The following is a 143,306-nucleotide window of genomic DNA, read 5'->3' as shown; positions in this document are numbered from 1 at the left end:
AACTTTGAGGCATCATCGAGCACTCAAGCCCATGATAAAAAGGTTTAAAGGAGCAAAAGATATGATGTTCATGGTTGTAACTTGTAAGATTTTACAAAAGGAATGAAATGAGTGAATGTACAAAAGAAGAAAACTTTGATCAGGTAATTGAATTTGTAAGCAAATTAGTTTACAATTTACATTCTTTAGATTAGCAATCGGTCCTGAACTTTTCATCATTTTATTTGCTGTTGTAGAGATTTTCTCTTTTTGAGTTTGTAGCTTAGGTAGAGTGGGAGTGCCACAAATTAAAGCGCCTAACATGAAGATTAACATTAACAAGATCAGCAGGCCGGCGCAGCAGCATCCCAAGTTGGAGGATTCCATAACTAGAGCAGGACTATGTTGCTCGTTAGCATTGCTGTCATCTTGGCCAAACGAAATGTTGGTGTAGATTAAGGAAAACTGTTTTATGTTTACAATCTGTCATATATGGATAGATGGACAACCAACTCATAAATATGCGCATGGATCAACAAGCAACTAAACTACTTCAAATGTTTTCTCTAGCCATATACATCCTTGTAGAGGGGCCTTTCAAGTCACATCTTAAGCTGTCCATTGCAAGTTAAAGCTGTTGAAATTAATTGTTGTTCACTCAAACTCTTGGGGTGTGTTTGGAAGTTTTCCTTTGGAATTGGAATTGAAAATATAATTCCAAAACTTACAATTTTAAGTAGTTAAAATTCCTGAATATATGGAAATCTCAAGTTTCTACCCCCTATAGAAACTTACAATTCTTTGATTTTGGGGATTTGAGGTTTCTATTCCAGTGCATAAAAAGTTGCCAAACAGGTGACTCTTAATTTTCGGAAATATATTATGAATTCCACCCTAAAATCCTGGTTGCCAAACACACCCTTGATGTAATCAAGGTTTTGGGCTTCAACAACTAATTACCTAGACTTGATTTCCTAATTTGATTCTGCCTGATTTAAAGAAATATTTCGTATTATTTCTGAAATATAAGGGTATAAAGTTTAGAAAAAGTAATAAGTATTTCACTAATATTGCAATGCAAATGCTAACTAGTAGGGGTGGGCAATGGGCCGGGTCGGGCTAGCCCAGCCCTAAACATTTAAAAGCCCTTTAGATATTAAGGCCGGGTCAGCCCGGCCCTAAAGTCAGCATAGGGTTGGGTCGGGCCGGGTCACAAGTCTAAATATCAAGTCCTGACCCTACCATAAGCCCTTTTTAAAGGCTTTAGGTTCGGGTTTTAGGGTCGAGCCTATATATTTTCTTCGTTTTACAAATGTCATTTTTCAGACAAAGGTTGTTTTTTTGGTTTCTATGTTACAAATGTCTGTTATGTATTTCGCTTTAATGGTGTGGACGGAAACCTTTAGTTCTAGACTTGACTTGGATGTGAGTAAAAATATAATTTATAAGAAATAAGTGGGAAAATAAATTGAGAATAATAAGTTCTAGACTTTGATTTGATGATCAAAGGAATAAAGTCTTATTTTTTTATTAGGTTAGTGCTCATTATTCTTCATGGCTACTAGATAGGTTGACAAATTTTTGTTATATAAAACAAGTTATTGGAAGTACCTTTGGGTGTAAGTGATAAATTACAAAGGACAATGTTATTTTAATTTAAAATATTTAACAAAGAATTTGGACAATTATGGTACTTGTATTTATAGTGAAAATATAAAACTATAACTAGGGCTTAGTTAGGGCTTAATTAGGGTCGGGCCTATGTTTCAGAACCTTAGCCCTAACCCTGCCCTAGAAGGCCTTAGGGTCGGGTCGGCCCTGCCCTGAACTCTGTGAGGGCTTTAGTTGTGAGGGCTTTATATGGCTTAGGGTCGGGTCGGTCAGGGCCGGGTTAGGGTCGTTAGGGCCAAATTTCCACCCCTACTAACTAGCTTAGTTTATAAAGTTGCCAAATCGGCTGTAGTTGTCGGCATGGACAGGCCAGAGTTCTAAAACTTGCCAACGCCCTTACCTACCCACTCATAATTTATAAGATGCAAAGAATATAAGAAAATAGCAATGACTTAAAACTTTACGGTAAATAAAAACTTCTCTAAACTCTGTCTCATTAAGAGCATTTCCAATGCAGTCGACTATTATTCACCTCCACGTAGACAATATTTCCTCTCTTTTCCACCGTTTTGGTGAAAAACAAGATGAGGCTGCCCAATGCAAAGGTGAATATTAATTTCGGACGGGATTCCGTCTGAACGTAAAAATTGAAAAAATGCTCGGGCGAGATGAAACATCACATGCGAAATTAAAAAAAAAAACGAAAAAAAGTTGAAAAATCATGCGAGACGGAATGAAACATTCCGTCCGGAAAAAAAACCCATTTTTTTTCTAAAAAAAAAAAAAACACCGCGAGGCGGAATCCAACATCCCGTCCGAAGTTCACAACTCAACCACTATCTCAATTGAAGGTTTCACCTTTGTTTTGACTTGGGAAAATAGTCACCACCATATTTACTTTTGCATTGGGCAAAGTGTCATGCGACCGATTTTTCTAAACAATTAAAAATAATGAATATTTGAAATATAAATATCTCAAACATCACTATGTTCAATTGTCTAAAACCAGGCTATGGCCGGGTGGATACAACACATGTCAAAACCTAAAACCCACATCACAACCGGATCAACTTAACAACAAAAAATCTCCAAATTCCTCAACTATCACTTTATTAAAAAACTTTTTTCCATCCCAATACAAACATAAACAAACTTTAAGAATAACAATTTCCAACATCGTATTCTCATGTCATATAAAAAAAATGTAACCTACGTTATTACATCATTCCAAAAGATCGGACCTAATAAACTAAACTCCTATCTTGCTCGGCGAGAATTCAAATCACGCCCCATGGTTCCATCGCCTTCCACTGGAACACACCCACGTTGCCAAAACAAAGCAAACATGGGTCAAGCAAAATTGAATTTGCTTGGTATGAGTAGACTAACCACATATAAACATTATCATACTTTAATTATTCAAACAATCACTTTATATTATCCCATAACTTAATCATTCACAGCTTGGAAGACAGGTAGTTCCGTCATTTTAACCGACATAATTTCTTCCCAAGCAAGACTTCCATTATATTAACTCATTCAAATAACTCGTTTTAATATCTAAATCATTTAATTAAAACTTACCAATATCCATTGCTATATAAGGGTAGGACAAGTCCACACAAAATGTTATTAAGTCCTACCCTCCTGCAAAAGAAAGTTAGAACTTCTATATAACCTTTGTAAATATTATATTAGGCATTCAAAAGAAAACCCAAACACTCACATAATCAAATTAATACTACTAACCCGCAAGGCGAATACCTTAGTTCCTCTCTAGGGCAAAACAAACAACGGTCATTCATGACACATTCAATGAATACCCGGGTCATTCATGGCACATTCAATGAATACCCATATATAACGCTAACGGGCCATTTATAACACATTCAATAAATGCCCACCTAACATATGACATCAACAGTCATAAAACTCGATTCCAAAACTTTAGGCGTGGAGAGTTCTAAAAGAGTGCGGTAAATTTATTTACGCATTATTGAACTTTATTTTATATATCATTTCAGAGAACGAATGAGTATCTTGATTCCTGTATTTTCGATTTACGCGTTATTAATTTCAGGGATGTCTTAGTGTCATAACGTTGCATATCATAAAATACTGCAAAATCACATAGTAGTTAATACACATACACACGTATATATAGAGGTCTTAGCCTAAAGTCAAGTATGCTAATAGCCCTAGACCTATCTTAATAACCCAAATCATAATCCGAGTTAAAAGGTCAAATTGGGTCAACTGGTCAAAGTCAACCACGGTCAATTCAAATCAACTCGGGTCAAAGTCAAAGTCAACCATCATGGTCAAAGTCAAACCGTCGTTTCCATGTTCAATGCCAGTTCGGGTCATAGCCATGGTTCATGGATAAGGTCAAAATGCATGGCTCGTGGGCTCATGACGAAGGTAATGGTGCGGACCCAACAGGCCAAGCCCAAACCTTAGAACCCGAAAGTCTAAAACCAACTTATTTATTCCACTTGACCCAATTGGATCTATATTAAGTCCTATGGACTGGCCCTAAGCAATATTAGAAACTGGCCCAAAACACAACTGAGTTCGGCCCGAAAATTTAACTGAAACCGGCCCAACAAAACAATCTAAGTTAAAGCCCCAAGACTTAAAAAAGAAAATGGACCAAACCAACTAAACAAGTTAGGCCCCAACCAAAACTAAAACATTTCGCCCAACTAACCAACCCAAAGCCCAACAATCTAAACCGCCCAAGCCCAAACCGACCACGTTCTTAACTCTCCACCATTCTCTTCCTCCAGCCACCCAAAACCGACCACCACACTCCTCCACCACGACCACCCCTTTCAAGCCCACGGTTTTGAACCCTTACAAACCCATACAACTTTAACAAAACCACAAATTCTAATATCGATAAATCAACCTCTTCCTCAAACTAGATCTACAATTTCGGACCGCCATTAATGGCTTTTCCAAGCTCTTACAGCCCCACCCAAGTCTAACATTTAATCGACATCACTACTACCCAACCTCAAACCAACAAAAAATCAAAACACAACTCATCTTTGCTCACCAATGGCGTTGGCGCCATTAACGCCTTCTCAAGCTCCAACAACACACTCCAAATTTCCATCTCGACGTCCCCAACATCAAACCCAATACAACAGTTTAACATCACAAGATAAAACCATAGTTTAAACAAATTAAAGGATTTCGTTCCCTTTTGTTTCTTTCTGGCGACGCCATTAAGCGCTGTTCAAAGCTTGAACAGAGCTTCGACTAAACAAACAGTTCAACAAAGAGTATTGACACCAATATCAATGTCGGCGATATATAGACACGCGATATCGATTCGGCGGTTTAACCAATTTTTTTAACAAAGTTTCGATAGTTCTATATCAAATCCGAGTTTCACTAGAGTTTTAACAACTCGACAACATGACGTCGAATAAAAACAATCTAATGAACAGTATACAAAACAGAAATATTAGATAGTATACACCGATATATGAAAACTATACATCCGGTGAAATAGCAAAATAGCTACTCACCTTTAGCGCGCTCCGACTATCAACCAGCTATCAGGAAAAACTTCCTTTCCTTCCTTCAGTAAAACTCCCATTTTTTTTCTAAAACCCTCGCTGTGTTTTTTTTTTCCCAAAACTCTACGTGAGAAAACTCCCCGAAAAACAAGGACAACCCTTATCTATTAGTTACGGGACTCTTATCCTTAACTGATAGTTATCATATATTATTTTATATATTATTCATTATTATTATTATTATGAAAATAAGAGAACTAAAACACGGGGTGTTATACAAAGGTTTTGAACAAAAAAGAGGTGAATAAAGTCACAAACCCACCATATCCACCTGCATTAGGAATGCTCTAATTGGTGAAGTCCTTTGTATAGAAAAAGACGTTTTTTTCATTTTGGTGTGAAGGGCGCGACTCGTGCTCATGCCTTTGGCGATCACCAGGTCCTTAAGCGCGACCCGTGCTCCACTTTGCCTGGTCGAGGGCGCGACCCGGGATCCACCGTTTTTCAGCACGAATTTTGACTTTTTCGGAAGTTTTATGAAATAGTATAAATATAGGTTTTTTCTGTATAAACCTAATTTAACCAAAAGATAGAAAGAGAGAGATTGTAAGAGAGAAATTCTTAGTGAGCTGAGTGTTCATTCTTTGTGAGTGAATTGAGAGCTCTTGTAATATGTTACTTCGGACATCTAGTAAAGCTTGGATCTCGCCAGTGTGGACGTAAGCAAATTGCCGAACCACGATATATCCTTGTCTTGTGGTTGGTTCTTCTTTAGCATTAATTGTTTTACTTTATATGCTTGTTTGTTTGACATTAAGAAGTGTTGAGAATACTTTGGAGGGTGTTGAAGTCTTGTCTAGTGTGTAGGATCGATCCTTGTGTAGGATTGATCTATTTGTTAATGGGTAACGTTGTTTCCGTATTGTTTTATTCTCAACAATTAGTATCGAGGCGAGGTATACTACCTAGGATTTTGAGTTTTGGTAAAGAACCATAGTGCTTAAAATTTGTGTAAACAAGGTGTTCGATAAAATTTCTAAGTGAGATATTTTTTTGGGTTATTGTGTGTGACTTGAAAAAGGGCTCCCAAGATGTCAAATGCTAGACTTAAAGTAGAGAAGCTTGATAAAGAAGCAAAATAAAAGATGCCAGGGATGATGTCGAATGAGATGACTTCCACAAGCAAGTGGAAGGGTAGTTCGAAGAAGCCTTTAAAACATGTACGGTGCTACATGACTTCCACAAGCTACAATTGCAAAGAAAAGGGGCATTATCTATATGATTGCCCTAGCCCAAAAAAAAATAACAAAATGAGTGGTAAGTTTGAGAATGAGGATGTTAGTGAAGCAAGTTTTGCTTCCGGCTTCGATGGGGATGATGTAAGTCTTTCGGTGTCTACACAAGACGACCACATGACCGATAAGTGGATTTTTTATTCCGGGTGTTCCTACCACATGTGTCCAAATAGGAAGTGGTTTGCTACCTATGAGAACTTGAGTGGAGGTTCCATTTTGATGGGTAATGATGTTGCTTGTAAGATGGTAGAAATTGGAACTATACGGGTCAAGATGCATGATGGTGTAGTGAGGACTTTAACCAATGTGAGGCATGTTCCTGAGTTAAAGAAGAACTTTATTTCTCTTGGTACCTTGGATTCCAAATGCCACAATTTTGTGGGAAATGGTGGAGTTCTAAAGATCCTTAGTGGCTCTTTAGTCATTATGAAGGGTCAAAGACTTGAAAACTTGTATACTTTGTTGGGTAATATAGTGATAGGCGATGTAGCAGTGGATACATGTGGTGATGATTCTGAGTGCACAAAATTGTGGCATATGCGCCTTGGGCATATGAGCCAAAAGGGATTGTCTGAGTTGTGCAAGCGAGGGCTACTGAAAGACTTGGAGAAACCAAGTATGGAATTCTGCGAGCATTGTGTTTATGGCAAGCAGTGCAGAGTCAAGTTTGGTACACGCAAGCACAAGACGATAGGTATCTTGGATTATGTGCATACAGATGTTTGGGGACCTTCTAAAGTGGCTTCTAAGGGAGGTAACTGGTATTATGTCTTCTTCATTGATGATTATACACGCTATGTGTGGGTATATATTGTTTCGACCAAATATGATCAAAACACTAAGTGATGACGAAAGAGGTGAATAACATAAAAGAGTAGTGAGGAAAGTGATGGTGATTGAGAGAATGATGAGACGGTACCTTTCGGTTGCCTACATACCCAAATTATCGATGGGATCAAGTCTCAAGAACGTAGTTCTGAATGAAAAATAGTTTGGTATTTATATAGGTAGAGTAGAGAGTCCTTGTAGCTCAAGTAATCTTGTAGCTTGAGTAATTGTGATATACTATAACTTTCAACTGATAATTATCTCTTTGATAAGAAACGAATCTGGACATAAATCAACGTACATTAGTGGCAAGTCATGTGGCTAAGGTTCAGCCTTAGCCACATGAGTTAATGGGCATGTACATTGATCCATGATATTGCGAATTGGGCTTTAGCCCTGTCGATTAAACGAATAAAGTGGAGACTCCAACCAATGAACGTTTGCCACGTAGGTGGGAGTCGAAACATATATCTTGAAGTCCAAGGATGAAGTTTTCGAGACTTTTAAAAAGTGGAAGGCAAGGGTTGAGAATCGCACAGATAAGAAGGTAAAGACACTACGGTCTGACAATGGTACTAAGTATACATATGGGCCTTTCAAAGAGTTTTGTGGCGCAAAGAAATTGCCGAACCTAATGGGCCGATGAGAACGCGCCACAAACGAGAATGGGTTAGCGAAAAAGAATGAATCGCGACGTTGCTTGAGAAAGCTAGGTGTTTGCTTTCCAATGCCAATCTTGGCAAAGAGTTAAGGCGGAATCACGGTGGCCATGGCGTGTTACTTGTATAATAGATCACCGATTCGGCGATAGATACGCAAAACACCTTATGAGGTATGAGGCGGGAAACCCGGCTTATTATGGTACTTTTCGGGTGTTTGGATCTAATGCTTACTACCACATGAAGGATAGTAAGCTTGATTCTAAAACTAAGAAAGTAATATTCTTGGGCTATGCATAGGGAGGAAAGGGATCACGGATTGTGGTGTCTAGAGAACCACAAGTTCTGGTCGTGATGAGGTTACCTTTGATGAGACTTGGTCTTACATCTTAGCAGCCTGGAGAAGGCTGGAAATAGTGGTGATTATAGAATCTCAAGTGATTGAGATAGAAGCGTCTGAGGATGTTAAAGAGAGTTAGGTTCTTAGTGAAAGAACTATTCAACAAGAAGTAAAGTTACAACAACCTAAGCGACAAGCTTTGGCTAGATCAAAGCCAAAGAGAAGTGTGAAACAAGTTATGAAGTATGGGCATGATAAGCCCGATTGAAGCATTATGGTCAATCGAACTTCGGTTGCCCTCGACCGAATATTGAAGATGATGAGCGGATAGCTTCAAGGAAGCCGTTAGAGATGCTCATTCTGAGGAGATTGGTCGGTGGATATATAGAAAATGGTGGAGGCTCGTGACAAGTTTTGTACTTGGGAATTTGTTTCATTGCCTACGGGCAAAAGGGCTTTGGGTTGTAGAAAGTTCTCTATGGAGTTGAGTTCCAACATTGGTTGGAGGTACTCCACAAATGGTGGAGGCTCATGCATTGTTGATTGATGCCTTTCGTAGGCATGGCCCTTTGTGGGCGTGATTGCTCTTTGTGAGCATGACTCTCTGTGATGACACTCTTTGTGGGTGGCTCTTTGTGAGCTAGAAACTCTTTGTGTGTGGCTCTTCGTGAGCATGATACTCTTTGTTGGCATGGCCCTTCGGGGCAGATGACTGCGAGTTTTCGGATAGATGTGTTCTTGTTGGATATGTTTGGCTTGGTTTTATGTGTTAAAACCTCACTGAGGTGGAGAATTGTAGAGAAAAAGACGTTTTTTTCATTTTGGTGTGAAGAAGCCAACCAGCCCCTTTATGCCTAGACAAAGTGCGGCCAGCTCATGCCTTTAAGCGATCACCATGTCCTTAAACGACCCACGCTCCACTTTGCCTGGTCGAGGGCGCGACCCGTGCTCCACCGTTTTTCAGCACGAATTTTGACTTTTTCGGAAGTTTTCTGAAATAGTATAAATATAGGTTTTTTCTGTAGAAACCTAATTTAACCAAAAGATAGAAAGAAAGAGATTGTAAGAGAGAAATTATTAGTAAGTTGAGTGTTCATTCTTTGTGAGTGAATTGAGAGCTCTTGTAATCTGTTACTCCGGACATCTAGTAAAGTTTGGATCTCGCTAGTATGGACGTAAGCAAATTGTCGAACCACGATATATCCTTGTCTTGTGGTTGGTTCTTCTTTAGCATTAATTGTTTTACTTTATATGCTTGTTTGTTTGACATTGAGAAGTGTTAGGATTACTTTGGAGGGTGTTGAAGTCTTGTCTAGTGTGTAGGATCGATTCTTGTGTAGGATTGATATATTTGTTGTAGGTAACGTTGTTTCCGCATTGTCCTATTCTCAACATTCTTGTTTTCTCAAGCTAGTAGAACCGTGGAAGTAGAACTGTAGAAGTCCCCATTCTCTATCCCTGGGAGTTGTTATTGTTGAAGTTTTCAGTGGGAAGGTGAATAATTCCTTTCATAGTACATTAAAGTGGAGCAACAATGTCAGGCTCAAAGTGATAAAAGTTTAGGCTCAATAATACGGAAATATTACTTGATTGCAAACTAGTAATAAGGCCCTAGTAAGTTCACTTTGCGAAAGATTCATGAACATAAGCCAATGGTAAGTTTATAGCATTTCCAATGCAGGTGACTTTGAGGGAAAATAGCAACTTGTCACCCTTAAATCTCAAAAACAATGGTCCAATCAAGGGTGACTATCAAGGTGACTATCAAGACAGCCTCTTCACTAGGTAACAATCTGGGTAACACTTGCTACTTTGATAGTTCCTGAGTTGTGAACGGCGTTTTTTAAGTCTTGGGATGTTTCATTTAGATCATCATTGTGTGTGTGTTTTTTACGGGGGCGAGATGTTTCATTTCATCTGGTGTGTTTTTTTCGATATTTTTTTGTTTTTTACATTCAAACGGAATAAAACATTATGTCCGAATTTTAAAATTGCATTTGCATTGGGCATCCCCTAATAGCTTCTCACCAAGAAAGTAACTACGAGAGAAAATAGTCCTATATGAAAATAACAAGTTGTTGCCTGCATTGCATTGGGAACGCTCTTATGGGATGATATGATGTAATACCACCACCAAATATGTGCCCTCATTTGAGGAAAAAGATTCATAATGAAAGAGTTTTCCTAAAAGAGGACTAGTGTGGAGTGTGGGAGATGAGCATAATATCTCAATAGCGAAAGGCCTTCATGTGGTCATTACAATTATCCCAAGCTAGTGATGACCTTACTTGACTGCTGGTAAGATAAGACGACTTATTCGTATCTTATGGGCTATGGGCAAAGATCTCATTTGATTTTACAATTGGCTGGTGATTTTGGACTTCCCACTCATTTTTGTTTTCTCAAATTTTTAAGTCTAAAAGATCTCTCATACCGATAGTTCTCCTTCTAGACACTTTGTCTCCCTTGTCTTTGGCAAAAGATACTGTTTTGCTTACAAGATATTTTAATATGCTTGAATATATAGTAGATAGAGTTCCGGTTATAACTTAGAGTGCCTCTTTAGTAAAATTAATCTGCAAGTGCAATGTGTCTTTAGGGGGTAAGGGTGGAATTTGAAACTAGCGGCTCGGGCTCGGCTCGTTTAGTTTGTCTCAAACTCTTCATTTAAGAACAAGTCTAATAAGGGGCTATATGAGCTGACAAAGGCAAATATAGCACCCCAACCACAAAAATGTCATTCTAATAAGACTGTTAAAAGGGTCTTAAATTTGGAAGGAGTAAAAAACCCAGCCAAAATTAAAACATTTGCTAGCAGCTGCTATAATAAACTCGGGAGACGGACGACATAATTTATGCAGTCCGTGTGTTAAATTTCGGACGGGCGTAAACCGTTGTTGTCCATCCAAAAAAAATTCAACTTAAGTTACAAAATAATAGACGGACGGCAGAAACTATGTCGTCCGTATCATTTAGCACTTCAAAACAGAAAATGCAATTGGATTAGTTTTTTTATTTTGGGGTGCCAAATTTGGCTGGGCAAGCTAAAAGGCTTATATGACACCTTTTAGCAGCCCAATTTAACAACTCTCCATTGGACTTGCTCTAATAAATGAGCCAAATTTGAGCCTATATTATAGCTCGTGTAACAAACGAGCTTGATGAAGCTCGGCTCGATAAACAAAATACTCAAGTTTAGCTCGGCTTGGGCTCATTCATTTATTATATGAGCCAAGCTTGAGCTTTTTTCAAAGCTCGCTTAATAAACGAGCCAAGCTTAAGAATAGTGAAGCTCGGCTTGATTAGAGCCCCCAAATATATCTGAGACAACATACATTTTATTTTCCACACACATGCATGATCTAAACAATACTCTAGGGATTTAGAAGTTTTCCTTTGGAATTGAAAATATAATTCTAAGATTTACAATTTCAAATAGTTAAAATTCCTCAAAATATGGAAATCTCAAGTTTCTACCCCCAATCGAAACTTACGATTCCTTAATTTTGGGGTATTGGAATTTCTATTATAGCGCTCAAAAGGCTACCAAATGGGGTGACTCTTAATTCTCATAAATCTGGTATTCCAAGCAAGAGATCAATAATAAAATAAGAGTGCGTCCTATTATTGACCCAACAACCCCAAAGTTGGGGAGACCTCGGCCCAACTCGGAGGCTGTAGTTATGTTGGGCACAACACACTAAAGCATACACCCCCACCACAAAAACCTGACCTTCACAAAAAATCGAGAAATTGGAAAACCCAAGTTACCATCCTTTGTCGATCTCCATCTCCTTCTACTCCACCAAAAACCCTTAATAATAACGGCTAGCCATTTTGCCTATTAGCAATAATGAACAAGGCCCATCCATGCCTTTTGTGATAGATTCATAAGGCTTTAATTCGGCTACTAGCTTAAAAACATATGACACTAATTTATCGAACAAAAACATTTGGCTTCTAAATTAAAAGGCCTGTGTGTGCCTTGTAGGGTGGGTTCATAAGGCCCAAGTTGGCTTTGTGCGTCGGTTTGATAAAGTCAAGTTATGCCAAATAAACTTGTTTGTTAAGGCCCAGTTTGGTCGTTTAAAGAATTATATATATATATATCTATTATAATAAAACACAATGGCAGGACAAAGAGAGGCCGGGATCGTCTTGGGATCTGAGTTAGGTGTGCGTTGGGATCTGAAGAGAGACACGTGTATGACTTAGAACGTTTTGAAACCATTTCTAATTCTCAAAGGCATTTAAAAAGATTTATTTAATGAATTAAATGTTGTAAAATCAATGCATGCATGCATTATCAAAATTTTCAATTACTAAAACAAAAAATTATTGCTCTTCTTTTCCATTTGGCTATTTCCTATTTATTGCATTTAAAACAAAGTTAACAACTAATTTATTAGTTTTATTTCTCAAATAGATACATTCTAAATTAAATATATACATTTCTCAAATATAAGTATGGGCTTGGGCTTCAACCACACTACACTCTAGCACCAGAGATTAAATTGAGAGCGTGAACGATCCATCTTCATCTTCAGTAATAGCATAGTCGAGCGCTCCCACCTTTCGAGCTCTCAAAGAAACAAAGAAACGGCAGGAGTAAATTTCACAACGACTCATTTCTCTCAGCCAATACTGATTGCTATTAAAACAGCCATGATTTTTCCCTTAAGTTGCTCCTCTACTATGAGTATAAAACCTGGCTCGCTCGCTCTCTCACAATTCGCTCAACTCTCGCTCCAGATTCCCCATTGTTCAAAGAGGTGCTTTTCTATTACTAATAGATGTCTATTTCTTTACATGATTTTCTAATTGTTCATTTAACAATTCATGTTCTCTGTTTGTTTCTCGCTCAAGATTTGCGGCCTCGCTTTACCGAACTCTTACTGCCAGGATTCCAGCAGGTTCTTTACTTGATTCAATTTGCTTTCCCTTCAATTAGTTTTCGATTTCAGGTTACATGATTCAATTTGCTTTCCCTTAAATTAGTTTTCCATTTCAAAACCTTACGTAATTTACTATTGCGTGCTATCTTTTTTTACTGAAATTGGCCTACGTTACTGTAGCGACAGTAATATGATGCATGTGCCATTTACGGCATTTTATGTTGATTGCCCATATGTTCTGAAATCCAATTGACGTAACTAAAAATGTTGGAAAACATTTTGACAGTTTAGTCGTTTATGCGTGGCTTAGTTTGGGTTAAGGTGTTTGTGAGATATGTTAAGCGTTCCTGGTAACTGCTAACAAACAATCTTAGCGTCACATCTATTTATATATTTCCCAATCTTGGGTATTTGGGACTCGAGATTGGACACAATATTATACGGTACACATCAGACCCGAATGTTGCTAATCGCACCTTAAATTTGCTTTGAGCAGGCGAAGTAACTCTAACTACAATCCCTGCCTCAGCTTGCTCCTCAAGGATTGTGTTTAACTGCAATCCCACTAACTGAGGTCCCAATAGGTAGAGGTCTGACGGTGACAGTTCCATTAAGCGCATCTTCAAGCACATTAGCAGAAATTGTTGTCTTTATTGGAACACCAAGCTTGCTAAAAATAATATGTTGGATATGTATATAAGGGCTTCGGAAAAGCTATATAAAAGATAATAAAAAAAAAACTTGGAAAGCGCAGTATGAACTAATTTATCACCTGAATAGTGCAGCAAACATCGTATTTACAGTTCCAAGGTTGGATAAGTCAATCTCCATATCCAAGTTGTTTTCAAGCGCCTGATTTTTTATAAAACAATTAGAAGAGTGTTTAAACAGTTTTCTGGAACCAGAGAAACAGGATATGTATCAAGAGGGTGTTTAATACAAATCATTCTTACCAGATCATCTTCTTCGTGCAAAACACTAGAATAGGCAGAGATATGAGATAAGAACAAATCATCACAATATAACAGTTCAAGTTCAATATGATAAGTTCAAAACGGCAGTACTTGATGTTCAACAAAACTTCTTCTCAGGATACAAAGCCAAGATGGGAGGAGTGGAGGACCAAGTAACAAAAGTTAAAATTGAAAGTGTGTGAAGCGCTATAAGAGGAATTGTAGGGGCGTCCCATGGGTACTGTTGAGATTTTTAGTGCAGTTTCATGCAGGACACACTAGGCCTTGCAATGTAGTATATAAGCTCTTGGGACTGCTCCACTCATTGCCAATTGGCTTTGAATTGGATGCTCCAAAATTTTAGACGGTATTAGGACAGCTATTTTTAGTATTTAGCCTTAAGGGCCCGTTTACTCCAAGCCACCTTTATGTGAGGAAGCCCTCGTTGAAATGTTAGTATAGTCTCCCATGGGTACTGTTGAGATTTTTAGTGCAGTTTCATGCAGGACACACTAGGTTTTGCAATGTAGTATATAAGCTCTTGGGACTGCTCCACTCATTGCCAATTGGCTTGGTGTTGGATGCTCCAAAATTTTAGACGGTATTAGCACAGCTATTTTAGTATTTAGCCTTAAGGGCCCGTTTACTCCAAGCCACGCCAGATGTGAGGAAGCCTGTTGAAATGTTAGTATAGTCTCCCATGGGTACTGTTGAGATTTTTAGTGCAGTTTCATGCAGGACACACTAGGCCTTGCAATGTAGTATATAAGCTCTTGGGACTGCTCCACTCATTGCCAATTGGCTTTGAATTGGATGCTCCAAAATTTTAGACGGTATTAGAACAGCTATTTTAGTATTTAGCCTTAAGGGCCCGTTTACTCCAAGCCACGCCAGATGTGAGGAATCCTGTTGAAATGTTAGTATAGTCTCACATGGGACATTTAAGGCCTTGCATAGTAGTAAACAAGTTCTTGGCCTGCTCCACTCATTGCCAATTTGTTTTGATCTTATGTTGAAGAGGTAAATCATCATCTTCAACTTTGATCATGTCCTTTCTCAGCGACCTAAACACCTCTGAACCTCCCACCCTTACAACGTCAGGTTGCCAGACTTCAAGCCATATTTTGACGCTGTACACCTCCTTACCTTCTTTCACTCTGTTATCTTTGAAATTATATTTTGGACTCTCTGATTCTAAAAACACTCTGACTGTTTTCAAGCTTTCAAGCAGCAATAGCTTGATCGAATTCACGAGTCACTCCACAGTAGCTAGAAATCTTTGTAAGTATTTCGACACTCCATAGACAATAGGCTAATCCAAATACAACATTGTTGAGATCAAATCATTATGCTGGCAGAATGTTTGCTGTTGGTGTGCAAGGACTACTTCTCATTCTCATGACCTCGTACTGTAAATTTTTCGGTTCCTCCTTTATCTCTGTACATTGCAGCGACTAGAAGCACTTTGACAAGAATTACCAGATCATTCAAGAAAGGAATAAAAAAAAGGAAAGGAAACAAATAAATAACAATTCAGTTCCTTAAAGTACTCATATCAAAATAGTTGGTCTTCTTTTAAGTTCTTTCTTAGTTCTGTCGGCCGCTTTTAACGTTATTGAGAATGACAGCAAGCAACTACCCGACTTAGTCTGAGAAAGTGTAGTGTAATTAATCTAGGCGGTCGTATTAATCAAAGTGTATGTGTACCGTATAAAATCTTGACCAGTTTTATGTCGTATGTATTTCCTAGATGCACTCCCATGCCACAAAAAAGTTTCTTACCATGCTGTCCAATTTATCACAAACTACTCATAAAGCAGATGATGTAAGTTAGAATAGCCTGTGCAGCCGTTTTTATCAATACTGTTCTGTCTGCCTATGAAAGCCCCATCCATCAACCTTGTATTTTATTGGTCATTGTTTATAATCACCATCATAATAAAATTATTGTTTTCTCATGTATATTCAATGTTTATAATCACCATCATAATAAAATTATTGTTTTCTCATGTATAGTGTCATTTGTCAGTACTCAATGTAACCACAAGCAAACAGTGATGGGATATATATAATCTATCGATTATCTATTTTTTCTGGTCTCATTAATTTGATACTCCAAATTAGACTGAAGTGCGGATAAAATTGATTCCAATAGTGGAAGTGGTAGGCTAAACACAAAGGGCTTCTCCTAAAATTGATTCCGATCTTAAACCGAGCTGGGTCTTTTTTCCAATTGCTTTTGAGTCATTTTGTCGTGTTTACCATTTTCCTGGTTTAACATATTTAATTTTCCACATGATAGCTTTTGGCGAGAATGTCGAATCAGCAATTCACCGATCTCGACAAACTTCACACTCGAACGGACCGATGGAAGATTAGGGTTCGAGTCACCCGGATGTGGAAACCCATTAATTCGAAGAAGAATTGCGCTATTAGCATTGAATTTGTCATGCTCGATTCTAAGGTACATTGATTATACGTTGGATTTGGGTTGGAAAAAAAAAAGATTGTCAACCTACACGAGTCATTGTACAAAACGTTTGATCAAATAAGATATCTGTATGGTTTTGTCACATAGACTAAGTGGGATAGCGTCAGATATGATGTAATATTCAAAAAACCACTATATCATATCCTCCCAAATTTTCTCGGAAATGTTAAATGGTATGTCCTTTAATAAGTATTTTGTATATATATTTTCCTAAGTTTGCTTTTTTTATTTCTTCTCATTATAACTATTTTAAAGTTGCTTATTATTTCAAGTGATTGACCTTATTATGTAACGGCCTTTGGTGTTTATTTTTCCATATCAATCCTACCCCGTTAGATCGCTATGCTTTTTTATATTTTATCCCTGTCCATTGGAATCATTCGTTCCATTTATTTTTGGCCTATTTTTTTTTTTTACTTTATCTGATTCCTTTCTATGCCATCATTGATTGCACTAATTAACATGGGAGGCTGTAGCCCATTCATTAAGGCGTGCTTGACACATATATGATTTGTGCGGGATATGGGTTGTTGCCGAATAGAGTATTCAATGTGTTGTATGGTTTGCCGCACGGGAGATTTCACCTTGCTTAATTTTCATCTTGCGCTCAGGGTTATCAAATCCATGCTGTTTTGTTCGAAAAGGATTTCCAATATTTCGATAGCGTTGTCAAGGAAGACTTTGTCCAGGAGGGCAACATCTACACCTTGGAGAAGTTTGACGTTGCGTTTGCGAAGGACTACCGCCCCGTCGACAATGCTTACAAGATCCATTTCAAAGAGGGGACATTGGTCAAGATCATGAATCAAGAAGCCAACGACATCTCAAAGCACATGTTCAAGTTTGTCGAATTTGACAATATGCCCACTAAAGCAAGCCGACTAACTTTTCTCATAGGCGTGATTGGTGTATTGACAAAGGTTGGCAAAGCTAGAATAGCCACTGGGGAAACTTTTAAAAGAAGTCGTTATCATGAATAAAAGGTAGTGATCCCATTATTTTTTTCCCCGCTCTGTTTGTTCACTCTCCTATATCATGTTAGCCTCACGGGATGATTTTTATGTTTTTCATTAAGTACCGGAGCTGCCAATTACTTTGTGGGAAGGTATGACATCAATCATTCCTGAAGACACGATGAAACAACCCAACGTAGTGATCATTGCGACGTCCCTAAAGGCAGGCTACTACCGAGGTGATTTTCCTTATTTATTTCGTTTTGTTTTGTCTGCCTACCTTTGTTGCTATTTAAAATGACTGTCTGAATTTGAATTTAATTATTTTGTGTTGTAGGCAAGCTTGGGCTGTCAACCCTTAGTGGCACCAAGATTTATATAAACATGGATATCCAGGATGTGAAGGACTTTAAACAGAGGTAAATAAATTGCGTATCTCATCCATGTAATGTTACGTTCCTTTTGTTTGTACATAGCATTTACCTTAGCCAAGTGATATAGATAAGTAAAGAAAGGGACCAGTAAATTAGAAACTGAACAGAAATACATGTACAACTATATACCCCCCCGCCAAACGTTAGTTACCACAAAACCGTTGGCTCTTCCCCTAAAGCTTTGGATCAGACCAACTTCCCCTATCTCTTGCATTGTGTGAGTCACTACCATCTCAGCCACATCCAGACCAAACGCCTCAGCTTTAAATACCCCCCTTAAAAGTTCAATCGATATCTTCTCTGGATAGCCTCCTTCCTTTTCTTTAATAGCTGCTTAAACCTTGAACTTCTCTGGAAAGCCCCCCGAGTTTTAATGCTCACAGCAAGTATAGATGCCTCCTACGACATCAATTTCTCAGATCGTTGTTCATTCCTCCCATTTTCTCTACAACTGAATATACTTGTGGTCTATGAAAAATCAAGTTTATCTCCCTGCACATTACAGCTTAGATTCAAATGGACGCTGTCTACACCCCTTCTCTTTGTATAAAAGATGGAGTAGGCGGTGTTAAAACGCTGTTGTTACCTCTCACATAAGACTCTTCCATCACTATGGGTAATTGCCTGTCAGGACAGTCATAGCCTTTTGAAAACCAGCTAACCCTGGGAGCGTTTACCATGCCTAGCCTCGATGGGCTAGCACCTGGGCAAGCGCACACCAACAACAGAAAAGCCGCTGTGCACAATCAGTCACGGCCGGGCTACCACAGTAACAGTTATTCGGAGGTAAATTGTACCTCTTTCTCACCTGGATCCTCCAGACGCCCCCATATATTAAACCAAAGACGCGTAGCACTACTCCTGTCACTCCCAGATCATCCCTGAAAACCTCAAAGTCGATATTGACAGCAGCCAAGTTGAAGATCCAGAAAGGAGCCAAACAAAACATCAGAAAAGTCCCAATGTGAACCTACATATTCCCAAAGCCAAGTCTTTCCATATTCCCACCGACGACACAGAAACTACAGAAAAGGGAGAGATAGGCTAGACAAATATCATCCCATATATCAAACAACCCCCCTTCCATCTGGTTCTCTCCTCAATGGCTTTTTCATTAATTCGTAACGAAAACGAGAATCTCTTCTCTAGGGACATCAGCTCCCTCTCTCAGCCATGTTTGTGTGATAGTGAAACCATTATTGTTTGTTTGCGTTTCTTTTTCCTTGCCATTTAATAGATTCCTAGGGAATACTTTTTTTTTTTTTTTTCCTTTTTGTCCTGCTGATTGCGTCGCATCCTTAACGATGGACCACTCCTTAATGCAGTCCACTGCTCATTACAAGAAGTTTAAAGCATGGTTTACTTATCAGTTGCTTTTGGCCTATGATTTTTTCGTAATAGCTGATGAGTTACATTTGTTTCTCAGTTTCGATACAAAGAAAATAGTTGTTGAATTGGAAGACTCTGGTCAATATGGCGGAATTTCTGAGCAAGACCTTCTCATTGATAGGAGGGTTGACATTGGTAAATTGAAGGAAATGGGTAGGGATCACTCATGCAAGGTATGTGCTCTCCCCAACCCCCACACACACGCGACGCATTAACGCACTTCATTATTTATTTGCTAGCTAATTAAAATGTGTGGCCCCGTTATTGATTGTTATGTTCATTTGAACAACCACCATCCTTATTTTATTAGCGTTTGTTTAGGGGAGAATGTACACTTGCAAGGCCACCATAAGCTACGCCCCGATAGCAAGTGGTTCTACACTTCGTATGTTAGTTGTAAGAAAACCACCACGAACAAGATGCACAAATTGTAGTGTTGGGTGGTCGATAGGTGTGCAAAAAAACTCTTTTTTTCCTTCAGAAAGTCATTTTCCTATTCCCATCGTGCTGTCCACACTCTCATCCATGATCTATTCCTTTTGTCCCGTAAAAAAAAATGATGATGCAGGTATATGCTACGAATGACAGTTAATGATTCATCGGGGGACACCACATTTGTTGCTTTTGATAAAAACGCTGAACACTTGATTCAAAAGCCAGTTAAAGAATTGGTCCATATTTCAAAGGCATGCTACTACCAGATTGTGCATCATTTTTTTTTTTATCTAATCAAATTTTTGTTGTCTTATACCTTGTGTATTTCGCCGTATAGGAAAATGGCCCGCTACAGCTTAGGAAAGAACTGCAGCGCCTTGAAGCACGGGCGTATGTTTTCCAAGTTAGAGTCACTGACTATAGTGACAAGGACAAGTATGAATCATTCACCATCGAAAAGATTTTCCCAGAAGACATTGATAAAACAATAGGCAAAGAAGTATTAAATAAGGTACTAAATTTCCTGACTAATTTTGCCGATTAAAGGATTACATCTCTACAGCCTTGCCAAACTAATTTTGCCCCAATGCAGTGTGACCAGGGTTCAGTATTGGGAGTTCCAGCTGAAGCCACCTGTAAAGAAGCCTCTCCCCAAGAAAACAGCCGTGAGGACCCACCAGCAAAAAAACCCTGCAGGAGAATTGATTGATGTACATAATGGAAAGTCATGGCCAAAACTGCGATATTTGGTGGTCAAGGGCAAATCTGCTGGAAAGTCTTGCGCGAGCGTAAGGGAATACCACTACAGCGTGGCCTCCACCAACCACAAGGGCTACTCCATTGCAAGATGCACGGCCAGGCAACTACAAAAGTCATTCAAATTGATTACCTTACAAGAATGTTCTTAGCTTTAATAGTCAGTCTATCTTCTTTGCCGTTTGCTTTTTTTTTTTTGTTCTTCCATGGTTATGATATTTCCCTTGATTCAATCAAAAGAATTTGGTGTCGTGAGCAAGTGTGTTTTATTGCAATTATTCACAGCAGACACACAATGACTTCTCCTATCTATATTTGTGTTGACAAAGATGGCTTGAACAGACTGTCATAGCCTTTTATAACCAGCTAGGCCTGGGAGAGTTCATTTCCTGACATGAACAATTATCAACTATATAAGGCTCCCACTCCTTGATGCCACACTTCTCCAGTGTAGAAATCAACTTCTCTTTCTCTATATCTTCTGGGTACTCTCCATTTGGACGAACAAGTACAGCCCCAGTATTCAAATTTTGCAACATAGGAACAGGCCTTATGTAGAAATGTTTCACTTACTACAAGGTGATGCCATAAACATTAACAACCTACGTAAATGCAATCAAGGTGTAAAGGCTTACAGAGTTTGCAATCCAGATACGAAGGGACAATTTATAATGAGTTCCAGACGTAATGGGAAATGATATACTAGGCCAAAGGTCTGCTAGAGCAAGCTTTTATGGAATTCACATTTAAAGTAATTACTACCTACTTGGATTGGGATGGCAGAAAGAAGAATCTCTTGATCATTTGTTCTGAGAATGTGACACTACAAAGGAACATGGGCATGGATTTCTAAAAAGTTTAAGGTCAACTCCGTCTTCCACAATTTAAAAGACACTATAAATATTTGAAATCGAACAATTGCATCAATTAAACAGTTAACCAGAGATTACCTTAAAAGGTATGGGCCTCACAGAGAAGAAGTTATAGTAGTATATAACTTATTTAAACACCTATGGAACACTCAATGGTGTCTGGAATCGTAACTATATGAAAGAACACAAAGTGTTGCAAAAAGACGATAGTAATAACTTGGAAAACTACAAGAGGGAAGTGATCAGGCAAATTCAGCACACTGGCTCTCTGAAAGCAGCTATGTACACCACAACCACTGAAGTGGAAATAATGTAGTGGAGACCATCATCCCATCAAATAGGCTCAGAAGGTCACCAATAGAGAATGACTGCAAATGGGACTTGCCCGATCAAGATACCATTAAAATCAATGTTTAGCCAGCTTAACTTAGTAGTCTTGGAGCTTCACTTGGACTCCAAGTCATATGAATATCATCAAGCTGGGAACTCATTTTAATTGTATTAATGCACAGCATAAGCTAAGCCGTGACATATTACCTTTCCATTATTATCTCTAACTTATAATTCACACAAGGCGTGACATCATGCTGTAACGGACATTATTATTATTACAATAAAGTGTTCTCTTGAAACTGAACTTCTTTGCGATTCGCCCATGCTTTCACCAGGTACGACCCCTTCAACTACTTAATCACTTTTTTGTTTTCCAATTTACCTCCATTTCAAAATCTAACTTGAACCCTTCCTTTCATTGCATCAGGTGTTGGATGCTTATCATTACCTCCTTCTCTATTACGTTCCTGCGGAATCAAACCTTAATGCAAACTCAATGAAATCAAGGTTAGTAATCCAAATCTGGTTCCAATTAATATTGTACTTTAAACTGTTAGTTTGAGATGTTGTCTCATAATTTAGCTTTTCCTGAAGCTTATCATCACATTGTATCTGCGCCCCCATTAAAATTTCTTTAAAAAAAAGGGGAGTAAGGCAGTAGAATAGATGCTGCGATTGACGCTTTCGAGTTCTGGGAGGAACTCACAATGATACCCCATATCACAGTTACACCATATCACAGTGTAGGAGCTAATTGAATATTATATCGCATATCGACATCAAAAAGATTAAGGAAATCAAAGGGGTATCTATGGATAAATAATTAACTAGACTTATATGTATATGTCATTTATGGACTCCGTTAAAGAAACTCATAGGGATGAGGTAGGTCATAGGAACTCCAAAGAACTCCAAATCATAGGAATATCATCACACTGGGAACTGATTTTAATGATAACATATTTTGTCTTTCATTACATCAGGTGTTGGCTGCTAATTATTACGTCCTTCTCTATTACGTTCCAGCGGAATCATACCTTAATCCAAGCTGAGTAAAATCAAGGTTAGTTCATTGCTATCGTCATAATGGATTATAGTCTTTTAAAGCATTCGGTAATCCAATGCTGGTTCCCATTATTACTATACTTTAAACTTTTAGTTTACGATGTTGTCTCATAATTTTGCTTTCGGTGGAGCTTATCATCAAATTGAATATACGCCAGATTATTATTCTTACGGTCCTTATTTACCTAATACCCCAATCTTATCAAACTGTTTATAGAAACCATGGACACCCAAGCATCATCATACATACATAATGAAACTGTACAAGAGTACATTAAGAACCAACGAGCAGCCCAACTTGAGGTTAGATCTCCTTTAAAACCAATTTTTCATGTACTGGCTTTCCTACTTATTCCCACGTTATTGGTTTTCTAATCTATACTCAAACTTTAAACTTGAATGAATATGTCTAAGGCCCTACGGATACCTTTTTCTGGCCCTGTTCCAGTACACCAACAGCGTGCACTATCCCACACAATGGAATCCGATGTAACTATGGGAGACTCATCAACACAACACCGGTTATCTCATGAGGCTACAGTCCGCAGTGAATCAAATAGCCAGTCAACTATCAGTCTAGCAGCTCCCTCTATGTCCACACGGAACATGCATTCACTCCTTCAGTTAGGACCCTCTCGGCGTTCAATAGCTCAACGTGCACGTCGTCAACGGGAGGAAGCACTAAGAGTTTCAGCCACCCAAAGGGATCGCATATATCCTCCTTCCCTAACTCACGGCCTCACAGTCGAAACAGCAATACATTTTATCGATGCAACAAATTTCACTAAAACCACCGAGCGAGCAGATAAAGGAAAGCATATTGTAATTGCTGAGACTCTTTCACCCCAGCCGTACATCAACTCAGACGCTGCTGGACCGTCATATGGTGGATGTTCTTCTGGCGCAACTCAGCATGAGCACTTCCCTCTATCAACACGTAACTTCACCCCCGGTTTTCATCTTGGGTCATTTTCCTTAACGAGCAACATGTAAGTAGCATGTCCCTACTTAAATATTTCCGTTATGAACAATTATAATTTACTATACTAATTGTTTTTTCCCTACCGAAATTAGCTCCACAAACAATTTGCCTCCAAACAGTACTGAGCCGGATGTTCCCACTCAGGGCGCTATTAGGCCCGAGGAAAATTCTAAAGAAGCATCCGAATATTCTGACGAAGAATACTATGACATTGACGAACTTGAAAATCCAGCCGAAACAATGCCTTCTATCCCGGTCGATCGTCATTACCTTGGGGAACTAGATGTTCAATGTCAGTCCTTGCTTCGCTTTACATTGAGCCGCCAGAGCAACTCTCCGCCAACTAAAAAAACTTTATTCGGATCATGCCGCCTCCAAGGAAAAATAAAACTGCCCTCACTTGATCCATCGCCCCTTCCGCTTTGAATCACTCTTCAAGGTAACGATTGCCTTGCACGTGATTTTCGGAAGAACATTCGGGATATAATGCTTGCAATGCATTCACCAGCCTTTGGTGTTAAAGCAAATGACCGAATCTTGAAAGGACGGGACCAAAGTCGCTCACTATACATGGAGAGCTCGCCATAAGATTGATCACTTTTACCCGATGAACATGTCGGGCCAAAATACACCCGCTTATACATTTATGATGTCGGGCGCCGCTTTGGATTATCGACAACAACGCAATAAGCATTTACTCAAGGAGGTGCTAAGTATTGTACAAGGTGTTTTGGTACAGGGCAAATCGTGGTCAAAGTTTTTCAAAATGCACATGAGGTCTTAAGTTCAAGTGCATCGGGCGGACAACAATATACCAGCCTTCATACAATACACTCCAGAACGGATCGCCCGATATAATCTCCCGCAACTTCAAATCGCTGTGGTATTACCCGTGATGAGACAAAGTATGATATGTTACGAGACATCGTTATTCACTACAAAGAAGGTGGACTAGAGAGGATAAGTGAATGTCATCCCCGCTTATACACCTCTTCATTACGTACTTCTTTTCCCTAGAGGAGACCTTGGTTGGGCACCGGATTTGGCGCACAATGGGATGTCAAGAACAATTGCCCAAGTGATGCCGGACTAACGCAAGTACGATTATTCATACCGCTTATTTGACCGGTCCAACCTAATACTCTTCCATACTCGGGGAGGCTCCCTCTACCAACAATGGATAGTTGATGCTTGGGCTGCAATCGTAACAGAATCGCCTCGCTTATATTCGCCACTAATCAAGACAACATTCGCGCGTAAGTGTACAACGGTTTGACGGACATTGCAGCAGACGGCCTCCCCTCTTGATCAAGTTGGCCAGGCCAAGCATTCTCCCATCATCTCACACGGGTAGCCCAAGACATATGTATGAGATCTACCAAGACTCAATGGCCATTACGATACAACAAACACCCGATGTATTCCTAACAAAGAATAAAGAAATCCAAATTGGCCGAAATCATACAAGCTCTCAAACCACACCAAACCGCGTCGACAGGACTGAGGTGGTTGCCCGTATTCGAAATGAAAAGGAAAGCAATAATGGAAGAGATAAAAATAACGGGCGTGTTTGGCTAACAAGTTGCATCCGTCTACACTATCGAAGTTCCAAAACGAGGATCGCCACACATGCACGCACTCATCTTCCTCAAGCAACCCGATAAGATCCGTAATGCCAATCAAGTCAATAAGATTGTTTCGCGGAGTTCCCAAACCCTATCTTGAACCTAATCTTTTTGAGACAGTGAAGAGGTGTATGGTACACGGCCCATGTGGACCTAAAATCCAAAGGCCCCCGCATGGAGAATGGTCGTTGTACAAAACATTACCCCCGCCTTTTTTACGGATGAAACTACAATGGATCAAGTTGATATCCAGTTCAGGGCGACCTTAATACCGAACGAATATGAGGTGCTGACCGCAAAGTTGATAACCGAGATGTCGCCCCTACAACCCCCACTTATCGAGTGCTTCAATTGCCATATAAATGTTGAAGTTTGTGCATCGGTTCGTGCGCTTAAATACATTCACAAATACATTTACAAAGGGCATGATAGGGCTACTATGGTTATTGTTGGTACCGATGATGAGATCAAACAAGTACATTGATGCATCGCTATGTTGGGCCACCCGAAGCCGCATGGCGTCTTCTCGAAGTTCCCTCGCACAAAGAGTTACCACACGCTGAAAGGTCAGGTTCATTTGGAAGGGATGCATCGAAGTTGTTTACAATGCAAAGGAGTCAAGGGCTACAGTTCTCGCAAGAGCTATAAATCAGAGATCAACTCTAACGGCTTTCTTCATATGTTGTGCCGAAAATCCCGATGCCCGTAGATATACTTACCAGGAGTTCCCACAGTATTATGTCTGGAAAAGAGATAAAAAGATTTGGAAACTAAGGGACCACGGTTATGCTATTGGGAGAATGTACTTTACAAATCCAAATGCCGGAGAACGCTTCTACCTTCGCTTGCTACTAACTGCTGTTAGAGGACCAACATCATTTGAAGATCTTCGTACAGTTGACGGCTTTGAGCATGACACGTTCAAAGCAGCATGCGTTGCACGTGGACTTCTCGAATCCGACGACGAGTGGAGAGAATGTCTACAAGAGGCGTCGGTGATGAAGACCGGATACCAACTCCGCAGATTATTCAACAGAATCCTTTTGGAATGTTCCCCAACCAAATTCCGCAACACTATGGGATGAATTTTCTACGATATTTGTGACGATTTGGCTCACATGATACGCTCCAAGTTTAACAACCATAGTCCAACTACAGAGGAAATAGCCGATTATGGTTTGTTCCTAATTAACAAGTTGCTTTTCGGGCGTAAGACTTTATCTAATTTCCCGGACATGCCACAACCAAAAAAGATTGGGACCAAATTCGGTGGGAATGCAATTTATTTGGGAGCAGAGGGAATTGCAAGACGGGCGGTCTTGAACAAGAGGCAAATGCAAATTTGGAACGCTGAATCTTTGAACAACTTCATGCCCACACCGAGATAACAGATTCAAGTGCAAAACAATATGGGAAAGACTTTCTTCCTAAATGGTGCAAAGAGGGGCAGGAAAACGCTCGCCTACAACACAATTGCTGCTACTTGCCGCAGATCAAGGCCATATTGTCATCAATGTTGCATCGTCGGGGATAGCATCGCTCTTCTTTGTCAGGTGGCGGGACCGCCACTCTACTTTTTGCCTCCCATCGATATTATGGACAACACCTTCTCGCGGGTTTTCCAAAAACTCCATACATCTTTGAACTGTTCAAGGAAGTTAGCTTAATTATTTGGGATGAAGTCCCCATGCAAAGACAACTTAATCGAAGCCGTTGAAAAGAACACCGAGGGATATCCGAGAAAATTCAAAGCCTTTGGAGGAATTACTATGGTTCTAGGCGGAGATTTCAGTAAAACGCTGCCTATTGTACCAAAAGGCAGCAGAGAGCAATTCGGGGAGCATCGCTGAGAAGATCCCAAATTATGGACACACGCAAGTCTTGCACTTGGTACATAACATGAGATTGAGATGTCGAGCCTAATAATGCCAAAACAGCAGATTACTTGATCAAGGTACTTTACAAATCAAAAACATCATAAAAATTAAAGATTAAAAAGGCATGTTAATCGACTCAAACTTCTCTTAATTTTTTTAGATTGGCACAAATCCATTAGATATTGTTGAGTTGCCAATAGGGATAATGAAACTGCGGTCGACATATTGGGGATCTTATTTCGGCCGGTTTATCCCGATTTGAATGTGATTGGGACGGCAACACCAATTTACTTGACTGAAAGAACCATCCTAGTCGCTTTCGAAATGACGATGTCGGGCCGTTTAACCGAAATGCCCCTGAATTTGTTCCCCGGGCAAGAGATTTCTTACTTAGCGGCAGATAAAGTTGTCGATGATATTACAAGCCCTCAAAACAACGGATCCACATACCCAAGCGAGTTTTTAAATTCCCTAGATCCCTCAAGCTTGCCACCGTTTAATCTCCAACTGAAAATAGGCTGCCCTATAATGTTGCTTAGGAATATTGCCCCAAGAGATGGGCTTTGCAATGGAACCCGTCTGATTGTATTACGCTGCGAAAGTAGAGTACTGGAAGCAATGATCATAACTGGAGCCAAGGCTGGAAATAGTGTTTTTATTCCAAGGATATCCCTAACGCCATCAACAACTGAAATGCCATTTCAAATGTCGAGACGGCAATTTCCCGTTAGACTGGCCTTTGCAATGACAATCAACAAGTCTCAAGGACAATCAGTCAAGTATGTCGGCATCAACTTAGAGACCCCAGCATTCAGTCATGGCCAGCTCTATGTCGCGACTCTCTAGGTGCACGCCTTCAAAAAAAGAATTATCGGTCCTACTACCAACCGATTCATCCAATTGCACCACCAACATTGTATACCCTGAAGTGCTTCTATAGCATCGTTAAAGGTAAGCCGGCTTATGTCTATGCATTTCTTACATTGCCTCTTATTAGGTATACATAACAAATCCCTCCTCTTGATTGTACTGTAAATCTTCGATATTTAGTCGTGGGTTTATAAGAGCACTTAGCCATTATCAGCACCTTAATAATGGCACTACTACTTTATTAAAACAAATGTCTATAATCGATGACTGTATTGTGGCACATGCATCACTCATGGGCAAGTGCGTTAGATCAACTTTTAAACATGATCTTAGTATTATGGGTATTAAGCTGCATGCATTTATTTGCCGTCCTTCTGTTTTTCGTCTTATTCACTAAGCACTACTCTTTGAATATGGACTGTAACTTACTATGAACCCCCACTGAAAATTTTCTTATTGATTCTACAGGTTCCAAATCACTCAAATGTCCAATTTCAGCAGCAACATTTTACCTATTGAAAAGCTGCAGTATGGTACCTGCAGATCTCAGGTGAGATAACAATACAGTATTTATCTGAACCATATATAGTAAAAGTAATAGTTTGACATGATATATTAGGAATAGCTTATACTTACATGATTTTCACACATTACATGCATTGAGTTACCCATCCTCTGTACTATGCTTTGCCAGTGTATGCTTGATGCTGGATGCTTTGCAACAATGCTCAGATGCAAATTTTTAGTCGACCCTCTTATGGATCTCACCCTTGCAGATCTTGGGGCCTGTTACTAGAGTTTGTAGATTGGTCAAATGCTAAATGTTATCTCTAAATTGTTAGGTCATGCTGAGGCAAAGTACTACCTGTATGCAAAGGTTCAAGAATGATCTGATCTCTTTATTCAAACTGTCACGTATCATTCCATATATTTTCCCTACATATGCAGTTAGGTGTTGCTTGAACAATAGGGCTGGGTATTTTGCTTCAATTCTCGATTTATCGGATTTCCCTACCATGTAACTATAGCCACTTGGCTTACTTTTCCGACCTTGCTTCTTTCACACCCACTTAAGTTTCAATGAGAGGATAGATCTTTATCACTAATTTCAAACTATAACAAAGTCTATATTGAAAGTACACTGTGAATGTTAGAATGTTTATGCATATTTGAAGAGACATTAGTCTTAGAGTAGTGCCTATATGTAGATATGTGGATTGCAAATTTTACTTAGTTCGTTGTTTTGATTATATAGTTGCAGCAGGAGTTAAATAATTATCGGGATTTTTTATTGAACATTTATTGAAAATAGAATCCTAAACCACACCAAATATCATGCATTAATATTCTACCTACACGTTTACTTACTATGGGGAACTTTATTTCTTCCATGATCTCTTGCATGTTATGTTCATTTGCATTTTACTTTCCTATATTTCTTTCTTCATTTTCTCACAATAAATCACCACTGACTGTGAAAATCATTTGAATGCTATTTGATAAATGGTGTCACAGTTCTTTTGGTGTTTCTATACTATCAAAATCGAACTTTGCTTTTTTCTTCTAGGTAAAATAAGCTTACTTTCTGGCGATGTTAGTTCATGATTTCTAAAAATCTAAAAGCATTGTTTTACTCCCTCATGTTGAATGATTTCTTTAACCCCTTTTTTCATTTATAGCTTTCTTTTTTCCATTTCTTTGTAACCAGGATCCTAATTCTCAAGTGGTGCAGGCCAGTTTCGGTTGGCTCAATATAGGTAGCAGCTGAAGCAACCAATTCTACTCATATGCTACCATACAATTTCAACCTCAGATTTGCTAATTACAACGTGCACGACCAGCAGCAAAACATGACATTCTATTTGCTTGCATCCTATTAATGTGATTTACTTTGAAAGGAAGTCTATGCAGTTCATTGTTTTGCTGCTTCTATGCTATGCGCCTGATGCGTGGTTTAAACAATACTATTTCAAATCAGAATTTTTTACCCCTTTCAAGATGTTATCTGATTTGACCATCCTGGTCATATAATAAAAAATTAGGTAACAAAATCCAAATAGCATGTCTTCATTTCGTCATATAATTAAAAGTAAGGTAACAGGATCCACTAACAAATATATTAGGATCTGCTTCGTGTACAAGTAGTCCATTCAATATTTGAGCATAATAACTTACTATATACATTTTATTACTTTTCCCATGGATTGTAGAATTACAATCGACAAATATGGACATACAAAATTCACTCCCTTAAAGAAAGAATCTAAAGAAAAAATATTGACCCAACAAATACTTCAAATCTTGGTAACTTACTATATACTATACTTTTCTTTACATTGACAAACTTGGTACTTGATACAATTGGGGACAGCAAATAATTTCATTATTAATATATAGAAACTATACATATACGTAGGCTTGGTATTTATAGCATTAAACAATCACATTACCAAGCACCTCCTTTATAAAGACTTAGTGATTAGTCTGTAAAATGTTATTCACAATCAACTCCTTCCACTCAAAGGTTTGTTATTTATTTACAACGAATATACTTAATACTTAGTTATATTATGCATTCTTACCTCTAATTGACATATAATGCTGTGTTTTTAGCATGGATAATCTTTGCAAAGTACCCGGTGAATCCAGCGAAAAAATTCTTGCTACACGCTGTTAACACCTCCCAAGGGCCCTCAAGCGTGGCCATGCAGCCATAACAATGTACGACTACAATAACAAAGCACATCTAAAGCTCACTGTCAAGATTAGAAATAACGATGAAACTAGAGTCTCGACAGAACCAGCATGTTTGTGTGGTTTTCCTAACAGCTCACAATGCATGGAGAGTATTGATTAACAAACCTTTGAAATTTAACAGCTTACAAATAGCTTAATAAAGGATTAAACGAATTCTTATTATTCACCGTTAGATGGGTTAATGTATGTTGATTGCCATTTTTATGTATTGACCATTATCCAATCAAACAAAAAAACAAAAAAAAATTAAATTAAAAAAAATAAACAAATGCCTAATGGGCTTCGATGTGGGCTTAACGCATTGCCCTTTTTCCTCTCCTTAAACACCATTTCCGACCCGTTACTTAATAAAAATCTAAATCAAAATAATAGATCGCTAAATTAACTCCATTTTCCATGCCTGCCTCTTCGTCCAAATTTTCTGCCCAATAAATTCATTAAGATAAAAGTAGTCGGTTAAGAAGTGATGGATCAAGTAACGTTCCCGCTTTGTTCTCTCACCTATACCAGTATAAAACCCGCGAGTCTGCAAGCTTTCTCCTCAACACTTTGAACAAAGCTACTTGGTGTAGACATCCTCCAGATAACTGACTGTTTGGCACCATTTTTGTTACAACCTCCTAAATTTCAAGACGACCTCAAGTTTTTTTAAGAGGTGAGCCATGGTTATTTCACTATTCTCTCCCTTTACTAAACTTTTAGACTTTTTCCTTTATTTCCCTTCCCTTATTATTGTTCTTATGCTTGTGTAATAGAAAAACTTAATTGGTTTATTATATAAATTATGGAAATTCATGTACTGGTTTCCAATTTAAAGAAATAAAAAACAACCTAACAACCGGACCTTTTTGGCTACAGTCGTGTGTTTTCAAATTATTACTCTCTCCCTCTCTCTCAGTGCTGTGTTTTTAGATTGTATTAAACACTAAAAAAGAGATTCACAAAGCAGTCACCACGAATCCACAAGCTTTAAATTATGCTAACATTTCTATACTAAATTATTGTCTTCATTTCTATGCTAAAAATCCTTCCACATCCATTCTGATTATTTATTTGGTCCTATTCAATTATCCTGCTATTTAGTTTCTAAATCCCACAAAGGTTTAAACCAAATCTTTGATTTGGTACATCCCTATCATCTGCATACTGCTTCAGTGTCATTGACAAGAAATTGATTAGGATTGCGTTACTTGACCCTATCTATGCGCCGGCAACTGTCTTTCTGCGTACTGTTTTTTGTTTTGCTATGTTCTTTCTTTTTTTTTAGTTCTTTTTTCTTTCTTTTCTCTTTTTTTTACATCATACTATCTTCAATGCATTTAAGTTAATCACCCAGGCATCATTTTATCATCCCACACATCGGTTTATGCTTTCAACTTATAATGGTACTGCAATATAAAATTCATATTAGAACCCTACAATAGCCAAGCTGCACTACACGCTTGCTGCAATTGTATTGGGTTGTCTATGCGCAAAATTGGTACAAAACAGTTTCAACCTTAACCTTTTTCTATGTCTTCTTCAATTATACAATAACAACTTTAATTCATTCTCCTAATGGTTATGAACATGCATATTGTTTATCTTGCTTGGTTGCCCATTGGTAGTATTTTTCAATTCCATAGCACAACTAACAATTTTGCCTAATATGTAGGTCATGGAATCGGGTATGTCAATTTACACCATTTCTTTCAAAACCTTACTCCACCACATGCTCAAGCATTTCAACATGCGCAAAAGTTCCTACGGATGCACCCTACACGAAAATTTATATGAGGCATGGGTAGAAGTTGAGATCTCCAGAATAAAAAAGCAGAAGATATTCTTAGGAATACGTTCACATGACAAAAACACTTCGGAACAGGATGCTGCAAAGAAAGCAATTGCTTTTTTACAAGAAGCCCACAGCTGCGAAATAGAAGACTTCAACTATAAGGACAAAAAAAAATACTCTGTGCGCTACCGACGAATAGAATTCGCTTTTGACAAACTACTTGAAGAACATCAAGCTATGCAGGCAAGTTATCGTTGATTGAAGAAAATATAGTTAAAAAGAGCGCCTCATAATGGAGAAGAATGAGCCTCAAAAAGTGAAGAGGAATATGATAGTCAATATGACCCTTCTGAAGATGAGGATGTCAACCACAGTTCTTGACATTTTCTAACCCCTCTTCAGAACAAATGGTTCAATTTATCCATTTGTTATGCTTTCAATTACAACTTTTTAATAAATATGAAGACAATCATCAAGATACCGAAGAAAGCTAAGGTAACGTATTATGAATTACGATTTACTCCAGCATTATATAATTGTTTGGGTTCAGGATTTTTAGCTTGCTTAGTAGAGGGCAGTTCAAACATTATCATAACTCCTGTGCCCACTATTTGATCATCTATTTTAAGTGATTTTTTATTACTCTGTTTATGTAATACACCTAAAAAAAAAAGATAAAACTCTAGGCTTACATAACAGCCGCCTTGATTGTTTACTATTCTTCTTTTTTGTCCTTTTTCAGTTCAGATAGATTTTTTTGTCTTTCTTTTGTACCACCTCAATGTGTGTGTATGTTTTTGTTACCAACTTTGGATGAAGAAATCATATTTTATGCTTTCAATTACAACTTTTTAATAAATATGAAGACAATCATCAAGATACCGAAGAAAGCTAAGGTAACGTATTATGAATTACGATTTACTCCAGCATTATATAATTGTTTGGGTTTAGGATTTTTAGCTTGCTTAGTAGAGGGCAGTTCAAACATTATCATAACTCCTGTGCCCACTACTTGATCATCTATTTTAAGTGATTTTTTATTACTCTGTTTATGTAATACACCTAAAAAAAAAGATAAAACTCTAGGCTTACATAACAGCCGCCTTGATTGTTTACTATTCTTCTTTTTTGTCCTTTTTCAGTTCAAATAGATTTTTTTGTCTTTCTTTTGTACCACCTCAATGTGTGTGTGTGTTTTTGTTACCAACTTTGGATGAAGAAATCATATTTTTTGCTTCCAGTTGAACTATCCGAAATACATTACACTGTTAAAAAAAAAATGAAAAATTTCGTGATATAATCCCTTTTTGTGTTTGTAAATCGTAAGTGACCTAAACTTGCGAGAATGTACCGCGATGCAAAAAAGATAATTGGACTCAAGGTTAATACAATGGACCTACTTTGTGGACTCTATAAATTTCAAAAAGTGCTTACACCTCCACTATATCAACAAGCTCAATACCAGTCTTTTCCAATGCTTAACATATAATGACCTCTTCATTCATATAAAGTTTGGTCAACTAGGTGCAATGAACTAATATTTGATGTGTTTTTTACAGGCCAATTTCGGATGGTTGTCATTAGGAAAGTGACAAAACTTCACGACTGGATGCACTTTGTTTATCAATACATCTTGCCTCAGATTATGTGGACATCGAGCTCATGGTATCTATCTGTTTAATTGCCACTAAAAACACATATTGTCAATGGAGTTGATTTCGATGGTCTTTGCAAATTATAGTGCTTCTACAAGCTATTTAAATCATACAAAGTAGCATATACGATTATATTGCTGCTTCCTTCTCTCTTTTTCTTTTTGTGAGTGACCTTTATTTCCCTGAATTAGCTGCACCCTAAGTCCCTTTTAAAGTATTTTGTTTAGTACAACTCAGTAACATTGTTTATTGCTTTACGAATTGTCTTTGTTTAGTACAACTCAGTACCACAATTTATTCGTCTAACATCGTTAATATATTAATTTGGTTTTGGCTACCTCCACCAATCCCACTCACGGCCAAATTAGGGTGTGTTCGGCTGTTATTTTGTAGACAGATTAAGCCTTGGCTCAAATCTCAGTTTTAAAGCTCAAAAAATGGGGAAGAAATAAAGCTGGAGAAAGGTTTACTGTCCATGTTGTGGTACCAATGTGGCCAGAACGGATACCAGAGAGTGGATATGTTAGTGCAATCTTAGACTCGCAACAAAAGACCAATGGAGATGATGTACAACAACACTGTTCAGTCTATTTAGCCAAGGGAATACAACCAAACCCAAAGGAATAATCATAGTCATTATCTCCGTTTTCGTCTCCTCAAATTTGGGCTAAGCAACACGTATCACAAAACTGTTGGAGCAATTGTAAAAGCAAGGTACTTTTATGGTTTCTCTTGGTTATTATTATTACTTTGATTAATTTTTGGCAAAATCATGTCCTTGATGCTTCTTTTTTTCAAATGAATACTCATTGTCGATTATTTTAGTTGGAGTTGGGGATGGACCTTGGGATATGATAAAGGCATTTAACGACAATATTCCTCCTCGAGCTTTTAATAATTTAAAGGTAATTGATAGCGGGCGATAATCACACCCCTTACTCTGTTTGATTGTACTCCACGTCACATAGTTTATGATCACAACCTTATATTTATCTCTTTCAGTTATGACCTACAGTTATGCCAAATATCGTGTTGAAAATTAGTCCCAAATCTTTATTAAAATATTAACAGGATCTATATATCTGCCAATTACTGACTTTAAGCCTTGATGATCTATATCTGCCAATTTCTGACTTTCAGCCTTGATGATCTCAATGCTCTCAGCAACTATTTGGGACTCAGCCCACTCCTTCAATGTCAATTTTCCCCAACTTATGCATTGTCGGCTTCATTCTGGAGCATCGAAACGTATATCATTGATGCGAGTGTTCCTCTGGTAAATTCAACTCTTCTTCATATAGTTGCTTTTATTCATTCTTTTAAGTTTTGCGTACATAATTATGTCTCTTCTAGAAGCTTGATCAAGGTCCAATAACATTCTTAAAGAACGAGGCACAATGTAGCAGTACAGATATGTTTATCTATTATTTTCGCATGAATGCTATTACTGGTACTGTTTCCTCGCTCCTAAACATTCCCAACACAGTTGTTCATTCGCCAGTAATGCTCAGACAAAGAATTCCAGTGGGAGAACTCCATCTTCTCCCTGGTATGTATTCTTCAACGACTGCTTTTGGATTTCAATTAGGGTACTAAGAATATACCATAAGTTGCTAATCACTCAAATTTACTCATTTTACTTCCTCCAACATATTGCTCACGTGTCTAGCCCTACAATGTTTTGTTTCCTTCTTATACATATTTACTTTTATTTTCACACTGTTGACTTCGATATGAAATAAAACAATAATCATTATTATCCACTTGGTGTCAATAATTCTTTCTTTTCCCCTTAAATTGTGGTACATGGTGAGTATAATTGCGCACTTCCATGTTCTTATTTAAAATTAGTTATTAGGGTGTAATAGTGTATCAACAGTTCAAGGAAAGTTAAAAGAAAGAGGGCTTTGGGCGTAGATGGCTTGCGGTTTATAATCTAATTTATTCCTGATATAGTCATATACGTTTCCTAAGAACTTTTAAAGTGGGAGTCTGGGGTTTCAGTTTTACAATGAAGAAAATTAAGTATGGTAATTAAGGAGTTTCCAAAAGAAAGCCTAACGAGATGGGCTTCACCTATGGTCATTACTAAATAGTCGAAAAACTGTTTCGGATTTTCAAGAGTATGCATAGTTCCCTTTCTGCTTTGATTTCTTTATCTGTCTCTCAGTTCTTCCTATATGTTTTTTTTCCTCCTAAATTTTAATCATCTCACTTTTTTCCGAAGTTCAGTTGTGACCCATTTCTCCCCAGGCATTTGGTTGTATCTTTATAGACCAAAATTCAGTGTTTAGAAATTTGATTACTAATCTTGGTTGAAATGTGGACATAGATTTCAAGGAAGCTACATACTATCAATGAATACATTGCACTCAGGTACTATCTCTCTCTCTCTCTATTTCACTGTACTTTTTGGTTTTTCATATGATATCTTTAGTGTGACTTTGTTCTTCTGCTATCTTATTTTCTCTATTTTTAGTAACACTCAATTTCTATATTGATAGAGATTAGGTCTTGGTTTTTGTCAAGTTAGCATTGATTTTTCAGAGATTGTCTTTTTCTACCATGTAATTTGTTTGAATTGGAGGCTTTCAACATTATTCTCGCGGCTTCAATTAATCTCAAAAACTATTCTTCCTACGTCTAAGAATTAAGGTGACCAATTATCACTCCAACCTTCTTAGATGTGTGTCCTCTTTTTTCCTTTCCTTTCGATATACCCTGACTATATCATTTTGAATACCAAAAATGGATTAATGTGTCACACATATATACTCTTCAATCTTGACTACCCGTTTTTGGTTACTTTGTGATAGAAATATTAGAAGGAGAGTAAACGACTCAAATCCGTTAATGGAGTCATTTCAGTTTTTGCCTTTTTATTCTTTGTTTTTTGTGAAAACATATGGTACTTAACTTAGGTGTTAGACTGCTACTATATATATTTTCCTTTGCTATAGAATTTGTATGCGGCCAACCTGCAAATTGTATGTACTGTGTAGATTGAACAGTTGGGAATTGGAACTTTCTTGCCGACAATTTTTATTAATCTTTGTATTGCATCCATTGGGTGGTTGGCAATCATGGACCTCATACAGCTTGCTAAAAATGCTAGAAACTGTTCGCCTTCCTTAGGTTCTGATCTGATTTTTCAAAATTTGGCTCCATAGAAAATGGTTAACGTGAACAATTTTAAATTTGCTGAATCGAGGGTTCAGTGCAAATGTAATTTTGTCGATTAGGTATGTCTCATTGAAATCCGTAAATGACTAAATTTATTAGCCAAACAACTCCATCTAAGCTATTTCATTATCTTTCTTTATTTTCCAATCTTTGAAGTGTGCAGGCTGTTGCCGCATACATACATAGTTTCGAAATTAGAAATTAGAAGTCGGAACAGTTTGATGCCCCCGAATGCATAGGGATTCCCTCCACTGTTTCATCTATGTTGTAATATTGTACCAAACGCGATGATCCTATCAATGGTTGCAAAACATGATCACTTACGATCACTATCCCTGATCTTCCCTATCGCTTTCGTTTGAGATGAGCTTCTGGCTTTGAGAGAAAGACCTCCTTGCTTTCTGAATTCCAATATGAGGGGATTTTACTGGAACTGGTATGAACTCTATTATATATAATTTTCTGTTCAACTCGATTCCTTAACTTAAAATTAGAGTTCCCTGTATAACCTATTAACCTCCATAACTGAGACAGACGGGTAGCTGGTGCACTGGGCTCCCTAATTTACTTTTTTTTTCCCAATTCGTTTGTATACTTCCTCCCATATTTTCATTCTATTTTAGTTTTTCTGATTCAATCTATTTCAATTCCTATTACTCCTTTAATATTATCATCGAATGTGTTCACACAAACAAAAAACCAACTGTTAAGGTATCCTTTTGTCAAATTTTAAGGTTGCTTTGGCCCACGGTACAACAACTCAATAAGGATCGGAATCGAGTGACACAGACATGCACAAACACTTTGTGTTGCGATTCCAATTGGTATGTTATCTGATTTTGGTTGACTTTGTTGTTGATGTTTGTTCCTCTGCAATATCTGACATGGTTTAATTTTTTACCCAGGTAAGTTTTGGAACAACAAGTCCTCCATTTGGCAAAGTGCGTCATTAGCTTTCAATGGATAATGGCGGATGGTTCTCATATAGACCTTTGGAGGGATTATAGGGGAGTTCCAGTCTCTTCACAAAAGGATGCAAGCAAATCAAAATCAAAATTTAGTTAGATTTTATTTAGTTTAGAATGGAGCCTTCCAGTAGAAATATTTCACTTACTACAAGGTGATGCCATGAACATTAACAACCTACGTAAATGCAATCAAGGTGTAAAGGATTACAGAGTTTGCACTCCAGATACGAAGGGACAATTTATAATGAGTTCCAGACGTAATGGGAAATGATATACTAGGCCAAAGGTCTGCTAGAGCAACCTTTTATGGAAATCACATTTAAAGTAATTACTACCTACTTGGATTGGGATGGCAGAAAGAAGAATCTCTTTATCATTTGTTCTGAGAATGTGACACTACAAAGGAACATGGGAATGGATTTCTAAAAAGTTTAAGGTCAACTCCGTCTTTCACAATTTAAAAGACACTATAAATATTTGAAATCGAACAATTGCATCGATTAAACACCTATGGAACACTCAATGGTGTCTGGAGTCGTAATTATATGAAAGAACACAAAGTGTTGCAAAAAGACTATAGTAATAACTTGGAAAACTACAAGAGGGAAGTGATCAGGCAAATTCAGCACACTGGCTCTCTGAAAGCACCTATGCACACCACAACCACTGAAGTGGAAATAATGTAGTGGAGACCATCATCCCATCAAATAGGCTCAGAAGGTCACCAATAGAGAATGACTACAAATGGGACTAGCCCGATCAAGATACCATTAAAATCAATGTTTAGCGAGCTTCACTTAGTAGTCTTGGAGCTTCACTTAGTAGCTTCACTAATGTAAAATCACTTAAAATCAAACCGTGCGTGCACGGCACGGTTATACTAATATATATATATATATATATATATATATATATATATATATATATATATATATATATATATATATATATATATATGGCCTATGATAGCCTATTGGATTAACATCAGGTGGCACGCTATCACCGAACAACATGTTGCTCCAAAAGGCTGGTCAGTGCCTTCTCTTATGGTTTCATAAGGCCCAACCGAGCCGTTTGATTTTTTTTTTCTTAACCAAACACACATACATCCAAACCAAGCAAGCATACATCAAAATCCACCAAAAACATACATCAAATTCAAGAAAATTGTATCGAGAACCAAATTACAATTCTAACTATACGAACATTAATTAAATCGTATTTTGAACTTAGTCACTAACATTATGTATTATTGGTATTCCTGACCTATCATTAGTGTGCTCGTCTTCTAATACTAGATCGGGAATGTTCAATACCATAAATTGTGTTTGCCTTGCTTGTAATATATATAATACAACATCCCAACTATCTGTAATTAAGTGTCGAGCTCTATGCCATCTGTGCATTAGTTTTGGAATCGGACAATCATCATCAAGTTTAACATGAACAAAATGACATCCATGTACGAAAGCGGTACCTAACACTTTCTTCACTCTCTTTAGATGTCATTCGTGTTTCTCAATGGCATGATACCATTCGAGTTTCCAGGGTTCTCGGAACCCAGTAAAAGATCTTACATGAAGAATAATTGTTTAATGACGTATTATACTCCAAAGTATCCCAATTGTTTAGTAATGGGATGTCTTAGTTGTCGATGCTTTCTTGGAACCTCCATTATCCTTTCGCATTATCTACTTATTCACTTTCTACATTTCATTTTATTTGGTAATCTTCCATTCCTCTCTCCTCTTCATTATCTCTCATTTTCTCCTCTCTCAATTCTCTAATTTGTTGTTGCACATCTTCTCTAATTTGTTGTTATACCCCATGTATTTGTTCCTAAAGTGGTTCATTTTCGTGTTCTAAAAAGTTTGGGTATTATATTTTAGTGTTTTGATTAAGTTTGATTGAGAAGGGCTAAAAGAGGTTGTAACAATTAGGGGGTGTAAGTGGATATCCAAATATTTGAATTCGTATTTGAAAAATCGAATATATATTATCTGAAAATTTTGGATATCGGATAATTTTTTTTATGTCCGAACTGGTTTCGGATACTACCATATCCGCATCTGATAATATGGCAATCCAATTTAAAAAACAAATAGTTATTATATATAATTTATTTATTTATTATTTATTGTATAAAATACTATATAAACCCATAAACTAATAATATAAAACTATAATAACAAAATAATAATAATAAATGATATATATATATATATATATATATATATATATATATATATATATATATATATATATATATATCTGATAATTTTTAAAAAGTAGCTACTTAATAAATAAATAAATTATATATAATTTATTTTTGTGGTATAGATAATAAGTACGTACGTAAAACTTCACCTACAAAATGAATTCAAACCTAATTTTTTTGTGGTTATGAAGCACTCACCATAATTATTATTTTCCCAAAATTTCAGCTCATTGAAAATTTCTAACATAGATAAAAATTGTTATCATCTTTAAAAAGAAATATCTTCTCAAAATTTCAGCTCATTTGGAAATTTCAGAAATATTAAATTTTTGTATTTGTTTTTTTGCCAATGTTAGAGGTTTCCAAATGAGCTGAAATTTTGTAGAGATGATCTTAATATTGAGTATATCATATCCAAAAAAAAAAATAGGTTTAAATTCATTTTGTAGGTGAAGTTTTACTTACGTACTTATTTTAAAATTAATTTAAGTAGCTACTTTTAAGAGAATGACTATATATATATATATAGTTTTTATAATAGTAAAATGAATTATTCAAAAATAAAACAAAATTTTAATTAATATTAATTTTCAGATCAGATATATATTTGAAATCGGATTCGGATAGAAATTTTAATGTTCGTCGAATTCAGATATCAGTATAAATTTTCGGATTCGCACCCTTAACAACAAATTAACTTGATGTAATTAGGAGTGCCCAACACAAAACATGTTTTTTTAGGTAAATGACAAATTTCTAATTTTATTTATTTTTGGGTCTGCCCCCACCACAAAAGCACAAAAGGAAGGTGTCTGTAGCGGGTACCTAAAATAAATAACGTACCGTTACAAATGTACAATCTAAAATATGACTGATTCAAAGCGTCAAAAGCTGCCATGATTGTAGATTCGGCCACTCCCATCTTGCATATGAGCAATCCTCGTCCTCTCTAGAATGACTAGAATGAGAGTCTCAGAACCGAATGTTTCCAATGTACATTCGACCTCACTGTCAATATTACCCATAAATCATCAATCATATATACCTTTCTTTTTTTTCCCCGAGAATAATCAATCATACATATGTACCAATTATATGCTAACATGAAGACAGTAAAAATGACAAAATACAATTTAATTAAAATAGAGATTTTGTTGAGATATTGAATCATGATTGACACAAAAAATTTATTTATTTTGCTCGAGTCATCCTCATCAAAGTTTGATTCTTAAATCTTGAAAGTTCTCAATGCTAATCCATCTGGGATGTCATTATCAAAAAAAAAAAAAAAAAAAATCCATCTGGGCTGAGCATTGGGTAGGCTTAATCTAATAGAATCTTAAACTCAGAGCACGAATATGGGCTCTAAGCCACTGAATCAGGTTTTCCTATTTGAGCCTTTTCAATGATACTAAAGTGGAGTGAATTGAATGTCCAAAAAATGAAATTAAACAATCGACAATGAAAACGAAAATGGCCAGACGAACTGAATTGTTATGAACTTTTAGTGCATTTCATATTGCTCTGGAATGGATGTTTCCATCATAACTTCAACAAAAAGAGAAATAGAATCATCATACTCAAATCGGCCAGTGATATATTTACCACCTTTCTTTTCGGGGGAGTTAAGTCTATATAACAATACAGTATTTTTTTCAGAGACTATATGATAATTATTAATACCATATTATATTTCTTGATTACTTTTCAGGTTTTCTATGTAAGGGAATAATATTCTCATTAAAGAATATTAAGCATGTGTTAAGTATAAGCAGAGATCGTAACGAACTCATGTCATCGACCTCCAAAATCGAGTTGTGAACAGCTCGCTTCATGTAGGTGGGACACTTCAGCTCGCTCAAGAATACATTAAGACAAACGAGTGACCTAAGGCAGAACGCCTAGGGCAGAACGCTTCGAATAAAGACATCATTCCTAATCCAAATGTAATCATCACCAGAGCCTTACATGTACTTCCAATCACTGTGAAATATGAACTACTGCACCCACTCCCAATGATCACAGAATTCCTACCAAAACCAACCTAACACTCATTCTCAATCTCCACCCTACATATGTACATGTCAGTACACGTGTCTAATGGATCAACACCCTTCCCACCTATAAATACCACCTACATGAACTACGTGAGACCTGATTCTTCTCTCCCCCTAGAATCAAGAGAAGATAATCGTAAAACGACTTGCTCATCATCGAACTCGGTCTTTCCCAAATCCAATTCTATCCTCCTATCTCCCTTGTATGTAAAGGAAAATCAAAACGCTCCTTTACAGTTTGTGTTAGTGTTATATGAGAATCACGATTACAAACGTAATTAGTAGTTAAGCGGATTTGAATTGCTTACGTTGTTCCATGCCATGCCACCAAGTCACTTAGTCCCTATGTGGGTATTATTTTGGCCTTGGAGCTTGAACTTTGAATTAGTTATCCCCCCACTCTTCTTTCACCTATAGCTTTGAACAAAACCACGACACATCCTTGTTAGGGTCCCTCACCATACGATGGAACGACCTCATGAGATCAGGTGGAAGGAGCATGATCAGTCTGATGGCATCGGTTGAATATTCGACTCTGGAATTCGAGGGGTTCAAACGATCTGCTCACATCTGTTGAATTTTTCCTCTTGGAATTTCAACCTTCGAACGATGTAGCCGCATAAAATGGCAAGGTATTAACCCGATGCCACCGCGTAGTTTGGGAGCTGATATCTTGATGTCACCGCATAGTTTGGAACCGAAATTTCAGACAACTATAAACTTAAGTTAGGTTTTTGTGTTAATTAAGTCTAAAAGAGAAACCCAATTTTGAGAGCAACCAAAATTGGAGAAAAAATCTTGCAAAGAGATAAATAAGCTTGTAAGGAGAGAGATCAGTGAAGAGTGATCTAGTAAGTTTGGAGAGACTTGAGATAAGTGATTGTAATCTTTTTTCCCATACTTATAAAATAATTTGCTCTTGTGGAAGTAGACATTATTGGTCGAACCACGGTATATCTTTGTGTTATTGTATGTTTTACTTTCTCTAATATTTCTATTGCTTGTTTGTGATAGTTATATCCATAGTTTAGGATTGTGGTTGTTGGTTGTAGTGAAATATTAGATTTTTTATTTGAGTAGTAAATTGTCCAAGTGCAAGCTATCTTAGTGGGGATCAATCGGTATTATTTTCCCCAACAAGTGGTATCAGAGCCAGCTTAGATTAAGCTTAACAAGGTTGTTATCCAAATCTTACCCAGAAGGTGTTTGATAAAATTCCTGAGAGGAGGTTTGAGTTGAAAATAGCTTGTTGAGATGGACCATTCTACAAACACTCGCATGACTAGTCTGAATAGAGCTAACTACACTATTTGGAAAGTCAAGATGGAATATTTGCTTTATTGCAAGGATTTGGCACAACCCATTGAGAATGGAGGAGTAAAACCATACGCAATAACGACGGCTGAGTAGAGCAAGTTTGACAGAAAATCAATTGGGTGCATTCGACAATGGATTGACGACATTGTTTTCCACCATGTATCCCAAGAGACTACCGCTTTTGGCTTGTGGAAGAAACTCGAAGACCTCTATAAGAGGAAGTCGGCCGGAAACAAGGTATTACTTATTAAGAAGTTTGCTAACACGAGATACAAAGAAGGTTCGTCGATGTCTGAGCATCTTAATGAAGTACATAATACCATCAATCAATTGCATTTGATGAAGATTGATATGAGTGATGAAGTTGAGGCATTGTTCCTATTAAACTCTCTACCCGGCCCGACAATTGGGAGACATTAATAGTTTCTCTTAACGGAGCTGCTAAGGATAGAATCATTTCCATAGAGATGGCTACCAGGGTATTGTTGAATGAGGAGACAAGAAAGGGTTCACGAAACAACTCCTCTCACTCAGATATCCTTATCACAGAGAAGCGGGAGAGAGGTAAGAGTAGAAAACCATCTCATTCTAGAGGTGATGACATAAGCAAATCTAGGGGTGAAACTAGAACTCCTAAGGCAGATAGACAATATTACTATTGTGCCACCAAGGGTCACTTCAGGTATGAGTGTAGAACAACAAGAGGATCGATGAGAAGAATAACTGTGTACATAGACATAGTAAAGAGGAACGGAATCACAGGCAGAGATACTACCGCGCTAGTCGACGATGATTTAGTGGAAATTGTGTCAGATTGTGGTGAGTGTTGTGTTAGTACCTCATGCCAGGATACATAGTGGGTGATAGATACAGGAGCATCCTATCACGTCACACCGCATAGGGAATTCTTCACTATCTACAGCTGTGATGAATTTGGTGAGGTAAAGATAGGTAACAGTGGCGTCTCGAAGATTATAGGCATTGGGGATGTTCATGTAGAAACCAATGTCGGCTACACCTTGACACTCAAGGATGTAAAACATGTTCTTGACATTCAGATAAGCCTAATTTATGCTGGGAAGTTAGATGATAATGACTTTCTAAACTCGTTTGGTAAGGGGGTATGGAAACTGAGCAGATATTCCATTGTAGTAGCCAGAAAAAGGATAACTTGCTCGCTTTACAAGACACAGGCTAGTTTGTATAAAGCAAAGTTGAATGTGGCACAAGAAGAAGCTTCATCCGAACTATGGCATAAGAGACTGTGTCATATGGGAGAAAAAGTCATGAAAGTTCTTGCTAAGCAAAAGGCCTTGCCAAACATAAAAGGTACACTTTTAAATAGATGTACTCATTGCTTGGTTAGAAAGCAACACATGTTATATTTCCAAAAATTCCCCTCTCACATAAAGGACAGTGTCTTTAAGCTAGTACACACAGACTTATGTGGTCCTATGAAAGTAAAGTCCCACATGGGAGCTTTGTACTTCTTGACTTTCATTGATGATGCGTCAAGAAATATATGGGCATATAGTCTGAAGACCAAAGATGAAGTTCTTAGTGTGTTCAAGACTTTCCATAGCATGATGGAAAGAAAGACGTGGAAGCCTTTGAAGTGTATTCACTCAGATAATGGGGGTGAGTATATTGGGACATTTGAAGAGTATTGCAAGAGTCATGGGATTCATCATGAATAGACCATTCATAAGATTCCGCCACACAATGGTATTGCCGAGAGGATGAATCGTACCATTGTAGAGAGGATGAGATGCATGTTGTCTCACTTTAAGTTACCTAAAAGTTACTGGGTAGAAGACATGCGCACAGCCGTACATATTATCAGCCTTTCACTTTCGAAGCCTCTGAATAGTGATTATCTAGAGAGAGTATGGTCAGGCAGAGATGTTGATTATAGATACTTAAGGGTATTTGGGTGTAGAGCACTTGTTCATATTCCCAAAGATGATAGATCCAAGCTTGATGACAAAGCCAAGCAGTGCATTTTTCTAAGTTATGGGGATGAAAAGTTTGGCTACAAACTTTATGATCCGATCAACAAAAAGGTAATCCAAAGTCGAGATGTTGTGTTATTGGAAGACCAAACCATAACAGACTTTGAGAATGGTGAGAAACTAGAAGCTTTCATTGATGATCTTGTTGACTAGAACTAGAAGTTCCTACTGTGGAACGTGCAGAAAGCATTGAGAATGTAGAGAATCATGGGTTTAAAGCTCATGATGATGATCCTATAGCTCATGATGGGATATAACATTTTGATATAGAAGATGCAGATAAAGTGCATTAACTACCACTTAAGCAAGATGAAGTGCATCCTCCTGAGCCACAAGAAGATGGGGTAAGGAGGTTCAACAGAGAGAGACAAACTTCAACCAGGCTTCCACCACATACGTATGTTTTACTATCTGATGGTGGAGAACCTATGTACTATCAAAAGGCTCTTGAAGGTACATACAAGGAGAAGTGGTTGAAAGCCATGCATGATGAGATGGATTTTTTGCATAAAAATTACATTGATGACTTAGTTGAGAAACCGAAAGGAATAAAAGTTCTTAAGAATAAGTGGATCTTCAAAAGTCAAGCATGGGAGAATAATCCGGCCACATCCAAGGCACAAAACTCGCCTTGTTGTGAAGGGATTCGGTCAAAGGAAATGTATTGATTTTGATAAAATTTTCTCTTCTGTAGTTAAGATGACTTCTATCAGGGTGGTATTAGGTCTAACCGCAAGTATGAACCTAGAGGTTGAGCAACAAGATGTCAAGACAATTTTTCTTCATATAGATCTTGAAGAAGATGTCTATATAGACCAGCCAGAGGGGTTTGAGGTCAAAGGCAAGGAGCACCTAGTATGCAAGCTGAAAAAGAGTTTGTATGAGTTGAAATAGACACCAAGACAGTGGTACATGAAGTTTGAGTCATTTATGGTGAAGCATGGATACAAGAAGTCTACTTTTGATCATTGTGTGTTTGTTTAGAAATTTCCAGATGAGGATTTCATAGTGCTCTTGTTGTATGTAGATGATATGTTGATAGTTGGCCAGAACATCAACAAGATATCCAAGCTGAAGAAAGACTTGAGTAAGTCCTTTGAGATGAAGGATTTTGGTCAAACAAAGTAGATACTTGGTATGCGGATCACTCATGACAGAAAGAGTGGAAAATTATGGCTTTTCCAAGAAAGCTACATTGAGAAGGTGTTGAAGATATTCAACATGGATCAAACGAAGCCAGTCAATTGTCCGCTTGGTGGCTAGTTCCGCATGACAAAAATATGTGTCCAAAGGGTGAGCATGAGCTGAGTCAAATAGAAAAGATTCATTATGCATCCGCAGTGGGCAGTTTAATGTATGCAATGGTGTGTACAAGATCGGATATTACTTTCGTCATTGGTGTTATAAGCCGATTTCTATCAAATTTGGGTAAAGAGTATTGGGAAGGTGTTAAGTGGATATTGAGATATCTCAAGGGCACTTCCAAGGCGTGTTTGTGTTATAGTGGGAGAAAGACCTTACTTGAAGGCTACACAGATGCAGACATGGCAGGTGATGTAGACTCTATGAAGTCTACTTATGGTTATCTGTTTACTTTTGCAGGGGGAGCAGTTTCTTGGCAATCCAACTTACAAAAATGTATTGCCCTCTCCACTATAAAAGCCTATTATATTGCAGTCATTGAGTGTTGCAAATAGATACTATGGATAAAGAGGTTATTCAATGAACTTGGGCTAAAGCAGAACCAGTTTATAGTTTTGTGTGACAATCAGAGCGCCATCCATTTGAGCAAGAATTCGAGTTTTCATTCTAGATCCAAGCACATACATGTGTGTTATCATTGGATTAGAGTAGTTTTCGAAGAGAAGTAATCATGCATTGAGAAGATCTATACCGACAAGAACGGGTCGGATATGATGACCAAAGTTTTGCCGAAAGACAAGTTTGTTGTTTGTTGTGCTACCGCCAGAAAGGTAGCACACTCCTCATGTTGATTTGGGAATGCATGGAGGTATCCCCCTTCATGGTTTTGGGAAGGGGAGATTGTTGGGGTCCCTCACCATGTGATGGAATGACCTCATGAGATCGGGTGGAAGGAGCATGACCGGTCTGATGGCATCAGTTGAATATTCTACTCTGGAATTCGAGGGTTCAAACGATCTGCTCACATTAGTTGAATTTTTCCTCATGGAATTTTAGCCTTTGAACGATGTGGCCGCATAGAATGGCAAGGTATATATTAGCCCGATGCCACCGTGTAGTTTGGAACCGAAATTTCACATACGTGCCGAAATTTAAGAACACTATAAAACCAAGTTAGGTTTTTGTGTTAATTAAGTCCAAGAGAGAAACCCAATTTTGAGAGCAACCAAAATTGGAGAGAAAACTCTTGCAAAGAGATAAAAATAAGCTTGTAAGGAGAGAGATTAGTGAATAGTGATATAGTAAGTTTAGAGAGACTTGAGAGGAGTGATTGTAATCTTCTTTCCCATATTTATAAAAGAATTTGCTCTTGTGGAAGTAGGCATCATTGGCCGAACCACGGTATATCTTTGTGTTGTGGTATATTTTACTTTCTATAATATTTCTATTGCTTGTTTGTGATAGTTATATTCATAGTTTAGGATTGTGGTTGTTGGTTGTAGTGAAAGATTATATTTTTTATTGGAGTAGTAAATTGTCCAAGTACAAGCTATCTTAATGGGGATCGATTGTTATCGTTTTCCCCAACAATCCTAATAAACTGGGTTTGACCATGATATTTTTGGTCAAAACAAATGAAAATAAAAAGACTCTAATGTCTTTTTCTAGGTATAATTACATAAATAGTTTTCTAATTTTATCCCCCAGAACTTAGGCCAATTAGCTTTATTTCCCTCCCCCCTCCTTCCCAAGACTACGACACATCCTAGTCAACTGAGTTTGACCATGATGTTTTTTGTCAAGACAAATGAAAAAACTATAATGTTCTTTTCTATATATAATTACAGAAATATCCCGTGACTTTGGCAAATACAAAATTGGAATCCAAACCATATAGGACACGTGTCATGATATTGTGAATTCTATTCGACGGCTACCACCAATCCTTATCAAATGACATCTACACTCTTAATATTATGAAATTACATAATTATTCTCATTGTAGCATCATTTTCTCCAAGCCATACACCACTACCATCACCACCACCACCACCAACTTAAAAGACACAAAAACACATAGCAAACTCCAATTAAGCCTCAGTTTAGTTAAATTCTAATTTTTTTAACCTCATTTTAGTTTAAACACCAACCAAGGGGTATTCTCCTTTACCAAATTCGTCATTTGGAAGCCAAATTGGAAGGTGGAAATGTTTGAAATTTGTCCAATACAACATGTGAAAAGGTAATGGTTTTGTCGTACCTTGTACAAATCGATAAGTTGTAGTTTAATATTTGAGGGGTTAAGTCTAATTATACTAAATACAGTTTGGGGGTTGGGGGGAGGGGGTCAGTCTAATTAAAAACTTATATTTGATCTTTTATACCTAGAAAAAGGCATTCGAGTTTTTTCATTTGTTTTAACTAAAAACATCACGGTCAAATTTAGTTAACTAGAATGTCTCTAGTGTCGTGGTCTTGGTGGGGTAAAACTATATATGAAAAAAGTAAGAGGGTAAAACTAATTGGCCTAAGTTGTGAGGGGTAAAACTAGAAAACTAAACTTTGGAAGATCATTTCGACACCAGATTGATTTTGAACCCCATCTAAATTTCCTGGACAAGTAATTCAGATGACTTGATGTAGCGTGTAACAATAGTCGCATAGACAAGAATTTTTCTGAAAAAAGTGCTAGAAGAATTTCGTCCATCCTGAAACTCGTCACATGTATATATAGATGAACACAATAAAATAGATGAGGACAGAATTAAGGTTGAGTACTCAGTTAAGTCAATCAATTATCAATGATAACCAAATGAGCATAGTCATTAGTCACAAATAAAACAAAAACTTTCAAATTTATTCCTGACTATTCCTACCAATTACAGTTCATTATAATTGACTCTAATATGAAAATGTTTGGTGGTCTGGATAATCATGAAACCGTACCAGAAGTGGCTAAACAAGAACCTTCTCAAAATTCATTAAAAAATATAAAAACATTATTTCCTTCTTTTTTTTCAGATATATTCATATATATATCACTAAACATGATGACTCATGTCTAAACTGTTGGATCTGTGATGACTTCAGACAATATAATTTTTAACCACGCAAATCATTTTGGACCGTTCATTATTAATTTAATTTAATTGAATATTAAATATATATTTTTTTTTAAAAAGAAAAAAAAAAGTCTTCCTTCCTTCTCTGTTTCCAAAAGCTTTTTATTTCCACTTGCCAAAAAACTGAAAATCTAGACACCCCCTGCTTCTTCTTCTTCTTCTTCTTCTTATCTTCTCTAAAATCTTCTCTAAATTGATTCAATGATTTGATTCAGAGAAAGTATGGAATCTGATGTCATCATTTGAACATCGAAATTGACTCTCTATTTTATCTGTTTTTTAAATTTAAACTAAAATCAGGCCTGAATTTTTCTGTTTGTAGTGTTTGGGATTTGATTTTGGAGATGGGTATTGAAGTTTCGATGAAAAGAAGAAGATTTGGAGATGGGGTTGTTTTCATTTTGTGTATTTTTGTTTCTTTGTTGTTTTCAAGTGTTGAATCAAATGTGGTTTTGATTGGGAGGAATGTTACTTTGTCTCTTGAATCAATGGAAGCTAACTTTGGTAAGTTTTTATGTTAATTTGTTTCATTTTTAATGTTGTTTTGTTGTAAAGTATGAATTTTTATGCGTAATTTTGTTGGGAAATGTTCAGCTGTACAAGTAAAAAACTCGGGTGAATGTGGAGTTTTATATATTGCGGAACCAATTGATGCGTGTTCACCATTAACGAATAAGATTGTTCCGGTTGAAGGGGCGGCGAGGTTGCCTTATGTGTTGATTGTTAGAGGAGGATGTACTTTTGAGGATAAAGTTAGAAGAGCACAAAATGCTGGGTTTGAAGCAGCTATTGTTTATGATAATGAACATGATGACAGAATGATTGCAAGTAAGTTTTACCTTTGAATAGTTCATTTGTAGTTTTTCAGATTGAGGTCTTGTTGGTATTGTTTGAAGGATTCCATTTATACCTAGGTTTTGCCATGGATGGATAAAAGTAAGCTAGGTTAGTGTAATCTTGACTAATAAGAGTACAGAACAGATATGTCAACGTTTTGATATTTGTTTGATAGTAAAGTAATCATGATTATTGTTGATAGTGGAACCTGTACTAAGTATGAGATGGCCTATCTATACATTAGCCTTGAAGATGATCGTCTCTGACCCTGCTAAAACTTAAGCAATGTAATCCTTATAATGCCTTAGAAAGTACTTGTCTCAAACTTAATTGCCAATTCTAATACATTGCAAAGCCAATGATGGTCCACAACATTTTCTTTGTTACGAACTAAGCAACATGTCATTCTTTGTTTAAAAGCTTCACCATCTAATTGTATTATTCTATGAAAATTTACAGTGGCAGGAAATTCTGCTGGCATCAAAATACATGCTGTGTTTATTTCCAGAGCCTCGGGTGAAATACTTAAAAAGTTTGCTGGCTATTTCAACCTGGAGATTTGGCTTGTCCCTACTTTTGAAAACTCAGCATGGTCAATAATGGCCATTTCTTTTATATCCCTGCTTGCAATGTCTGCTGTTCTTGCTACTTGTTTCTTCGTTCGCAGACATCGCATAAGGCGAGATAGGCCTCGAGCTCCTCGTGTTCGGGAATTCCATGGGATGAGCAGCCGGTTAGTGAGAGCCATGCCTAGCCTGATATTCACAGCGGTTTTAGAAGATAATTCTACTTCAAGAACTTGTTCCATATGCCTAGAAGACTACATCGTTGGAGAGAGGATCAGAATACTACCTTGTCGTCACAGTATGTTGTTTTCTGACCTTAAACACCATGTTACTTGATACTCCACTATATTCTAGGCCTTTAGACATAAAAGAGATTGTGCATTGTCATCAGACACTGATATATGAGTTTCATTTAGTCTACTAAATGGCGAACACGAATGCACATAAATATAAGGGCACTTTACGTTATATTTTGGTAGCTATGTTCTGCAAACCATTCATATGAAAGGACATAACAATTCTGTTACTAGAGAAGCTGGTATTCGGTAAAATCTTGAGCATATATCCATAAAGGATATTTAGCAACTAATATTTTGTCAAATACGTAGGCCTGACATGACTCATGAGGCGTTTGAGTAGATCAAAACTCAAGGCATGAAAGGTTCTCCCTGTCTCGCTCCTCATTAAAAATGGTTTTTTACATCAATAGTAATTGTTTCGGTAGATGGCACTTGATGAGTGAGCTAAGGAGTGCCTACCTAGCTGAGATATTGCAGAGACCTACCTACTCTTTCTAGCTTGCTCGCATTTAAAAGACTAAGTGTATGTAATATATGTTTTATCTGAGTGTCTACGTAGTATATAAATAGTGTTTAATCAGTAATTGCATAACAATCTGAATACCAGTTTATTGGTGCTTCCTTGACAGAGTTCCATGCTACCTGTGTGGATGCTTGGCTCACTTCATGGAGGACTTTTTGTCCTGTTTGCAAGCGTGATGCAAGGACAGGCACTAGTGATCCTCCAGCATCAGAGTCAACTCCACTACTTTCGTCTACTCCAGCTTCACTGTCTTCTGCTGCCAGTTTGTCATCTGTTCCATCTTCATTAGCAACATCATCTGCCATACATATAGGCCAGGCATCATCACAGTCCCATTCTCTGTATTTATCTCATGATTACTCGCTTTCCAGTACTCCTTATCTATCACAGTCTCGTAGGTCCTACAGTAACTCACCCGCTTTGAGTCAAAGCAGAAGCTCTGTAGACCTGAGAAATGCATCTTCTCAAAGATCTTATGCTTCTCAATTAGTTGCATCCCAGTCCTTGGGATACCCTTCTTTATCACCTCTTAATTCAAGATACATATCCCCGTATCTTCCCAGTTCAAGCAATGCCTCCCCAAGTTATGTTGGTTCTTCGAGTCGGCAGCCATACTTGCTTCACTGCAGTGAATCTGCAACAAGCTTCTCCCCTTTTGCATCTGCGCAATCCCTTCCCGGTGTTGACCCAGTGTGATGCTTAATTGGGCACGGGAAGTGGTGATTCGATTTTGCGAACATTGTCCGGTTCATATTGGAAACAATGGTGGAAGACGTGAGAATATTTCGGATTGTGGGTTGCTGGTGGCTATCTGATGCAGAGATGGTGGAAGGTGTGTAACATGTAATTGCCTCATTTATCACAGGTAGATTGCATCTTGTAACTGGTGGTTGCATACTTCAACATAATACTGGTCTTCGGTTGCTTTTTGTTTGCAAGATTGAGTTGTTTATGACCATTGAAGTTTATAAGAGTTGTGCTTTCTGATTCAAGTTACTCACTGGATCTTCACTTAGTTTATGTACAGTTTCTCTGTAACCGTATGGTTTCTTATGAAGAGTTTTGGTGATGATTTGATTTATGTACAGTTTTTCACGAGAGATGTTTCTATTTTATCTGTGCTCAAGAAACAGGGTCATGTTATTCAGGAGTCAGGACAATCATCACGACGTCTCGTGCAATGTTTGTGTGGTTATTTTGTCTCAAGTTGCAAGTTAGAACAGGGTTCTAGCATCTGGGAAGCATGATATAGGCTGTGTGAATGCACAAAGTTGTTCGCTAATGGGAAATGCAAAATGTATAGAGAAAAGTTTTGTTGACGGTATAGGATTGGGACTAATATAAGGGCGTTGAAAAGAAGTTAATCGCTTAGACTACACAGCCATAATCTTCTCCATTTTCTTTTTAAAAATAAAATAAAATGGAGTAACTGAATAAGTGTGTAGGACTGGTACTAATTTAGAACTGAATGGAACATTGCATTAGCAACAGATAATCACCAGTAAACCGAGTGAGCGGCGATTGATATGCAAACTAGTTTTGACTCTTTTCCAAACCACAGAAAATTGAGTAAGACTTTAGAAATAAATCCAATAGTGTATTTTACATATTTTTAGGTATTTTCGATCAGTAGTTTGCCCAAGTACTTCATTGTAGATAAGTTTACAAGCATCCTAGTACTAAATCGTAGCAAAAAGTTCCTATCATTTTGTTTACAATCAATCTGCTAATCTTCTCTCGCTATAAGAAATTCTTGATCATGCTCTATTTGGTTCAGTGCACTGAGTTGCAAATGACAAATGGCTGCAAATTACATGTGATTGTATTGCATTTGATTGCATTGCTTCTAATTTACTTGTACTTGGTAAACCCAAGGCAAAAGAATGTAAAGTTGGTTACATTATCATCCCACTTCTTTTTTCACATCTTATATAAGAGAAACCACCTCTCTTGTATTTGCATCTATTTACACAATTTTTTTGGCTACAAGTGGATGTCATGGAAACTACTTACATAGTACACATAATTGCAACTTGTTGTAGCAACTGCCTATTTGCATTTTGCTACCATTGCTACCAAACACTGTTTTGTGGGTAGTTACATGGAACTAGGTGCAATTGCATGTAAATACATCGAACCAAACAAAACAGAGCCCATTATATACAGAAAACGAGCCCGTATGGCAATTGTGTTTTAATTTCGTTTCTAGTTTGGTTCCGCAGATAATTAAGGATCCAGGACAAACCGGTTGCAAATACGGTATTACCATTTATTGCTTTTGAACCCAACTCTTTTCAACGGTATTGCCTTTCTTTTTTGAACCCCTTCTGTTTTAAACCCAACTCTTAATTTTGAACCAGTTGCAAACTCTTTTGTTTCTTCTTCAGCGAATGAAAGCTCAAAAGCCACTATTGTTAGTTTTGTAGATTCTTATTACAACCTCATCTCACCATCCACCTTTGTTAATTTAAGAAATTTGAAAACCCTAATTTCTAACAATTTGATAATGAAAAGTTCGGATTAACATAATGATGAAGATTTGGGAAGGAATAAAAATTTATACAATGAAAATATGAATTACCATTAAAGGTAAAACTCTAGCTTTTGTGATTTATCTTATTTACATTTTTATTGTATGTAAATATATATGTATATAATTGGCATGTTGTTATTCAATTTTTATTTTTATTTACAACTAATTTGAGCAATGAATTTACATTCATAAAGTTGTTTGCATGTTCTAACACACATGTATAAATTTATTTGCATGTGTGTTGTATTTGCATGAAATTAGCGAATGAAGTATCATGAATTTTTTAGGGTTATTACATTAAAAAAGTTGATTAATTTTCGAAAAATTTTCAATCATTTGTATTGTATTATTGTTTGTTGGTGTAAACGTATCGTCAGAGGAAGTTGAAATCCAAAGTTTCTAGAGAACAAAATGAAGAAGACATAGATCCGAGCCTATGATGTTGCTATAGTAGTGGAGAAACAACTCACTGTATAAAGTTGAAGTGTACTCCAAATGATGATTATTGTCATGCACATAGTGTTTTGAATAATTATGACACGTCAAGAGAAGTCATGAATTATGAAACTAATGATGAGCATGATGAAGAAGAAGACGATAATAGTGAATAAAGTTATGACAATCAACAACAAAATGGCGGCTATAATGTTTGAGCATCAGAACTAATATATTTGTTGGACACATGCAGGGCCGGCTCAAGCCAAAATGTGGCCTTAGGCAAGGCCTTTATTTGCGAGGCCTTTATTTCCTAGGCCATCTATAATCACCAAAAAAATTCACTATATATTTACAATTTTATTATAAATTAAGAGCGAAAATCTAGTATCATGACTCAAATCGAACGAAAAAACAACAATAACGTAACCAAATAAACATCAAAACTATAAATAAAAAAAATAATAGATTCATATTGAAATAAAGAAAAAAAAATCAAATTTCACAAAAATTGTGAGTATTAGATGATGAATTGATGATTAGCAGTTTAGAACTCAAAAGTGAAATTGACAAATGGTTAAACTTAAAATTGGTGAAATATAACAAGTGAGAGAGAAAGATTTAATGAGAGAAGTGTAATGACAATTTCTTTAATTAAGAGAGTTTAATTAAGAGAGAGAATAAGAAAATGACATAGAATGTGGAGATTCTTTCACTAAACGTGGGATTTCCCATTTGTTTTTATTCTTCTAATGAAACAATTTGATTAAATGAGCACACTCCTATAAAAACTGAAATGAAATTACTATGCATTTGTAGCCATTGGATTCATATTAATACATCGAGATGTCAGTTGTGTGGTGGACTATTGGATTGTATACACTCCACATTAATTCACTCCGAAATTTAGTTCGTGGATAGAAAACCCAATTGTAAACAAATTGACTATCATATCCTTTTTAGTGTTTTTTTATTTATAAAATTAGGTAATAATAAACAAATATGTTGATAAATTAGGAAATATGACGCCTTCCAAATTTGAGGCCTTAGGCGGCCGCCTAACTCGCTTAAGGGTTGAGCCAGCACTGGACACATGCAGTGCATATCATACATGCATAGTGGTGTTTGCATATTTGTTGGACACATGCATAATGGTATATTCATGTGTAGTTGTAGTGTTTGCATGTTTGTTACACACATGCATAATAATGTGTGCATGTGTGGTATACACATGCATAGTAGTGTTTCCATGTATGTTATGCACATATATACACATGCATAATGATGTTTGCACATGTATTATACACATACATAATGGTGTGTATATATTGATATTTACATGCAGTACATATCATACATACATAGTAGTGTTTGCATGTATATCAAAGAACGTCATAATTGGTATTAATAAAAAATAACTTGCTGATGTCAGCCCGAAAATGTCATTATAGCGAAATTATTAATGACATATTCTGATGTCAACCCGTTTTTGTCCTAAAACCATAATTATTGGTCAACCCTGCCTAAAACTTAAAGGGTGGTAATATTCTCACCCCTTATTAAAATAATAGCATTCCTGTTCTTGCCAAAAATAAGGTTCTGTGTACTTTCATATATGATAGGGTTATATACTAAAAGCATTACTTTTGTATTAACTCTAATTCTTTATATTTTGAATGAGAATCATATGGGCAAATGTTATGCATATTATACATGTTATTAGTTATATGCATGTGTCTAATACTTTATGTTGTAGATGATATGGTGTGGACACACAGAAGATCATATCATCTGTACCTTATAAAGTATAAGTAATCGTTCATAACCTAGATGGATTTGGACAAACCATTGGTACGGTTGTAGTATAATCTGGTATTAGTCTATCTTGACTATATGATTACACTAGTACACTTTGTGTGTATTGAACAGGACCAAGTGAGGTTGTTTCTCCTTATACTGACTATATAAGAGAACAAACGCCTATGTTATTATGGATACTTGTCCTCCTAATCCGGATATAATAACGGGCACTTACGTGCATTGTACATTACTTTAAATCATCAATGAGTGAGATTCATTGGTGAATCAACAAACTCGATGGATTGGGTAATGACATTGTATGTAAGGTGTCTTTGCCGATTATAGAAGGAATCGTCCCCATAAGTCGGGTTGATGATGTCCCCTTGAGGAGCTCAAAAAGATTGTCATGTAAACCCTGCAGGTAGATTTATTCCGACATGACAATGAGGTTGAGTGGTACTACTTAATGACATAAGAAGTTGATTAATGTAGTTGTCAATAACTTGACTTAATCAACGGACATTCGATATCTTAAACATGGGGAGATCAACGAGCATATAATATGGAGCCCATAAACGCTGACACGTAATTTGGGATTAGGGCGGTAGTGCAACAATGACTTTTAGTGGAATAAGTCATTTGTTGACGGACTTGGGCCGTGTGTTCGGGGAGAACATGGGAAGCCCAAGCCCGTCAGGAGGCCCAACCCTAATTTCTCCTCATGGTCTTTGTTGTAGCCTATAAATAGAATACTCTTTCTCTCTGACTGAAATTCACTATTCACTGGTTCTGAAAAAGAGGCAAGAAAAGTAGATCTGAATTCGTTTATGATCTTGAGAGAAAGAAGGGGATTGGTAGATCGTTGTCCACACAACGTCCAATCTATTCTAAATGAATACAACAGAAGATCAAGGGGTTGATTGTTGATTTTGGATTTGATAAAGCTTGGATTCTCAGAGTTATCTAAACCGGATCTAAAAGGTATGTTCTCTATCCAAATCGTGAGAATCCATTGATTCCGCTGCGCGTGGTTCCCCGCGGTTTGTAGAAATATTCGTTCTGAAATAACGGTTCCTACAATATATACTCACCCCGGTCTTCTCTTTCTGTTTTCCCACTTTTTTTTTTTTTTTCGTTTTCCCACTATTTCTAAAAACTGTATTTTTTCCTCTCACTATCTCCACCAAAACCCTAACTAAACAATTGAAAAGTTTTGTTTGGATTTATAATGGAAGACAATACCGAAGAAACTATGAAAGATAGTGTAGAGATGATGCAACATTTTCCACGTACTGTTAGTAGTCAAATAATTAATGAAGTCTCGACTGTAAATGTCGAACCAATATCATTTAGCATGGAAGAAGTTTTACAGGTAAATTTGAGTATTGCTTTTTTGTTAAACCTAACTCGTTATCCATTTTTGTCTAATGCAACTATATTTTAATTATAATGTTTGTTATAGGATGTACCAAACGAAAGTTTACAGCATAATGAACCAATATATGTTGATCTGACAATGAAATTTTCTACTAATATGGTACATTTTGTTGCTATTTCATTATGAAATAAATATATGTTGTTTGATGTATATACGATAACTAATGTATATTCTCGTTTTTAGGTTTTCGAGAGTCGCAACGATCTTATTACGTGGGCTAGAAACACTGGTAAAGAATTTGGTTATATTATTGTTATAAAGAGATCTTATTATGCTCATCCGGGAAGAACTCCTATATTATTGCTTGCTTGTGAGAGGTATGGGAAGTTCCAACTAACCACAAAAGAAACCGAACCAAACTGAAGAGGAAGCTAACAAATCTAGTGAAGTTCAAGGAGATAATAATAAAAAGCGAAAGAGGAAGTCTGGAACAAAAAGGTATGATTGTCCTTTCTTGCTTCGAGGGATTCACTTGTCAGGCCCTGATGACAAATGGAAAGTGAGTGTTGATTGTGGTCATCACAACCATCACTTGGCGACCCACTTGGAGGGTCATTCTTATGTAGGTAGACTAACATCCGACGAAGCACAACTTACTTTTGAAATGACTAGGAATGGTGTTAGGCCGAGTCAGATACTTAATGTCATCAAAGAGCGGGATAAAAACAACAAAAGTACAAAGCAACACATTTACAACCATCGTGCCAAGTTGAGATGAAATGAAAGAGGCGGAAGATCACATATGCAATATCTAATGACTACCTTGGATGAGAACGGATATTATGAGTGGAATCGATGGGAGAAAGATACTAATGTTGTGACAAACTTGTTTTGGGCTCATCCTAAGTCTATAGAACTAGTTAAGTGCTTCCCTCTAGTATTGGTTATGGATTCTACATACAAGACCAATAGGTATCGGTGGCCATTGTTTGAGGTAGTTGGGGTGACTTTGACTATGAAGACATTTTCAGTTTGTTTTGCAATGTTTGAGAAAGAGAAGGAAGATAACTACCATTGGGCATTAGGTCGATTGCACTCTTTACTCGATATTGAGATACTTCTGTCAGTGATAGTAACACATGGGGAATTGGCATTAGTGAATGGCATAGAAAAGATTTTCCCAAGTGCGAGTCGTATGTTGTGTCGGTGGCACATTGAGACAAATATATTGGGTAAGGATAAGAAACTTCTCCATGATGATGAGATATGGAAATCTTTCAATGAAGACTGGAAAAAGGTAATGACGTCTGGCACCGTCGATGAATACAATTTACACTTGGAAGCTTTGGACAGAGACTACCAAGAATTTCCACAGCTCCTTGATTACATAAAAAAGACTTGGGTGCCACACAAAAAGGAATTTGTTTCGGCTTGGATTGATAACTGCTTGCACTTGGGTTGCACTACTACTAATCGAGTGGAGAGTGCACATGCCAAATTGAAAAGGTACATGGGCCATATGTCAACGTCAGACTTCGTTGGTCAGTCAATGCACTTAATGGTAACCGAGCAACTAATAGAGATTTATGCATCATTTGAGCGAAGTTTGAACAATGTCAGACATGATTTTAGGCTTTTAACTATGGCTGAATTGAGGGGTTTTGTTTCTAAAGATGCAATAGAGATGATTTTGAAGAGAGAAAGCGTGGTAGGTCAATGGGTATGGATCCTAAAGACTGCGGATGTGTATTGCGATGCACTCATGGCTTACCTTGTGCTTGTGAAATTATTGGTTATGATCAACTCCAAAAACCAATCCCATTGGATAAGGTGCATTATTTTTGGAAAAGGTTATCAGGAGTTCCCACACCTAGAGTCTAAGGGGATCTTGACTTGCACCCTGCAATTGTAAGCATTGTCAAACGCTTTGAAAATGGTGACGATAGTTACAAGGAATACCTATTGAAGAAACTTAAAGAAATTACGCATCCATAAGCTTCTTGGTTGGTTGAGCCTAAAGAAAAGATAAAAACAAGAGGTCGACCGAAAGGTAGCACGCAAAAGAAGGTATCACAGGCCGAGTCTTCAACAAAACGATATCCTTCATATTTTGAACATGTACTCGGAACACCCGAGGTTGCGTCCACTAGTTCAATGCTTGTTCCATCGCCAAGTGCACCTAACAAGCCAAAATTGAAAGAGTATTGTAACGCCCGTATTTAAATTAATTTATTTATTTATTTAAAATTTATTGAATTGGATTTGGGATACGTGGGCCTAATTTTTGGGCCCGAGCCAAACCAACATTTGTCCTGTATATGGTTTGAAACTGCTATACTGTTGTTGTGTGGGTTGATTTTATTTTGATTTGGTTGATGTCGGGGGACGTCGGGATGGAAATTAGGGTGTGTTGTTGGAGCTTGAGAGGGCGTTAATGGCCTCGCAAGAAATCGTCCGGATTATTGTTTTGTTGTGGTATGGTTGGTTGTAGCGAGGGATTGAGTGCTGGAAAGTGGGGAGGTGCTGTTGAAGCTCGAAGGTCCATTAATGGCGTCAAAACGCAGATTTTGGAAGGGTACTGGAATTTCAATCGGGTGGTATCGGCAAGTTGGATTTTTCGGGAGGAGTCCAACCGCTGGGATGAGGGGGTGGTACAGAGGAGAATACGGTGGTGGCTGGTGGTGGAAGAGGCTGCTGGCGCTGGAGCTGGTGAGGTGAGGGAGTCGACTGTTTGGTTCATGGGCCTTGGGCCGAAATCTATTTGGTTTGGGCCGGTTTCAGTTTTTGGGTTTAGATTTTCGTCTTGGGCCGGACTAAGTTAGTTAGTGGTTTGGGCCATTTTCAATTAGCTTTCTTTGGGCCGAATCACTTAATTGTTTGGGGCTAGTTTCTAATATTGTTTGGGGCAGTCCATAAGACTTAAAATAGATCCAATGGGGTCTTTAAATATTTGGACTTTTGGGTGGTTTTGGGCTTTGAGCGTGGACTTTTTACTGTTTAATTGTGCTACGTTTTATGTTGTAAATTATATGGACAAGTCCAATGATAGAATATTGCGAAAGTCTGTATAAATTGGTTTGTCATTATCTAATTAAGATTTGACGTGAGTAGTATGTAAAACATATAATATATTGACACGTAACAAGATGGGAATTCTTATATACGTTTTTATGATAATTAAATTATATACGGACTTAGATTTATGGACTTTAGTATTGGGCTTTGATGATGAATTGAGTTAACATAAATATATTGAATGAATACATTACATGATTGATTACTATTATAAGTTGCTACTTAAATGAATTGTAGTATTTACGAAGGCTAGAGATATTCCATATGGGGTAGTGCAATATATGATTGGTACGGGAAATAAAAATATATTTGAGTTTTGATATAGAGATGCTTGGATATCGTGCAATGAATAGTATTGGCACGTGATAATGTGGATTTTATTATAACAAGAAACGTTGAGTTTCAGTACAATTAAGTATACTGACATGAGATAGAATAAGAATTATTATGAGACATGAATGTATGATACCTGAATAAATTACGTAACGAAAATCCTAGAACCTAACTACCACAACTCATGTGATTTGGCCCTTGTGATGGGCGTATGTGATATGATTGGCCCTTCTGATGTTTCAGTGAATCTGAATGGCCCTTCTGGCGTAGTCGAATAGTGGCTTGATCATTCCGTTCTCAAAATTAGAATAAGACGCGCGATATTTTTATGCCGAATAGTGGCAGTACTCACATAATGGCTTTCGTGTGAGGGTTACCTGGTATGCGATATCCCGCTTAGGGTAGCTACGCACGGAGTGGTTCATTATGTGAGGGGAGACATGTGGATGTACATGTTCGGCGTTGGGTAGCGATTATAGTAGTCAGAGAAACTAGGTAAGACATAGATACGACGTGATTTTAGGGACACTCAAAGAAAGCCTTAAATAATATAATTATGGTAATATATTGGTAAATGATATATCTTTAAATATATGATTGTATGTGGTTTTGCAAAAGGGTGGGTCAAACTAATTACTTGTGCAGAGACGACCCACTTTGTAATTGAGCATGAAATGCGGTAAGTATAGAATATACTTGGCTGGTTATTGGTTTAGTTAGAACCTAAGGCGCCTCAATGGAGGAACTACTGGCCTTATTCATTATGAGTATGGTTTGTTGTGTGGTTAGTGAGAAGTTAAGGCGCCTCAGTGGAGGAACTACCTGCCTAAATTATTGTACTTAAGGATGTTGTATTATTCGTTGGAGGTTAAGGCGTCTCGGTGGAGGAACTAACTGTCTTATTTATTGTGTAAATATATGTATAAGTATATGTTGTATTTTAGGGCTACTCACACCAGCATTGTTTATAATGCTGACCCGATTTGCATGTTTGCTTATCGGGTGTGTTCATTAAATAAACATAATTGATAAGTCTTTGCATGATTAATGTTGAAGAAGGTTGGTTGCTACTTGTGATTTGCGTTAGCGTTGCATTCATAATATGCTTTGTTTTCCCTTAAGGTGTAATAGATTTTAGTGAAGACAATGTTGTTTTATATTTCCAGTTGTAATTATAACTAAAGAGGGTTGAAAGGAGATTTGTAACTTAATCAGATTTGTGAATTTCGGTAATGAAGATGACTTTTGTTTATCTTAAAATTTTATTGGTTTTTAATTATCCGCATATTTAAACTGATTATGGATTTTTGGGAGTTGAGAGTGCATCACACCTCGAAAATCGAAGAGTCGGGAACAAATATTGTTTTTCCTGAATTCTGTCGAAATTCGGGGTGTGACATGACTTGTGCTAAAATTGGCCCTTCAATGCAATCTACTTCTGCCATGAACTTCATTTCATCATTTCAAGATGAAATCAAAGCCTTGATTGCAGATGTTCTAGACGTTAGCCCGGATGGTAATTGTGGTTATAGAGCTGTGGACGCTAGGACTTGGGTTGGGACATGGGAATTGGAAACAAGTATGTGATGATTTGCGTCTCGAATTGGTAGCCAACAAACAATTTTATACAATTATTTTTGAGAATGAAAAAGAGTACAAAAGAGCTTATGATATGATAGACTGTGATAAGAGTCCATATGACTTTGAGAACTGGATGAATATGGCCTATGCTGGTCCTCTGGTTGCTTCTTGTTATAATGCCGCGAATTGTTCTCCTCTCTCAAGATGGTTGGTATACTTGTCTCCCGTTGAAATCTCCACCGCCCCCAAAAACTGCACCTACTGTCATTGTCGTTGCTTACGTTAACAAGTGCCATTTTATGCATGCTCTTTTGAAGCCAAATTGTCCACTTCCTCCAATCTTTGCTACTTGGAAGAACTATGCGCAAGATTGTGCAATAGCATGGAGGACACGTTTCAAAGCTCGGTTTGCGGCATTTGACGGAATCATGCCAATAACCAAAAAACATATAGTATTAGACAAGTGATGATCACTTTCACTAGTTTCTTTTTTGCACTTTTTAGATGTTTCAATCAATGTTTAGTAACAATGTTGTCACTGAAATAAAGTTAGCAATTTTTATTTTGTTGTCATTGTTATTGATCGACTTGGGAGAGAGGAGGGAGAGAGAGAAATTTGTTTTGATGATGAATCCAGACCAACTCCGTGCATGGGAAGTGGGTATTTGGTGTTGTTTACCTTGTATGTGAAGAATAATGTGAAGTGAACATTTGAAGTTTGTCCTGTCTCTGCCCCTTTCTGAAGTTTGGGTACTCAGTATAGTTTGGATCTAGTGCAGGTTGGTAAGTGGTGGTTTGAAGCATAGCTAGTAATTCGCTGAATTATTCAAGAATTATAAGGTTTGGCGAATAAAACGAATAATTCGGCGAATTTTTGAATGATACGGTTTAATTCGCGAAATTGGTTGGGTCGGGCTTATAATTGCCGAATTATTCGTGAATTATTCACGAATTATAAGGTTTGGCGAATAAAATGACATTTGTATTATTTTTTCATGAATAAAATTGTAAAAATAAAAATAAAAACGTTATATACTTATATATCAAAATTTTAAATGTAAAATATATAGCAATTTTAAAGAAATATATTCAGATTATACCCGCTTTAAAACACGATATCATATTTTTACCGTTAGCGTTTTATTGGACCGAATATTTAAAAGTATTATTGTTGAAAATTTTAAATCTTAGGCGAATAATTAACGTACCGAACTTTTGCCGTCCACGAATTTACTAGCTATGGTTTGAAGTACTAACCAGGTGAAGTACATTGGCCTACTTACATATGGCAACCATTACGAAATAGTCAACTGAAATGTTCGACTACACAACACTTCATAAAGTTGGTGAAAAAAGAACTATGTTCTTAGCACTTTTGAATTTAGAAATTGTAAAAAAAAAATTGTAATGCACCGAGTGGAAGAAGAGTTATGAACCTATAAAATCGAGTTTATAATATTCATCACTGAGAAGAAAAACTAATGAGAGCAAAAATGAATCATGTAAACGAAGTGTGAGGCAATTAGCCTTACCGTTGCAATTTGCAAACTTGTAATGGAGATGTTTCTCTTTTGTTTTTTTGCAAGGTAAGTTGTACCCAATGAATTCAATGAAGACTGGAAAAATGCCAACATAGTATCAAATGCACTCTACAAGTGAGAGAGAGGCCGGGGAGAGAGTGAGCACAGGAGTTTTTATGATTTTTCTTCTACTATTTTGGCGTGGGAGAGAAGAAAAATGGTTTGTTTGTTTTATTCAGTTCACCAGTTTGTGATGGGCGGTGAACATATCACTTGTGGTGAACTTAATAGTTGGGCTCAATCCTATAATGGGCCCAAAAGTAGAGTCCACCCAAATCTTGACGAAGAAGAAAAAAAAGACTCTTTTATAAACAAACTCCTTCCCTTTACTCTCTGTCGATACCTTCTTCTTCTACACAAGTTTTCGCGATTGAATCAAATTTCTTAAAAAAAAAAAAAACAATAAGTTTGCAAATTTAAGCTGTGTACTAGAAGCTGCTGGTGTTTTTACAGTCGTCTCCTTTTAATAATCAGATGGCGATAGATCCAAGTAATGAAGAGAAGAGAGATGTTTCTTCTGTTAAAGCACCAGCTAAAGACCCCAAGAAGAAAGATGACAAGAATAATAATAAAGATGACGACTTGGTAAAACCTTCAACTATTTTTTTTTTTTTTTTTTTTTTTTTTTTACTGCCTTTAATATATATATTTTGTTTGAATATGTAGTCTGATGAGGATTTGGCATTGAAGCAAAAATTGGAACTTTATGTTGAGAGAGTTCAGGATTCTAATCCTGGTATCCAGAAAATTGCTCTTGAAAGCATGAGGTAGTTACCCAGAAATTTGTTTTTGTTAGTTTGAAAATTTTACAAGTTATGTTTACTGGGTGTGAAAGTTAAGTTACTACATTTATAAGATCTTGCTCAGCTGTGGTAGTAGGGTGACTGTGTGTTCCGGTTGGGTTCAGAGTGTAGTAGTCATAATATGCAAATTATGCAGCATTTTATATTGTAAAGTCCGGAATCTCATTTTGAAAATATGTTCTCTATAGGGATGAGATTCGGACATCAACAAGCTCCATGACATCTGTTCCCAAACCGCTTAAGTTTCTACGTCCACATTATGGTATCTTGAAATCGTTTTACGAGACAATGGGAGATTCAGAGGAGAAGGTAACAAGTCAGATGAGTTTCTTATTTTCTTACTTGTTGGAAAGTGTTTTAGCTTATTATTATCTGATTTAATTTGTTCTCTTATTGTAGAAATATCTCGGAGACATACTCTCGGTTTTGGCCTTGACCATGTCTGCAGAAGGAGAAAGGGTACATTTTCTTCTTCTCGGTTTAAAGTCTTTTAAGTTTCTTGTTTAACGCTTAACGAATGTAACATGGCAGTCGTACTAGATCATTAATCATTATCAGCTTACCATCATTGCGTTTAGCTCTCTCTTATATATATATATAGTATAATTTTCTTGCGTATAAGTAAGTCCTTTTTTAAGTTTAGTGGTTTGGGTCACTTCATGTTGTATTATTATATGATGTGTATCCCTGAGTAAGTATGGAATCTATTTCCCTGTTCATTTCACGGTCTTCTTATAGCGAATGTTGAGCTCTTTAGTTTTGTTGACTTTTGCAGGAGAGCCTCAAGTACAGGCTGTTGGGTTCAGAAGGGGATATCGGTTCATGGGGTCATGAGTACGTCAGGTAATTATCTTTCAACTGGAAGGTTTTAATCTTTGTGTAATCCATTTCTATTAATGATAAACTTCTACTCTTATAACCGTTTTTCAGTGCTAAAGAATGTTTCAGTTCTATTTTACTCACTTTCTCCTAATTTCTCTTAAATGATAATCAGGAATCTTGCAGGGGAAATCTCACAGGAATATGCTAAGAGACAGGTTAGTTGTCAGTTTATGAAGAATGATTCTTTTGTTAATGTCGAATTAGGAAGAAATTTGTTAGGATGTAGAGGACATAATATATTTGTTACTCACGCTCTATGTGATGTAATGATTTCATCTATTTGAAGCCTATTAGTTGGGTCATTCTATTTTTTTTAAATGGTTTCCATGGAATTTACACCCATCTTACACATGAATAGATATATAATTATGTACGGATTCTCTTCATTTCCAATGGAAAAGTTCATGTTACTAACTCTTTCCTTCTACTCATCTTTCTTTCTAGCAGCAGAATGGAGAGGCAGAAATAGAGGACCTGATGGGACTTGTGAAACAAATCATATCTTTTCATATGAAGGTGTGGCTCCTAATTCATATATAGGCTTTCAAGGTTTTTGAATGTCTAACACAGTTTCCTTGATTTATTATATGTTGATGTAATCATGCGTTCTTTGGCCCATCAACATAGAAGCTTAGTTATTATAATTCCATACTTATATTTTGTTTATAATGCTGCAGCACAATGCAGAGCCTGAGGCTGTTGATCTTCTTATGGAGGTCTGCTCCACATCCTTCCTAACCCATTATTATTGTTTTTGCGGTTGTTGTGAGAGGAACTCATTTATCTTAAACTGGTCCTAGGTTGAAGATCTTGATTTGTTAGCTAAGCATGTTGATAGAACCAATTACAAGCGGACATGCTTGTACCTTACTAGTTCTGCGAGGTTAGCTTTCTTCATAATTTTTTTGATTTGTCTGAAACTTTTTGGCACTTGAAGCTCTCTATGTTTATGCACATTAGCCGTACCGGAACGTGCGTATGATACCTTTATGAGGCTTTGGTGAAAGATGTAACAGCCTTTTGCATCTGAATCTGATACAAGAGTACTGAGAAGTGACAAATATAAAACATTCGTCATGATGTGAATTCCATGAAACCACCCATTATTTTTATTTATTATTATTATTTATTTATTCTGATTGATCGATAAAAATGCAACTTCATTACCATTGAAAGTATTACAAGTATTATGGTTTCTTCATTCCAAAATAACCCACATAATGGCTTTGGGAAGATGGTTTCCTAATTGATACTTATAGATGTAAATCTTCTCCTCGTCGCGATGGCATGCTATTTTGGAGCTAAAACCTAGTGATTTAGCTGTAAACCATGACCACAAGGATTGTACTGCTTGATGTCAGTTTTGGGTGTAAACCACGAGCACATGGACTGTACTGCATGATTTCACTTTCCTTGTCTCGCTATCTATTACCTGCGTAGTTTTTAATTCCAATTTATATAATATTGCAGCTACCTTCCTGGTCCAGATGACATGTTAGTCCTGGACATAGCACATACAATTTATCTCAGGTTCAAAGAGTATCCAAGTGCGCTCAGGATTGCTCTCTTCCTAGATAATCTACAGGTGCATGGTTTGCCATTTGGGTAAATTATCGTCTGATGTCTTTTTGCAGTCATTTATGGTACTTACATTTCTATGTTTCTTTTTGACAGTATGTGAAGGATTTGTTTACCTTAACTGATGATTTGCTACAGAAGAAGCAGTTTTGCTATATTCTTGCTCGACATGTAAGTTTTAACTCTGTTGTTGACTTATTGCTAATACTTCACAGTTAAGACTGCATTTGAAATACTATATTTCTGCTAGGTGCTGGCCTCAATATGCTGAAATACTAATAAATATCATTCTGAAGAAATGGTATGACAAAATGTTCAACTAACAAATATTATTCCAAAAGGTGGACTAAGCTTCTGCTGTTTATAAACATTGCTAGAAAATTTATTGATCATGTCTTGTAGGTTTACACATGTTTATAGTCCAGGACCTCTGATATTCCTTCTAGCTGGTTAATTTTGTAGAGACATACATTTTAATGACATCAGCGGACACTTATTAGTAGTTTGTATTTTATAGGATGTTTTCGGTTGTGTATTGGCTTACACTTGTTTGTGGTCCAGGGTGTTGATTTTGTGCTTGATGAAGCTATGGTTGCGGATTATGATGAGAGGGAGGTAATGCAAGAAATTATTAACAATGCTAAATTGAGTGAAGGCTATCTTAACCTTGCTCGCGATATTGAAGTCATGGAACCTAAATCCCCTGAAGATATTTATAAGGTATTGGTTTCTAAAGAATGGAACTATTAATCCTTTTCAGATCTATTAGAAAAAATCATTTTGCAGTTGGTTTTACATTCTCATCTTTCTCTTCCAAACTAATTACCAAATCTCTTAGAAGAAGAGTTCTAAGTTAAACCGTAATCTAAATTCATGTCGTTTGTCAGAGATTTATTGTTTTTTGTTGGTGGTCTTGTTTGTTAGGTGCACTTGATTGATGGAAGGGCAAGTGCTGGTGCTAGTGTTGATTCAGCCAGACAAAACTTGGCAGCAACTTTTGTTAATGCATTTGTGAATGCAGGTTTTGGTCAGGTAAGATATGACCTCAGTAGAATGGCAATATAATGTTACCTAGACATTTTACTGACTCTTTTCCTTGCAGGATAAGTTGATGACGGTGCCTTCCGATTCTTCAAGTGGTGGCTCTGCAGGAAGCTGGCTTTTCAAGAACAAGGAACATGGGAAAGCTAGTGCTGCAGCAAGTCTTGTATGTTGCTTCATCACCAATTAGTTCGCCTATCATTGTGTTTTTAATCGAAAAAAATTAATAAATGTTTATACTTGTGATTGTAGGGTATGATTTTGTTATGGGATGTTGACTCTGGTCTTGCACAAATTGACAAGTACTTCCACAGCAATGACAACCACATTATTGCGGGTGCATTACTAGGAGTTGGCATCGTCAACTGCAGTGTCAACAATGATTGTGATCCTGTTAGTACTTCACTGCTGCTTATATTCATTAAAATATTTTGTGACACCTTTTTTTCTTATTCTTATGTAGTTGTTTTGACCTTTGAATCTCATCTTTTAGGCATTGGCACTTCTTGCTGAGTATATAGATAGAGACGATTCAACCGTCCGTATTGGAGCCATTATGGGACTGGGTCTTGCATACGCTGGGTCCCAGAATGAGCAGGTAAGCTACTATGAGGAAATTTCACAATTTGGGATGTGCCATTTAATTAGATGAGCATGGTAGATCTACTTGGAAGAGCAATTATCATAACTTCTAATGTGTAATTCTTGCCCTTCCTTGTGATAAATATCATGTGCTTAACTCTTTCCTGTTATACTGACTACAAATGTATTTACAGATACGCGAGAAGTTGTCACCCATTCTTAACGACCCCAAAGCACCACTAGACGTAATTGCATTTACTGCAATCTCATTGGGCTTGGTATATGTGGGCTCCTGCAACGAAGAGGTTGCACAGTCGATTATTTTCTCGTTAATGGACCGGAGTGAGGCTGAATTGGTTGAGCCGCTCATTAGGTTTTTACCTCTGGGCCTGGGCCTTCTTTACCTTGGGAAGCAGGTAACTAATTAAATTTTTTTCGCTTCAATAGTTCTATCGTAAGTCTCTCTGCCTCAGTTTGTCCTTCATGTTTTTTCGTGCAAAATGTACTCAAGATATAACATAAATATTAGGAACTGCGAGGTGTTTTTACGAGCACTTACACCGTAACTTTTGTTGCTGTCAGGAAAGGGTGGAAGCCACTGCTGAAGTTTCGAAGACATTTAATGAGAAGATTAGGAAATATTGTGATATGACTCTTTTGTCTTGTGCATATGCTGGAACTGGCAATGTTTTAAAGGTATACCTTCTTGTTTAACCAAGTATTTATTAAAGATTACCATTAGTCTTGTTAACAAGATACATTTCTTTATCCAAACAGGTGCAGAATCTTCTTGGACACTGTGCACAACATCTGGAGAAGGATAAGGGTGAGACCCATCAGGGGCCTGCTGTGCTTGGGATTGCTATGGTTGCTATGGCTGAGGAACTGGGTCTTGAGATGGCGATACGTTCACTGGAGCATCTGTTGCAGTATGGAGAGCATAATATTCGTCGAGCTGTTCCTTTGGCTCTTGGACTACTTTGCATATCCAACCCAAAGGTGGTTTTAATGATTTTGCTTCGACTAACATTTAAGGCTGTTTTTCAGATTTTTTGTTTTGTTTCTTTTTTATTTAGTTTTATTATTATGACATTCCATCGATAACTTGATAACGGAAATTACATGACAACCAATGAGACTGGGTATAGGCATTCCCTCTCTTGCACACCCTTGCGAGGCCTGGGGTGAGCTATAAAAACAGGACTACATTGCTTGAGTTGAGAAATTGATCAAGGTTGTTACTACTATGTTATTTGAAAATTTCAACTTGGTGTTCAATATTCGAAGCACTTCTTACATTTAAAAAAAAAAATTAACTCGGACAAACTTCTAGTTATAGTAGAGAAACATGTGGTTTTTTACTCCTTTGTGTTCTCTTTTTATGTTTTCTGGTTTGCTAACATGTTAAATGGGTGCTGGATCAGGTCAATGTCATGGACACCCTCAGCAGACTCAGCCATGACTCAGATTCAGATGTAGCCATGGTTTGTTCTATTGTAGCATAAAACGCCATCCATGTTGTGACCTTATAATGATTTAATATTGACTATAGAGTTGATTTTGCAGGCGGCAATCATCTCACTGGGTTTAATTGGCGCTGGTACCAACAATGCTCGAATTGCTGGCATGCTTCGCAACCTCTCTAGTTATTACTACAAAGAAGCTAGTCTCCTCTTTTGTGTATGATGCTAGTTTAAACTCTATTAGTTTGTTCATTTATTTTACTTTTTGGCTGTTTTAATTATTTGACTGCTTCTTGTTATCTTGTATGTATAGGTACGGATTGCTCAAGGTCTTGTACATCTAGGGAAGGGCTTACTAACTCTGGCTCCGTACCATTCTGAGCGATTCTTGTTGTCTCCGTAAGTATTCATATCTTGCATGGAAAACCATCTGTTGCAATCCATTTCCATACTTGTGTGTCCTACTTCCACAGTTTCACCTTAGTTAACTTCATCTGGAAATATAATGAGCAGTTGTAGTGTACTTTAGGATGTTAAAGTGCTAAACTTACATACAGCTAAATCAACACTTGCAAAAGTGCCTGACCTCTTTTTGGTTTCATCCCCTTCCAAAGGACGGCACTTGCTGGAATCATCACTTTGCTGCATGCCTGTCTGGACATGAAAAACATAATCCTCGGGAAATACCATTACGTTCTCTATTTCGTTGTTTTGGCAATGCAGGTCCTGTCTCAACTTGATCTTGTTTTCTTTTATGATTTTATTGTCATCTTGTTGTGTGCTCTGTCATTTTCTCTGAAGTTTGTATCTTGTCTTTTGATATATTGCAGCCTAGGATGTTGATGACCGTAGATGAGGATCTTAAACCTTTATCAGTGCCTGTTAGAGTGGGCCAAGCTGTTGATGTTGTTGGCCAAGCTGGTAGGCCAAAGAGCATCACTGGATTTCAAACACACTCCACGCCAGTTCTCTTGGCAGCTGGTGAAAGAGCAGAATTAACTACCGAAAAGTAAATCTTATTTAGTCCTCTTGTTCCTTTCAATATGTTGATGTTGGTGATTTCTGCAGCATAACTGTACATCTTTTTTGTGCAGATACATTCCTCTTACACCAATTCTTGAAGGCTTTGTCATTTTGAAAAAGAATCCAGATTACAAGGATGATGAATAGCTTAGTTTGTTGTGCACAGAGGTGATGATGACACAATCCCCGCTCTTTGGGACAGGAAATGACTTTTTGCTTTATAGCACACGCATCTCTCAGTTTTCCCGTCGGAGTCAAAGTAGCTAATGGAAGAAATTTTTTGTTGGGCGGGGTTGGAATTTGTAAACTATGATATTATAATTTTATTGCAGTAGTTACATCCTTTATCTGTGAAATCTTGTGAATGATGTTATGATGTGTCACCGACTAAAGTAATGTAACTGAACCAGTAGTAATCATTTTTTGCTTTTTCTTCGTTCGGCCAGTATCATTCTTTATGCAGTGCTTTCGTTAATTCTAAACCGTGCGCCATATAAACAATTACTACCTAGTAATAATTTTGTGCAAGATGTTTGAGTTTATAAAACGTTTGTGAACGCTTCATCATCTTTTGCCTTAAATATTTCTTCTCGCTGTAAACCAAAAATCAGGTGTGGTATTGAGTATTATAGGTGAATATTGGCATGAAACAAATATCAGACTATAAGAGAAGTCATAGGCTCCTAGGCGCCTCCAACTGTTAGGCATTTGCTAGTACCTACCTTTTGCCGTGCCCATGACTCAGAAGTCAGAAGGGGAATGACGAATGGAAGGACGTTATATGCTATTCAATTTGAGTGTGTAGAAAACACTGACACCATATGCAGCTAACTGCCCAACTAACTACATATATCCCCCAGCCGCCGAGCACTCCAGGCTCCAGCAGTACCAAGTAGTCTGTAGCTCTATATTACCATTCAATGCAAATCAGTCAAGATCCAAGTGCACGTCAAACAGTCAGACTTTGAGGACTTCAGAACTACACGTTTGTTGGGTGTCCACCACTTTGGCCATTTCTCAATAATGAGGAAACATTTGCTTCATATATGATATATCATGTTTTTCTGTCTCAATAGAATTTATGCATGCTCATCCACCCATCCTTAGACAGTCCGAAAAAAAAAACGAGGAAAATTTAAAATTAATTAACGAGTGATGACATTCTGATAACAGCGTTTGAGAAAATCTTGTCCGTTTTTCTTTTCCTTTCGATCTTAGAGTCACCTGAACAGCTAGTCATTTAGACAGCTATTCTTATGCAAGTACACCAAGGGGTGGGGTTGCAAAAATTGGACATACATAACATCTTAACTCTAAAGAGACTAGGTAAATTTCAGAATTTAGAACCAGTATTACCTTTTCTTTTGCCCTCTTTTTAGTTGATAAGAGAAGATGTATCATAGATTTTTGTACATAGATAATAGGAGAGCCGGAGTTTAGATTTGTTAGCAACATTATTGTACTGAAAAACGTTTTTCTAGTAGTAGGGAAAACAATTCGATATATTCTAAAGCTTGAAGTTGAAAAGTGGCTCCTCAGGTATGGACTGCAAATAAATTGTTTTCCCCATTTCCTCCAGTTGCTCTCAGCACCCATTTCTCGTTTTACCTTATCTTCATAATGGTCTAATGGATGTCTTGGCACACTTCCCAACTCTACCTATAAACAGCTAAACGTATGTGTCCATATCCATATCCCTTTCAGCACAGATAGTTTGATTGACAAGTTATTCTCTATATAAATGTCACCTTCTGTGTTTGGACTGAAGTCCGTAGTCTAAAGAGTACAAACATGCCAAAGAAACTGGAAACTGAGTTCAGAAGGAAAAAAGCTCCAAAAGGTCATTTTGTTGTGTATGTAGGAAGTGATATGAGGAGGTATGTAGTTCCCATGTTTTATCTAAAAAACTCTCTCTTTCAACAATTGCTAGATAAAGCAGCTGAAGAATATGGATTCGATAGTCAGAGTAGCATTGTTCTACCTTGTGATGAGTCCAACTTTGAGAGGCTTATGGCATTCTTGGCAAAGTCCTTGGACTAATTTACAAGGTATTTGACTATTCTAAGAGCAGAGACAGAGAAAGAGAGACAAATGGTGCATTTCAACAGTTCAACACTATGTCGTCTTTTTCGCATGATGCAACATAAAGTGAGCACCAACATATACTGTCCAAGTTTTGCTTAATGTGTGTATAAGCATCTTATGAAACAATACGAGTCTTGGTGACAAATGGCGAGTAACTTAATATTCGAAGAGTTCTTTCAACCTGAAAGCTAAAAGAAACGAACTTACAGAAAAGTAGTGAAACTACGTACTGTAAAGAATACATATAATCGTGTGTACACTAATTGCTACTTTAGACTTTGGTATCCTTGCATGGATTTCACTAGTTCAATACGAGCACCGGTATTGCTTATCAGTAGGAATAGTCTGTAGGTTGTATTGCTAACTAAAATCATCAAATGTGTTTCGTAAGATAAACACGTATCAACAAGATTAATGTTCACCTGATCTTGGTTTACACCCTGCATAGTAAGAAGAAACCAGCAGATTCAATCTTGTAATTTGTCTATATTTTCATTGCCAAATGAATATCTTAGAAACATAATCTTTCCGAGCTCGTTATATGAACTCCAAATAAACTCAGCCCAAACGGAAATGTTTAACCTTGTAAAAAGTTGTTTTGAAATTTGAAAAATCTAGAACGTTGGATAATTTTATAACATTGCAAGCAAATTTTGATATGTTTAGACATCTTCAAATGTGCTGATTTTTTCTAAGGATGATTTATATTGTGGGACTAACGTCTCCACAAAAAATCAGCTTCTAATTCATTATTTTTCATGGTAGAGTTTATTTAGAGTTCGTATAACAGCAGGTAATCTTTAAATCAAAATTCTTTGTTTTGATTGATGCTATGACTTAATATTTACTAAAGAGTACATGCATATATTTCAGATGGATATAGAGAACTTCATCTTTAAATCATGTCATCATTTAACGTTGCAGAAATTTTAGATTTCTTAGACGTACGGCTACAAATGAAGGCCTCCACCCTGTATATCGATACTCTAACCCAAGCACCAAAAAAAAAACCAAAAACCAAAAACAAAAACAAAAAACAAAAAACAAAAAGGACTTGTGACCACAGTTTACACGCTTGTCCTAATTATTTATAAAACTTGTTATTATTATCAATAAAATTTCTACTTAAAAAAAAAAAACAAAACAAAACAAGGTAATTTTTTACTTTCAATGTTAATTTTTTATAGTTTTCTCCACATTATAGTAGAGTTATATGACTTATAACATTATAGTAAGTTAACAATTTGTTGAATTGTTGTAGACTTTTGGACTAGATTAGGTAGATATAGACATAGTAATATCAATTAATATATTAAGTGTTTAAATAGTTAACTTAATCAGTCCATATTAAATTTTTAGTAGTCAATGCACTCTAGTTTTGTAAATTGAAATAAATATATAATTTTGTTTATCTTTATTGTTTATACCTTTTTCACAAAAATAAAAAAAATAAAAAATTGTATATATTTTTTTTGGTGGTGTAGGGATGTACACATAATCCTAGCTCCGTCCCTAAATATACTTTATTTTGTTAATGTAGGCAGCACTACTATGCCACTATACCATCTTTTACTAATATGGAGTTTTGCACTTAAAAACCATTAACTGAACTTAATTACTTTAATCCACATCAAGAAAATCAACATAAATTCACACATGGACTATCTCAACCACCAACTAAGATACATGAGAAACTATACCAGATAAGTGATCTTCAAGATTAACACGGGTGCGCTCCGTTACATGTACTCAAGGGCCGCAATGGTAGACTTGAACAATTTCATTATCATCAACCAACTATACATCTCATCTTCAATCATTTCTAAATTTAATTTTGCTAGACTCTTCTTCGTCCATCTATCATCATAATCTGGTCTACATCTTTTTAAATTATTCAACACTCCTTCAACCGTATTTGACTTATTCAACTCCTTTCTATACAACTCTATATCTTCTTTGACTCTTTTGAGAGTAATAGGGAGATAATATCGTTTTTTTTTAATCCCACCACCACACAATAAAGTATTTAATATTTTCTTGCAGAATCTGACTCTCTTACTACCCCTCAAAGACAGAATGATTTCAGCTTCTTCGAAAACCAAAATTTTATGCTCCTCACAACTCTCCTCATCTGAATCTTGGGTATCTTGAGACATTCATGAAATTGGGCCGATTTGATGCTGAAACTAACATCAATTCCATCAACAATTCTTTAATTGGTTCGCAAATCGATGATAAAGTGTTACCCGTTCAAAATGAAAATGAAAATGAAAAAGAAAAAGAAAAAATACCAATGAAAGTTTTTGACACAGGTGGATCAAGATACCATAATTGAAATGGAGAAATATCTTTCCAATTCTGGTATCTTGATCCAACATCAAATCGACCCAATTTCATGAATGTCTCAAGATGCCTAAATTTCTTCACCATTTACAGTTTTAGCTTGGGGGTTCTTTTCTAAGAATTTGAGAGAGTTATTTAAAAATGAGGATCAAGTGAATACTCAAGCCTTTGTGAATCGAATTTTTGAAGGGCAAAACGTATAATATTTCTGAATGTTTGAAAGATTCGCAATAATTTGCGAATTTTCGCCTTAAAACGAATAATACGGATTTTGCTTTGAATTTTTCAAAAATTCTTTTTCAAAAATTTGGCTAAAAAAAAAATTAATGAAAATTCGGTTGCGTTTTTGTTATTTTTTATGTACTTTATGTCTTCACTCTTACTTTAAGTCCCTCACTCTTACATTTTTAGTGATAAATTAATCCAAAATTTTGTTTTATACTTTTTGGGCAATATTTAAATTGTCATGTCATGGTGTGTGTGTATTTTGAAATTTGAACGGTAATTTCAATCCAAGAACAAATAAATAAAAGTACCTATGTGGACCATTCAATTAGTTTCAATATTTTTGTAGCTAAATTGTTTAGATATGTTTGTTATGTTGTAAAGAATGACAATTATTATTAAATATTTACTAACATAATATCACGAATTTTTTACTTCCGAATTTTTGCAACTAAACGTTTAAATCGCGTATTAATTAAACACCGCATAATTGCCGTATTGCAAATTTTTGACCGAATATTTGACCATATATACTGTTTTTTTAAACAAGAAATAAGCCAAAAGGCCCTAATTCCAGTTTTTATCACTGATAAAACCAGCCGGATTTACAAATCATTGGTTAGGACAAGTTAGACGTCATAATCACTAATAAAACTGGTTTTGGTTTTTAATCATTCAAAAGGACAAGTCCATGTTGAAAATATCAATTATACCATTATAAGTCATTCATTTGAACTAAAAACAAAAAATTGGAAAAACCAAAAGCAAAAGGAAACGTCAATTTTTCATTAATAAAACTAGGATTTTTCATTTGTTTTTGAATTTGTTCAAATTCAAATCGAAATTGATTCAAGTCCATGTTTGTTTGATTCATTTTTTGTTTGTTGAATTATTTTTTTTGTTTGTTTTTGTTAACTTTTTATTAATATATGTTTATTTTGATTTGATTCGAATTCATTATGGATCTAACTTTTTGATTCATTTGAACTAAAACATTTTTTAATTGGGTTGAAAATTTTACCATGTCAAGAGGGGTAAATTTTGAAAATATTAAACCACAATCGCTTGCACCGGGAAAAAGAATCTACCAAAAAGAATGAGGGGTTGGAATATATTTTGCAATTATTTTTTTTTTTTCAATGTCGATAATTATTTTTTGTATGTGAAATATCGTAAATTGATTTTGGTTCACTAACAGTTTTTGCCTTTTGGTGGTGGTAGTTCATCAACAAAACTAATTGTCATTCATACATACACACAACCATCTTTTTTTACTTTCCTGAACATGGTTTTTTTTTTTGTTTGTTTTGTACAAAACCACAACATGTTTGGTTAATGCATTTTAATTTGTTTTAAAAAATTGAATTATGAAGGAAGTTTTGTTTTTTTTGTTAACTATTTTATTAATATATGTTTAACCAAAAACTAACAAATATACCACATTCAAGAGGGGTCCTGGTAACATTCATTAAAAAAGTAATCCTTGTCTTCAACTTAAATTCATTATCCAACAAAAACATACAAAGAATGGGGGTTGGAATGAGGGGAAAGGAGCAACTAACAATTTCATCCATTTGACCATTACATTCAAGTAAAATACAAATTCTCTATTGGATGTTTGGTATCCATTTAAAAAGTTTATTTTAGTTTGTTGGTTCCATATTTGACCATATATATACCCTGTTTTTAAATCACCCAATAATTCTACCGATACATCGATCTCATTTTCTTCTTGATTCCCATTCACCCAGGTACACGAATTTTGGCAAAACCACATCCCGAATTGCTAACACAAGTGTAAAAACAAAGAGTCAAAAGTCTTAAATACGTCTAACCCAAATCACCCAATAATTCTCGAATTATTCTATTCCTGTACCGAAATATCCTAAATGCAAAGAGCAAATCTTAACCGTCTAACCCACGAGCTTGCAAATATCCTAAATGCCTTCGAAATATCGTGCTATGCCAGTCGAAACTCAAAACTTAAGGACTCCGTGTCTCCGTGTGTTTATACTGCAAAACGGTTGGCGTCGAATTGTCAATGGGCCCATGAAAATAAAATAAAATAAATCAACTGTTCACTATAGCCGCTTTGCTTCACAAGCATAGGGCATGAGCGAAGTTGAGGGTCAAGTAAGTGATAGGAGTTCATATTTGAACTGTTTTAATAATATTATTCTTCATTCATCCAAATTCTTAAGTCTAAGATATGAAGAAAAAATAACACAAGTATCACCAAAAAAATATATATGAAAATAACCCATTTGATACTTGGTTACTGATATTATAATAATTCAGTTTTGTGATAATCGTTAGAGCATTTCCAATTCAAATTACTATAAAGGGAAATTGAGAGTTTTCACATTTGAATACCAAAAAATTCTTGCCTAATGCAAAGGTGACAAAGTCAGTGACTTGTAAGAGCATTCCCAATACAAACAACTTTTTTTCACCTCCATGTAGGACTATTTCCTCTCTTTGTTATCTTTTTGGTGAAAAACAAGAAAATGTTGTCCAATGCAGATATGATTTTAAACCTCGGACGAAATGTTTGATTCCGTCTGAATGCAAAAGTAACAAAGTCGGTAATTTGTAATTAAGTCACAACGAGGGTAGCACTTGCTATTGAGATTTTCATTGAGTTGTGAGCTTCGGACGGAATGTTTTATTCCATCTCGTGTTTTTTTTATATTTTTTTCAGTTTTTTTTTCAGACGAATGTTTCATTTTTTCGTTTTTTTTTTTTTTTTTTTTTTTTTTTCCAAACGATATGTTTCATTCCGTTCGGCTGTTTTTTCTATTTTTACATTCAGATGGAATTAAACATTCCGTCCAAAATTTAAAGTCACCTTTGTATTGGGCAACATTTTCTTGTTTTTTACCAGAAAAATAATAAAGAGGGAAAATAATCGTGCATAGAGGTGAAAAAAAAATTGTTTGTATTGGAATGCTCTTATAAAACCGGTGTCCGTACTGTTTAAAATATGATATAACCCGTGTCACCAAAACATAAGAGTTGGAGATCCAAGTATGCCTCTGACATTCATTATCTCGACACTTGTTACTCAGAATAATAGCAGCAGTAAATTTATATTCCAACATTCTATAGCAACCGAATCTTTTGAACCGAATTTGTGAACACACTGACGTGGCACTCATCAGGCAGGGGGTGTGTGTGTATTGGTCAAAGAAGTACTGAAAATCAAAGTCTCTCTGCTTGCCACGTCAGTGTGTTCACAAATTCGGTTCAAAAGTGTGAGTTGCTGTAGAAACACTCATTTATATTTTATATCTGCATCACGCAAGCACAGTTCTCCATTTCCTGGCTGTGCTGGTAGATATATGTGGCATTAAAATTAGCTATGCATTTGGAATAGGAGAGGGATGTTTCTTCAAAATTATATCTTCAACTCGTAGAGATCCTGCAAGGAGAAGTACGCATCAACTCTACTCTATTCATATAGACTGAACATTCAAACACAACTGGTGATGATTACTCTCATAGACGACAGAAAATAACTTCGTTTCCAAAGAGCCCTACATATATGTTTTTGAGAAGCTCAAACAAATTGGTAGTTGCTTGTTGCAATGTCCTTGGAATTATTATAGACACTCGCGCTGCGGATGGCTATCATTGCAACACAGGCTGTACAACAGGCATTGAAAGTGGTTCTTGTACAAGGTTTGAAGGAAACCTATCTCGTGGATGTCAAGGTGAGTTCAGACCTCATGAAGATATTCTCCTGTTACTTCTTATAAAATATGATAGGCTGATTAAAGAGTTCAGAAGTTACAAGGTAAAGTCTTAATCATTTCTACTATAATATTACCGGCCAGAATATTAAACACAAAAAGTGCAAAACGTTAAAGGAAACAATTTGCTGAACTTACATGGAATGCCAATTGCCAATTATTGCCAAAGCAGTAGGACTATATATGTAACATAATGTTCTTCCTATATGCCGCCACATAATCATAATGTGCCTCCGTAAACCTTATGTGTGTCTGCACCTTCGCATGAACTTGAGACATAAACATCAATAACTAACCAAACATATATCAATGATCTCCGGCTCCCCTCCCCCCTACGTATCTTCTCTTACATGGTGCCTTGGAAGTTGGAAGCCCAAGAGCATAACCTATGTATTTTCGAAATCTGATTCTCCCGATATTTCCATTTTCAGCAGGATAATCATAATTCCGAAAATATCAAATCATTTAGAAGTCCAAGTTCAAATTAGAATCCCTTTCCCAAAATTTCTATATAATGTGATGTGAATATGTGATTATGAATGAAAGAATATTTAAAAACAGAATATCGGCGTCTATATATAGAATTGTTTACTTCTTTACAGAACCATCCTTTATTACTCATGTGTTAAATAACTTCTAATTTTAAATTGAGTTTGGGTTTCTATATAAATTAAAAGCTCTCTAAATTCAAAGTAGAAACGCATTTCAAGTTAAGTGTTCATATTTTGATTCAGAGGACAAATTTTAACTTTTATTTGTTTCCACTTTGATAGGATAAACATAATTACTATGAAAATATAACATGACGCAAGTGGTGTAACTATAACAACCAGCAGAGTTCAATTTTGTTTTTATTGCTTCGATCTTGTTTTGTAGATTGAGGTGGAGGATTTGGTATATAGCTTGCCTGGTTGTGTGAGTTGGTGAGTATAAAAATCACAAATGGTGAACCCTGTTCAATCTCCTTATCCTTTTGCCACCTCTTACAAGAAAGAGTGGAATGAAGCAACTTCACTTACGGTGTATCAAAGAAGAAGAAAGCAGACGCCTGGATGGCACAGGCGTGTAAAACGAAAAGGAGAGGACGATAGTGATGGTGTTCGTGATTGGAGTACACTTCCACTGGCACTGCTTGAAGAGATTTTAGAACGTGTGCCAGTGCTTGACCAGCTTTGCTTTGGTTGGGTTTGTAAGTGGTGGAGACACTGTTTCGTACACAGCAGGCAACTCGACAACAAGTATGGAGTTCCATGGCTTATGTTTTGTGCCAATTCTGATACCAATACAAGAGGCTGTTTCAGTGTTCTAGAGAACAGAGTATGGGAGCTAGATATGCCTGAGGTTAGAGGATATTACTTGTGGGGCTCTCTACACGATTGGTTGATTACTGCCCAAACAAGATCTGATTATCTCTGGATATATTTGTTTAATCCTTTTACAAGAGTTGGAATTAATCTTCCTCCGGTGGATATTATTTACTACAAGGCAGTCCTCTCGTCGTCTCCTACGGACGAGGACTGTGTTGTTATGCTTCTTCCGATTAGAGGGTTGTGCCTTTCATTTTGGATCATGGGAAGTCAAGAGTGGATCTTACTTAAACTTGATTATGCTATCTTTAATCTCCTTGATGGTGTTTTCTGCAATGGTTATTTCTACATTCTGACCTCGGGTTGCAACATTGTTGCCATCAAAGCTTCTAGTGTCGTATCAAATGATAAAAAATCGACTTTTGAACTCAAGCCTCATTTTCACAAGGTCGGGATCCCTCCTAAAAAGAAGCGTCTGGGTACTGCTACCCTGTATTATTTGGTGGAGTCTCGTGGAGAGGTTTTACTTGTTTCTCGTGTATATAAGTCCGAAAGAGGTCTTCATACTCTTGCGTTTGAGGTTTTTAAGCTGGATGTCTGCAAAATGGCATGGTTAAAACTAGAGAGTTTGGGCGATCGTGTTTTATTTATGAACCGTTTTGGATCGAGATGTTTTACACCTAAAGAGCTGGGTGTAAATGTGCGTAATTGCATATGTTTTACCAATGATCAACGGTTTAATAATTCTACTCATTGGATAGTTCCTCGCGAACGGGAGTTCGACTTTGGAGCTTGGGGTCTCTACAGCTTAACATATGAATGTTTTGGGAATTCATTTAGAGGGAAGCCTCTTTGTTGGAATTGTGTTTGGATTACAGCACCACTTTGGTGGTATCATCATAAAAACAAAATCTCCTACGCAAGGCCTAATCAAGTATTGGGGGATGGTGGCGCACTGGGGGGCACTAATCTTATTGAGTATGTCTAGCTACCAATTGGTGTGATCGTGAAGTCATACAGTTTTATCATACGTTTGTACCTTTACCAAGTTAATCTTGATTTTTAACTTATTGTTGTCACTTTTATGTAAAGATGTTGTTTGGAATTAAGTTAAATCAGTAATGTTTTTGTAGATAACATTAGTGGATAACTGGATATACAGAACCAGTTGATGTGCTCGTGAAAGCACACTTTTCAATCCTGCCTCTGAGCCTTGGGCATCCAAATTCCAAAGTGCAGAAATATCATACTGACTGATAACTACTACATGAATTTTCTGTCTCCATTCATTCCATGTACTTGCCAACTTATTTTTCTTTGTTTTTTTTATTCATGTTCATTGACTTCCTTCTCTTCTCAAAATGATTTCATCAAACTTCTGACACATTATATCTCCACACATGATGTCAGTTGGATTCAGTATCACGACTAATATAATTCAGGTAAGCTTAGTGGCAAAACAGAATTAGATAGGATACAGTAATACTATATGCTTGTTAAGAAAGATGATCATTCATTCTATCTTATTCTGTAATTCCGATTGCCTCATTGTAAGAACGATTGAAATATAATTAAAGATGAAAAAGATCAAATCTCTCATAATTTACATGCCACAAGGTTTCTGGATTGCTAAGCTGTCACTCCTAAAAATAAATGAAGCATTGAAGGCTTGAAGCTTTAGCCTGAACTGGCCCAAAATTTCACAAACCTCTGTAATCATTAGGAGAAAAGCTTACACTTCTCGTCAACTAACCCACGTTTCACCGTGTTAGTGAAAATCCTTAAAATGTTTTTCCAGTACTCTTACCTCCCTGTATGGAAAATCAATCCTGGAGCCTGGTTAAGCCTTGCCTACTATCCTCAGTCTTCCTTGTCCTCAGGTCGATAAGTCCCACTTTCATTCTCTGGAACAAGCTCACTTGCATCATCGTGTTTCGTTTGAGGAACATTATAGTCATCGGACTTGTTGATTTTCTGAATAAGCAAGAGGGCCGCAACCACAAACACAATGATGTAAATAGTTCTGACACCGATTAGTGAGTTTATGAAGCCCAGTAGGGAGGGACCGCTTATTCGTTTTTTTTCAGTTCTTCCACTTCTATATCCTTCAAGAAATCGTGTTATTTGTGACCCTTGGTCCTCTTCCTCAAGACTTTCAGAGTCTATAACCTATCACACAGAATCCAGATACGTTCAGTAATTGCCTTTCTCATTCAAATGAATAAGGTAATCCAATAAGAAGAGCACATAAGACCATCAATAAAATTGGTCAGCCATTACAATGCACATAACCTATACACTGAAGTGGCAAACCCTCCAGAAAATGATTTCGCAATAAAAAGAGTAAGTAAAATTAAGATGCTGTCTAGGTATATCCAAGAAGGGCTACTATGAAAATATACAGCAGATACATGTAAAATTGCAACCAAAATTAACTGCACTCACCTATGTAAATTTTAATCGGTAACTATCGTTTTATAACATTCTTCAGGACATTGAACAAGTAATTGGGCCTAGAGAAATCAATGTACTGAAGGACCATCGTAAGTGAACTGTTGCTTGGCGGGGAAGGTATCCCAGGCATCATTATTACTATTTCTAATTCTCAGCGCAAGTACACAACAACAAAAGCACATGTGCACAACATTACTTGCATTCGTGTTCAGCAGTTCTATCAGTCATGGTGTTACGTGTTTATTTTAAATACTCTTCAGCCTTTGCCAAAGCACAGAACAACTGAAAAAAATACGGAAAGAAAAAAAGAAGTAAAGCCAACTGTAAAGTAAGGCAGACCCAAAGGCATCATCACAAATTCACAACATAGTGAGAAAGTACGAAAAATAAGATATTACTGTTTTCAAAAAAACAAGAAACAATAACTACAATAATAACAAAAATACATAAACAAACATATCGTTCTCAATTTGCTCATGATTAAGTGTGAAATAGAGATATCAATATATTTCAGAAGCCTAATTCAAATATAACAGACAAGGAGAAAGGAAAGAAGGATGAAGATTATGCAGTGAAGCTCGTAAGTATATAGAAATAGAAAAGTCGACCTAATTCTGACAAAAAGATCAACTTACTGTTAAGTATTCCTCATTTCTATTCCACACGACCATTTTTGGCAGTTTTGTTTTCTTATTGACCTCAAATGTTTCAGTGAAGTCCTCCCACTGCTTGAACCCAATAAATCCAAATATTAGGTCACGATTTGCAGATGCAGCTGCCCTCAATAACTTAAACAATGCTAGCGACTTATCGTCTGACTCATCATCAACAATTGTCAGAACCATTTCTCTATCATCATCGTTCAACAACTTGAGAGTGTCATAATTTATGGGTAAAACCAGGGGTAACAAATTTTGTTTGATATAATCCCGCAGAAAATTGTCTGCCAAAGAGAAAAAAAATAATATCATCATGTTGTAGTCATTCAGTTTGACCTTTATGTTTTACTTGGACTAAAAATGGTGATTATGTAAAACAAAACAAATACTTGGCATTATACATATTTCTGATTCATTGATAAGAGGAGAAGAAGATAAAGTAAACCCACCTTCAAAAGGTCCATAAAAAACATTTTGCTCATTATAACTTGGATGAAAAGCGACCAATGCGGGAACTTTGTAGACATTATATGCTAACATTGTTTCCTCTGAGAAATCCTTGGCAACTGAAAACCAAGCTTTTTTCTTATACTCAACGGCAAGTTCAGATATCACGGATTCACTCAAACCAAAGCCGATGTAGATAGGAAAATAAGTGCCAGCCATTTTCACAAAATTACTAATAGCTTCATCTGACTCAAGAAGAGATACATCTGGAGCAACAAACTTCTTCAGAAATCGCACAAGTAAATCCGCTTTTCTTGGACCATAATAATCTACAGGGACACCATGCATAAAGATCTTCAGGGTCGGAAAGCCACTGTGCCACAGTAGATCACTAATCAGTGTCTATATTGAAATCCAAAAAATGTATAAGAATAGCTGTCACTACAAAGATACAATCTACAAATCTTAAGACCAAAGAAATATTATTCTGTAGGAATCAGAAACAAAACAAAGAAAAAAGAAAAAAAATATGTTAATCGAAAAACTTATAGTTAGTCCAGGTGAACAGAAAGACAGAGTTCTTACAAAGGGTCAGCCGACATCCTGAAATATTTGAAACATAAGTTCTGCAGACTCAAAAAAATAATGAGAACACAACAAGTAACATACTCGATTTCATATTTTGACCCTAGTCGTCTGAACTTGTCAGCATTCACTTTTGCAATCACAATGGGCTTGTCCAAGCTGGCAAGCATAGGAGCAGCGGTATCTAACTGCAATCATAATAAATAAAAGGAGGACATAATGAGTTGCAAAAGGAACAGGGTCTGAAACAATATCAAAAAAATAAGAGAGAGGTTTTTCTGTATCAGCAAATGGGTCAGATACTTTTTAGCACAGCAATTTCATAATGAAGGTCTTTATGGTAACTATCTTGCTAAAGCATCCATCTTCAACTACAAGTACCGAGGAATGTGACAGGCTTAAGATCTTTATTGAACGGACATAGAGGCGAAATGTCCATATTTATTAGTAATTAAAATCACTATAGAGTTGATCCATACAGTCAATAAAAATACACCTTTTGGGAGTTTTGTTTTTCAATTAATTTCTGATTTAGTATAGTTATTCACTCATTCATGATCTATTTAGTATCAGGATCCATCCTGAGGTTCAGTCGCAAGAGGGACCTCAGTGAATAGGAGATTGAGATAGCTTAAACTTTTTAAAAAAGATTGCCTATTTCCTACACAATAGAAATTGACATAATGCAATATGATGCTTTGCTTCGTAGCTTACGTTAATATGGCCATCCTAGATAGCCTTCAAACTTCTGTTTTCTGCTAATTGCTGAATACTCAGATAAGTTGTCTCCATAGTCTATATCAAGAAAAAGAAATAGCACTACAGATCATATAAAATGTCTCTTCAAAACTTCAATACTTCGAAACTAGTTGAAGCTTAAAATCTCATTGTACCATATTCCCCCAGACGAATGCTAGCAGGCAATTCATTTTTCATAAAAAACACACATCTCTTGCATTAGGATTCTTATAATCAAGTACATTCTACAATCTGAGATCTACATGTCTACATTCTGTTTTCAAAGATATATTACACACTTCACACGAATCGACAAAGAACCAATACCTCATGCCCCGACACCCCACTCGCGCAAATCCAATAAAAAACCATCATTCCCCTTAGTACCTCATAGCTAGTTTCAAATAACATAAACTTCTATCTTCAATAAACTAATGCATAGTTCAAATACCCAGCATCCAAAATTGTGTAAAGATCATCTTTTGACTATACTTTCCTATAAAAACAAAGGAAATATATTGAAAAAACATAATTGAATCAAACCAACTTAGATCTAACTTAAAATTTCAACTTGGGCATTTAAGAAAATCAATAAAGAATCGAAATTTATTAATATTACCTCAGGAGAGAGTTTTTGACAGTGACCACACCAAGGAGCATAAAATCAACGAATATGAAATCAAAAGTTGAGATTGCTGTGTCAAAGTTTGACTCGTCTAGTTCCAGAACTTTTCCATTTGCTGTTAATGGATTTGAGGGTGAACAAATAGTTGGGATTGTTTGTAGAGATAATGAACAGAGGAATATGGAGAGAAGAGGTAGAAATTTGAGCTGCATCTTCAAATTTTTGCTTTTTCAGGAAAGAGAGAGAAAGAGTTTGTTATAATAACTAACTAACTTACAACAGTATACCGATATTTCATTATAATTTCAAAGTATACGATACTGTTTTTGATATTTCATAGATTTGATATATCGAACGAGATGGCTGTTTGGACTTTGGGCCATGATGAGAGAACGTTGGATCGATAAAAATCTCATGGTTCCATTTTCATGCTAGCCCACGCTGAATTCAAAGGTTGTTCTCAAGGACTAATTTTATACCATCTTCAGATAAACAGAGTTGAGAGCCTTTGAATGTGGGTCCAATGATTTATGTTGTGTATTCAAATGAGTTCGTCTAGTCTGAGGATATCCTCATAGAGACGAGATCCAAGACCGTTAGATGTGCTGGTTCGAAAAAAAAAAAACAAACTCATATTCTCTTTTCCCTTCTGTTTTTTATTTTCGGACCGTTGGATGGATGGATGGTCTCGGAACCCTCATTACTAGAAGATATTCTCGTGGTACCCCAGCCTATTTAAATGTGGTTAGACCTGGGAGTCTGAGACTGACTACATTGGTCCAAGGTTGGGGTTGCATGCATTGACCTAAAACCTTGGACTGTACAACTTGCAGCCATGAATAATTACACACTCCAACCAAGAATCTGCTCTAATACGCACAAACCACGCAACATGATTAACTGCTCACACCTGAGAACTTCTAAGTTCTAACAGACTGGAAGGGGTGGGTGCTCAAAATAAACTTGGCTCCTAATTCCAATTGAGTAACAGCTTGGGTAAATTTGGAAAAAAATCACTACTCATTTGGTCAGATATCAAAAAAAAAATCCTCCTTGATCTGGCCCATTTGATAAAAGAACTAGTGTCCATACGCTAGCAGTGTGCCGCTACTATATATGTCAAGACACTGAAGACAGAGTGTAGTACAAGGCTAACGCAATGCAGCCCTTAGACGGCCGCAATGGGAAAGAAGCATGGCCTAAATTATTAGTGACAACTGACAACAAATGAATTGGCTATATAGCGCTTAAAACCAATTCACTAAGTACAAAAATAAAGTCTATATTTCCTCTTTGATCCACCATGAAGAGATTACAAACTTCTCACAAACAATGTGTTTCAACATAGGCAGAAAACCTACTAAGGAGGAGCTAAAGAAAAAGGATAAAAGGAAGAAAGAACAAGAAGAAAAGAGAAAGAAGGAAGAAAAGGAGAAGGAGAGAAATAAATTAGAGCTAGAGGAGAGGAAAAAGAAAGAAGAGAAAGAGAAGAAGAAACGCGAAAAATTGAAAAAGAGAGAAAAGGAGAAAAAAGAGAAAGAAAAGCACAAGATTAAGAAGAAGAAGTGAGCTGTAGTTTAATTTGTATGAGTGTGAGTTTATTAAGTCCATTTATTTTGTAATGGTGGTATTGCGAATTTGCAACGTCCACATTATCCGTTTGTTATTCCAAAATGTATGAACATATCAATAGCAAAAATTTGATTTGATTGTTAATTTGAAAATTTCTATGCAAATATTTCACCAATAAAAATAGATGTATCAAACATTTAAGGTTGTATTTGCTTGTTCTTAATTCATATTCTTCTAATAGTCCTAATCTAATACATTAATCACATTTTGATATATTAAGTCACTTTTTAAGCCTACAAGCTAGCAGGATTGAATAACAAACATGACGATGCTTCAATGAATGAGTAATTACGATTTGTTTTTAACTACATAACTGGTTTCTACATCAAAAACACTTCCAGTGAACGTACGGATTGTATGCCTCAGAGAAAAAACATGAGAAAAATGTGATAGTTAAATTGATGTTGTGCTTCAACATACTTGGATTCTCTGGGATATCAGGGCTGGCCCTGTGTTTCAAAGGGCTCAATGCAAAGTCTGAAAAATTAAGTTTTGTCTGCGTTTATTCTAACACTATAGTGGGCTTTTAAGAGTTTTACAGGGTTTTTTTTTTTTTTGTTTATATTGGGGGCTCTATGCAAAGCCTTAGGGAGCATAGAACTAGGGCCGACCCTGTGGGATATCAACTTTGATATGTGCTAAGTACTATGACAAGGAAAAATATGTAAGATAGATGAACATTAGGGTGAATTTCTCCTTTAGCATAGAATCAATAAAGTTAAAACATAAAATCTGGTTCAGATACTGTAGTGAACAAATTATGAGCTCAAGTGATTTTTTGCTCCCAGTTGGTTTTTCCAAGGGAATCACCAGCCGTACACATTACTCTTTCCACAAAAAAACAGGTCAATAAAAAAGGCAATTAACTAATTAACTGCTTCCAATCTAGCACAAGATTCTCAAAAAGTTTAATTTTACTTGTTTGTCTTTATTCTCAAAAGCTTAATTTATTGGAATTTCATGATATTGAGTCTGAGGCTCTGGGCACAAGTTTACACCTTAGAATCCAAAGATGGCATACGGGCAACACTCATGTCTTGAGGCTAACAACGAATACATTCATATTGTGGATTGATTTTGTGTAATGTCATCTACTCTAAATCAGGACAGTATATATGTTTAATTGTCACTTAGAGCATTTTATTGGAATGTCACTAATCAAATGAAATGATATTTACTATCGTACAAGAATCAAATGGAGAAAGCAACTGGTTTTTGTCAGGAAGAAGATGAGGAGAGAAGGAATACACGTTCTTTAATTTACTTGGCTTTTTTTTTCCTTCATTTTATATTTTTATCTTTTTTCTTTTTTGGTGACAAGGGACAAATAAGTAAAATAAAAAAAATTGTCGATCTTATGCTATCTGTAACTTACCATATTTTGTGGAATAAAATAATAAATGATATGTGTAAGGCTGATAATATCCTTGGAGCGCTTGGAGGAGCTAACGCTGGGAGCAAAAAATCACTCCAAATTATATATCTCTACCACCAGAGTGCCTAGTGATATTTTGGAATCATAAATGACTATAATTTAGCGGTTAAAAGTCACAATCGTATCAAAATATCAAATGCATGCTAGATTGTTGATCATTCGGGATGGGTAAGCTGGATCAAACCTAACTTGCATAACCAGGTGATCATTGTTGATAATCTGAGGGCTTGCACAATGATAAATAAGAACACAAGAGAATGGGAGTATCGATTTAATGACTTCAAGGCGCAGAGAATCGGCTATTTATCTTTTGAGCAAAATTTATTTCAATGACTTCAAAAGGCGTGGAGAATCGGCTATCTTTTAAGCAAAATTTATTCCCTCGGTACAAACTGCAAACACAATGGGGTGTATAACAAATATGTTCTCAGGATATAATGAAGCCCCAATTGATAGTTCGTTGAGTGTCAGATTGTGTATAATCCAACTCGACCGAAAAACATTCTTTGGAAAAAACTGACGATGCCTATACGCTAACAAAGTAGTTGTTTAATTTCTCTGTATTGAAGTATATTTCTATAATGTGGCGTAGTTGTCAATATATACAATATGACCGACCCCTTCCAAAAGGTACAATGTCGTTCCAAAGATACACAATAACTATTTGTGATGTGTCTGTTCAAACACACTTCACACCGAATCAGAAATTAAGTGCATGTTCAAAACATACTCGAACCAACGCCTATATTTGCACTGTTTCGCTATGTTTAGAAACAATAACACATTGCACAAGTCCACAATAATCAGTGAGTACACTATCTGTATGTACATTGAATTGGCCCATGTGTCTTTCCATTTGATAACTACCCCATGGACTCATAGAGTCTTCCCTTTCATACTTACATGGTCATACCCCATGGACTCATAGAGTCTTCCCTTTCATACTTACATGGTCATTTCACAATTTGGACTGTTGTCCCATTTATCCAAACCAAATGGGACTTTCATATATATACAAGAACAAAGACATTTCATATTTTGGAAATTTCCAACATTCCCCTGTCATTCTCTATTGAACTTGTCCTCATAGAGATCAATGTATAAAGATCTATCCAACTGTATTTTTGAGTTATAATTATATATAACTTAAACTTTTTGCAAAGTACTTCATGGAATTTTAGCTGTAATTGTTCACCTTAGCTTGTTTTTGACTTTTAGCAATTTCCCTTGTTTAGGCTGGGTGCAATGGTTTCGCATTCCCTCAAAATCGGTGGGAGTTATGGTGGGTTTCTCTCCCTATCCACATTTAACTCTCTATAAATAGAGAGTATTATCAATTAATAGAGAGTGCATTCTACGCGAGTTGAAATGACGTGGTTTGTAAAAACCCAAATAGTAGCACTTGAAGTGGCGTGGAATATAAAAACAATTTCATACGTCGCCATTTGAAGTGGAGTGGTTTGCGAAGTGTCCCCACTAAACCGATTTTGAAATACAATTTTAAACCGCGCCAATTCAGTTCAAGTAGTGTTGAAAAACACATGGGTTTCAAACCGCGCCAGTTCAAATAGCATAAGATTGTTCAAACCATTGATTCAGCTAAACCTTTTTCTATCCATATAATACTGTTTTTTGGAGAGATAGAGGTGCAGAGCCTCACTATTGCTAGTCAGTACTTACTCTATATATATGGTGGTAGGGACTAAGGAGTTCAGGACTTGGACTTTGACTTGTGTTCATGATTTAATAATTAGTTCATGATTTTAGAAGTACATGTAAAGTTTATGATTATAGAAAGTTACTGTTATATGATACCTTGGTTGTTCTTGATCTTACCTTTAAATAGAATTAGACCTGGCTTATAGTCTTATATTAGTTATATACTGATCAACCTTACAACAACACTTCTGATACAGGTTCCTTTAATTTGTTTATTGGTTGATACCGCTTAGACTTTTCATTGCTGACAAGAAGTTGCCAATTCCATTGCTTAACATATATTCCATAAAGCAAGGACCATTTTTATTACGATTGCTATGATAAATGTTGAATGACCGTGAATTGGATTATGTATACATAGTTTAAATGTGCAATAGAATACTACTTTTGTATTCTTTCGACGTTTCTCACCCAAATTTTCCCAACTTTCATAATTAAATTGATATTTTCCAGCTCACAAATTGCCAAAGCAAACATTTTTACAATGATGTCGCCTGTAGGTCAATGGTATTTTGATTACTTACAGAGTGGGGAGTTGGATTGGAATGGTTTTAACTTTCAACTCCTATTGATTCTTCGGGGGATTAAGAGGGCGTTTGGCAACACCTCCAAAAGCCACTTCCTGGTTTCTAAAAGACAAAAACCATAAACATGTTTGATTGTATTAGAAAATTAAAAATATAAAAAGTGGAAAAACAAAAAAGTTGTCTTTTTGAAAAGCCCAAACACTGATTTTTGGATAGTCTGTTCCTATGAGATGGTTTTCCACTTTGTCTAACTAGTTATTTTGTTAGTAGTTAGAAACAATACAATATGTATACAAGTCATTGACTCATTGAGAACCAAACAAATTTATTTTATAAAGTGATAATTATGAAACACTTTAAAGTGTTTATGCCAAACAAATTTTTAACTATATATTTTTTATATTTTCAACTTTTTAGAGATCGAAATTGTGATTTGCCACACTTAATTATGCTTTATATAAATTGAAAAATCAAAAAAAGATTTTGTAGCTTGGTAGCTTTTGGCTTTTTTTGAGTTGCCAAACACCCCTAAATAAAACTATTGTCTATTTGTCTATTGCTTAGCTTCAATGAATTGACAAGTGATGTTGTACGAACCGTATAGTAGTGGGGGCACACCAGTAGATCTAAAATGTTGCTAGCGATCGGTACGATTTCTTTACTGGTACAGAGCCAGATTAGTTTAACTTAAGCAAATTACTAATTGATTATGCTGAATTGAAGGTTTTGCAAAGAAATTTTGTGAATGTGATACAAAGAGAGGTGCAGTCCTTCACTATTTTTAAAAGTCAATATTCTATATATTTTCGCATCTATGTAAGTCAGATAGTCACATTCAAAGCACATAAAGAAAATATCAAGGGATCACACTAAGTCCCTTGTCAACCTGCACAAAAGAAGCCTTAATTGTTGGCCTGATGCAACATATTTAATTATTAAATTTGTTTTCTAATCAAATAGTTTAATTTTATTACTTAAAACACACATAATACTCTCGTTAGAAACAACAGTATGAAGTGTTTTTTGCTTTTGCCTTTTGGTTAACTGTAAAAAGAAAATGAAATTTCAAAAGGATAAACAAAGTGTTATTAGTCTGATTAGATATTGATAAGATAACTTCTTTTCCTGCTGTAAACAAAATTATCTAACTCATGCTCCCCTGCTTCAACTTCACCTTTAATCTTTTCTAGTTTCTACAAAAGAATCCGACTATGAAAACAACTGTACAAACATAGAGTTCTGATCTAAATAGTTTGCCTAAATATTAAAAGGAATATTATGATGAAATAATTTTTAAATAATGTCAAACTTTGATATCATCGTTCGGAAGCTGTCAGCCTGTCACCAGGATCTTTTGAAATAACATTTATATTTGAGTACTCTAATATATTATATTTACAAATTATAATTGTAATTGAAATAATTAATCATGTGGATCAGTGGATGGATGACATATGAGAATTTGGAGCACGCATCGTGCTTACTAATTAGTCTGTATGTAATTATGTATAGGCTTGTAGTTTGTGTGTACGGCGTAACTATGAGTAGTTGATCTTATTTTGCTACTAACTTGAATATCTAGAATTGTTTATAATTCCAAATTTGTATGTCTTTAAGAGTGTTTTCACATTTCAATTCCGTCAATTTGATTCACTCACTATCAAACATTCGAACTACCCACAATAATGAACCAGTACTATATACTAGTAGATATAGTTCAAGGCATGGACCAAAATATCGTCGATATATCTGATATATTGTTGATATATATTGGTATTTTAGTACACTGATATCGATATTTTTGATATATATCTACCGAATATAAAATCTTTTTTCCCGATATATATCAGAATTTTCGATATAAAATGTTATATCGCTGATATAATCGATATATCTGATATTTATTATATATATCGTTTGATTTTTTGACCATTTTTTAATATAAATCCGATATTTCTAATATATTTCTAATATTTCTAATATTATATATCCGATATTTTTGATATTTTAAATAGTTTGGACTGGTCATAAAAAAAAATAGATATATTCGATATATATCGGTTTTTGGATACACCGATATAATCATCGATATCGATATTTTGGGCCTTGGTTCTAGGCATTTGGGTGGTTTTTTTTTTTCGATAAACCACCCAAATAGATAACATTTGGGTGGTGAAGAAGACTAAAGGTGTTCATTTACTCAAAATTGGAAAAAATCATGGTTGTTGATCTACGATATGATTTCAGACCACATTTCTTGTATGTCAAATTACCAAGAATGCCTAATATAGTAATTGACCATTAAGTCATTAATAACCATATAGAATCCTCCCATGGTATAGCTAGAAAGATTCTGGCTCTTATTTTCTCGAAGAAAGATTCTGAAGTTCTCAACCTGGCTCCAGTTGTATTTCCTCTCAAACGTGAAATAAATCTCTTTTCAACTATAACGGTTTTTGATCTTATGATCCAGTGATGTGAATTAGACCTTGGTGTTACATACAGTCTCATTCATGATTCATGCCACAATAAACTTCTTTTTCTCTAACTGGCTAAGTGGCTAACTGACTAACGTATGAAAACCTGGTTAGAAAATCAACTTTGATTCTACGAGTACGATGAACATCGTATGCAAGAGTCCCAATCTTTCTGACTCTCTCTATGAGTCCATGATTTAAGGAGAAAGAAGTTGAACAGTTGAATTCTGATAAACAAACCGTACCACAACAAATTGTCTAGTGGAATGATCACATACACGCTCGGAAAAATTGAAGTTAAAAAATGTGATGCGAAATTGACAATCGATCAAATGTGAAATAATGTATTGCATCCACAATGAAACAAATAAATATCACCCACTTTATGTTTTTTATTATAGGTGAAAACAACGAGTTATTTAATGGGAAATGGGATGCGCGCAATTTTTTTTTCTTGTTATTTAAGTAGTAAAATTGCGTAATTAGGTGGAGTCTAGAATCTTTTATTATACTCCTAAGGAGTAGTAACAGAATCCAGCTAGATATTTGAATCTTAACACGAGATCCTCTCTTCGTAGTTCGTACACCTTGCATTCTTTGAATATTCATTTTTCCTCCCTATATAAACAAGTCCACATTTCTCCTCATTTGATACTCGATCATTTCCCAAACATCACTCCCCTTCAAACTTGCCCAACCTCCAACTTCAGCCTCCAGCCATGGCTACAGTGGTACCGCTTGCATACCAAAACTCATCGGCATCGGCACCAGACTGGTTAAACAAAGGTGATAACGCATGGCAAATGATCGCAGCCACCCTCGTTGGCTTGCAAAGCATGCCCGGCCTTGTGATTCTTTATGGAAGTATTGTGAAGAAAAAATGGGCAGTAAACTCCGCGTTTATGGCCGTTTTTGCTTTCGCAGCAGTTATAATATGCTGGGTCACATGGGCTTACAAGATGTCTTTTGGGGACGAGCTTCTCCCCTTCTGGGGTAAAGGTGGCCCCGCTCTGGGTCAAAAGTTTCTTCTCAGGCAAGCGCGGTTGCCTGAAACTACCCAGTATTATGAAAACGGTGGAGTTGAAACTCCAGTTACTGCGCCATTTTATCCAATGGCAACAGTGGTGTGGTTTCAAGGTGTGTTCGCCGCAATTACTTTGGTTTTGATCGCGGGGTCGTTGCTTGGAAGGATGAATTTTAGAGCATGGATGCTGTTTGTGCCTCTTTGGTTGACGTTTTCTTACACAATTGGATGTTTTAGCATATGGGGTGGTGGATTTTTATTTCACTGGGGTGTTATTGACTTCTGTGGTGGTTATGTTATTCATCTTTCTTCAGGGATTGCCGGATTCACTGCTGCTTATTGGGTTAGTACTTCATAAATTTAGTTAAAATTTTATTGTTTTCTGTTCTTGTGATTATTGTCATGATTGTTATTAGTGACATAATGACTTGGAAATTCGAATACCTCTAGAAGTCAAACTATCCAAATTAAAACCATTAGAAATATCACGGTCTTCATGGATAATCAAATCAAAGAGCGCAATGGGACAGTGTGAGGAAGTAGTCGTCAACAACTTGCATGGCATGTGCAAACTTTAATTGGACTTTTTAGTTGTTGTTTTTTAAGTCATAAAGTCTACACTCTACAATCTGAACCCAAAAGCCAGTTTGGAGAAGCACCCATCCAGGTGTCTTGATGCCTGCCTGGCTAGTTTTATGGGAATCCATAAAAAATTATGGGGCGCCCAGAACTCTAGAATACTGTATTAATGGTAGATTGGAATAGTGGACAGTCTACCATTAGTACATTACAGTACTAATGCTAGCTGTACTGGAGTAATGGTAGCGCACAGAACTCTGGAATACTGTACTAATGCTTAGTGTAGTCCAGTCTGGACCAAGGCCCAAAATATTGATATCGATAAATATATCGGTGTATTAAAAAACCGATATATATTGGATATATCGTATATATCTATTTTTTTGGTGACCAGTCTAAACTATTTAAAATGTCGGATATATCAGAAATATAATATCGGAAATATATTGTAAATATCGGATTTATATTAAAAAATTATCAAAAAGTCAACTGATATATATCATAAATATAATATATATCAATTATATCGGCGATATAAAGTTTTATATCAGAAATTCCAATATATATCGGAAAAAAAAGTTCTATATTCAGTGAATATATATCGAAAATATCGATATCAGTATACCAAAATACTTATATATATTGGATATATTGGCGATATTTTGGACCTTGGTATGTACTACACTAAGCATTTTCCAGCTAGCTGCTTCAGGGTTTTGAAGGGCTTTGATTACCCTCTGACTATCTCCTTGTAGGCTGACAAAGTTGACTCCTCTTTTGACAAGTAGAGCAACTTCAGCAACTAAGTACTCGACATCTTCTGGAGATCCAGCTCTTAATTCCTTGAAAGCTACTCAAACCATCCGGTCGATCTCTATCCCAAAGAACAGCCCTAACAGCTCCCATCCTGGTATTCCTATTGTATGCAGCATCAAACTGTATTTTAGACCAAGAATTGTCAGCAAACTCAGAGTCATTATTATATTCATCATTTACATATAAATATTGCATAAAATTAGGACATATAAGATGAGACTCCCTTCTCCCAAGCCCAGCAACTCTTAGTCCACAACTTGTGTGTTTTCCACTTTTCCTCAACAAATTTTCCTCATTTTGAGGTTCATGCATTTTCGAGCTTCCATACATTCCTCAGAGTCCAGATAACATGCAGTAGGATACATGCGTATAGATGCCCAACTTAACAATATGTTTATCATAACTTTTAACCCACTGCATGATCTCATCCACCCAACCTCTAGTATCCCAATTATAAACATCTGTCCTTATACTTATTTCAGATTTAAACCATAGACCCCTTATCCATTGGCAATTGAAGAAAAAGTGTAAACTTGTTTCACATTCTTTCCTACAAAAAGGACAATCAAAATTGTCTTCAATGTGTTTAGTATATACTACATCACCAGAAGGTAGTATCTATATACAATTTCCACATAAACATTTGCCAGGTGGCTGCCAAATCCGCTGTCCAGATCCTAGACATAGTTTTCTGTTGATAAGTAGAGCTTTGTCCTTCACAGCTATTTGGTAGGTTTAGCTTGAAAACACTTTTAACATAAAACTTTCCATTCTTAGTACCAATCCACTTGACAGAACCTTTGTTTCCAAGAGGTCTGATACTAACCTCTCTTATATCTTTGACTATCTTGGTTGGAAACAAATTCTCCAACCTAGTCATATCTCATGCATCTCTATCAAAAGTGAAAAGTTTCTTCACCTTCATATTAGGATCCAGATCTTCTCTTAAGCAATGATCTCTTAAGAGAATAAGTTTATCCATGCTTAGGACCCAGGGATCAGAAAGCTCTCTGGTATGAGCTCCATCCCCAATACACCAAATAAAACCATGACCCATAGTGGAGAAGTTCTTATACACCCCTCTCAAGAAGTAAGAGGCAGTGTAAGGAAGATCTTTCCCACCTCCTCCGGCCTGGCCACCAAGTGTGGTAAATGGCTTTAAAAGTCTTATACCATAAGGACTAACTATCAGTCATGGCCTTCCAGCTTAACTTAGCAAGGAGAGCATTGTTAATCTGTTTTGACATCCTGAAACCTAACCCTCCTTAGTCTTTAGGTTTACATAGATTCTCCTATCTTAGTGGTATGGACTATGGATAGCTTTATCATTATTCCATCCATGCTACCAAAAGGATCTACAAGCAGCATCTATCTTGTCACAAATGCCTTGTGGAATAGAATGGGTAGACATGGCATATAGAGGCATGGCTTGCGCCACTATTTTTATAATCACAGTCCTATCGATCAGCTTGGGAGAAGACTTTTGCCCTCCACCCATTAATCTTAGAGTGGACCTTGTCCAATAAATAATTCAAATCCTCAGTTTTCTTCCTAGAAAGAATAATAGGAGCTCCAAGATATTTTAGGTGGTTGGTTGAATGATTTTGATGTTTTAGGTGGGCCCACGTTTAAGGAAGGATAGAGAAAGATTTCCCCCCAACAACGTTCTGTTGATGTTAGCTGGTGCAGGATTGTTGTGGATGGGTTGGGCAGGTTTCAATGGTGGTGGTCCTTATGCAGCAAACATTGATTCTTCTATGGCAGTCTTGAATACTAACATTTGTGCTGCAACAAGCCTTCTCGTATGGACCTGCTTAGATGTTATTTTTTTCAAGAAACCTTCAGTTATTGGAGCTGTTCAAGGAATGATTACTGGGCTTGTATGCATAACTCCTGGTGCAGGTAAAATTTATTTGATGCAATTCGACTAAGAAGAACCATATTTTGCTTTCATATATATGGGGATATACATACTTGATAATTGATATTTCATATATTGTTATCAGGACAACTACGTTTTGTTTTGAAAAAGTTAATCTTGAAGTAGTTAAAAACTCCAAGATGTTGCACTCTTCCAAAGCATTAATTATATCAAAACTACAGGATGTTGGTATCGTTGGATAATTTTGTGTGCTGTGTCAGAATTTTGTGTGAAAATGATGTTAGATGGACATTATAGGGATATTGACAAAACGAATTAACATTATGTTCGTATTATATATATTAAATCGTGATGGTTTGCCTTTCTTGCAAATGAGACAATGCTTTGTCTTGAAATCCTTAAAGTATTAATATAGACTTAACATAAACGTTCAATTCCGTTCCTTAATAGTTGAATTTCAATAATTTAAAGGGTTACTTTGAACAGATCTGCGCATATTATACGATCTTCGAGTGCAAGAAGAAACAAATATAATTTGACGTCCAGTAAGAGAATGGGAAAGTAACATACACTAATTGAATTCTTCAAAGTCAATGAACAGTTAATGTGGGGTTTTAGAGTTTAGACTAAATTTAACTTTAGGCCTTAGGGAGCTTAGGATAATAGGAACCCTTTCGCTCTAGAACAAAAAAGTGGTACTTGACTGGATAGTTTGGTAAAGAAACCTCTAATTTCTGGTTATTTAGATACTTGTATTGAGGTCATATGAAAAATCAGCGAACTGAAACTGAAACTTTTCTTTACGCAGGTCTTGTTCAAGGATGGGCTGCTATTGTGATGGGGATTCTTTCAGGAAGCATACCATGGTTTACAATGATGGTTGTCCACAAGAAATGGACACTACTTCAAAAAGTCGACGACACACTTGGTGTCTTTCACACTCATGCTGTTGCCGGTCTCCTAGGTGGTCTTTTGACAGGCATATTTGCCGAGCCACAGTTATGTGCACTCTTCTTGCCAGTTACCCATTCAAGAGGTGCAGTGTATGGAGGGTCAGGTGGAGCGCAAGTCGGTAAACAACTTGTTGGCGCATCTTTCATTATAGGTTGGAATGTGGTTGTCACTTCCATTATCTGCAACCTGATTCCGTTTGTGGTTCCATTAAGAATGACAGAAGAGGAATTATTGGTAGGTGATGATGCTGCGCATGGTGAAGAAGCTTATGCGTTATGGGGTGATGGAGAAAAGTATGATTCTTCCAAACATGGATGGTACAGTGATGACACAACACATCATAATAAGGTCTCTTCTGGTATTACCCAAGTAGTTTAGGGAAAAACCAAACTGGTGGTGATTGTGGAGGCCGGGTTGAGAGAAGTTGGGGCAGGGGATTTGTATTTGAGAATTGTGTTTGGTTGACATGTTTGTAAATAATTAGAAAAAAAAATTGGTGAAGTAGGTATTTTTAATCTTTACCCCTTCTCATTTTAAAGCCTTTATGGTGTGTATCCATTTCATTAGAAAATATTGTATGAACTTTAAAGTTCTAATTTCTAAATTTCAGAAAATAGTCCATCTTGGGTTTGGATTAACTGGAGAAGATATGCATTATAGAGAGTTGGAGCTTGCAACTTGCAATGAATTTTTCGGTGAATCATATAATACAAATGGCTTCGAGTTAAGTCGTAATTTTGGCGATATGACTGTCGTTGGGATCATCATAACAAAAAACCATTTTCGTGTTCTTTTTTCCCTTTTCAATGAAAGGCTTTAATGTGCACTTTTATTTCTTCTTACATCGAAATAAAACAAGGGAAAACAATACGACCAACATCAGTGGCCGACAATTGGTCTCTCAACCGTATAGGCATATAGTGAATTTTTCTTTGTTTTTAATGAGAATATTACTAAGAAACAATACGTTAATAGCTCCAAGCCATTTGGTCATGCGGATATAAAAGATTCTGGAAACTGCAAGCACATAAAAGAGACTGAACGGTTAAACCGAGCTTCCTGTTTAAATGTCACGTCTATCCTTCTGTCATTTACTCTCAAGCCTCAACTTTCTGTTGAAACCATATGTAAAGTTTCTTTTTGTCATCCTCTCATTTACTACAAAAAAAAAAAATTGCGTTCAAAACCATATCTTACGTTTCCTTCTTCTTGCCTCAAAAGTTGATGCATCTTTTCAGATACCTTAATGATATTTTCCAGACATCAAGGATTTTCTTGTTTCCATGGTTCCTAGCGTGTTTCACCCACAGTAAATCAATCTACTCTGACTTAAAGAATGGAGCAACCATATACAACCATACAAAAAAAACAGAGAGAAAAGTAAAAGGCAAACATGAACTAAAGAAAATCTTTTGCTTCTTTTCTTAAAACGTTTTCTTAAATTTGACCACTCGAGAGAAACGAAAAAGGAAAAATACTTCCAAAAAGTGATTCGTTTCGCTCGTTTCTTACATTGCAGTCCAAAATAACCATCCTATTCTCATTTTTTAACAGTCGAAACTTATTGCACTTCATTTCCTGCATACTGCATGGGTGCAAGTCTCCCATTAGCCACCTTTTCACCTTCAATATCCACTCAACTTCCCGACTATTCACCTCAAAATCAATTGAAAACTTGAACAAAAAATGAACAAGAAAAGAACCCTCTGCCATCAAAATATGAACATCCAGTATGTCAAGAGAAACGAGAATTTACTCTTAGGATTTCGATTCAGAAGAACTTGATCCAGATCCACTACCCAGCTGCAACGGCATCTTTCCTTGGCAGAGTTTTGCGGATGGCCTCAATTTCATGTACTGCACAACAAACATGACATTATAAGTATGTGCTGGAGAGTGTAGCATAAACAAAAAGATGTTTACTACATTGAATCCAAATTAAAAGCTAGAAGTGTAGAAGAAAGATGGGAGCTCAATCAGCTACCTCCTCATAGAAAGCATTTATCTCCTCCTCTGTAAGACCTTCCTCATCTCCTGCACCTTCATCCCAGCCAAGTGATCGAAGGAATGCAGCCTCCTCTTCATCTGGATAAAGAATTGCATCAGAGCTTGAATGCTTTACTCCATTGTTAATTGAGCTCTGAGATTCCTCATAGACATCACCATTGCTGGCAACAACAGCGCCATGGTCAGCATTCAGACTAGAATGATCAGATGCAGTGATATCATTTCCCTGTATGCTAACGTCATTAGTGACCTCAGTCATCAATTCACCAGACTTCTCCAAAATATTCGGCGACGGAACAGGCCCTGGATCTGGGGCAGCGGAAGAATTATTTGTAACAGTTTTCTTCCTCATGAGATTGAAGAAATCATTGCGGCTCTGAGCTTGTGAATTGATAGGTCTTCTCTCGATGGAAGATGTGTTGTTAGCAGGCAGAACGGTTGCCTTGCGCTCAGCAGCTACTGCAACCTTCGGACTGTTCTGACTCTTCATGGGAGCCAATCCAACTGTTGGAGCAACAACAGCAAGCGGATTGCTTGCTATTCTGCTGGCATTTGTTGGGCTTGAACTATCCTTTGTGGGATGTGAGGTGCCATTTTCCCTGCCTGCTTTCAAGACAAGCAGTTTTCCACCATGAGACGTCTTTGGAACATCAGATCTAGCTGTTCCACCACGTAGAGAATTAACAGGCTGTGTTGATGTTAGCTGCTGCTGTGCAATCTTACTGGCCAAGCTCATCTCACTTCTAGCAGAGGCTTTGGGTTTCTGTTTCTCTGAATTCAAAACCTGAAAAGAAATCAGAGAACAATTAAAAAATGCCAAAGGCTATAACTAAATAAAGAGGTCATAATTTCTACATGGCAACACAAGTCACTTGTATAGATCAAAACGATTAGCTAACAGATTAATTAATCTCCATTACTCAGAGACAGCATAAAAGAAACATAGGATTTACGAGAATATAAAATCTAACTTAATTGGTTTGACAATTTGGCCAACAAAAAAAGATGCTTGGAAGAAACCATTCATGCTTTTTTAATCTACCCCTCTAGTTCCCTTGTTTGGCATATACTGTGATACAAAACAGTAGATGCAATCTTTTGCCAAGAGATGAAAAATTCACCAAACAATGCAAAAAAACAAGGGCACCAGGCAGCATTATAAGCTGATTTTTTTTTTAAATTCTCATTATGGTAAAAAAACCACGATAAAGGATAATTTTCTTGAAATTATATAAAACAGTTCGAATATCCCATGAGTAAGAGCTTGCCTAAAAAGTGTTGCATAAGTGAATACAAGACAACTGAAAATTCTTACCAACCAATATCCAACAACCAAATAGAGAAGGAAACATCACATCAAATAAAATTCCCCAAGATTTGTATGATAGTACTAAAGATACCTGGATTTGAAGTTCTGTGATCTCATTAATTATTGATGCAATCAATTGCATCAGGTATATTCTCAATTAAATATTTTTACCACAATTCTGGCTATAACAAGAATTGACTGTAAAAAAAGTGCAAATGCATAACCTTATGACAGACATCTTAAGGCATTCTACGTGGTTTAATATTGGGAATCACCATATTCTGATATACCTCAATTTTGTATTTTGCCATGGTAAATACCTTGTATGCGTGCCAGATAACCATACACATACCCGTGTCAATGTCAATTAGGGAATCACATAAAGGTATTGAAAAAGATGTGCTCAAATATATTTCACTCTACTGTTGCAACACTTTCCAAGTGATTCTACTTATTGTGACACTTGATAAAATCAAAATTTCAAAGATTAGGAACAAAGACCCTACACCGCTGCTAGGGTATTCAATTGAATAATCTCAAGTTTCAACACTTGAAAGGAATCAGAGGATGATTACTAATAAGGACACAATAACAAGTAAATACTTCCCGAAGCTTACTTTAAGACAAGTAGATCAATTATCGAGATGAAACCGAAAACAAAACACACAAAAAGACTTCAAGAAAAGTAGATGGATAACCTGTCAAGATAGGAACACATAATCTGCCTCCCTTTACTTTCTCTACAACATGACCTTAATTATCATCATAAATATTTGTTGCTCATATATTTTTCAATACTTCACCATTCACACTCGTGCTTACACAATCACACATGGATTTACATAAAAGTTGTACATATTAACTTATTATTATTATTTTTTTGGATTCTAAATCTGCTTATCAATGAAGTCCTGTTTTATACGTTATTCAAATTCACAAAACCTTGTTTTGATGTTATCTTACAATAGCATTTTGACTTGAATACCCTCAATAGATAACCTGGGTGCACCCCTGATTAGGATTAGGGGGATCTGCAAATTTCTTTTCCACCATCCAAATGCATAGAAATATTTTTACTTCCACTTAATAAATAAAAAACTATATATCAATGCAAAATAGTTTGTTTACTCCATAAACAGTCAATCAAACGTGACAGAAGAAAAGGTGAATGGGGAAGCAAGAATTACATAAAACAAAGAAAAGGTGTGGGGACAATAACCAAGATGATCACCTAGCGCCTTAATAGCATATATTTTAATAGTAAGGAGAGAAGGAAACACTAATAAAAACGGTTAAAGAAAATATCAGGGAAGCGTTTTTTTAGCAGACTCAAATCTCCAGAAATTAATATTCAAGATGCAAAAGAAAAACATCTATATTATCTTAAATAGGTTCGCATGCAAGGTCGAACACATTCAAAATACCAAACAGTGAAAGCAATACAAACAACTAACTTAGATTCCCATTCATTGGACAATGGGCAAAAGTGAGAAATTGCAGACAAGTTCCCATTGTCAAAAAAGACAAAACAAACTATGGGTGGAAACCAGAATGAGAATAACTGGATGAAGAAACAAGTTTCGAGAACAATGGCTTGGTAACAAGGATCGACCATATGCAATTTCTTTCCTTACTTGTAACCATGAACTTAAGGCATATGATAAAGGAGGTACCCTTATAAAAACTCACTCCTGTTTTCACAAACTAATATATAAATAATATAATCCATTTAGTGTTTCAGTTTAAACATGAAAATGCATCTGACAACACTAACCATGCATCACACTAAATTCCCAGGCAATAACTTCATTCCAACCTGTATGTCGCACTTAGAAGCTAACACTCAACTCTAGAAGCCCCATTCTTGCGATCATTACCTTCCACTCCTAGCCACCATCAACAATTTAATGTGAAGTAAAAATTACTGAACTTGCAAAATTAAAGTCTACTTCTCAACAAAATCAATACCTCCTTACCACCTAAAAAACTTTTGCAAGCAGTGTTCACCCATAAAGTTTTATGGCATGGGCATATGGACAAAAGCTAATGTACTGAATACAACTTGCTAGGGCACTAATAAGTCTCATCCTCCCTAAAGATCTTCTAATTCCAAATCCTTGAGATATCCCATCAATGTCACTAGTTATGTATAACATTTTCAGTGGTAATATCACGTCTTGCTATGAATCTACATCTAGTCCTCAACGATAGTGCAAAACCAATGAGATAGAAGAAACCAACTCTACATAATGTAGTACAAAATTTTCACATTGAAAGAAAATCAAGGTTGGCGACTAGGTTATACTGATTCTTATTTTGGAACCATATGTTTTCTTAACCCCACAAATCTTACATCTCATTACACTACAATAGGTTTTCAACTATGCTAACTTCTCTAAGTTATAGGATACATACGGTTCCGAAATGATTATGTAATCACCAACCTTGATTTTCTTTCACAGTATATAATTATGTACTCACATTCTTCAAAACTATCCACGTGACAGATAAGCAAATAAAAAGGGAAATTTCATTGACAAGTAGACAAGAAAAGATGTTAGAGAATAAAAGTTACTCACCGAACTTTTAGTCATTGATGGTGTCATGGGTATTAACTGTCGAGATTGTTTGATCGCCAATTCTTCGAGCCTTTGAGTCTCAACAGATAACTACAAAAAGTGACAGAAGATATCAGAATTAGAAGCACAAAACAGTTACAAGCTTGACCTACAAGATGAGCTGCGTGATTACCTGGGGAGTAGTACGAGCCCTTGAAGGCGCTTGTGCCAACGTTTCAGCCATATTGAGACCAGTTGTCGTGCTAGGAGCCAAAGAGCCTGAACTTGAAGCAGCTGTTTGTGCAACTGAGGAGAGACCCAAGCTGTTTTTTCCAGATATGACAGGAACCTCTGCTAAAGCTGAAGTCCAACCATTACCCATAATCATAGCTGAAGTGCCCATTGGCAAGTTTTGAGCAGCAATATTCAAACCAGGAGAACCGACCCTCTCAACTACTTGTTTTTCTTCGACTCCGAGAGAGGGGAAATCTCTTTCAAAAGTAGCTTTGTGAACACTGATAACCTTATTTCCCGCAGCAGCACCATTAAGGCTGCTGTGGTTGTTGTTATTGTTTACATCTGCTACTACTCTTCTCGGCCGCACCTCATCCCGTTTCCCAGATATCATTGATTGTGAACGCTTAAACATATCCTTCTCAATTCTACTTGTGAATACATCTGCATCGGAATAGGCACGGCTCTTTTTGTCCCCAGGAATTGACCTATCTTTCTCGCGGAAACCAAGGGTGTCCTTATCCCAGTCCCTATCACGATAACTCCTACTAAAACTACTATAAGACCGTAAATGAGAAGTGTTGTCCTTGTCATGCCCAATTGAACCATTACTACTTGAACTCTTACGAAAGCGATCCAACGAAGCAAACGAATATGATGAACTGTCGTGATCAGCAATGCCCAAAGATGATCTATTTCTCGTGGGGAGTGTCACACCAGGTTCATCTATAACATAATGTATATATAAATAACAGATAAATACTCAATCCTAAAACAGAAAACAAGACTAATAATAATCACCAACAAATATAAAAACAAATGAATCTTATAAAAGTAGTACCAGAATGCGATGAAGAAGATGGGAAATGATGGCTTGAACTGGCAGCTCCAGTTACATTCGGTGTACCCTTTAACCATTGTGGAACTAATGTAGGCTCACTTCTTTCCATAACTAGTAGTATCAAACATGATCAGTAAAAGAACAAAAGAATACCTATAACGCTCCTCCCTCCCTTTTTGTTCAAATCAACAATATCAAATTCAGTCTATAACCCTACTAGTCCTTCCTTACTCTAAACCAAACACCATTAACAACTCAAAATTCTTTCTGTTGTTCCTAATTCTGTACACAAAATCTCAATCCCCCCACAACGTCGAAACCAATTCAAGTATCCATCTTAAATGATCAAATTCTCCACACTTTGTGCAAAAAACACATATACTCAACAGACCCTCATCTTCTTTGAGAAAAAATAATCCTTATTCATTTCCCAATAAACTTCTCCAACCCATTTCCAAATAAACCTTAGAATCAAAACAAAAACCCTAAATTTATCTTCTTTTCAATCAAAATTTGGAAAATTTTCACATGCCCAAATTGCAAACTTTCTAAAATAACCCAATGATGAAACAACCAAACAAACAAAACAAAACAAAACTACTAGGGTTTCTTCCAATGACTGCAAAGATTAAAAAAAAACACAATACTGTACCTCTAAACAACAGGCTAGTTTTTTATTTGTTATAGGATCCGAAAAGCAGTAAAACCCTAACCCCGTAATAATGGATTGTTTGAAACCCTAATATGAATTTGAGGATGGAGAAAGAAAGTGTTTTTATTTTTTCTTGTTTCTTGTTTCTTGTTTGTGTGGTGTGGTTATGATGGTGGGCGTAATTATAAGTTTTCTTTTTGTTGTCGAGAGAGGAAGATGATGGGTGAAATTATCGGGAGAAAAATGACTGTTTGTTTTTTTATGTGTGTGAGAATGAAGGAAGGAAGGAAGGAAAGAGTTGTTTGTTGTTTTTATGTTGGGTTGCTGAAACAAAAAAAAAAAAAAAAAAAGGCTCTTCTTCTTCTCTTGTTTCTTGGCTTACTTAACAAAACCTATTTTTTTCAGCCCCTTTCCTAATTTTTTTTTTTTTTTTTTTTTTTTGTTATTTACTAATTTTCCATATCTTACCTATAAAAAAAATAAAAATAATTGTATATTATTGAGACACGCAATTATCTTGCCCTGAATATACCTTTTATGTGGTATGTATGAAGATGGCTTTTCCATATATATATATTTACTATGTATGTATTGCGGTGGTGGTCGAAAATATTGTCGGGCTACCGTAGTTATTTAGTTGCTTGGAACGGAAAATAGTAAATGTAATACGCTAAATGGAATGAGAAGTGAGGCGAAAATGGGAAAGCGTTTGTTTTGTATATAATACGCCATTATCAACTCATTGTAGATTTGTAGGCTAAAATTTTATAGTAAATCTTTGTAGTAGGCTCAATTTAGTTGATTAATGTATCGATTCTAAACCGCATTTATCATCTAGATTTTAAAAAATATGCGCCGAGAAAAAAAAAACGTAAGGATTAAATAAATGAGTAAATGGGTCTCAAATTAATTAATCCAAACAATTATTATGGCATAAACAAAAAGAATAAAATGAAAAAGGGAAAATCAATAGAAATTGCTTATTATTTCATGTACAAACGGGTTTGGGTTGGGTCGGGTTAAATCGTGTCAAAAGCCTTGCATAATGGGTCGGGTTTTGTACTTGGAACAATTAAATTTGGAGGTTATGGTACGTCTCAAATCTCAACAGTTTCAGATAATGATAAACATCAAATTCTAATTTTCCTCGAATTAATGTCTTGACTTGACTACAAATGAGATTCCCTTCCCCATTCATGATTTTTCAACATGTTTGACCACCATTAATTCCATCAAGGTTGACCGCCATACTCTATCGTTTTGGGCCGGATCTAAAACTCGTAATTGGGCCTCCAAACAATTGGAATAAAGTCGGGTTCGGGTTCGGGTTCATCTAAAAACCCACACCATTGACAGAGAGAGAGAGAGAGAGAGAGATGGCAGCGGGAATAGTAGGATGGTACGGACCATTAATTGATCTAAGTAAAGCAGCATCTCACATTGGCCATTATGTTCAGCTTCTTGTTTTTGTTCACAGAACTCGTCCCATTCAGGTTGGTTGAGTTGAGTTGCTTCTGATTATATATAACTGCTGACTTTGCATAATTGCATGCAGAAGTATAAAACTTCAAAGGAAGGAGTATTGTTAAGGACTGATGTCCAGGTTGGTGATGATACTAGAACGTACTTCTCAGTATGTATATGGCAAAAGGAAATGGGATCAATGATAGTTTCTGGAGATGTCATTTTGTTACAAAGTGAGGATCTTTCTGTTTTGTACTTCTCCAGTTATCTGGTATTTACCATATATCTTATTGTTTTTGTCTTGCTACAGATGTTAAAATTGTGAAATTTGGAGATGTTGTTGAGGCTGGAACAGTCCAGGACTCTTCTTTAGTTCCTTTAGTGCATCCGTACGCACTGCTTGTGTCCAAGGGTATTACATTCTTCCTTTAATCTTTTACATCTACTGTGTTATTTATCATTTTGCCTAGGAGAAGTGTTCTGTTGCCAAAAGATTATGGCCTCATTTTGTCAGTTTTGTGTTGTTACATATAGTTTTACCCCTCCTCTTTGAGTGTGGCTTTTATACATAAAGTATCTGTGTTTAAGATGAAGAATGATAAGAATACCCACTAGCAGTTCTGACTGGCTTTTGGGAGTCATTGTTACGAGCTCTTACTCATTGTTCTAAATATTAAGGTTTTTCAAGGTACAAAAATTTCTGGTCCATTCTACTATTTTGTGTGGAGTCTTAATTGCGTGTCTGTAGTCATATACCCATAGTTTGCAAAGTCATATAGATTCTCAGTTGGGTGTTTGTCTTCAATCACGTTAATGATATACTTTCGTCTTTATAAATTGTTTATGCAGGTGCAGAGGACCTAATATCGTGTTCTGGAGTTGGCAAAACAACAAAGGAAAAGCTGAAGAAGGTGATAAATTGGGTGCAACAAACTAAAGGTGCACTGTCATTTGTCCAGGAGCCGCATGTCAGGTATTCTTCATACCCTGTGGATAACTGGATATCCATTGTCACTGTTTACTTCAATTGTGTCAAGTCAGTTAAAACCACACACTTACTTATATGTTCAACACTTCAACATGTGTACAATGTCTTAGTATCTTCCATGAAATGATTTCCTTTTGGCTGTCACCTTAATTTTGTGCACATGCCCTCTTAGTCACCTCGTAGCCATCTTACTGTTCCTTTAACATAAATATATGATTATTTGACTAAAAAGAAGAGAAGAAAAATGATTGCTCAAGTTCATGACTAGAGATGCACGGCCAGGCAGTTTACACTGAACCCACACATGAAACAGAGAAACAAGAATTCCGTCAAACTTTCAAACCTTCAAGGGACTATTATGACCTAGTATATCATGTTGGTTCAAAGTACACAAACTATGTATGCTCTGGACTTCTGTTAACGTCTAGAATGTTGCCTGCAGATGCGGCAGTTGATGACAAACTGGAAGGTGGATAAAGAAAGGAACATTCACAATTGCAGCTCAATTTCAGAATTGTCATGCCTAAACATCTCATGCAAGGCAGCTTTTTCTGCATTTGTTTCTGAAATATTTTTGCCATTTACTGGTGGATCTGACAAAGAGTTTGACGAAGGAAAGATGTTCATCAGAAGGAGACTGTTCGCTACAAAAGATAACAAATTAGTGGAAGATCTCATTTGTCTTGGCTGCAAGCAATGTAATTACCCTATGAACTCTGATTACGGGTAAAGAACAGATCAATATCCATTATAGTGAAAACTTTTCTTTTTTTATGCTGCAACTTGTGCCTACTAAACAATACTTGCTCATTTTACTGTAACAGATCGTTACTAGAGCAGAACAGGTTTCCAATGTATTGTCAGAAAAGCACCAATCGCTTGCATAATATTTGCTCTATATATAGGCCGTTTCTGGTAATGACCTCTTCCCTTACTGATGTTCATTAAAGAAATTCCTGAGTTCCTGTGGAACCATGAAATTGATACGTTTTAGAGTGATGGACAAAAATCATGTTGTTGCCAATATTCATATATTACATATTCAATGTGATTTCACTTTCCATGTTTTGGAAAAAAATGGTTACCTGCCGTGTCACCTTTTGGACTTGTTACAAAGTTTTGGTGTCACACACACGCTTGAACATAACTTGTACATTCGTCATAAGTCCTCCGCCCTCTGTCATTCTTATTAAACTGCACTTGGAAATTTTTGTGTGTACTTAACCATTGATATACTTTAACGCTTGCCTGTCTGCAGCTCTATGTGTGGGACCAATCAGATTATGTTCCACTTCTTATCACAAACAAGGGTGCAGAACTCTTGTTTGGTAACATTACGGCTGAGAGGGTCTACTTATGCTACAAAGAGGAAAGGAAGGGTCTTAACTCTATTAAGTATGATGAACATGTAAAAGGCAAAGGCCATTGTGGTCAAATGGCATTTGGTAACACCAGATGTTTTAAGGGAGAGGCTGTCGGCTCAAAGCCATTGGACGGGAACCTTCAAACAATCAACACTCAAGTGGACAGGACGAAGCGCCTAAACTTTTACAGGATTTGGTTAGTTCTACTTAAAATGCTACTAGAACAGGGAAAGAACAGTTCTTTGAGATTTGAAGTTACTATAAATACTAGGTTAAACCAGGAAAATGGAAGATTTGAATTGGTCTCTGTGACAATGCCATGCACTTCAACAAATACAGACTAGGTATGTGCTTAGCAACTGAGATGACGAGTTCAGTTGACAAATTTGTTTGGCGTGTACCAAGTACTGGCTTGCCAAGCACCATACTGTAGCTTCAACTAATATTTCTTCTTCTTCTTCTCTAATATGGTAGGAAACTCCACTCCACTCCTCCAACTGGCTTGCCAAGCATCATACTGTAGCTCCTCGCCATCTCGTCTCAGGTCCAGGGTGGTCGCAGATTCTGTCCATCTTTACGTGGTCTAATTATTCCTTTCATTTGGATCAAAATTCATTGCTCCACCTATGAAGCCATTCAATGGAGTCAAAGATGAATCTACATTCCATGAAACATATCAGGTGGACTTCAAATTTTAGCAATCCTCTAAAAAATAATTGTATTTTATTTTTCAGTACAAATATTAATTGGATTCTCTCATCAGCAGGGCGGAGGTCTTATCGTTTACAAATTGTTAAAGAAGAAAAACTGGAATCAATGTACACGGCAGACTTGCTTTGCCCATTGTGATGTATAGAGCCTTCATTTGAAACAGTTCAATGTGGCAAATGGCAACATACCAATCTGTGCATGTCAGCTGCCAACGCTGTTACATGTGAGATTTTCACCCCTTAATGTGTAAATTCTCACACAAATTTTTATTTATGGTCATTTTTTCGTTTTTTTTTTCTGCAAATCAATTCTTTTGTAGGATAATGTAATTATTCTATACTGCTGTGCATTCCAAAGGTAGCCCAGAAACAATGATGTCCTCCATTTATGGTTGTGAACTGTGAAGTACTGCTACTGCACATAATTTTGATGAAATTTTATTAGTTCAGTCTGTGTATTGGATAAATTTATGTCGCGTAATGGGGTCCTGAGCTAAGCCTTGGCATTACTGAAATTTGGTTTTAACAAACTAGACATGATTGTAGCAGAATGTAGAGAAGAAAACTTTTGAAGGCAAAAGTGGTTTGGTTTACGATTGATGTTACTAACTAGCTCTATCTTGAGCAATATTTCTTGTCACTTCACTCCTTAAAAGTAGACCTTATTCGGCTTTCTTCCTGTCTTTTAGAGCTCACAGTTTACACAAAGATGCTTCTGGTCAATATTTAGATACTCATTTTATGTTCCACAACTTGTCAACTCTCTTTTTCGACTCAGAAGTCTTACTTGATTTTCATTTTTTCTTTTATTTTAATCAAGAACTGACCAAATTTACTGATCCATAAGCCAAATAGAATAAAGGACAACAATCATAAAAAGAAAAAAGGACAAAACCCAAATTAAACAGAAAAAAAAAAGAAAAAAGAGAGAAGCCCTTGAGAATTGCTATTTCCAATGAGTATTTTTATGCTTCAGATGCACTCATGCACATGACTTGTCGTAATGTTCTTTCTGATTTTTTAGCCCTCCATTTTATTTTATTTTATTTTTGAATGTTTTTGTTTTTTGGTTATTTGTTTTCTGTAATGAAGACAATATGTATTTATGCCATCGAGTTCTTAACCCAAACACTTCTACTCTTCTAGGCATTTCTAGGTGAAACTAAATTGAACTTCCTTTGGAATCATCATATGGGTTTAGTACCATTACTTTGGGATGGAAAAAGTGAAAAAAGAATGATGAGTTGGAATGAAGGTGACTTGCTAAAGTAACACTTGTAGAGAGTTAGAAGCAGCGATTAGGGAAGGAATCAACAGATAATACAAGTAAGGGGTAACTTCATTTGGACGGCCAAAGCTTGATTCATTCACTCCCTCCGCACGTATTCTTCTTCCCTTATTCTCTTTAAATTGTCCAATGTTACATGCAGACCTTCATCTCCAATGTTTTCATTCATGTGTCTTCATCCGAAAAAATAGAGAAGAAAGATGCCTACACAACTTTCATCATTTTTGGTGATTCTAATCATAATTGGATCAGGTAAAGAGTTAGTCTTCATTTATCCATTTTATAGAATTTTGTCATGTGTTTTGTGCAATATTCATGTGGTCATGCGGACATCCATTTCCAACTATTATGATGATGATCACAATGATAACATTTTGGTACTGTTGTACGAACTGACTGTGGACCTTGATCATCAATTTTATGATTAGTTAAGTCTAACCAGTTATACAAATTTCTTAATTCAAATTATAGGGGCAAAACTATCAGAATCAGCCAGAGTTTTCACAATTATAAACGACTGCAAAGAAACAATATGGCCTGGTGTCATTCCTGGTGACAATTTCAATGGTGGAGGTTTTCAATTAAAACCAGGTCAATCCATGATTTTCAATGCCCCAGTCAGTTGGTCAGGTCGTATATGGGGTCGAACTGGTTGCAATTTCGACAACAATGGAGTCGGGTCATGTCAAACCGGTGACTGTGGCCCTTCCCTCAAATGTTCTGGCTCCGGAAAACCTCCATCCTCACTTGCCGAATTTACACTTGCTTCACCTGATTTTTACGATGTTAGCCTTGTCGACGGTTTCAACCTTCCGTTAACTGTTAAGGCCATCAATGGCAAAGGAAATTGTAGCACTGCTGGTTGTGATGGTGATTTGAGGGTCAATTGCCCATCTGAACTTGCCGTGAAAGCTAATGGGAGGACCATTGGTTGTAGAAGTGCATGCGACGTATTTCAAACCGATGAGTATTGCTGCAAAGGCGTGCATGGGAATCCTTCGACGTGTCAACCTACATACTACTCAAAAAATTTAAGAGTGCTTGTCCGACAGCTTATAGTTATGCGTACGACGATCCTACTAGTATTTTTACATGCACCGGGACGGATTATGTCATTACATTCTGCTCTAACAGGTGAGTTGCTATAATATATGCATGCATCATCATAGAGTGATAGAGAAATGTTAAATGAGAGCCCTTTTTAAAGAGCTGCATTGCAGTGCTGTCCTGAAGACTCGAGAAATGTGCAATGGCTTAGAACTTGAAATTGCTTACGAAAACTGTTTATAAGGGTTATAATTATTTTGCAACTATTTTGCTCAAAGGTCTAGCATTATGCTCTTAGCTGACTCGACTCGAATTGGTTCACAGTCGACATTGTGCATTAGAGTCCGTTCCAGAACGAAATTTTCCTGGAGATTGAATAGCAGAAATTTAAAATGCAAGGCCAACTTATACAAGTGAAGCATTTACACATTTTGCAAAAAACTTCAAGCAGTTTCTTATGGCTGGCTATTTTCTGTATCTTTTCAGACAGCAAAAGGTGTGTACTTATCATAATAAGAAGCTTATCTGCAGCGGAGCACAAGGCTTAAAGTTTTTCTCTCAAGACTGGTGGATCTTGATACTTTTATTTATTACTTTGGCCAATTCATGGTTTATGCTTTAGAATTTTCAAAGCGCCATTCTTTTTCTTCCGGAATAAATTTGTACAGTTTCTCATTTGCCAATTGTTTCACCTCTAAATTTTATCTCTGTAATAACTCATTTGCCGATTGTTTCACCCCATGGTCATTGATACAAAAGAAAAACCCAGTCCAAATGAATGAATGATCAAATATTTTATTTTGCAAGTGAAAATTAGATCGGGTGCTTTCGATCAATCTCATCACTCTTTTTTTAAAGATAAATGTTTCAAGATATACTTTAAATGCTTATTCAAGGCCATGTCTGAAGTCTGAACTCGAGTGAATTAGCATCAGCCTTTTCTATATGTTATACAGCTTGCACAAAATCTACAAAGTTCAAAATAAATTTGAAATTTCGTTGTTCATGAAATTCTTTTCCTCCCGTGCACTACATTAGCTAAGTTCGAGCTTGGAATGATCATAGTTTCCGGTTAGCAACTTGTTCAGTGCAATTGCTGAAACTATCGCCACTCTAACGGGATATTAGGACTAAGCAGTATCCAACATTTTTAAGGTCCAGTCTCAATTTGTGATTTGTTATTTGTTATCTAGCAATCCACAAATAATATCAGTTATTTTAGAAGGGCCTTCTAAAATTTGTCTTCTGCATGGCCGACTCCTATATCAGTTAGGTCATACTTCATACAATGACACAAGAATAATATCAACCATTATAAAGGGGACAAAAACATTTCAATAAAAATAAAATTAAACAGCCTGGGGATGTAATATAGAGAGAGAGAGAGAGAGAGACCATAAAATAGAGTTAATGATTTGGAGCCAGAGAAAAGGAATATGAACTGACGGGCTTGATTGAATATCCACATCACTAATCAAATTTCAACGGAATCAGCGGATACAAATGTTCACATACAGAGTTGGAGGTCAGCAGTGAAATTTAGTTTCACATATCAATGGAAAAGAAAAAGAGTGCAATAATTCACATAACACTTCCTAAAGAAAGTAAATATACTACAATAAAAAGATGAACATTGTTCTTATCTTTTCATTTCCAGTCATCACCAAATGACCAGTCCACAAAATAAATCAGACGCAAACTTATGTAACTACCAAGGGGACAAATCAGTTGATGCCATTTGTTATAAGTATGTACCTACAAAGCTCATCTGACCCCCCTTAAATGTTCCTTAGCTCACATCCATAACCGTTCTTCGCTGGCTTCTTCGCCTCCGTCTCCTCTCTGACCTCTCACGACCCACCACTCTCCCCCGACGGCGTCCAATAAATGACAAGTCATCATTGCCTCCATCCGAAGCATCTTCACCACTAGCAGTTGTGACGGCAGGAATTCCAACATTTCTTCTCCCTATTTCATTCATTGTGTGAGAGTAAGCCCGCTGCCTCCTCAAGCGACTTTGCAAGCTGGCATTCCCTGCATTATATGCTTGATACATTAAAAAGATATTGAATATAGGGTCACTGATACCCAACTCGGAACCCCCAAAATCCACATCAGCTTCCTCTTCATCATCGTCAGAGTCAAAACCATAGTGGTCTTCTATCACATAATCACCAAAGACCCTTGCTCCTGGCGTCGTCGCATGTATGGTGCTAAGGACATCATCATATTCTCGCTCGTGCTCCAGCCTTCTCCATTCCTCTTCAAGAATGGGGTCAACTTCTCGGGGTCGTGCAGATGGGTGCTCCTGTTTCACGTGCTTCCTGAGTTCTTTGTAAGTTCCAGTGAATGAACAGCAATCCTGAGTGCAGCTTCTCTTCTTGGCATCCAGATACTTGCGAGCAGGTTCAACCACAGTCATGCCTTTTACCTGCCCTCGGCAAAGTGGACATGCAAGTTCCATAACTTCACACTTCTCAGCATGCACACCAGAACCAAAACCAACGCTACTATTGTTTGCCAACTCATGCCAAAGGTTCCCATGGCCATGGGGTGGTGATGCTACTTTCGTATATGCCTTCTTGAACTGATCAAGGCAGTTTGAATGGCGATAGCTGGTACCGCACATGTAGGGGCGGCAGCCTTTTTCATGGGAGGAGCATAGTAGGAGGACAGCATTATGAGGGTACTCCATGCACACTGAACAAGTTGCATCTTCCCAGTCTTTCTTTTCCAATGCTATCCAGGATTTCTTCCTCTGGTGCATCTCCTTCTTCTGGTGCGCTTCCTTTTTCTGGTGCATTTCCTTCTTAAAAACCACCCGGCGGCGAGATGACAATGAGTGCGGAGTCGACCTAGATCGGCGGGAAGCAAGTCTACCACGGCTCCTGATACCTGTCACCATCTTTGATTGAACCTGAAAAGGAAGAAGAAGCACTTGCATGTTAAAAAAGAGATCTAACCAAAATCTTGGCATTGGATCGAATGCAGAATCAGAGAGACAAAGAGAGAGTCACACGCTAGAGAAGCAATCACAAAAGTTAGCAGATTATTTAGACAGCAAAAATCAGAATTAGATGCAGTTATTACAAAATACCACACTAAACTGTCCAGAAATGTGCATTCATGTGCCACTGTTCAAGGAAATCCTTGTGTAATATAGCTGCAACAACTCAGAGAAGACCCAATGACACCATTCTCCTATTGGGAGTGCAGAGCGCAATATGCAACAGAAGGTACAAGACACCAATCAAGACAGAGACAACTTACGGTCCTAAGTTCAAGAGGGACACATAATTAACAAATCCCCTCGGCAATGACGCTTTCTGTGAATCCATTTCCTATATAAACAACTCTCAGCATCCACTTGTTATTGATTTTCCTCACTCATCTTTGACAGTATTACCTATCCCTTGTACTGAGGAAAGAAAACGAGGCATCATCTTATCCATTCTTACTTACCCATTTTCTTGATATTATATTTTATTTCCTGCTTCCTCATCAATTTGCAATCTAAACCCAAGAATTCTCAAATACCATCCTAATATAAATAAATAAAACAAAGAGCAAAAACAAAAATCAAAGAATAAATAAATAAATTAGCATTAAAATGTCATTTCAATCTCCAAGAACAATTTTACAATATCAGTCCTCTTAGAACTCAACCAATTCTCCATTTAGTTTGATCCTTCGCTTCTATCTAAGTTACATTGATACGGACACGTGTGTCCATATCCGACACGGATACGGAGTGTCTGACACGGCGAAATATCAAAAACTAAGGTATATCACACACAATATGTGTCTGTGTGTGTCCGATACGGACACGTGGATACGTATCTGACACAGATTATTTTTGAAATAGGGTGTGTCCATGTAACATAGGCTTCTAACTATATTCTCCTCCAGTCACCCACGACATTCAGAAGGTACTTCTTTGCCCAGACTCCTGAGTCCCTCTCCAGAGAACTCTAACATGATTATGATCAGCAAGCAGATACTCACCGAATTATTCTCTGTAGACCCTCTTCTTTATGTGCGACTCAACCCTATCTAGTCTCCTAATTACCTCAATACACGATAGATCCTCCTCTTTCTGTATGACTCAACTTAATCCAGCCTCCTAATTACCACCATAAACGAGGATCTACAATTGGACATAATGACTTCAAACATCACCAACAACAAATAAAGGCCGAATTTACACAAATAATTCATATCTATGGTCCAAAGGTCCACTCGACCATACCTAAAAGCTAAAATGGAGCCTCATAATATTGAGCAACATCATTGGTAAGAAGTACTTAAATCAGCTTTGCATATACCTCAACTGGGGATTTAAGGAAAATTCAATCTTGAACTGACACAATATGAGAGTACCAAGATATAAAAAATAAAGCATAAATTCGGGGAAAAAAAAAAAACTTCCCTATTTACGCCTTACATATAAATACCACATACCTGAGAAAAACTGCAGAAACTCTCTTCTAAGGTAAATCCTCAATGTGCTTCCTAAGCAAGCTGGAAATTTACAGTGTGGTAAGAGGGCATATCAGCATTGATTACCAAAACAACTAAGTAGATAAAAAAAACTGTCCAAGTAGATCTCACCAATGGTATACACTGATTCGGTGTAAATCAAGACCATACTAAATAAAAATAGGATAATCTAGACTAGCCTAGAATCATCACCAATCAATCCATCCATATGTTTTGGATAAACTACACCCATAGTAAAATTTCAAATGTGTTGACAGTTTTCGACACATATGATCTTAGCACAAGTGAAGTAATGTTTCTGTACTCTGTATAGATCCTCAAAACTAACTTCACATTTCATTTATATAATCAATAAATAAAAAAAAAAAAAAAAAAAAAGCACATATTTTTCCTATTGAACCAAGCCCAAACAAATTAGATAATAAAAAATGGTAAAGTTTCGATCTTTACTTAAAAAATTGAAAGTGTAGAATGAAATGAAGTACCTGAAATTTCATGAAATGAAGTCTGGAAAAAATGTCGTTCGATGAGATCAAAGGTTTTAAAGAGAGAGAGAAAGTGTTGCGTAAGATGTGGGGTTTGTGGGGAAAGTAGAAGATGTCATGTCATGCGATGCACGTGACCACTAGAATCTTTACACTTGAATATGGAATAAACCTGACATGTGGGTCTTTCTGATTGGGTTGTACACATTCAAAATTCCGTTTCGATTTTTAATATATCGAGAATATGTTGGCCAGCATTCAGAAGACAAGTAAGAAAGGTATTTCACTCATACTAGTTTCCTGACACGTATGCGGGCAGTGACAATTACGCAAATATTTGCAAAAAAAAAGGGCAATGTGTCAATTTCAAAAAAGGAGTCCACATGTGCGGTCAGCTTTTTGGGCAGTGGCAATATTGTAAATATTTGCAAAATTGAAGATAATGTGCTAAATCAAGAGAGAAACGTCTAAATTTTACCAGTTAAATACCTGTCTTATCTTTCCATAACATATCTACCTTTTAATAATAATTGTAATAACCAAACATGTTCAGGGGTATAAACGGAAAATTTCACTATTCATAGAGCCTTTATTTTTAAAGTAGTTAGATGTAAGAGCATCTTTAGGAGAGATAGGAGAGATATTTTTCTAGCATCAAACACCAAACAACAATTTGGTGTTTTTTTATCTTTAGGAGAGTCACATATTGATGAAAATACCAAACCTAACACCAAATCAGCTAAAATTTGGTTCCAGCTTTGATTGGATCAAATCTCTATATTTTAAAAAACCGAGATTTTTTTAATTTTTTTTTTTATTTATTTCTATTTTTAAGTGGGCTTCTTATGGTTTGGTTTTGCCAAAACCGCGATAACTGAATTTTTTAAAGAAAATAAACATGAAAGTTAATGTGCGACACATCGCGCGGTTTTCCCAAAACCACATGTGCTTGGGCTTTTAAGATGGGCTTCAGTGCGCGGTGTTGAGAAAACCGTGTAGACTATATAGTGTGGTTTATCGCGGTTTATCCGCGTTATTTGATGTAAAAAATTTGATGTTTCTCCTAAAGATGGTTGGTGTTTTTTTTGTTTGGTTCAAAAATTAGGTGTTTTTTTTTGTTTCTCTCGTAAAGATACTCTAAAGCTGCTATAAGTTGATTTGGCACACACATAAGTTGATTTTTGGCACACACAAAGAAATACATAATAGATATAAGAGAAAATTGGCTTTACAAAGAAATTAAGAAAACTGCTACTGGAAATCCATATATTAGAGTTTCTGCTTACAAAGAAACCTCACTGCAGTTCTTATTAATGGATTAGGCAGTACAAACATAAGGAATATGCTGGACCATCTGTTGGTCATTTCCACCATCTCTAAGCCTGTTGATGAAGTTCTCTGGCATATTCAGTACGTAGAAATTGTGAAGGGCTCTGAGGTGCTAAAGACCAAGAGGAAGCTTTCTTAAGTTGGGGCAGTCCCCAATAAATAGGGGTGTGTTTGTTATGATGGAAACACTATGGAAATAAAAGGAAAATAAGAGTGGTTTTTTTTTTTTTTTGTAGTTTATAAGGTGTTTGTTTACCCTAAAAGATGCTTTAAAGCTGTTTTTCCATATTTGGCAATAAAATTATTTGAAATTGGAAAACAGAGAAATACATTTAAGATAACCCCCAAAAAAATTTTTACAAAAGAAACTGCTACTGGAAATAAATAGATTAGACTTTCTACTTAATACAAAGAAACCCAACAATGCAGTTATTAATGGATTCCAGTACAAACAACAAACATGATTATTTCTTTGTTGGTCATTTCCACCATTCTAAAACACATACTATTTAAAATTATTTCTCTTCCATTTCATTCCATAAATTGTGAAGGGCTTTTATTTTCTTTCCTTTCCATGAGTTAAAATTTAACAAACACACCCTAGATAACTCAAACATGGTAACATTGTCTCTTCAATTTCATCCAACTCCTCCACCCAATGTCCCTTGTCCCAAACCTATCTGCTTCCGCGCCGAAGCATTTTTATAAAAGCATAGTTCCTCCAGAAAAGGCAATTGTGCTAACGTGATACAGGGGTCCTCCTGTAAGTTGCAACTTTCCAATCTAATTACGAGGAGGTTGTCGCAAGAGCTTATCCAGGTAGGCAACCTCCCCTGTTTCAGTATTCCATTCAACTTTAGTTTCTCTATGGAGGGAACTGGTGTCATGGTTTCTCTTATCCGCGAAGATTGCACTTTTCAAGAGAAGATGCCTCGTACGTGGAAAAGCCTCCAATACCTCTAATGTTTCCGGCAAACTTTTAATCTCTGTGCCGTGAATGTCTAATGTCTGTAAATCTGTAAGCTATCCAAGTTAAGTGGAAGGGTCCTGATTCGAGTCCATCTCAAGCTCAAGTAGCGTAGGAGAATCAACTCGCACACTTCACTAGGCAATTTCTCGATCTTGGTCCCTGATAAATCCAGTGCTTTCAACGCCTTTGAAAAAAACGTGGCTACATTTAAATTGGAAGTTGAGAATGTATTCAGGTTAAAAGTCAGTAACGAACGAGTTTTCCGTTCTTGTTCTGAAATGTTTATCCACGGAATGCGACCTGCATCACATCCGTAAATTGCCAGTCGAGGTTGCCCTTGAAGGGATACTGTATCATGACTTCCAATAACTGCACCAAAGGATTCCCTCTTGAATATATGCATTGCTACCTCATGCATGAGATTATGCATTTTAACCCCTCTCAGGCCAGCGTGGACTCCCTTGTTATCATCAACTTGTATGATACTTCTGTCAACAAGTTGCATAAGGTTAAAATGAGCAACTTCTTCTAGTGTTTTGGAACATCCGCTGTCTTGGATACCTTCAGCTATCCATAAAGGAATCAGATTTGATATCTTAATTCGATCTCCCCCTGGAAACAGATCACAATACAGGAAACACAGCTTAAACTGTGATGGCAAATACTTGTAACTTCTCAATAGAACTCGACCAAGTCTACCAAGATGGGGATTATGATCCCAATCAAGATTGTCAAAAACACTGCGCCACATGAACTCAGTAGCACACACTTCTGACATTAACTTCCCATTACCACTAGTCCAAGTGGTAGACCAGCGCATTTTTTTACAATTTCCTCTCCTAAATGATTCACAGATCCAGGGAAAAATCTCGTAACCAAAGGGCCATGACATCTAAATGCCTTTGACAAAAAATATCTCTAGCCAAATCATAAGGCAATGGCTTGACATTGTGAATATAACAAGTCTCTTCCACAGGGGAAGCTACACTTCTCAGGCGAGTTGTAAATATGATTCGACAACATTATCTGCCTTCAGGTGGCAATGCACCTCTAACCAACTCCCAGGTACTAATTTTCCAGATATCGTCGAGGACAATGACATACCTAGCGTAATCCTTTAAGTATTGGCAAATAGTATCTTGTAACAAGCTTATGGGCAACGATCTGAATATCTGATATGAGATGGACATAATGCTGCTCTGCTTAGATATAGTCCTTCCAGAAGCGAAATTAGAATTCCTTTCGGATTGTAGTCTGCGGAGAAACAGAAACCCAAGCATTGCATTGGAATTCGTGTTTGATAGTATTGTAAACTCTTTTAGCATCGTCTTTCCAATTCCACCCATTCCAACCACTGAAACTATTGCCCGTTTCCTTTCCCATATTCTCCTACATCCTTCAACAATTTTCTCTTTAACAAATCAACATCTTCTTCTATCCCAACGAGGTTGGTTTCCTCTTCTTCAGCCAAACCAGAAGTTCCAGACTCTCGTCTCCATAAGTGTGAGTCTTCTTTGTTGTATGCAGATAAAAGAAAACAATAGAAGACAAGGACAGAATAACCAGTCGGTTTCAGCTCTGGTGCATACAACTTTCCTCACATTCAATGGTTAACTAGCAACTTTGCACTGAATAGACTACCCTCTAGAAAATATAACTCTCTCTGGCGGCCGGAAGAAGAGAAGAGAAGAAGAATTGAAGCAATCAAAGACTTATCCGTTTTAGCATATGTAAGAGAAGGGTGTATCCGCTACTTCAACTTCGCTTTATTTGGTGTGTATGGAGGCAAAGACATCTCTCTCAATATAGAAACATCAGCCAGTTCTCTCTTACGTGTTCTTCTCTATTCAAGATTCCCTCTAATGAACACACGTGTTTATATAATCCGATCGCCAGATGGAGAAGGACACTTGGTTTTTGTAAATCAAAGTAGAACTCTCTAAGCATGATATAGAATCCAACTGTAAGTGGAACTCCAAACTAGTTCAAAAAGAAAAAGTTTAGGCTATTGATGATCCACTACCCACTAGTCTAACAGGCCCAAGCCCACGACTTGGTTTGGGTGAGTCCTCCTCCTAACACAAAAGCCTTTGTACCCTAAGGGCCCTAGAGGTTCACCTCAAATACCTCACTTGCTAGTGGTGGTTCATCAATGTGGGACTAAACAACACACAAGTATTTGAAATACACATGAAGATTCCAACATTCTTCACCACGGGAACCAGTCGGTTTCAGCTCTTGTATACAACTTCTAATGCTAGCAATCTGAGAAAGAAATATTCGCGACGAATTACCAACTTCATGAATAAACTACCAAAGATTTAGTACAATCCATCATACATAAACAACCTTGTTCTTCTTCAGATTCAAGGCAACAAGTTTAATCCGTCGTGAAATTTTGTATACCTGGTCTCTAAGTTTTGCTACCCACATTGTCTCTTTTCTTTGGTCTTTGGTTTTTCCCATTTTCATATCGTGTATAACAGGTCTCATGAAGCGAAGTCTGGAGTCAAAGAGGTTGATGTCATTGTAGAATGTTTTAGTACACCAATACCTTCTAGTGCATCGCAACAAGAGTAAAAAACTTAACACAAAGTGGCCTAGAGATTGAACGCCACCCTAATAGTTACAACTTACAACCATAGAACAGGTATTTCAAAAAAATATTTTGGACAATTATCGGCGTCTTTTGTAGAACTGTAGAAGTAATTTTTTTGCACAGAACCCTCGATAAATTGTTTAGGGTTATATTGACATACCCCCCCACCACTAGTTGATTAGGATTACCCCCATTATAATTGAAATTAGGATTTCTCCCCAACTTGACAGTCAAAAAGAGTCAACCACTACTCAAGAATGGTGAATTGTCCTAAATACCCTTTTTTTTTTTTTTTAGAAATTATGAAATTGCCATTGACACTGTTCATCATTTCACTTGCATTTCGTCCATTACATCATGAGCTTATGTTGGTGGGAGAAGGGTATCCAGAGAATAAGAAAGCGTATGTGGAGGACACGAGAAGGACTGAACGCATATTAAGGTGTGCCTTTTGTTGCTTCCAATATTAACGCACATGCAAGTTATTGATCATTGATGTCTTGTTGCTTTTACTTCTCCGTAGGACTCCATCGGTTTGGAAAGCTTTAGTGGCTGCTGCCGAGTCATTTCTACCCGGAGGTGCCTCCATAATGCCTTTCCTCAGTGGCTTTAGTTATGCTGTCAACAATTGCCCAATTTTTCAGTTTTGTAGCTTGATGCCACACCTAGTCAACTAAGATAGGTGCCTAAAACAGCTCCCTGATGATTACTAAGACGAAACGTTCGCCAGCTCTGCCTCGGTTGCCTTTAGAGGCGCAGTTAGTGTTTAACTTGATGATTGCTTCAGGAGGAGCCCAGCCAGAAACATTCTAGAATCATGGGAGTTTTTCTAGCTTTGACTATAGGGTTCAATCTTCTTACTGTATGCAAGTCGAGTTGTGGGCTTTAAACAGTATCAATGGCAAATTTTGTAATTTCCACAGAAAAAGGGTATTTAGGACAATTCACGATTCTTTACTAGTCAACTGACGGCCATTGTTGGTTGACTCCTTTTGACCGTCAAGTTGGGGAGAAATCCTAATTTCAATTATAATAGGGGGTAATCCTAATTGCAACTAGTGGTGGGGGGTATGTCAATATAACCCAATTGTTTATGTATGCATCGCATGTATGATCGGAGTTCTTCATAAACACTCAAGTCAATAAGGGAGTGTTTGGATCCTATTTATTTATTACCAAAAAGTGTTTATTAGTGAAAAAACATTTTTTGAAAAAATAAATGTGTTTGGTCTCTATTTAAAAAAAAATAGTTTTTCATCCAAAAAACACTTTTTGGTCCCAAAAATTTATTTTACTAGCCATTTGGCCCGGCCTATGGCCGGACTTGCTACATAGATAGCTAATGACTCAAAAACTTAAAATCCACTTGAATAAATAATATATATATATATATATATATATATATATATATATATATATATATATATATATATATATATATATTTGTCTAGAGTGCCACTCTTATAGTGACACTCTTATCTCACACTCCTCTTGAACCGTCGAATTACATCTGATCTCAAAAGATCTAAAAGCTAAAAATCTTTGGCCCAATACAAAACAAATGGGGTATATCGGTCATTTCGCACAAAAATCTCAAATCCAAAATTTTGGTCGACTTCTTCTCCAAACCCAACCTTTCTTCTCCAAAGAAAATTGGATCTCTATCCCCCATCTTCTTCTCCTCACTCACTCACCACTCCCTCCCTCACAATATGGTAAGATCTAAAGTTTTTATTTTTATGTGTGTGTTTTACTTATTTTGAAATTATAGCAGTTGTCATGTGTTTTGATTTTGCAGAGAATTTCTCCATGTGTAAAACGCCCTTTTAACTTAATAGGCAAAAAGGAATTAAACTCTTGATTCTGTGGAACTTTTCACCACTAAAACAGTTTTAGTTGTGTGGGAAAGTTATTACAAGTGGAGGAGACTTTGGGTGAGGAAATATTCCAACAGATCAAACACACCAAGTTTAGTCATGGGGTTAACTCAGAGTAATGATTCTATATAAGACATTTTTGGGTGGTATCTTGTTGTGTTTTGGTACCTATTTTTCATTTGGATGGATGTAGCCTTTGGTCTTTGTACTATGCTCTCAACCCCACCAAAGACTAATTTGAAACCGTTGGTTGTTTTTTGACACCGTCGATATAATGTGTCTCATTTTTGGCGATGGATTCTCCCGAGCGGATGGGGCTGATCTTTTGCCACCCCCTCCACCTCTTACGGCGGTGATGTTCCTTTACGTGTTGACGAAATGGACACAAAAATTGTTAAGGTTCGGAAGTCCAGCGTTTCAAGTAGCTAGGCCCGGTTTTGCACGCAAGGGACAGCCAATACAATTACTAACCAACCATTTCAAAGTAAATATCGGTGGTGTAGATGGTGATTTCTATCACTACAAGTAATAAGTAATTAACTTTCAAGGTTATTCATTTGTAGATGGAAAGGGCATTGGAAGAAAAGTCATTGACAAGCTTCATGAGACATATGATAATCGAGTTGGGAGGAAAACACTTTGCGCATGATGGGGGGAAAAGAGTTTGTTTACTCGGTTCCCTCCCACGTAACAAACTTCGAAGTTCACTGTTATGTTAGAAGATTCCTTTCTTCTAAGCACGATACATTGGGTGTCTTTAGTTTTAAGTGATTGGTAATTTATTATTACTTTGGCTCTACTTATTAACTCTTTTGACGATTTTATATGTAGGACTCACTGGGAATGGAAGTCCGGGGGTAGCGTGGAGTCCCATGGGGAGGACCGGAAAGATTTAGACGATATCGGACGTCGAAAAAGCTTCAAAGTTCGGATAAGTTATCTTTGTGAAAATTCCAATGAAGTCCATTCGAAGTGCTCTCGGTGGTCGAATCGAGAACTCTCGTGAAGCGATAGTGTTCTAGATATCATTTTAAGGCATAATTTGCCAAAAAGTATGTCAACAACATCCGGGCCAAGACATTACTTATTCACCAACCAACGAACCTTCTCAGATTTTAGTGCTTCAGATCTATTTACTAAAACTTTGCATGCACAATTGAGTGCTATTGTTGCACAAAGATCAAATTGTTTATATAAAAGCCGCATTTCCAGCCAGCGCTTGTTTCAATAATGTGGGAAAGCACTTCACAAGCATTTCACAATTTCGCCTGATTGCAACTTTATGTATAATGTCGAGAACAGATCTTTGGCATGCTACTATATCTGTACCTTATTCATACTATTGAGAAAAAAAATATAAATGCTTTTTGTATTAAGTATTTTCGTGGATCATAAACCTTCTCATAATGTCGACAAATTAGACGATATACATTGATATTATTTGTACATAAATAAAGAAACACCTAACAATCATTCCATTACAAAATTTTGGATCAGGTGATCATATTGAAAAACAAAAAGAAAGATCAAGATCTGAGTATATATGTTGAAGGGGAACGAACACCTTTGAACACTTCATGTGGAACCACTTTTAATGATACAATTTCTCTGGCTACATTTGGTTAATGTCTGTAGGATCCGTAAGTTACAAAATCAATGAACTTGAGAGATGTCCACCATTCACCGTATGAAGCATTATACAAGAATCCAAAACCTTATTTCTTCACTCTATCCACAGTATTTGTGCCTCTCGACAAAATTAGTCCCAAACGACATTGCCACACCAGTCAAGAGGCTAAAAAACAGACAAATTCATTTTCATCCAAGTTCAAATCCAAACGATATGGCCGCACCGTTTGGACTTAGTCCCAAACGGTGTGGCCATGCCGTTTGGGACTAAGTCTAAACGGTGTGGCCATATCGCTTGGATTTGAACTTGATAAAAATGAAGCGTCTGTTTGGACTTAGTCCCAAACGGTGTGGCCACACCGTATGGACTTAGTCCCAAACGACATGGCCACACCGTTTGGACTAAGTCCAAACGGTGTGGCCATGCCGTTGGGACAAAGTTCAAACAGACACACCATTTTTTATCAAAGTTAAATCCAACGATATGGCCACACCGCTTAGACTTAGTCCCAAACGGTGTGGTCATGCCGCTTAGGACTAAGTACAAACGGTGTGGCCATATCGCTTGAATTTGAACTTGCAAAAAATGGCGGTTCTGTTTGGACTTTGTCCCCAACGACATGGCCACAATGTTTGGACTTAGTCCCAAACGGCATGGCCACACCGTTTGGTACTAAAACGGTAACGGTGGCTGCCGTTTTTTTGGGACAAAGTTCAAACAGGACACACCATTTTTTTTTTATCCAATTCAAATCCAAACGATATGGCCACACCGTTTGGACTTAGTCCCAAACGGCATGGCCACACCGTTTGGAACTAAGTCCAAACGGTGTGGCCATATCGTTTGGATTTGAACTTGCAAAAAAAATGGCGTGTCTGTTTGGACTTTGTCCCAAACAGCATGGCCACACCGTTTGGACTTAGTCCCAAACGGCATGGCCACACCGTTTGGTATTAGTACCAAACGGTGTGGCCATGCCGTTTGGGACAAAGTCCAAACAGATACACCGTTTGGGACTAATTCCAAACGGTGTGGCCATATCGTTTGGATTTAAACTTGGATAAAAAAATGATGTGTTTGTTTTTTTGCCTCTTGACCGGTGTGGGGGCCAAAAAACAGAAGTTTCGTGTTTTGGCAATTTATCAGTTGAGCTAAATTTTGTTGATGTTGATTGATGATCATATGAGATGAGGTAAATTTGTTGTTGACAAACGTTGACATTATACTGGTGGTATAGTATATGCATCAATGCATCATATCAACTTACGGAACAAAATTGCAAGTGGGCTTTGTGTAACAACAACAGAGAAAATCATGTTTAAAACATATTCCCATGTTTTCCAGCATGTAGTGGTGCAATAAGTCCATGACCAACTTGGGCATCAGCGAACCTACAAAAACATGGACTCCTGCAGAGTGCAATGAAAGCAGTTTTCATCTATCGAGGCAATCTTTGTCTTTGCTGTGCATTAGTCTAGGTCCCCGATCCTTTTGACATAATTGTCGCCACTTGGTAGACACTAGAAACTATATAGTATGAGAATAATGTAAATAAGGAATTGACAAACAACATTGAACTGATAGAAGCACTTGTATTAGGATACAACATTGCAAGTTGAAAATCATACAAGTGACACCCAAATTATTTTCAATATTACATCCAAGGAACATATAGAATTGGTGAAGAGTGATCAGTAGTTGATGAATCTAATCAGTATGATTATATATGTTCCTCTCAGAGATAACTAGGGCCAGCTTGTATGGATCGGGATCCATGTAGGCCTCTGGACGACCAACCCCGCATCATTTACACGGTTACTAAGAACATGCAGGATTGCTTTCTTGCTTCCATATTCGTCCCGGTTGTTATCCATATACTCTTTAGCCTCAGCTGCTACCTCATTTACAAAATCAAATCAGTTCTCTTCTGATAACAATAGCCTCTCTATGTCCTTCGTCAATAGCTTTCCAGCTTCCCTTATCTTCCTCACCTTCTCCTCAAGAAAAGGGATTCAATCCATCTTGTACCCCAACTTTTCATCTTTCTTTGTCTGAAATAAAAAACAATGAAACCGTGTGTACATTTTCTCACTACAGTATTTTATCTCTTCGAAGCAGTTAGAGCCACAACTGCTGGGAGTAATCCTAAGAATCTTGAAGAACTGAAGGAGAATCTGCAATATCAACAAATGAAACCAAATCAACTCACTTTGCACCATATACTCTAAAGTAGCAAACAAATGAATAAACTAAAGAAAAATCTACCAAAAGTTAGTTTACATAATTGCAACAGTCACAGTCAGCTAATAAGAAGATAAAGAAAGATGCAGATACCTTTTACATTTAAAGAGCAAATAAGTCCATTTATTATAAAGGCTGTGACTGGTATGAAGAAATCTTTCTAGTAGAAAAAAAGAAGTTAAAAAAGTGATTTGGATGTTGTTACATACTCCCTTGCCATATTCTTTATCCAAAATCAATGCAAAATCACCAACCAAAACGTTGCTGCCACTACCCAAATACAAAAGTTTGACTACATTTGCCAATAATGTGTGACTTACACAGATGTTAAGTAGAAGAAGAAGAAATAAATGGATGGTTAACTGAATGAGTGAACGTGTGTATTTAAGGCCAGGATGCCAATAGCAATTCATCCATCCGAGTTTGTCCTATATTTTCCTTCCTCCTCTTATTCTCTCCCTCTCCTAAACATAGATTTTTTTCATATCCTCTAGAACTTCGTATGATTTATTTAAACCATCTGATAGTCTTAGAATCTTGCACTACTATCTTACTTATCAATTATCTAGCTCATTATAGTAATTTTATCATAAACCCATTCAAATACTAGCAAATGCATTTCATAAAAAAATAATGAATAGTGAAATTAAGATTTTACCCTCAATAGCTTCTCTGGGAGTTTTGAAATTCAAACCAATGCTTTTATAGAATCTATTTCCACCTTTCCCTGGCCTCTTTGAAGAAAGAAACACCTTCGGCTGCTTCAAAAACGCCTTCTCCGTCTAAACTCAACAAAATAAACAACAAATTAATATTTAATCTTTAAAAAAAAAAATAGTATAAACAATTAGTCGAAACGGACCTGTTCAGCCATAGTTGTGCTTTGGATTTACGAGGGTTTGTAAGGGTTCAATTTGTCGGAATATTTGTTTATGGAGTGGAGAAGAAGAAAACCATGAGAGATGATAAACAATTTCGTATTTTTTCGTTTTTTTTTGTTTTTGAAATACTTTGAAATTTTGAAATTTCGTGATTTTTGAGTGAATTAGATCATCGATCTTGAGGTGAGATCGGACGGTGAGAAGAAGAAGTGAGATAAGAGTGGCAGATTTAGAGTGGCACTCTAGACAAACCGATATATATATATATATATATATATATATATATATATATATATATATATATATATATATATATATATATATATATATATATATATTGATAACTAATGATTCATTGTTTATAATATATATGTATACTTTGTTTGAAGGGTTTATATTATTCTATTTTTTTTTTTGAAAAATTTTGATTTTATTTTTAGGTTATTATTGTCCTAAATAAAGAAAACTCAAGGACCTTTGGACGGCCACAAAGGTAGTCTACGAAAGTTTTGAAAGTCAACTTGGATTTTCTCTCAGAAAGATGGAAGTGATATTTAGCTTTGCATAAATGGGTCTTAAGAGTTGTGCTTGAAAAGGGTAACATTTCAAGCTATTCAATTTGCTGATACAACTGCTCAAGATGTTGGTAGTCATAATGCCCTGCATAACCGCCAATTTGCAAATTTGTTCAATTGCTTCACGCTCAGGTTGTTCGATGAGACATCCATTCTGAGATCATTTACCTTACAAAATATAGAAGTGTTGAGTCAGTGCCGCATGGGCAGAACACCAATACACAAATAGACCATTTGGAATACTGAGAGAACTTTCACCACACACCACACGTTCGAAAAAGACTTGTATCAAAATTCAAAACTATAGTGTCCATCCTTTTAACCCTCTCAAGACATATCGGTGAAAAAGTCCAAGAAGTTGGCAAGAGGTACAATACTTCGAAAAAAAAAATATTTAAAGGAGCCCTCCATTTATCTCCCTGTGCAGACAACTAAAAACTAAACATACATTCACCTCTAGGTCAACATGTTATTGTTAGGAAACTTTTAGAAGTTTTACCAATGTTCAATTTTCTAAAGTCAAACGCTCAGCAGAATGAAGTACCAAAAATACATTTGACCACAACATCAGTTGTGTATTCTTGCACTGTAATCTAGACAGAACTAAAATAATACTGGAGGCTTGAAAAATAAAAGAAAAGATTCACAAAGAAAAATGTGCAAGACAAATTCAAACGTTCAAGATGGTAATTAAAACACATTAAAGTTGCTTAAACAATCCATAATAAGAAACAACCCAAACAACAAAATTCCTAAATGCTTAGAGTATATGTTTCGACCCCCACCTACGTGGCAAACGTCCATTAGTAGGGGTCTCTATTTTATTCATTTAATCAACAGGGCTAAAGCCCACCACTTCATGGATCAATGTACGACAAAGCCCATTAACTCATGTGTCTAAGGCTGAACCTTAACCACATGGCTTGCCACTAATATACATTGATTTATGTCCGTGATTCATTTCTTATCAAAAGATTATTATCGGTTACAGCTTATATTCTATCACAATAGCTCAAGCAACAAGGACTCTCTACTCTACCTCTATAAATATCAAACTATTTTTCATAAGGAACTACGTTGAAACTTGATCCCTAGAGAATAGATCTTGGGTACGTAGGAAGCCATTATTTGGTTCAGTTTCATCTCCCCCAACATCAAATTCCTCTGTTTCTTAGTGCGTTCTTTACCATTGCTCTCGTTGTGTTGAAGCAGTTTACTGCCGAAACATAATTGGCGCCGTCTGTGGGGAATTTAGAATTCATTATCACATGAAACAATCAGGAGGGTAAGCACAAGAAGCAGACCAAATAGTCAACATATTCCTCCTGCTAATAGGAATTGCAACCCTCTAAATTCAAATCAGCCAATGCAAGAAACGTTGAACAATCAAGTTGCTCCTAGTGGTAAGATCAATTCTCAACATCCAACCGTAGTAGCGCCGCCACCACCACCACCGCCAGCTACCGCCACTCTAATACGGTTGAGCGTGAGTTCTGATGAGTCAAAATTTAAAATAGGAACTTGAGAAGGAAGCTGGCAAAGAGGCAAAGGCCGGTGGACGAGGCTGCAAATTCAACAACATTAGGCGACCACGAAGGGACGCAGGCCATTCCAGTGTATGGGACCGTCTTGAAGATCCACTTCATCGTCCTCAACAACGTGTTATTTCTCAAACACAATCAACCAGTGCACACTCTAAGAGTAATGACCCTATTACCCGTACTTATTGGGAGAATCGGATTGGCAGGGATAACTACTACCCTAGACATGTCCGATCTCAAATGGAAGATTTACCTCTAAGAAGCAATTTCGGGAAGACCACCATCCGAGATATAAACGACATGACCGAGGGCGGGCATCCCGGACAAAGAGCAACAAAACATGGAGAAGTGGTATAATTATACCGACCACCCCGCCATGGTGACTACCGCCTATACTGGTTAGGTTACTGAGGATAGACAAAGACAATCACCGGTCGGAGCTGATCGTGCGTACCGCCAAAGACCTCTAACTCCAATAAGAGATAATGGAAGGTATTCTTCTTCATCCCAGACTGGACCGACCTGACAGGGAAGGCCGACCTCGCAGATTTGCGGAAAATCGTCATCCTAGACTGGTCCGTCCAGACAGGGAAAAAAAGCGTCATGGAAGAAAGTATAAGGAAAAACTTCATCCCAGACTGGACCGACCTGACAGGGAAGGCCGACCTCGCAGATTTGCGGAAAATCGCCATCCTAGACGAGGTCCATCCGCACAGGAAAAAAAGGCGCCACGAAAAGAAAGTATAATGAAAACCTTCATCCTAGACTGGACCGACCTGACAGGGAAGGCCGACCTAGCAAATTTGAGAAAAACTGCCATCCCAGACAGGTCCAACCAGGCAGGGATGAAGGTGTCACAGAAGCAACTAGAGGGAAGACCACAATCCCAGACAAACTACCGACCTAGATAGGTTGGTTACACGCAAAGAAAAAGACAATCTCCAGTCGGACCCGAAAGTGTGTACCGCCTAAAATCTCTAACTCTTGTAAGAGGTAATGGCAGGTGTCATCTTCCACATAGGCTCGACCGGGGGCGTCTGTCTGTTTAAATCTTCTGGGTGAAATGGATTTCACTCTTCAATACAATTTTTTCCGATCTGCTGGGAAAAATAATGGAGGCTTATATCAATGATATAGTCGTTAAATCGAAGGATACTGAGACTTTAAAGAGGGCGGCAACTTGGAATATTGATTGTGAGATGGCATTGCAACAACTGAAGAAATACTTGGCCAGTCCTCCTATATTGACAAGTCCTTCAACGGAATCAAGTAGATTAGCCGAATGGGAAAGTTATCTTAATGCATATAGCATTGTCTTTGAAAGTCGTACTACTGAAAAAGGACATGCTCTGGCTTATTTGGTAGCTGATTTTCCGATTGATGATTCTCCTATTGACGATTTTTTGCGCCAGGAAGAATCTATGGAAGACATTCTGCCGCCAATAACTGGGGGCGACGAAGACCAACATGAAAACGCAATTCCTAATCCCATTAACCTATGGATTGTTTACTCAGATGGCTCCCAGAGTAAATCTGGGTCTGGAATTGGATGCATTTTTTGTTAAACCCGGCGGAGAAAAGATTGGGAAATCTGTGTGACTTGGCTTCGTGGCTTCAAATAACGAAGCCGAGTATGAGGCTGCCATTTGTGCCTTGAGAACAGCTTTGACACTGGGGGTGCGAAAGCTCCAGTTATACACGGATTCTCGCCTTGTTGCCAATCAGTTTGGTGGGTCTTTTGAAGCAAGAGATGAGCGTATGGCGGCTTATCTTAGTTTGATATGTAGTCTTGCTTGACAATTTGATAGCATCTCTATCACTCAAAGACTCGAAATGACTTACGCCATGCGATTCATTAGCTTATCTCTCCGCCGCCGTTAGAAGCGAAGGGTCAAGACACATCACTTTTACAATCATCTTTTCGTCAGTTTAAGTTTGAACGTTTTTACGCTCGCTTAGTTCGTTACTATCATTACGAAAAAATCTGACGAAGTTACCACGTTTAACTTCGTCAGTTTAAGTTTGAACGTTTTTACGCTCGCTTAGTTTATTACTATCATGACGAAAAAATCTGACGAAGTTACCACATTTAGCTTTGTCAGTCTAAGTTTGAACGCTTTTTACGCTTGCTTAGCCATTACTATCGCTACGATAAAATCTGACGAAGTTACCACATTTAGCTTTGTCAGTCTAAGTTTGAACACTTTTTACGCTCGCTTACTCATTACTATCACTACGACAAAATCTGACGAAGTTACTACGTTTAACTTCGCTAGTCTAAGTTTGAATGTTTTTACGCTCGCTTAGTTCGTTAATATCGCTACGACAAAATCTGACGAAGTTATCGCATTTAACTTTGTCAGTCTAAGTTTGAACGCTTTTACGCTCGCTTAGTCCATTACTATCGTTCCGACAAAATCTGACGAGGTTACCACGTTTAGCTTCACAAACCTAAGTTTGAACGCTTTTATGCTCGCTTAGCCTAATTTTGCAAAGTTAAGCACGCATTGGGGCGTTTTTTCTCTACATGGGGCGCCTCGTTCTATTTCATTTCAACTACATAAATCAACAACATTGTCAATTTTCTACGGTATGTTATCCGGTCACAACAACAACATTCAATAGCAAACGATACTTTATTTTTATTTATTTTTCATCAAAAGAAGTTTTAGCTCTATGGTATTACATTCACACAATTACCTAATCAATTGTCTCTGTCAATTATCTTACGGTCGCTCAATTAAATCTTCATTTTCTTCTTCGAAATCTGCATTCGCTTCGCTTAGCACTTTCGGTTAATTATCTTCCGCATTCATTATTTTTTCTAAGGCATTGCGCCGCTCTTTCTCAACGAAACTTTCCGTCGGCTTCTAAGGCATTGGGCCGATATTTCTGAGAGACATTTTTCATCAATTTTTCTGAGCGAAAATTTTCTCCGACTTCTTTATTTCTTCTACGGCATTGCGGCGCGATCACCCTGAGCAAAACCTTTCTTCATCTTCCTTATTTTTTCTAAGGCCTTGTGCCGATCTTTCTAAGTACAACTTTCCGAGTTAAACTTTCCGACAGCTTCATTATTTAATTTCTTCTACGACATTACTTGACATCTTTTTGCGCAAAACTTTTCTCCGTCGACTCTTTGTAACTATATTTTGCTCGTAATTCCGCCATTTCAACCTGCGACAAAAAAATACAAATCATTTCGGGCTTTTTTCAGACTTAACCACAATTTTAACGATAATTGATAAATAAAAATACTAACATACCTGTTTCATGTCATCAATAATCATTGGCACCGCTTAAAGTATTTTTCGAGTTCATCCACGGTGAACGACACTTTTTCTTTAGCCATTGGTTTTCGAATAGTCACCCCGACATTCTCTATCATTCTTTCCTTTACAATCCAGTTCTTTTATTTTCCGCTTTCGGTTAACTATTTTCCACTATCGAAATATGCATTCGCTTCGCTTAGCTCTTTCGGTTAATTATTTTCCGCAGTCATTCTTTTTCTAAGGCATTGTGTCGCTCTTTCTCAACGAAACTTCATTAAATTTTCTTTAATTCTTCTACACATTAATTGGCGCCTTTCTCGTGCTAAACTTTTCTCCATCGACTCTTTTTATGAATATAATTTGCTCATAATACCGCCGTTTCTCCGTGCGGCGAGAATTCGCATTACGTCACATTTTTTCGCGAAATCTTTCTCCAGCTTCATTATTTTTTCTAGGGCATTGTGCCGATCTTTCTACGGAAAATTTTCCGAGCGAAAATTTTCGTCAGCGTCATTATTTTTTCTATGGCATTGTGCCGATCTTTCTCCGAAAAATTTTCCGAGTGAAAATTTCCATCAGCATCATTATTTTTTCGAAGGCATTCTGCCGATCTTTCTATGAGAAATTTACCAAGTGAAATTTTTTGACAGCTTCATTATTTTAAGGCATTAAGCCGAACTTTCTGAGTGGATTGAAAATTATCTTCACCTTATTTATTTTTACAAGGCATTGAGATCATGCGAGCTTAAACTTTTCTTCGCGGTATTTTCGGAAATATTCTTTCTCCCGTCGTACCACTGTTTCTACCTGCGACGACAAGAATAAATTTTTCGTCAGTCTTTCAGACTTCACCAAAATTTTACGACAACTTATAAAAAAATACTAACATATCTGTTTCTGGCACCGCTCTGTTATATTCTTTCCAGTTGTCTCCGTTTTCTTCGTCTTCTTCGACAGGCTAAATTTAAGTTTTATCGAAACTCAATAATTTAAGCTTAATATCCTAGCCGATCCAATTTGAAGCTGCTCAATCCTGAGCTAGATTATGCCGTGACCTCGTGTATTCGTTATATCTGTCACCTTCTTTCCACCTCACCAAGTCTGCGATCGTCATCGAGTTTTCTTCTCGAAAGTGTTTTTCAGACATCTCCCTCCTCTTCTTCCGTCCGGCGGTTAAGTTTTTTGTTTTCGCCTTCTAACTCTTTTGATGGTTCCGCTTAACGCTTTGTTTGCCTCTTCCAATTTTTTGGTTGAGTATCTTCACTTTCTTTATTTCTTCTAAGGCATTGATTTCATTCAACGATATTTTTCTTCGCGACTTTTTTCATGAATTTCTTTGGCCCGCATTTCTATTTCTAACTCAAGGGCAAAAATATCTGATTTCATCATTTTTCTGACTTAAACACAAGTTTGCAATAACTGATAAAAAATAATACTATCATACCTGGGTTTATACTATCGAAGATCATTGACATTGCTCGTCATATTCTCCGATGTTCTCCGATTCCGGTCACATTTTTGATATTTTTCGAGCCCTTCCATTATGCGTAATCCCGGCGACTCCTTCACTTCGCTCTCCAAGCTTGAACATCTCTCGCTTCATCCGCAATTTTCATTGGTTTAGTGTTGGACACAAATTTTTACCGTCCCTAACGCAATAGTAAAAATCAAAGGTCAACTTACCGTTAAAAATCGATTCCGTGGTTTTCCTCCATGAGTAGTATTACCCCGGCAAGATTTGCCGCTGGTTGTTGCATTCTTTGCTCCTCGTGATTTTGTTTTGCCGTTTGTTTTCTTTCACCGACTTTGTGTTCTTCGCCAGCACTATCTTTTTGTAAGTATCAATCGTTTTCGTTCTTTTCTCCGCCATTCTTTTCCCTGTTATACCAAACCAAAACGAGATATTACATCTCACCACACTTTTACATTTATATGTTTTCTACGGAACATACCTTTTCCTCTTGATGTTCAAGTATGTATTATCTTTCGTCCGAATGTTTTGTGCATTGTAGTCTCGTCCCTCGAGGCATCATACATTGTAACGTTGGTTTTTTTCTCTTGGTCTCCGTTAATTTTCTTTTCTTGTGGCACATCTTCTTTTGTACAATTCACTTTTTTGCTTGGCAAACTTCGGCACTAGTTCTCGGGCTGGTTAACTCCGTTCCATCTTCTTTTTTCACTCTCACCGCCGCTGCCGAATATTGCATTTCGAGACTCTTACTCTTCTTCGCCATTTCGCTTTGTGTCTCCTTGGACCAATCGGACGTTGTTCGATAACCCCATAATTTTGAAATCAACGATATCATCAAAGTAGCTAAGATCTACCAATCTTTCATCGAGCATTTCATGAAAGAAGAACCGAAGATTGCTCTCCACTTCCTTGTCCAATTCAATGTTCGGTAGTATACTGCGCATTTTCACGGTAGACACAAAAATAACTTCGTGTTAGTCAACGGTTTACTTCGTAGTATAGTTTTCAATACTTATGTTTTGGCTTACCTCGAAATTTGTTCGGCACTTTAAACTCGGCGGTTCCACTTCCCTCGTAGCGATTTATGAAATCTATCCCATCCGATGTATACTTTTGAAACCCTTTTAAAACTTCGTTTTGAATCCTTGAATTCAACTTCAAATTTTAGGTACCCTTTCGTCAAGATGGCTTTTTCGGTCAGATTATCACGCTAAGATTTCTTGAGCCCCGAACCTTCAGTTAAATTCATTTTGTAAACGCGGTGCGCTTCTCGTAAGATTAGCCGTTTAAATATATTGGCGGTTGTCCCGCAATTTGCCACCACTCCAGTAATTGCGCTATTTCTTTGCTCAACGGAATTGCGTTCCTGCAATTTAATTGTGTGTAAGCCATTACTACTTCATCTTCTTCGACTTTCGTTTCAAATTCGTACACTTCCTCCATCTCAAATTTCTCGAGTCCTAGTATTTTATGTATTTCCTTAAGCGACCATCGACGCGGTTCCAGGTAGTCGCTGTATCTGTCACCTTCTTTCCACCTCACCAAGTCTGCGATCGTCATCGCGTTTCTTCTCGAGTATTTTTCCCCCGTATAGTACGGTAGAGTCCACCTGAAAACATAGAACAGAAAAAAATCGGGTCAGATTGCTTGAAAACCGGTTTCTCTAAAGCCACAAGGGTGAACCAGCCGGATAAAGGGGTCACAGGTACGGTGCCCCTCCTTAGCAGGCACTGCACTATATCGTATTTGATTTATATCGGTTTACAGGCGCCTTCATCCTCTTCATTCTTCACCATCTTTACAGCAGCATGAAGAGTTCGCGCACAACACCAACAAGTTTGCTTTTTTGGCTCATCTCGACATGTTCGGAACAGAGAGTTCCTAAAGATATAGTTCAACAGTTCAACGTCATGCAACCAAAAAAAAAAAAAAACCAACAGCATGCTATCTTTTGGCAGAACCCCCGACTCCTCTTTTTGCTTCTAGCATGCTATCACCCCTACCAGCGCTATCTTTTGGTACAATATAAAGTTCATGAGACCCACCATCGACGTCCGAACAAACCAAGATGGCATTTTCCGTAGGGCTGTAAGACAGAGTTCTAGGACCTTGGTTTAAGCTTGTGGAACCAGGCCGTCGAATTGGGATCACTTGAGTTTCCTTCTGGGTTGAGAACTCATACAAACGCAGAAAACGATCCTTTACATAGTACATGGAATCACCACTCACAGAGAAAGCAGGGCGTTCTCTCTCTAACTTGAAGACAATCATACCACTGTCACGCCTCTAGGGGGAGGACTCTGACCCTGTGATTGCTTGGCCCTTCTGACGAGTCGCCCCAACTTCTAGACGCGGTGTTAAGGGACGGTATGATGTTGGTGCTGTGTTAAGGTCGATTCGTGAACAGAGAAGAAGATCAAGAGAGACGTACCTGGAGAAGAAGACGATGCGGCGAGGGGTTACCTGGAAGTAGAGGCGACAGAAGACGAGGTTGAGTATCAGATATAAGACCGCCGCTTTTCTTCGTCTTCCCGCAGCTTTTTCGAACCTACTGGTTTGGATGAGTCTCTCCGTTATTTGATTATTTATACTTTCCTTGCGCTGGTCCGGTCTTTCTGTCTGTGTATAAGTCTTCCATCCAAACTGACTTCAGATGGGAGACTCGCTGATAAGCCTTATCCAATCCGGATAGAAACTATGAGTCCTAGTTTCGGTGGTATTTTCACGTGCACCTCTTCTCGTTATTTCGGACATATATCGAATTCCACTTATTTCGTTCCACTTATTTCGGACATATATCGAATTCGCCGTTTTATGTCCGTTCCGTCGGATAATTCACGGATTTTTCCTACGTTTAATTTTCAACGGTATAATCCAAATATCGCTATTCCGTTGGCACGCGTCATCGAATTCGGATTTCGCTATATCACGCCACGCCGTTGATACGATTTTAAGCCAAGCCAATTTCTTTTGCAATTTTATTTATGTGCATATTTTATTCTATCTATGCGTTTTTCGCCGTTTTTATTTCACTACGCCATCATTCGTCAATACACGTTAATTTAACATTTTTCATTTCCGCTAATTCCCGAATCTTTTTCCGATTGTCCATTTTCTTATCGTTTACGTTCACACGACACTTTGTTATACACTCCTACTCTTCTTTGCCATGTGAACTTTGTTAGCGACAAAAGGCGGCGTTTTCGACCCCACCTACGCGGGCAAACGCCCATTAGTAGGGGTCTCTATTTTATTCATTTAATCAATGGGGCTAAAGCCCAATTCGCAATATCATGGATCAATGTGCATGGGCCCATTAACTCATGTGTCTATGCGTCAACCTTAGCCACATGGCTTGCCACTAATATACATTGATTTATGTCCGATTCATTTCTTATCAAAAAGATTATTATCAGTTGACAGTTATATTCTATCACAATAGCTCAAGCAACAAGGACTCTCTACTCTACCTCTATAAATATCAAACTATTTTTCATAAGGAACTACGTTGAAACTTGATCCCTAGAGAATAGATCTTGGGTGCGTGAGGCGCCATTATTTGGTTCGGTTTCATCTCCCCAACATCAAATTCCTCTGTTTCTTAGTGCGTTCTTTACCATTGCTCTCGTTGTGTTGAAGCAGTTTACTGCCGAAACAATATAGTCATAGCATGCAATGCAGAATAAGGCCAATAGACAAAGCTATTGACACTCAAGGAGAGAATAAAAAATAGTTCTACCAAAACTCGAGCAGACTTTCACCTTCAACAACAATTAAGCTGCAATGGACGACTTAGAAGCAACAGAGAGCCTAGATCTCTTCTTTGCTAAGCTCTCACTATGGCGTTCTTTCTGCCTGTTAAAGTTCCTGTCCAGAAATGGTCTCGCTTCCTCATCTCTGAATGATATGGCCCATGGCACTTGCCTCCTTAAATCGGCTCCTCTTCCCTTGCATTTGTACTCCCCTAACCACACATTCCTCTAGATTTTAAGAGAGATTAGTTCTAAATAAAAAGAATTTCAACAAAATTTCGGAAAAATAAATTATACTCCGAAGTTTATTAAGGGGAAGGATCATTACCTTCTCCTTGAAGGTCTCCCCGATCCATCCAAAATTCGAAGGGTTTATAATGCCATCCAAGTCACGGAAGAAATGCACCACACTCTTGAAAATATACCCCAAGTTGTTCCCAAGTATATCGTCCAAATCCCGCTTTTATTGTACACTTTACAAAAGAAAACCTTGTGTCCTCTCCACGGTCGAACTCTTATGCGAAGTGCGATTGCTCCCCGATCCTCAGTAGAGTTGTTGAATTAAGCGTGCACTCCTAATTCCGTAAACCACCTTCTATATCAAAAATTGTGCGAGAAAAAAACTGAAAAAAACAAGAGTGCGAAAACTATTATATTTTTCAAAGAGGTTGGGACCTTACCTCATAGAGTGATCTTGCATTACCAAAAACTGAAATCAATTGATCCTTGAATGTAACACTGGTAGAAGTAATGTGCTCCACTCAAG

At 36.9% G+C, this 143,306-nt stretch overlaps 11 protein-coding genes, 4 long non-coding RNA genes and 2 pseudogenes across 19 annotated transcripts; 11 read left to right on the top strand and 6 right to left on the bottom strand.

The window, feature by feature from the left end:
- The first annotated feature begins 12,697 nt into the window (after window positions 1-12,697).
- LOC147490940 (uncharacterized) lies at window positions 12,698-17,390 on the top strand. Of its 2 annotated transcripts, XR_015200122.1 has the most exons (4): window positions 12,698-13,014; window positions 13,109-13,155; window positions 16,393-16,554; window positions 17,193-17,390. It is a non-coding gene; the product is annotated as an uncharacterized LOC147490940 (long non-coding RNA). The 2 variants fall into 2 exon arrangements; XR_015200121.1 differs by lacking the exon at window positions 16,393-16,554.
- Window positions 17,391-17,666: 276 nt separating this feature from the next.
- On the top strand, window positions 17,667-20,764 carry LOC147490939 (uncharacterized). Of its 2 annotated transcripts, XM_086568754.1 has the most exons (5): window positions 17,667-17,773; window positions 17,872-17,953; window positions 19,395-19,530; window positions 20,130-20,303; window positions 20,385-20,764. In XM_086568754.1, the coding sequence occupies exons 1-5, from the start codon at window positions 17,689-17,691 to the stop codon at window positions 20,499-20,501; spliced, it is 594 nt and encodes a 197-aa protein (XP_086424880.1). In that variant the 5' UTR covers window positions 17,667-17,688; the 3' UTR covers window positions 20,502-20,764. The 2 variants fall into 2 exon arrangements, 1 of the variants encoding a protein (XP_086424880.1); XR_015199758.1 differs by lacking the exons at window positions 17,667-17,773; window positions 17,872-17,953; window positions 19,395-19,530 and adding an exon at window positions 19,890-20,043 and having other exon boundaries at window positions 20,385-20,750.
- A 7,066-nt stretch (window positions 20,765-27,830) lies between these two features.
- Window positions 27,831-29,061, top strand: LOC147490938 (uncharacterized). The gene is made up of 4 exons (XM_086567145.1): window positions 27,831-28,081; window positions 28,641-28,722; window positions 28,867-28,960; window positions 29,015-29,061. Exons 1-4 carry the CDS (start codon window positions 27,831-27,833, stop codon window positions 29,059-29,061), a joined length of 474 nt encoding a protein of 157 aa, XP_086423271.1.
- Window positions 29,062-37,615: 8,554 nt separating this feature from the next.
- LOC147490937 (uncharacterized) lies at window positions 37,616-38,757 on the top strand. The gene is made up of 3 exons (XR_015199652.1): window positions 37,616-37,977; window positions 38,276-38,365; window positions 38,447-38,757. It is a non-coding gene; the product is annotated as an uncharacterized LOC147490937 (long non-coding RNA).
- An 11,701-nt stretch (window positions 38,758-50,458) lies between these two features.
- On the top strand, window positions 50,459-53,684 carry LOC147490936 (receptor homology region, transmembrane domain- and RING domain-containing protein 2-like). Its single transcript, XM_086565037.1, has 4 exons — window positions 50,459-50,882; window positions 50,973-51,206; window positions 51,675-52,079; window positions 52,710-53,684. The coding sequence occupies exons 1-4, from the start codon at window positions 50,723-50,725 to the stop codon at window positions 53,297-53,299; spliced, it is 1,389 nt and encodes a 462-aa protein (XP_086421163.1). The 5' UTR covers window positions 50,459-50,722; the 3' UTR covers window positions 53,300-53,684.
- A 5,879-nt stretch (window positions 53,685-59,563) lies between these two features.
- On the top strand, window positions 59,564-60,630 carry LOC147490935 (protein FAR1-RELATED SEQUENCE 5-like). The gene is made up of 2 exons (XM_086567144.1): window positions 59,564-60,255; window positions 60,423-60,630. The coding sequence occupies exons 1-2, from the start codon at window positions 59,564-59,566 to the stop codon at window positions 60,628-60,630; spliced, it is 900 nt and encodes a 299-aa protein (XP_086423270.1).
- A 5,020-nt stretch (window positions 60,631-65,650) lies between these two features.
- LOC147490934 (26S proteasome non-ATPase regulatory subunit 2 homolog A-like) lies at window positions 65,651-73,126 on the top strand. Of its 2 annotated transcripts, none has more exons than XM_086563973.1 (25): window positions 65,651-65,903; window positions 65,985-66,085; window positions 66,310-66,430; window positions 66,521-66,580; window positions 66,897-66,964; window positions 67,116-67,158; window positions 67,451-67,519; window positions 67,681-67,719; window positions 67,804-67,886; window positions 68,474-68,588; window positions 68,678-68,752; window positions 69,143-69,301; window positions 69,506-69,613; window positions 69,684-69,788; window positions 69,875-70,015; window positions 70,116-70,220; window positions 70,399-70,620; window positions 70,787-70,900; window positions 70,982-71,203; window positions 71,629-71,688; window positions 71,771-71,884; window positions 71,981-72,066; window positions 72,282-72,390; window positions 72,498-72,676; window positions 72,762-73,126. In XM_086563973.1, exons 1-25 carry the CDS (start codon window positions 65,793-65,795, stop codon window positions 72,835-72,837), a joined length of 2,685 nt encoding a protein of 894 aa, XP_086420099.1. In that variant the 5' UTR covers window positions 65,651-65,792; the 3' UTR covers window positions 72,838-73,126. The 2 variants fall into 2 exon arrangements, with proteins under 2 accessions (XP_086420099.1, XP_086420098.1); XM_086563972.1 differs by having other exon boundaries at window positions 67,448-67,519.
- A 7,628-nt stretch (window positions 73,127-80,754) lies between these two features.
- On the top strand, window positions 80,755-83,562 carry LOC147490933 (F-box protein At3g56470-like). Its single transcript, XM_086566208.1, has 2 exons — window positions 80,755-81,056; window positions 81,972-83,562. The coding sequence occupies exon 2, from the start codon at window positions 82,038-82,040 to the stop codon at window positions 83,388-83,390; it is 1,353 nt and encodes a 450-aa protein (XP_086422334.1). The 5' UTR covers window positions 80,755-81,056; window positions 81,972-82,037; the 3' UTR covers window positions 83,391-83,562.
- Window positions 83,563-83,895: 333 nt separating this feature from the next.
- On the bottom strand, window positions 83,896-88,180 carry PDIL5-2 (PDI-like 5-2). The gene is made up of 5 exons (XM_086565974.1): window positions 87,905-88,180; window positions 86,632-86,735; window positions 85,965-86,335; window positions 85,492-85,799; window positions 83,896-84,571 (listed from the first exon to the last, which is right to left on the bottom strand). The coding sequence occupies exons 2-5, from the start codon at window positions 86,715-86,717 to the stop codon at window positions 84,263-84,265; spliced, it is 1,074 nt and encodes a 357-aa protein (XP_086422100.1). The 5' UTR covers window positions 86,718-86,735; window positions 87,905-88,180; the 3' UTR covers window positions 83,896-84,262.
- Window positions 88,181-96,341: 8,161 nt separating this feature from the next.
- On the top strand, window positions 96,342-101,569 carry LOC147490931 (ammonium transporter 3 member 1-like). The gene is made up of 3 exons (XM_086569576.1): window positions 96,342-97,067; window positions 99,736-100,021; window positions 100,810-101,569. The coding sequence occupies exons 1-3, from the start codon at window positions 96,420-96,422 to the stop codon at window positions 101,331-101,333; spliced, it is 1,458 nt and encodes a 485-aa protein (XP_086425702.1). The 5' UTR covers window positions 96,342-96,419; the 3' UTR covers window positions 101,334-101,569.
- Window positions 101,570-101,993: 424 nt separating this feature from the next.
- On the bottom strand, window positions 101,994-102,332 carry LOC147490930 (uncharacterized). The gene is made up of 2 exons (XR_015200428.1): window positions 102,198-102,332; window positions 101,994-102,113 (listed from the first exon to the last, which is right to left on the bottom strand). It is a non-coding gene; the product is annotated as an uncharacterized LOC147490930 (long non-coding RNA).
- Window positions 102,333-102,354: 22 nt separating this feature from the next.
- Window positions 102,355-108,971, bottom strand: LOC147490929 (C-jun-amino-terminal kinase-interacting protein). Its single transcript, XM_086569575.1, has 5 exons — window positions 107,905-108,971; window positions 107,023-107,789; window positions 106,851-106,940; window positions 102,940-103,746; window positions 102,355-102,812 (listed from the first exon to the last, which is right to left on the bottom strand). The coding sequence occupies exons 1-5, from the start codon at window positions 108,011-108,013 to the stop codon at window positions 102,714-102,716; spliced, it is 1,872 nt and encodes a 623-aa protein (XP_086425701.1). The 5' UTR covers window positions 108,014-108,971; the 3' UTR covers window positions 102,355-102,713.
- Window positions 108,972-109,895: 924 nt separating this feature from the next.
- Window positions 109,896-114,571, top strand: LOC147490928 (uncharacterized). Its single transcript, XM_086567143.1, has 10 exons — window positions 109,896-110,049; window positions 110,112-110,253; window positions 110,331-110,432; window positions 110,870-111,036; window positions 111,451-111,734; window positions 111,833-111,923; window positions 112,267-112,716; window positions 112,847-113,052; window positions 113,139-113,306; window positions 114,229-114,571. Exons 1-7 carry the CDS (start codon window positions 109,933-109,935, stop codon window positions 112,714-112,716), a joined length of 1,353 nt encoding a protein of 450 aa, XP_086423269.1. The 5' UTR covers window positions 109,896-109,932; the 3' UTR covers window positions 112,847-113,052; window positions 113,139-113,306; window positions 114,229-114,571.
- Window positions 114,571-115,965, top strand: LOC147490927 (pathogenesis-related thaumatin-like protein 3.5 pseudogene; annotated as a pseudogene).
- An 884-nt stretch (window positions 115,966-116,849) lies between these two features.
- On the bottom strand, window positions 116,850-120,526 carry LOC147490926 (uncharacterized). 2 transcript variants are annotated; one of them, XM_086566302.1, is made up of 3 exons: window positions 120,403-120,526; window positions 119,879-119,938; window positions 116,850-118,334 (listed from the first exon to the last, which is right to left on the bottom strand). In XM_086566302.1, the coding sequence occupies exon 3, from the start codon at window positions 118,320-118,322 to the stop codon at window positions 117,207-117,209; it is 1,116 nt and encodes a 371-aa protein (XP_086422428.1). In that variant the 5' UTR covers window positions 118,323-118,334; window positions 119,879-119,938; window positions 120,403-120,526; the 3' UTR covers window positions 116,850-117,206. The 2 variants fall into 2 exon arrangements, with proteins under 2 accessions (XP_086422428.1, XP_086422426.1); XM_086566300.1 differs by lacking the exon at window positions 119,879-119,938 and having other exon boundaries at window positions 120,403-120,496.
- Window positions 120,527-122,514: 1,988 nt separating this feature from the next.
- On the bottom strand, window positions 122,515-125,167 carry LOC147490925 (disease resistance protein RPP8-like; annotated as a pseudogene).
- A 5,440-nt stretch (window positions 125,168-130,607) lies between these two features.
- Window positions 130,608-132,035, bottom strand: LOC147490924 (uncharacterized). Its single transcript, XR_015199125.1, has 3 exons — window positions 131,911-132,035; window positions 131,707-131,830; window positions 130,608-130,981 (listed from the first exon to the last, which is right to left on the bottom strand). It is a non-coding gene; the product is annotated as an uncharacterized LOC147490924 (long non-coding RNA).
- Between the last annotated feature and the right edge of the window lie 11,271 nt (window positions 132,036-143,306).

This window comes from Coptis chinensis, chromosome 6, assembly GCF_015680905.1.
Source record: "Coptis chinensis isolate HL-2020 chromosome 6, ASM1568090v1, whole genome shotgun sequence".
NCBI classification, from domain to species: domain Eukaryota; kingdom Viridiplantae; phylum Streptophyta; class Magnoliopsida; order Ranunculales; family Ranunculaceae; genus Coptis; species Coptis chinensis.
This window is presented reverse-complemented; position numbering and strand designations above follow the sequence as displayed.

Excerpts from the sequence above, each read along its gene's own strand:
- LOC147490931 (XM_086569576.1), top strand. The coding sequence starts at position 96,420 with ATGGCTACAGTGGTACCGCTTGCATACCAAAACTCATCGGCATCGGCA. Across the intron at positions 97,068-99,735 it reads GATTCACTGCTGCTTATTGG|GTGGGCCCACGTTTAAGGAA; the intron begins GTTAGTACTTCA and ends TTGATGTTTTAG. Across the intron at positions 100,022-100,809 it reads ATGCATAACTCCTGGTGCAG|GTCTTGTTCAAGGATGGGCT; the intron begins GTAAAATTTATT and ends TTCTTTACGCAG.
- LOC147490939 (XM_086568754.1), top strand. The coding sequence starts at position 17,689 with ATGACATCAATCATTCCTGAAGACACGATGAAACAACCCAACGTAGTG. Across the intron at positions 19,531-20,129 it reads GTAGGGATCACTCATGCAAG|GAAAATGGCCCGCTACAGCT; the intron begins GTATGTGCTCTC and ends TTCGCCGTATAG. Across the intron at positions 20,304-20,384 it reads GCAAAGAAGTATTAAATAAG|TGTGACCAGGGTTCAGTATT; the intron begins GTACTAAATTTC and ends GCCCCAATGCAG.
- LOC147490938 (XM_086567145.1), top strand. The coding sequence starts at position 27,831 with ATGTTGCTTAGGAATATTGCCCCAAGAGATGGGCTTTGCAATGGAACC. Across the intron at positions 28,723-28,866 it reads ATGGTACCTGCAGATCTCAG|TGTATGCTTGATGCTGGATG; the intron begins GTGAGATAACAA and ends ATGCTTTGCCAG. Across the intron at positions 28,961-29,014 it reads CCTTGCAGATCTTGGGGCCT|GTCATGCTGAGGCAAAGTAC; the intron begins GTTACTAGAGTT and ends CTAAATTGTTAG.
- LOC147490934 (XM_086563972.1), top strand. The coding sequence starts at position 65,793 with ATGGCGATAGATCCAAGTAATGAAGAGAAGAGAGATGTTTCTTCTGTT. Across the intron at positions 69,302-69,505 it reads CCCCTGAAGATATTTATAAG|GTGCACTTGATTGATGGAAG; the intron begins GTATTGGTTTCT and ends CTTGTTTGTTAG. Across the intron at positions 70,621-70,786 it reads TTCTTTACCTTGGGAAGCAG|GAAAGGGTGGAAGCCACTGC; the intron begins GTAACTAATTAA and ends TGTTGCTGTCAG.
- LOC147490935 (XM_086567144.1), top strand. The coding sequence starts at position 59,564 with ATGACTACCTTGGATGAGAACGGATATTATGAGTGGAATCGATGGGAG. Across the intron at positions 60,256-60,422 it reads GCACATGCCAAATTGAAAAG|ATGCAATAGAGATGATTTTG; the intron begins GTACATGGGCCA and ends TTGTTTCTAAAG.
- LOC147490936 (XM_086565037.1), top strand. The coding sequence starts at position 50,723 with ATGGGTATTGAAGTTTCGATGAAAAGAAGAAGATTTGGAGATGGGGTT. Across the intron at positions 50,883-50,972 it reads ATCAATGGAAGCTAACTTTG|CTGTACAAGTAAAAAACTCG; the intron begins GTAAGTTTTTAT and ends GGAAATGTTCAG. Across the intron at positions 52,080-52,709 it reads AATACTACCTTGTCGTCACA|AGTTCCATGCTACCTGTGTG; the intron begins GTATGTTGTTTT and ends CTTCCTTGACAG.
- LOC147490928 (XM_086567143.1), top strand. The coding sequence starts at position 109,933 with ATGGCAGCGGGAATAGTAGGATGGTACGGACCATTAATTGATCTAAGT. Across the intron at positions 111,735-111,832 it reads CCTATGAACTCTGATTACGG|ATCGTTACTAGAGCAGAACA; the intron begins GTAAAGAACAGA and ends TTACTGTAACAG. Across the intron at positions 111,924-112,266 it reads CTATATATAGGCCGTTTCTG|CTCTATGTGTGGGACCAATC; the intron begins GTAATGACCTCT and ends GCCTGTCTGCAG.
- LOC147490933 (XM_086566208.1), top strand. The coding sequence starts at position 82,038 with ATGGTGAACCCTGTTCAATCTCCTTATCCTTTTGCCACCTCTTACAAG.
- PDIL5-2 (XM_086565974.1), bottom strand. The coding sequence starts at position 86,717 with ATGCTTGCCAGCTTGGACAAGCCCATTGTGATTGCAAAAGTGAATGCT. Across the intron at positions 86,336-86,631 it reads GGGTCAAAATATGAAATCGA|TGGCTTTCCGACCCTGAAGA; the intron begins GTATGTTACTTG and ends ACTGTGGCACAG. Across the intron at positions 84,572-85,491 it reads GAAATGAGGAATACTTAACA|GTTATAGACTCTGAAAGTCT; the intron begins GTAAGTTGATCT and ends TCTGTGTGATAG.
- LOC147490929 (XM_086569575.1), bottom strand. The coding sequence starts at position 108,013 with ATGGAAAGAAGTGAGCCTACATTAGTTCCACAATGGTTAAAGGGTACA. Across the intron at positions 107,790-107,904 it reads ATCTTCTTCATCGCATTCTG|ATGAACCTGGTGTGACACTC; the intron begins GTACTACTTTTA and ends ATTATGTTATAG. Across the intron at positions 106,941-107,022 it reads GGGCTCGTACTACTCCCCAG|TTATCTGTTGAGACTCAAAG; the intron begins GTAATCACGCAG and ends CACTTTTTGTAG.